Genomic DNA, 144,179 nt, shown 5'->3' with positions numbered 1-144,179 from the left:
ATTTACACTGTGATCAGCCGTGATTGGACACGGCTGATCACATGGTAAAGAGTCTCCGTCGGAGACTCTTTACCGAGATCGTAGTTGCCGGGTGTCAGACTGACACCCCGCAACAACGATCGCTGCGATGCGCGCCCCCGGGGGCGCGCAGCGGCTCATAATCCTGATCACGTCATATGACGTCCGGTCAGGATTATGAAACCACTTTGCAGCCGTCAATTGCCTATAGGGCGGGCGGCAAGTGGTTAAAATACAAATTGTTGACAGTATGAGGTGCACTTACACAGTGTTATGCCGCGTACACACTGTCGGAGAATCCGTCGGAATGCGTCTTATCGGACCGCGTCGTCAGATAATCCGACTGTGTGTGGTATGCATCGGACTGATTTCGTCGGAATCTCCGTCGGACCCAATTTTCCAACATGTTGGAAATATTTCCCGACCAACTGGGCCGGTCGGACGTAATCCGATCATGTGTAGAGAATTTTGATCGGACCAAGTGCCACGCATGCTCAGATCAAATTCCTACATCAAAGCTATTGGCTACTAGCCTGAATCTAGTCCCATCGTAACGAAATTACATCATCACGTTCTGAAAGATTGGATTTTTCGACAACATAGTCGGACCGTGTGTATGCAACAGTTTCGGACAAGATCCGACGGACAAAATCCGACAGATTTGCTTGTCGAAATCTCCGACCCTGTGTACAGGGGCTTAGTGAGGGTAGGTGCTTTCCAGATCCAGCATCACACAAGACCTGTAGCCTTGAAGGACCTGCGGAGGACGCCGGCTGTGTAACATTGAGGTTGATTTACACTGGAGAGTTCAGAATCTGGTGCAGCTCTGCATAGAAAGCAATCAGCTTCCAGTTTTTTTTTTTTGTCAAAGCTTCATTGAACAAGCTGAAGTTAGCAATGTAAGTGCACCTTATACTGTTAACAATTTGTACTGTAATAAGGTGCACTTAGATAGTGCTAGTGAAGGTAGGTGCTTTTCAGATCAGCTGAGGAAGGAGGCTTGGCCCTTCCTTCAAAAAGCATTTTGATTGGCCAGACACAGTGGTAGGCGGCTCCCCACTCTGACAGCTCCAGAACACTCCTACACAAAGGGGTTGATTTACTAAAACGGGAGCGTGCAAAATCTGGTGCAGCTGTGCATGGTAGCCAATCAGCTTCTAACTTCAGCTTGTTCAATTAAGCTTTGATAGAAAAAAAAGACTGGAAGCTCATTGGTTTCTATGCAGAGTTGCACCAGATTCTGCACTCTCCAGTTTTAGTAAATCAACCCCAATGCTACACAGCCGGCATCCTCCCCAGGTCCTTCGAGGCTACAGCTTCCCGCTGACACACGGTGCTTGTGGACTCTTCAACAGGGAGAACAGCGGCTCTTGTGTGATGCTGGATCTGGAAAGCACCTACCCTCACTTTTGCCTAATCTCATATAGAAAATGAGGAGGTTACTAAAGCTACGAAAATTCTTGTACAACACAATAAAAATTCAGAAGTGATGTAATGTATTGTATTGTATTTGTATATGATTAACCACTTCCCACCCGGCCAATGCATATATACGGCCGGGTGGGAGCCGTCTACTCCTGATAGGCCGTTCAGGAACGTCCTTCAGGAGTAGCGGGATCGCGCGCGCGCAGCGGCGCGATCCCGATGTGCTCGTGTCACCCGGACAAGGCACATCTCAGATCGGCAGGAGGGCTCTGTGATTGGCCCTCCTGATCACATGACGGCCGTGTCCAATCACGGCCGTCATGTGATGTAAACAAACAGCCGGTTGCTAGGCAATCGGCTCTCCTCTCCTCACATGGAAGTCATCGCTGAGGAGAGGAGAGCAGAACGCTGCAGTCGGCTGATGATCAGTGAGTATGGGCTGCTTTTTACAGCTTTTTACTCACTGATCATCAGTGTAGTGTAAACACACAACACACCACACAGTACAAACACAGTCCCCACATATGTCCCCAAAACACACATGTCCCCAAAACATACATGTCCCCAAATAATAAAAACACATGTCCCTAATAATAAAAACATGTCCCCCACATATGTCCCACTAAAATCACATGTCCCAATGATTATCTGCACACATATGTACGTGATCACCTGCACACATATGTACATGATCATTTGCGTACATATGTCCGTGATCACACAAACCAATTATTATACACTTAACGGAATTTTTTTTACCAAAAACATGTAGCAGAATACATTTTGGCTTAAATTTATGACAAAATTTGATTTTATTGGATTTCTTTTCAGATAGAAAAAAGAAAATATTGTTTTTTTTCCAAATTTCCGCTATTTTTGCGCTTATATCGCAAAAAAAAAAAACGGAGTCGTGAATAAATAACACCAAAATAAAGCTCTATTTGTGCGAACAAAATGATAACAATTTCATTTGGGTACAGTGTAGCATGACCCCGCAATTGTCACTGAAAGCGCTAGAGCGCTGAAAGCTGAAAATTGGGCTGGGAAGGAAGGGGGTGAAAGTGCCCTGTATTGTAGTGGTTAATAAACGAAAATCGTAAAAAAAAAAAAAAAAAAAAATCCACTTTTGCCCCCTTCAGATAATATCTGATGAACTATTGTGATTGTCTCCGAAAGTTGTGCGCTAACAATCAGATTATCGTATGATTGATTCAAAAGCGTTATTGCTTGTACGATTTTCCTATTGTGTCTATGGGCCATTAGGAACAAATGCAGAAACAGGTGATATAAACTGAACTGAACACAGATATGCAAACTGATAGAACCTGAATCAGTATTTATCATTTTTTTTTTTTCGAAGGCCCCTTTCACAAGATCAGTCCGATCGGTCTGCCTGTCTGTTTTTCAGGTGGACCCGATTGGACCCTCCAGTCTCATCTATAGAGTAGCAGATGTAAATAGATTTGTGTCCGTTTACACCTGTCTATCTCCAATCTGATCCAATCCGCTAAAAAAACAGAAGGGGATCCGTTCTCCTCTGTTTTCAGATCAGATCGGAGGGCAGTCAGGTGTGAACAGACCAGCCGTCCGTTTACACCCAACCGTCCATAGAGCAGAGTGGGCTGTGTCCATGTCCACTCTGCATAAGCGGAGCGGACATGGTCCTGTCATCCACCTGCTCCAATCTGCTCAGCGAGGTGACCAGTGGACAGATCCCATGTGAAGGGGGTCTCAAAGGAGAAGTACAACCAAAGCTTGTTTGGTTGTACTTATCCTGTGGATCACAGGAGTGCAGTTCCTGTGCCCCATTTTTAGTAGACAACGGGCTGAAGCCTGCTGTCAGCTGACATCATAGTGCCGACTCAGGCAAGATCGCAACAATGAAGTCGGGATCCGCCCACAAGCCTGGACCGACACCCAGCTCAGTCTCGCAGCGAGCCACTGGGAGCCTGAGCCAGCCACTCCCTCCCCCTCCACAGCCCAGTGCTCCAGTGAGTGTGGTGGTGGTGGCGCAGTGCAGGGAGCTGGTGACTGACAGTCACCAGCTCTGTTCACGGAGCTCTGAGAACCAAGCGATCGGCGGTGGACAGATGCAGCATTCACCTAGGTACCGTAAGTATACTTCTGAAAAAAACAAAAACCTCATGCTTAAGAAAAAATAAATAAAAAATGTGACTGAACCGATGACACCCATGTGAAAGAAGAGCAATTGTGCTAAAGCTAAAACTTTGGGACTTCATTCACACCAACGCATTGTGGGAACGCAAAATTTCACACTTTCCCACAATGCACAAAAACACTCTGTCCCTTTGCATTGATTCTTAATGGCCGCCCCATGCATCTTTCAAACATATATGCAAAAATTGTGTAGGCACCCTTCTTTTTTGTGTTTCTCATACATAGGGCAGTTCATTCAAATTATTGGGCTGCCCTAAACGCAACATGTGGGAATGCACAAAATAAAAAAGTATGCACTTGGTTGCAGTGTTGCCAACCGTCAGTATTTTTACTGGCAGCCAGTGAAAAATTGATACTTTTCTCCTCCCAGTAAATGCCAGTGAAAGAAAAAGGTTGCTAGTAAAAAAATATGGCTGTGACATTTGGCCAAGATTATCTGAGTGCCTTCTACAGTGTGTTCAGACTGTGCAGGCAGTTTGTCACGTGAAGTCATGGTACAAGGGAACAGAGCAGCCGGAGCCTCATGTGCAAGTCTACGGAATGGGAGGAAGACAAGTCAGGAGCGGACTGAAGGGACCGCCGGGAGTGAAGAGAATCTGTCACTGTGACTCAGGAGGGGATGTGTTATCATTATCTGTGCTGCTGCACACTGCTGTCAGTGTCACTGTGAGAGTCAATTTCATGTGTGTGTGCGCCACCCATTGTCATTTCTTGCCCTCTCGATTCCTGTCCCTGACCTATTTACTTACTATATCATAAATAAGAAATATGTTTTTGCCTTAATATCTACCAGTGGTGACCCGTGCACTATGCGCCAAGCTCCTTTCAGGATGCTGGATGCATGGATTCCTATGGTGGGGGCAGGAGGGGGTGGTACTTTTTAAAGCACCTGATTAGAGCCAGAGGCTCTAATAGGCTTCAAAATAAGGTGGGCTCAGGGCACAGAGAGTGCGCCCTGATCCCACCCAATTCTGTGACGAAAGCGAATACATTTTCGCTATTTTCACACTAGCCTTCCTCCCCGCCAATCAGGAGGTTAGTCCTGCCTCTTGATTGGCCAAAGCACCAGGCCACCCTATTGGATGCCTGGTGCGTAGGAAGAGGAGCGAGAAGACACGCGCTGGAGCGGAGGTTGCCGCCGCTCTAAGCCCTTGTACACACGGTCGGAGATTCCGACGGAATGTGTCCTATTGGACCGTTTTGTCGGATAATTCGACTGTGTGTGGTCTCCATCGGACTGTTTCCATCGTTTTTCAACTTGTTCGTAAAATTTTCCGACAAAATGCTCCGATCGGACATACTCTGATCATGTGTAGCCTACTCCGACGGACAAAGTGCCACACATGCTCAGATCAAATTCCTAGACCAAAGCTATTGGCTACTAGCCTGAACGTGGTCCCGTCGTAACGAAATAACGTCATCACGTTATGTACAATCGGATTTTCCGACAACTTTGTCCGACCGTGTGTATGCAACAGTTTCGAACAAAATCCGTTGGACAAAATCCAACGGATTTTGTTGTCAGAATATCCGACCGTGTGTACAAGGGCTTAGAGGAGCTGCTGCAGTGCTGCGGTAAGTGCCCTCGGCTCTGTCAGAGGCGCGCGGGGGGATGCTGCCAGAGCCACTAACCCCGTGAGTGGAGGGTGTTGTGGGCACAGTGGCTGCATAAGATGGGCACAAGTGGCTGCATATGATTGACACAGTGGCTGCGTTTGATGGGAATAATGGCTGCATATGATGGGCACATGTGGCTGCATATGATGGGCACAAGTGTCTGCATATGATGGGCACAAGTGTCTGTGTTTCATGGGCACAATGGCTGCTTTTCATGGGCAGAATGGCTGCATATGATGGGCACACGTGGCTGCGTTTCATGGGCACGCGTGGCTGTATATGATGGACACAGTGGCTGCATAATATGAGCACATGTGCCTGCATATGATGGGCACACGTGGCTGCATATAACGGCAAACGTGGCTGCATATTATGGGTACAAATGGCTGCGTTTCATGGGCACAGGTGGCTGCATATGATGGGCACAGTGGCTGCGTTTAATTGGCAAAATGGCTTCAATTGATGGGCACACATGGCTGCATATGATGGGCACACGTGGCTGCATATGTGCTTTCAAGTCTCCCACTTTCTAACGGCTAACACTTGGCCCACGAGCTCTCAATTGATGCAGCTGGATGGTCAGTTTAAATTATCTTTCTGGCAGGCGCTTCAACTTCAGCATTTCTTCTGCACGCTGGGCCCCCCGACTATGTTTTAGAGTCAGCAGACTCTTTTTGAATCTTACTGTGAAGACACGGACCCTCTCCCCCGCACCCTGTCTAAGGTGTATGCCTTGCTTATATCCCCTCCAGACGACTTTATCATGCCAAGTTTTGGCAAATGGGAAAGGGATCTTGATAGGATCTTCATGGCTGTCCAGCATCAAAACATCATCCACTTTTGCCTGATCATTCATCTGTATGTGTACTCAGGAATCCAACTATAAAATATTGATGCGTTGGTATCTCACCCCGTCAGTCTTGAGTAAATGTTTTCCGGAGGCTTTGAAGAGTTGCTGGAGATGTGGAGATGAGAGGGGAACTCTACTTCACATCTTCTGGTCCTGTTCAAAGCTTCAACAGTACTGGCTAGAGGTACAGATGATCTCTCAACAATTCACGGACTTCTCTATCCCGAGGGATCCGGCCTTCTTCCTGCTCCACTGCTCGCAGATGTCGATCCAGACATACAAAAAGTCAATCCTTCGCAACTTGACTAATGCTGCCAAAGCCTGTGTCACGCTGTGTTGGAAAGACCCCAATCCTCCCATCGCCATGTGGCTCAATAAGGTCAGCAGTGTCAATACCCTGAAAGATCTGGTACTTACAGCACAAAACAGAAGAGAATGATATACGAAAACATGGGCATACTGGAACGTGTTTGTGTATTCGATGAAGGGAAGTCCCTCCTAGAGAGCTGCTCTGGGGACTGAGGTCCTCCTGTCATTCGTACTGTAGCATCTACATGTTCCATCACCCTGGTCCCCCCCCCCCACCCCCTTCCTTTTTCTTTTCTCCCTTTTGCCTTCCCTCTCCTCTTCACTTCTTGTCTCGGCATCCTCCTGGGTAACCCTATGTTTATACCATCTAGCTTCCTTCTATCCTAAAATGTGACGTGTTCATTCATGTAGCTCAACACAAGCAGAATACATATGGTCGCCACCACTTGATTTCCTTTTTTTTTTTTTTTTAAATGGGAGGCTCGTCTGTGTGGCAGTGATGCTGCTCTGACTTGCTTCCGAGCACCTCCACATTTGACTGTAACTATTGTTGATGTGCCATGGCACCTTTGGTGCCTTTGCTATATTGCTTATTGATGGATACTTTATTTTTCTTTACAAATAAAGAATTTGAAAAAAAAAAGAACATAAACTCTAAACTATGTATACTGTATACATTTACTATATTTATTTCTCAGGAAATAACAGAAATAACATACACTTCCAATGGTATAGTAAGCAGAGGACAAGAGGGAGAAATACATTTATGGTTACGATTTACATATACTGTATTTTCTGGCGTATAAGACTACCTTTTACACTTAAAAAAAATGCCCAAAAATCTGGGGTCGTCTTATACGCCGGGTATACAATGCTGCCCAATGGATGTCAGCCCCCAAATGTCTGCTAATACTGTATGTGGCTTCAGCTACAAACAGTATATGCCGTTGAGCTAATCCCGGTGAGCAATGTATTCTATTAATGAATACAGAGCCAGAGAGGCCCGCAGTGGATGGACTGAAAGGGAAGTAAGGAAGGGCCGGACATGACAGGGTGGATAAGGTCTAAGGGGTTAAGGTGCAGAGAGAGAGGCTATGGGGGAGGAGCAAGTGGAGAATGTAATGGAAGGGGAGGAGCGCTTTAAAAGGAGGAAGGGGCGGAGCAACGGGCAGTGCGAAGGAAGGGACAGCGAGAGGAGGCAGTTTTACACCACTGCTCCTCGGTGATGGCGGACTTTGCAACACTCCTGGCGGGGCTGAGGCGACGGACGGACGGACGGACGGACGGAGGAACGAGGGCCGGACGGGCTGAAGGAGCATCTCGGGTGGCTGGCGGTTGCGGCGGGACCGGACTACAGGAGGGGTGAGAGTCTGCAGCGCACGTGGCGGTCGCGGCCTTCGGCGCTCTTTTGGCCTGGGCCTGCTACTCGGCCACCTCGTTTAGTGCGGAGCCCTGGGGACGACCGATCGCTCCCCCCGGCGAGGGGGACTCGGGTGGACTTTGCGGGCCTCGGGCGGTCATCACGCCGCCGGCCTGTGTCGGGGGGCGGGGCGGGCATGCCACGAGGCGGGGGAGCTTCCTTGTAGAATGAGGGGGGGGGGGACTCTGCAGCGGGGCCCTGTTCTTGCCTGGGCCTGCTACTCGGCCACCTCGTTTAGTGCGGAGGGGGGTGGGGCGGGCATGCCACGAGGCGGGGGAGCTTCTTGGGAGAATGAGGGTGGGGGGAGGGGGGGGGGACTCTGCAGCGGGGCCCAGTTCGGCAGGAGGGATGGCTGCTCGGGCTGGCTCTACCGGGGATCAGGGGGACAGCACTTCAGCCTGGTCAGGAGCGGGGATCACCTGCAGGCTGCTCCAAACAGAAGGCCAGCAGTGGCGCCCGGGTGTCTGCTTCCCCAGGGGCTGGCAGGTCTGGTCCGCATCGCCAGTCTGCCGAGGTGGTCTTGGCCGGAGGGGTGGCGGCACCACTGCGGGTTGTGGCATCGGCCTCCGGGGTCTCTTCCCCCGGGGGGCTTACACCCCCCGCCTACCTGGGGACAGGATGATCGGTCCGAAGGAGAGATTCCGGATGATGAGGTACCAGATCCAGCAGGGGATGTCACCAGTCCGGCTGTGGGGGGCGTTCCTGGACAAGCCAGGTGAGTCACAAGATGCTTTCTTATAGTCTGCGGCATTGCGGGGTACAGGCAGGCGCGGGGAGGACAGTGGTGCATGTGGGGCGGGCCTCAGCGTGGGGGGGTTCAGGCGGCGGGACTGGGCAGCGAGGGTGCTGAACCTGCCGCACGGTTGCCAGGTTTTGCGGGATGGGCTGCGGGCCTTGGTGGGGAGGTTTGACTGGGGGCTGGCGCGGCCGCCGCCGGCGGCCCCGTGGGGGGCTCCCCTGGCTGGGGTGCTTGGGGGGGTTCCTGGGGGCATGGGGGGTACACCGCCATTGGCACCTTCTGTGCCGACTCCAGTGGGGGAGGGGCGGTGGGTGCACCAGTGGTGGACGCGACCATGTTAAAATATAGAATTAAACGAACAAACGGCAGCGGCGGTACGGTCGAACATCGTTCGGGTCGCCGACGCGGCGTGGTGGGTGGTGTACAGGTGGTTCGTGGGGCCGCTGGGGGCCCACTGGCCGCAGGAGGTGCGGGTAAGGCTCGGGAAAGGGGAGTAAGGGGAGACTTTCTCGCCTCTCCCATTTGGTGCAGTTTAGAGTGGATGGGGTCAGGCCCGATGATTCCCCGCAGGAGGATGAGGACGAGCGGTGGTTTTCTACCGCGCAATTTCCTAATTGGTTACGGGCGTTTGCCATTTTGGCGAGCGAAGCCCCGAGCATGGCTTGGCGCTGTTCTGTTCTATGGCTCGATCGGGATGGCCCATAGGGTGTATGGGGGGGGGTGGTGGCCCCGGTATGTCGGGCAATTCCGGCCGCACATAGCAGTGCGGCCGGCGTTGCGCCGGGACCGCTAGGACATCAGCTTCTGGATGAGGCTTATGTCGTAGGCGCGGCCCCGCCTGTTTCCTCGCGGGGGGACCGGGTGTGTGCCTACCTCTGGGCTGCCGGCCGGAAAGGAATGGGGGTCTGGGGGCAGTTCGACGAGCGAGCATGCCAATTCGGGGGAGCGTGCGGATTACGGCGTGAGTGTTCCGGCTGCGGTGGAGCACACACGCTGTCTCGGTGCTTCCGGATAGGGGGTCGAGTCGGGGATGCTGCTCGGAAGCGGGTGGACGCCGGTGATACGGGCGTGGATGCTTCCTTTTCTGCGTAGGTATCCGGAGAGGGCGGCGGCGCGGGTGCCGGCGTTGTTTCGACATGGCTTCAGGATTACCTGTCGCTGCCAGCGGTGCCGCTGGTGGCGAAGGAGTTGAAGTCGGCATTGCAGCGTCCGGGGTTCGTGGCTGACAGGCTACTAGGGGGGTGGCGGACGCGGTGGGCCGTTTGGGGTAGGCCTTGGCCCAACTTGGTGGTTTTCCCATTGGGGGTGGTCCCCAAGACGCAAGTGGGGAAATATTGACTCTTCCATCGCCTGTCGTTTCCGATAAGGGGGCTCAGTACACGGTTATTGACCCAGCGGTGCACGGTGTCCTGCACGTCGTTCAGCGCGGCAGTCCGGTGGGTGCGGCGGTGGGGTCAAGGGGCACTGATGGCCAAGGCCGATGTGGAATCGGCATTCCGGCTGCTCCCTGTTCCTCATGGGAGCTTTTGGCTTTGGGGTTCCACTGGCGCGGAACTATGGTTCAGTTGCGGAGGTTGCAGTCAATCCGGGGTCAGCTGCGCTTCGCTGGTAGGATCATTCCCATGGGAGGGATTTTCCGCGGGCGGCTGTCGGCGGCTACGGGGAGGGTCAGCGTTCTGACGCACTTAGTGCGCCTGGGTAGGGGCCATAGGGAGGATTTGCGGGTTTGGCAGGAGTTCTGGGCTTCCTACAATGGTAGGACAATTGGATGGCGGGCCCGGTTAGCGACTTTTACATGGCCTTGGCCACAGATGGGGCGGGTTCTACCGGGTACGGGGCGTTATTTGAGGGGGCAAGTGGAGCGCGGGGCCTTGGCCAGAGACATGGGAGGCAGCGGCTTTCCTGGGGAATCTGGTTTTGTTGACACTATTTCCGGGGGTGTTAGCGTTGGAGCTGTGGGGGGAGGAGTGTCGGGGTTTGAAGTTGCGCATTTACGACGACATGGGTGTTGAGCAGGTGGTTAGCCGCATGTCAGCTACTTCCCCTCCGGTTACACGGCTGATGCGGTAGTTCGTTTTTCGTTGTTTACAGCTGCATGTTTTCTTTACGCTGTACGCATCTCGGGCGTGGCAATTGAGCTGGCTGACTCCCTGTCTCATTTTTCAGGGGGACAGATTCAGGGAGCTTGCTCCGGGCGCGGAAGCGGGAGAGGTCCCTTGCCCGGGGTGGATTAGGTGGCTGCGGGATGGCTCGGGCAGTTGGTGAGCGCGTCTAGGTGGGCGGCCTTCTTCACGGTTTGGGCAAAATGGTTGGTTCTGGTTCGGGAGCAGGGGTCGGTGATCGGGGACGCGGTAGGCGGCGGTTTGTGCTCTACTTTGTGGCCAGAAATGGGGGGCGAGGGGTGTCGGTTTCCTCGAGTGGCCGGAAACTGGCGTGTTTTGACGTTTTGTTTAGCTCGTGGTGGGTGGATGGTAATAAATAAAAAATAAAAAAAACGCTAAGATTTCTGGGTGCGACGGGCGGTAAAAGGTTATCGCGTGCAGAGCTGGACGGGGGATGCGCGGAGGCCGGTCCCGTTCACGAACCTGCCGGCGATCTGTTATCGGCTGGGGTTTGTTTGCTCTTCAGGTTACGAGGCGCGGCTGTTCACAGCAGCGTTTTCTTTGGCTTTTATGGGGCGTTTCGGATCGGGGAATTGGGGAGCCCGACCGAGAGGGTGACTGGGGGTCTGTTTAACGGCATGGTGCGTTTGGACGGGATCGGGTGGGGCTCTGGCTGCGCAGGTCCAAAACGGACCAGCAGGGGAAGGGGGTGCTGGTGTCCCGGGTTTGCCCCGTGGCAGCGGTTCAGGGTTTTTGGGAAGTGTGCCGGGGGGCCTTTCCTGTGGGATGAGGAAGGGTCCTTTTTTGATCGGGTACCAATTTTCGGTGTTCCGGAAGTGTTTGCGGGAGGTGGGTTTGGATAGCAGGGGCTTTGCGTCACACTCCTACCGCATCGGGCGGTCACTGAGGCTGCCCGGTGTGGGCTGGTTGAGACGGCAGTTCGCTGGAGTGGGAGATGGGAATCTCGGTGGTTTCGTACGTATGTTAGGCCTCAGTTGGTGGTGGTTTGAGTGGGTTTCTATTAAAAAAAAAAAAAAAAAAAAGAAAAAAGAAAAATAAATAAATAAATAAATAAATAAATAAATATATAAATGGATAAGTGGACACGCATGCACAACGCAAGTGGAAGTTATTTACATATGTGCAGGGTGGTGTGGCTGTTTTCCTGTGGAGGTGGGTGCAATGGTGGTAGTTGACGGCTGGTTTTGTGCTGTTGGTTTTCTTTTCAGATGGAGGTATGGCTCGCCTTGTCTGGATCGTGGGGCACTCCTATGTGTGTTTGGGGGATAGGAGAGGAGACCAACGTCCTGGGGGCAGGCAACTCGGTGTTTCTCGGAGTGAGGCTTGCTTGCGGGGGTTGGGGGTCCCGGGGGTGAAGTGGGAACGTTTGTTCGGGGAGGTTGAGCGTCATGTGTTGCGGGTATAGTGGTGGGCTGATCAGACATTTTAGCCGGGACGGTATGGCGCTGGGCTCGTTTGGTCGGGGGCATCATTGGACCCGTCTGAGGGTACACAAGGTGGTGGGGTGGTTTGGGGCCCAGCATAGCGGGTTCGTGGTTCGGCACCGGGTGCTGCCGTGCGATGGGGTATGTGCGTTGGACGGAATGGGGTTGCACTTAGCCGAGGTGGGGATCGATGGGTGGTCCTTGGGATTGCAAGACGGTATTCTAAGGCCTTGTGGGGGTGGGGTGGCCCTTAAGGGTAAGGGAGTCACCCTTTCGGGCTGTGGCGGTGTTTGTCTGGTGGTCTTTGACGGTTGGCGGTAAATCAGAGGTCATCTGATAAGGGGTGGGGGGCCCATTGCTATTATGGGTCCCTCCGGTGTATTCCTGAACGTTGGATGGAATACCTTTATGGTTATCACTGTCGGAAGTTGTCTCCGAGCGGTCACAGCTGGAGGCCTGGTTAAGTGGAAGTGGGTACCGCAGTGAGTTGGTTGTTTGGTAAAATATGGGTCACCGTCAGAGATCACCAGACCGGGCATGTTATTTATATGCTATTCGTTATACCTGATGTTGGTTATGGTTAGACATATATATTTGGCTATTTATATATTGAGATATATATTTTGATTGGAGTGTTTGAGTAATGGTAATAAAGGCTGTTATGGCCATTTTACTCCAAAGCAAGGTGTGGTCTCATCATTCAGGGTTGTGGTAAAAGGGGTGGGGGTTGGAGTGGAATGGGTAACAGGTAAAAGAGGGACCTTTAGACTACCCTGGTCAAGAGAGGCCCGCAGTGGATGGACTGAAAGGGAAGTAAGGAAGGGCCGGACATGACAGGGTGGATAAGGTCTAAGGGGTTAAGGTGCAGAGAGAGAGGCTATGGGGGAGGAGCAAGTGGAGAATGTAATGGAAGGGGAGGAGCGCTTTAAAAGGAGGAAGGGGCGGAGCAACGGGCAGTGCGAAGGAAGGGACAGCGAGAGGAGGCAGTTTTCCCACCCTCCCTCCCTATTGTTAGGTTGCTGGGGTATTTCGGTTGTTGTTTTTGTTCTATTTCAGGTGGCAAGGATCGGATGTCATGACAGCGGTGCGGATGGAACTGGGTTGGCGGTGTTTGTCTGGTGGTCTTTGACGGTTGGCGGTAAATCAGAGGTCATCTGATAAGGGGTGGGGGGCCCATTGCTATTATGGGTCCCTCCGGTGTATTCCTGAACGTTGGATGGAATACCTTTATGGTTATCACTGTCGGAAGTTGTCTCCGAGCGGTCACAGCTGGAGGCCTGGTTAAGTGGAAGTGGGTACCGCAGTGAGTTGGTTGTTTGGTAAAATATGGGTCACCGTCAGAGATCACCAGACCGGGCATGTTATTTATATGCTATTCGTTATACCTGATGTTGGTTATGGTTAGACATATATATTTGGCTATTTATATATTGAGATATATATTTTGATTGGAGTGTTTGAGTAATGGTAATAAAGGCTGTTATGGCCATTTTACTCCAAAGCAAGGTATGGTCTCATCATTCAGGGTTGTGGTAAAAGGGGTGGGGGTTGGAGTGGAATGGGTAACAGGTAAAAGAGGGACCTTTAGACTACCCTGGTCATGCTTGGATTGGAGTAACAACCTCTGTCAATCCGAGCAGGCTACATAGAGTAGCCTGCTCGGATTGGCTTTGAGAGAGAGAGAGAGGAAAGGGCTGATGATGCTACAGCCTCTGCCAATCCAAGCAGGCGTTGTATTCATTATAATAATACACTGCTCACCATACTTCCCTGGGTAAATCCATTTAACTGATCTCCTACTACTATACATCCTGCTGTTTGCCTTTGAGGTCCCAGGCACCCAAGAGGGACAGGTAAATCTGGGACATACGAAAGTGGTATAGGTTTGATTAGTGAAAAATTCTACTTTCCAGAGTTGTGGCATTCAATAGATCTCTGTTTGTGTTATTATTGTTTAATTTACTTTATGACATATCACAGCATGGAGGATGAGTAGTTGGCATTCTTGCTTTGTGTTTTTTAATGGTTCTAATGTTTTTTTTAAATGGTGTTGCCTCAGAAGGGGGGTAGTCTTATACCACGAGTATTGCCCAAAATCTATGTTTTCACTTGAAAAATAGGGGGTCGTCTTATACGCCCAGTCGCCTTATACGCCGGCAAATACGGTACCTTTAGGCTAAATTAACACTGCCATGGTAGGTTAATGTGTGTTGCATTAAGGCAGCCCATGCATTCAAACAGCTGTGTAACACACCAAAACAACACAGTGCACCACATTGCACGGTTACCATATGTGTGAGTGCACTGCAAGTACATTGGTAAGGTGTGTTGGGGTTTCATTAAGAATTAATAGTGCTGCAGCACACCAATGTGCATTTCTGGGTATTGAGATAACGTGCAGATTGCCGCAAAAAAAAAAAACGTGACCCCAGCCCACCTGTCAGGTGATTTAGATCAGAAGGAAGAGAGAAGTCAAGGGATGGAGTATTTTGTACCTTATAGAATGGGTCTTGTTGGAGGGTCTACATCTTTCAAGTCAGCCTAGCTATGGTATGTGAGGAGCTTTTTTAATTATGGACATTCACAAATCCTTTGTGTGTGCTGCAAATAAGGGGGGTAGACTGGTGTTCCGTCATGCCCTCCATGTTTTCTTTGCTTGCTGGGCACCAACCAAGGGTCACATGAGAGCTACCCCCTCGGTCAGGGTCCTTTGGACTATGCCAGACATTGAACAGGGTCACCAACCCTTGTGTGGGGGAATACTTCGCCCTGGGGCATGCTCACCAATGCCTGGGGACCAGACAGGAGCTGTGGCCATGTGAAAAGTCAAACATTAATTCTGTTTCCTAACTAATGATGAGCCATGTGTGTGCAGTACCCAAGATACGGAGGTCCTTCTTGAGCTTCTTCATCCTGTGTCCTACACACTTGTATTAATAATATCCAATGGTTGCCACTGCACACATAAGGAAGATTTTATTTTGACGTTTTGATGAGGCACAAGCTCATCTTCATCAAGTCCTGAGGAAGAGATCCTGTGCCTCGTCGAAATGTCAAAATAAAACCTTCATTGCATGTTCACCTTTCGAGACCCATGAGTTCTGTTACCTCACTCCCATTAATAGAATGGAGTCCTGCCAAGCACATAGTGCGGACCTCATACATCATGCTCTCACTTAACCATTCTCCTTCCATACTAAGTGACCAGGCATAGATCTCCATAATGCTTAACCACTCCCAGTGACCGGCGGAGACAAACGGCTAAGGAGGGAGTCCAAGCACCGGCCTTCTCGCTACTCAAGAACCTGTCACTTATCGGGTACTACGCCAATGACTGGCTGCTGTTTCTCCTTGTAGGCATTCATGTACCTTTTACCGTAGTGATGCTGCATATATCCCTTTAGATGCTGCATATATTCCTATATTCTTTAGACCCTTTTCACACTGGGGCGGTTTTCAGGTGCTTTAGGGCTGGAAATAGCCTCTGCTAAGCGCCTGAAAACTACCTCCTATTCATTCAAGTGTGACTTTTCACACTGGGACGGTGTGCTTGCAGGACGTTCCGAAAAGTCCTGCAAGCAGCATCTTTGGGGTGGTTTGGGAGCGCTGTATTTGGTGCTCCCAAAACGCCCTGCCCATTGGAATGAATGGGCAGCGTTTCCAAAGTGCCTGGAAAGCGGGAGTTTTTAACCCCTGCTTTGGTATTAAAAGCTTCCCGCTAGCGGGCGAAAAGGACTGCTCAAACAGCGCTAAAGCGTCACTAAAACAAGCGGCGCTTTAGCGTTAACACGGCCGTGGCCCCAGTATGAAAGGGGTCTTAGTAGTATGCCTAGTCCTCGCATGCACCATACCTCCCAATTTTTGGAGATAGGAACAAGAGACACCTATAAACAAAAGTATGTAGACATAGGACACACACCCTGCCACGTCCCCTTAAAAGAGAATTATACCCCAAAATTTTTTGTTAAACTCACAAGTGATTTTTGTTTTTACCACTACTATTCCTTTATATTGGCATCTGAAATTTACAAATGCAGCAATTTAGAAAGGTTTAGCACCGGGAAAAAATGTTTTTGATAGATAAGTTGTGAATTTTATATACAGTTATATACAGTAGATCGGACCAAAATGAGGGACAAATAAAGAAGAAAGAGGGACAGAGAGACTTTGTTCCAAATCAGTGACAGTCCCTCAAAATCAGTGACAGTTGGGAGCTATGCGTGCAGCCCTTTGAATTACTTCAGACCACGCTCTGAGCTGTTGAATTAACGTTTACTGTAAACTTGGCAATATGTATACAATGAAACAACATTCTGTTCCTAATGGAAGCTAAATGTGGCTGCCCCAAGTTGCCTGCACAGGTGAAGTCTCTTAAAGGAAAGTTCAAACTTGGAGATACAGCAACTGCAAGCCATTATTCCTTGAATAAAGTAGAACTTTACACCTTGGCACTTTCGAAATAGCAACCTCCTCATGTAGAAAGTCCAGAGAAACCATGATACTGTATTATTTAGCATTTAAACAAGGCATGCTAAGCATATCCCTCTCTCCATCACCTTCCCATGATGCCACCTGTTGTGCACATTAACAGGACTTGGTTCCTCAACTCTCAGGCTGGGCTCAGATCACCCCTTTGCCACAGCAGGCTCCAATATGGAGACCAAGTTGCAAAGTGGGGACACTGGCCACCTCAGGCCTTCACCTCATCAGGGATGTTGATACCTGCCGCAGTTACTCGCTTCACGCACTGATTGCTAACTTCTGCTAACTTCTGTATTGGTCATCCAAACCCTGAAGATTATATGTGTAGTCCACTCTGAATATACTGAACCACAAGAGTTAACCTGGTACATCGATCTTGCATGGGCTCAAGGCTCTCAACCTAGGTGGTTTCATGGCTTGCACTCCTCAGATTCAGATTCTTAGGATACACCATTTTAGACTCTTCTCATTAAAGGACACAAACACCTTCTTCACTTAAGATTATTTTTTACTCGCAAACTTGGAATAACATTTACAGTTTACATTATTCTTCTCATACATGCAGTATTGAAGCCATTCAATTGGCTGAGGTAACATGGCTGAGCTGCCAGCTTAAAACACTGTCCTTTGGGGTATACTTAGCGTAGGTGCAAAGAGAACATGTGCAGCTCATACCTTAGATGGATATTAGTCCACTAGCAATAAAGACTGTGGATCCCTACTGAAGGGGTTACAAAGAAGAAGATGCAATACATCATAGCCCCAGTCCTCACAGGCCTATTTCCCATACTTGACTCTCCCACAAGGTCTGCTCCCCTGCGTTTATGCCCTTCTAAGGGGAAGTGACGTACCTGCACAGGAGATGTGTCACACATGACCCAACCTCTGCACAGATCAGCCAAAATATTTAAAGTACTTCTATACTATAACAATTAACATAGGCAAAACACAACAGAATAGTGACATAGAGTAAGCACATGCCAACACCCTCATCCACATCCTATGTAAGTAGTTCTGGATACAGTGAACTGGGGTGATCTGGTGGAATAAATACTAGCAAAAGGAAATGCCCTGATGCTGCTTTTCTTTTGAAAAGTAGAAAAAGTATACTTACTGATCTGATTTCATCTTAAATAAGCACACAGGTCCAGTTACTGGGAAGCTCTTATGAAAATGGAGAGACCTAATTAGCTCGTCCTTTAAATGGGGCAACACTGACCCTCTTGGTAGACATTTCCAGCCTTCATGTGGAGGTTGGAGCTGCTGCAGTTGCAATATGAAAGGTGATTATAAAAGCCACTAAACTCAGAATGCCAGGTGATGGTTCAGTAGACCTTTTGGGCAGTTGGTGGCAGATAGAACCAGTGGCAATGGCTTTCCAACTAAGGCAAATGCCAACGTGGTAGGCAAGTCTATATTTCTGCATAGCCAACATAGTCTGACATGACAACCAGGCATGGTACATACCCAGTAACACATTCCAGTGTATAATGCAAGATTTCAGATTGCTGCCATTTGTGCCAGTGCAGTCCAGCTGATTCATTATTTCCGTCTCTACACAATTTTTGTTAGTAGAATAGATTTGAGCACTTATAACTGCACTGTTATCAGAGTAAGGTGATAGCTTGATCTTCTAGCTATTAGTTCTAAGTGCAGTGAGGCAGAGTGGGCAAACTGTCTTTTCAGCCTCATAATCCCCAGCCTTAGTATGCCTTGTGTGGCTACGATGTCCAGTGTTAGTGTGAGCTAGTCTACCGGGGTAGGGGCAAAGCATAGCTGGCCTAGGGAGGCCAGGAAATATTAATCCAGGCATGGTGGGGGGTGCAACGGTCCAGTGATCAGAGTGACAACTTACTGTAAGGCAAGGTTTCCTGCAGCAGCTGGGCACTAATGCTCAATCCGAAATCACAATGACATACAATGTTCTCTTTTGAAAGTAAATCTCTTTTCTAGAGAATTTCTTATATCAAGGATATACTCACATTGCGGGCATGGCTTCAACATCCACAGCAAAGCCTGCTAAAGGACAAGTATAGGACTCAACAGATGAGGTCTTGTCTAGTGCCAGTTTCATACTATGGTTCAGCTCAAGGTCACACAGGCTGTAATGCCCCGTACACACAGCCGGACTTTCCGACGGAAAATGTACAATCGGATTGTGTTGTCGGAAATGCCACGCATGCTCAGAATAAGTTAAGAGACGAAAGCTATTAGCTATTAGCCCGTTTATAGTCCCATCGTACGTGATATACGTCACCTCGTTTAGAATGATCTGATTTTCCGCCAACTTTGTGCGACCGCGTGTATGCAAGACAAGTTTGGGCCAAAATCCGTTGGAAAAAATCCAATGGATTTTATCGTCGGAATGTCCGACCGTGTGTACGGGGCATTAGAGATAACAGAGACACTGCTGCAATAGGCATATCTGTAATGCCGCGCACACAAGACAGGACTTTTTGACGGACTAAGTCAGACGGTCTTCCCGACGGACTTTCGGCGGAGGTCCGACGGACTTTCTGAATGAAACGGACTTGGCCACAAACAACCAGACTAAGTATGTTCAAAAGTCAGTTCGTTTTGAACGTGATGATGTAAATGGGACTAAACAAGGAAGTTCAATAGCCAGTAGCCAATAGCTGCCCTTGCGTCGTATTTGGTCCGTTGGACTAGCACACAGATTTTATTTAATTTTTTAGTCCGTCCGAAAGATTTGAAACATGTTTTATTTCTAGGTCCGTCTGACTGTTGGGGAAAATAAGTCTGCTGGAGCCCACACACAATCGAATTGTCAGACGGATTCCGGTCCGCTGGAAAGTCCGATTGTGTGTACCCGGCATAACAGATGAATATTGCTTGGCATTCTCCATTTAGGGATGGTCTGGAGCAATTAAGGAGGAATTTGGTCACCATCAGCTTGATGATGATGTCACAAGTCTTGTGTCCTTCCCACAAGCTCCTGATCCTGCATTAAGATTAACTGACTGTTTCACATCAGTCCTTGTCATATGAGAAGCTCGCAGTCTAATGTAACTTGTACCACATTATATACAATAGAGGACCAGTATTTAAAATGAAAGACAATTAACCTACCTATATACAGTGCCTTGAAAAGGTATTCATACCTCTTGAAATTTTCCACATTTTGTCATGTTACAACCAAAAACATAAATGTATTTTATTGGAATTTTATGCGATAGGCCAACACAAAGTGGTGAATAATTGTGAAGTGGAGGGTGTCAGGTCACCCTGAGGCGAGGTGACAGATGCACACTGTAGGGATCAGGAGTGCACCGCAAGGTTGTGGACCCTACGGCTGACTGCTGCGGACGGGAGACGGGTCCCACCGGGGTTAGAGCGTAAGATTCCCTGGGGTGCAGAGTCTAAGAGCCAGCAGGTGTTCACCGGAGCCTCAAGTGGTGAGGATGGACTTGGCTGCAACTGGCTCCAGGTCATGACCCCCAGGGTCCCCCAGCTCACACCCACAGTAGGTAACAGGAGGATAGGGATGGTGAGGGACAAAGCCAAGGTCGGGGCCACAAGCAGACAGAAATAGACAGGAACACGCCAAAAGGTCAGGATCACAGGCAAACAGGGATAGTCAAAGACATGCCAAAGTCGGTAACGGAACAACAGAAGAGCACACGGCAGGAAACAGGAAGCTGAACACACAAAGGAATACACAATGGTTGATCAGCACTGATGGCCTGCAGTGCACAGGTTAATATAGGGCTCCCTGATAGGGCCTGAGGGGGAGCCATGCTTAGAGGAGAGGTTATAAAAACCACCAGGTGGAAGTGGCTGGCCTCTTAGTCTGAACACATAAGGGGAGGTAAGCAAACACAGGAAGATCACTGCATAACCATGACAGAGGGAAAATGATAAATGGTTTTCAACATTATTTTACAAATAAATATCTGAAAAGTGTGGCATACATTTGTATTCAGCCCCCCTGAGTCAATACTTTGTAGAACCACCTTTCACTGCAATTAGAGCTGAAAGTCTTTTTGGGGATGTCTCTACCAGCTTTGTACATCTAGAGAGTTACATTTTTGCCCATTCTTTTTTGCAAAATAGCTCAAACTCAGATTGGATGAAGAGCATCTGTGAACAGCAATTTTCAAGTCATGCCACAGATTCTCAATTGGATTTAGGTCTGGACTTTTACTGGGCCATGAATATGCTATGATCTAAACCAGGGATATGTAATTAGCAGACCTCCAGCTGTTGCAAAACTCCCATCATGCCTCTGCCTCTGGGTGTCATGCTTGTGACTGTCAGTCTTGCTATGCCTCATGGGACTTGTAGTTCTTCGACAGCTGGAAAAAAACATTCCCACAACATGATGCTGCCACCACCGTTTCACGGTGGGGATGGTGTGTTCAGGGTGATGTGCAGTGTTAGTTTTCTGCCACATATAGTGTTTTCTTTTTAGGACAAAAAAGTTAATTTTCAATCTCATCAGACCAGAGCACCTTCTTTCACATGTTTGCTGGGTCCCCACAAGGCTTACCACATGCCTATTGGCTGCTTCTCTGATGAATGCTCTCCTTGTCTGGCTTGTCAGTTTAGGTGGATGGCCATGTCTTGGTAGGTTTGCAGTTGTGCCATACTCTTTCCATTTTCGGATGGTGGATTGAACAGTGCTCCGTGAGATGTTCAAAGATTGGAATATTTGTTTAGAACCTAACCCTGCTTTAAACTTCTCCACACCTTCATCCCTGACCTGTCTGGTGTGTTCCTTGGCCTTCATGATGCTTTTTGCTCACTAAGGTTCTCTAACAAACCTCCAAGGGCTTCACAGAACCTCTGTATTAATACTGATATTAAATTACACACAGATGGACTCTATCTACTAATTAGGTGACTTCTGAAGACAATTGCTTCCACTAGATTTTAGTTAGGGGAATCGGGGTAAAGGGGGCTGAATACAAATGCATGCCACACTTTTCAGCTATTTATTTGTATAAAAAATTGAAAACCATTTATCATTTTCCTTCCACTTCACAATTATGTGCCACTTTGTGTTGGTCTATCACATAAATTCACAATAAAAAAAATCCTTTCATAACAATTATTCTGCAAGTTCCCTTTGTTCCCCTGCTCCCCCCCCCCCCCCCCCCTTCCTCTGCCATCCTCCTTTTCTTTTTTAACAGTGCATATCCAGTCAGTCTAGGACTAGCGTCGCCGCCATAAATGTGCTCTGGTAGTTTAGTTCCAGCACACTGTAGATTTATCTTCTGCGCACTGCTGCACTCGAGGTGGCCTTGCTACCGTCCATGCCGATCTAGATGCCAAATGTCATCTAATGCCTAGTCCTTACTGTTAATCACTTTGTATGCTAAATTGTTTTGTTACCAGCAGCGAGATTTCTACAGAGAGGAGGGTGGAATTTTTGTTTGGGTAGAATTTTGGCTTGCAGAGGGAACTTGTGCTCGTGGGTAAGGGGGTGAATATACATATTAGTACTGGATTTTTTTTTTGAGGGGGGGGGATTTTTGCTGAGTGTGAAAGTGGGGGAGACTATTGCTTGCAAGGGGGGATTTGTACTCTCCCGGCCCCTGTACTTTGTGCATTGCACAACCTTAACTCCTGTTTTGTCTTTCTTTTGTACCCCTGACACCTACACTCTATGCATTACATGCTCCTGACCCCTTCACATGATGATATACACACTTGACTTTTGCATTTTGTGCATTACATGCTCCTGACTGCTTCACTCTGAGATTTGCGTATTCCTGACCCCTTAACTCTGTGAGTTACATGTTCCGGACCCCTGTATTCTATGAGTTATGTATTCCTGATCCCTGCACTCTGTGCTTTATATACTCCTGACCTCTGCACTCTGTGCATTATGTACTGCCAAACCTGGCACTGACCACAGCAGTCTGTGTAATACAATCTCCTGCACAATATACACTATACTGTGCATGACGTACTTCTGACCAAAGTTTTCATTGTCTCCACAGATGCTAGTTGCTAAGCAGTCCCTAACTATTTTGATAAAGTTCTTTTTTTAAGGTAGACTCAGAGAAAGTGTTGCATAAAAGCATATGTAAAATTGATTGTGCTGAGGTTCCTAAAGAGCTGTCAGACTTTGTCTAAAACACAATTTCAGACAAAAGAATTACTATACTGCAGCAATTTAGAATAAGGTACCGTATCTATTAATGGTAATCTGCAAACCTGCAGTAGCCTCCCTGGCGGTAGGATTATGTCAGATTTTTGCATCTCAAAGCGGTACAATAATTTTGCATAGAAATTTGGCGTTTTATATTGTAGGCCTGTAATTCTTAGCAATAACACACTTAAAGCGGAGGTCCACCCTAAAGTGGAGCTTCCGCTCATTGGAACCCTCCCCCCCTCCGGGGCCACAATTGGCACCTTTCAGGGGGGAGGGGGGTGCAGGTACCTGTACAGTACAGGTATCTGCACCCACTTCCGGCGTAGATTCTGCAGAAGGTACGCCCCTTTCCGCAGAATCTACACCCCTTTCCGAAGGTCCCCCGCTGCCTGCTGGGAAACACACGGATCCCAGAGACAGCAGGGACCATCCTTATTGCGCAGCGCGACTCGCGCATGCGCAGTAGGGAACCGGGAAATGAAGCCGCAAGGCTCCACTTCCTGATTCCCATACCCAAGATGGCGGCGGCAGCACCCGAGAGATGATCGAGAGATCGGCTTCGGGTGCCGACATCGTGGGCGCGCTGGGCGGGTAAGCGTCATTATTTTAAAAGTCAGCAGCTGCAGTATTTGTAGCTGCTGGCTTTAAAAAAAAATAAAAATGGCGGACTCCCGCTTTAAATCTGTCCAAACAAGAGTCTAGTACAGTGATGGCGAACCTTGGCACTCCAGATGTTTTGGAAATACATTTCCCATGATGCTCCTGCACTCTGCAGTGTAGCTGAGCATCATGGGAAATGTCGTTCCAAAACATCTGGGGTGCCAAGGTTCGCCATCACTGGTCTAGTAGATATCCTGGGTATAATGAAGTTTGAAACACAAAATCATAAATTATAATATAATAAATAAATATAAATAATTATAAAAAAAATAATATAATAATAATAAAATTAATTTCCCCACGATTCACTATCGCTCAATTCTGCAAGTGTTCTAATTTATTATCGCTGTTTTCTAGCTGGTCTAAAACCACTTTTTGACGTAAAGGGACACTTTTTGGTTGCTATGGACAATCTCCAGTTTCCAGACAGAAAGAACAGTATTTATAATATAAAACTACATGCAGGGCATTGGACAGAGCACTAGGGACAAAAGGGATGTGAAATCATTTCATACAGTAATGTAATCTGTAAGATTACAGTGTACTGTATGTATTATGATTTTTCACCTTTTTTTAATTTGCAGCTGGGTTCTGCCCACGTGCGTCGTGACGCTCGCAGGGAACGGAGCCCGGCACAGAGAGGCATCGTGCGGAGGACAGAGCCCGCAGACACAGCGGGGCAATATCGCAGGATCCTGGGGACAAGGTAAGTACACCGCACCAGGATCCTGCAATGCAATCCCGAGTGTCGCTCGGGGTTACCTCTAATGGTGCTGAATTATAACACCAAGCCACACTCGGGAAAACCGCCAGGGAGGTTAAGCAATGACACAGATGACAGTAATGGCAATAAAGATTTGTGCTGAAGTCCTTGTAGAGTAGCTACTTGAGGAGACAGTCTTTTGCCCTAGTTTCTCAGCAAAATTTTATAACAAAATATAAAAAATATATATATGGTGATCAAAAGAAAGCTCTATTTGTGGGAAATTCATTTGAGTACAGTGTTGTATGACCGTGCAATTGTCATTCAAAGTGCGACAGCACCGAAAGCTGAAAATTGGTCTGGACAGGAGGGGGGTATAAGTGCCTAGTAAGCAAGTGGTTAAAGTGCAAGCTCTAAGATGCAGATTTTTGGATTCTGTGTTACGAATCTGAAAGCAGCTCACCTTTATGCACCTGTGTGAATGGCTCCATTGAAAACAATGCAAATTCATAATTAACTGTCATATAGGCTGGGTGGGTGTTTCATTGTTCTGAGTGGATGGATGTCATGTCCTTCTGAACGAACGCTCGTGTGCGCGGCGATCCGTGATGCGATGTGCCACTCAGAAACACAGCACTACACTGATCAGGATAAAGAGCCCATGATGTACAGTAGGCCACTGACAGGTGAGGATAGGAGAGCCAATAATCAGCTTTCCTCACAGCAATCAGTGAGATGCCTGTCAGTGCTCACTAGTGATGCCCATAAGTGCTGCTCATTAGTGCCAACTATCAGTGCTGTATATTAGTGCCTCCTCATCATTTCTCATCAGTGCTGCCTCATCAGTGCCCATCAGTTCCACCTTATCAGTGCTGCCTCATCACTGCCCGTCAGTGCCTTAGCGCAGCCTCATTGGTGCTCGTCAGTGCCGCCTTATCAGCGCAACCTCATCAGTGCCGCCTTGTCAGTGCAACCTCATCAGTGCCTATCAGTGCCACCTTATCAGCGCAGCCTCGTCAGTGCAGCCTCATCTGTGCCTGTCAGTACAGCCTTATCAGTGCCGCCTCATCAGTGCCCGCCAGTGCAGCTTCATCAGAGCAGTCTCATCAGTGCCCGTCTGCAGGGCCATCTTTAATATCGATTGGACCCTGGGCAAAGATTTTATTGGGGCCCCCCTCCAGCTAGACTCAAAATTAGTTTACTGCAGCAGATCAGGTAGCAATTGTGATTGGCTGCTAGAAGTTACAGAACATCATTTCTGCTTGCTGATTGGTTGCTAGAGGTTACAAAACATCATTACTGCTTATTAATTGGTTTCTAAAGTTTACTGCAAATCATTATTGCTCACTGATTGGTTGCTAGAGGTTACTGCACATCATAACCTCTGCATCAAATTGCGTTTGTGGCCAAACTGCACTTACATTGAGGGGTGCACTATGTACAGAGTACAGGGTTGAGGGGTGCACTACATAAAGAGTGCACAGTTGAAAGGTGTGCTACAGATCTCTTTCGCTTCTCTGACGAGTTCCGCCAATACGCTCTGGGACCCGTTACCTAGAATCCCCACCGCCTGTCCAGTACTATTGATCTTGACTCCCCAGGGGTGACCCCCCAACCTGTCTGTCTCCCTCCCCCCACCTCTTTTTTTTTTTTTTCTTTTCTCTTTTTTCCCTCTCTCTCTTTCTTTCTTATCTTTCTCTTTCATCTCCATCTCTCCTTTTTTCAATGAAACCACAAAAAGTGATGGGCACAGAAGCTGCTATCCACCCTGTATTAGACTTCAACTAGTGATATGGGCCAGTCTACGTGGCCTCATTCGTTTACCTGCTCTTATTTTGTATAGTTGATTTACTGGAGAAGCTTACCATAGCCTATGTGCAGTGTTTATATGTAATGTGAAGTTGTCTTATTGCTGGTATCTGTGTCACATCTTTAAAATAAAGAATTTAAAAAAAAAAGAAAGGTGTGCTACATACAGGGTTGAAGGGTGCACTAAGTATAGAATGAAGCATTAAGGGGTACGCTATTTACAGAGTGAAGGGTTGGGGGGTGTTAGGTGCAGAGTGCAAGGTTGAGGGGTGCGCTATGTGCAGAATGCTGGAATGAGGGGAACACTATGTGCAGAGTGCAGGGTTCATGGGTGCTCTACATGGGTGTCCGTCAGTGCAGCCTCACCAGTGCAACCTCATCAATGCCCATCAGTGCAGCCTCAGTGCCAGTCAGTGCAGCCTCATCAGTGCCCATCAGTGTTGCCTCATAAGTGCCCCTCAGTGCAGCCTCACCAGCACAGCCCCATCAGTGCAGCCTCATTAGTGCCCCTCAGTGCAGCCTCATCAATGCACTCATCAGCGCACATCAGTAAACAGGAAAAATTACCTATTTACAAAACAAACAGAAACTAAGAAAAATCTTTTTTGTTTTCAACATTTTGGAGGGTTTTTTGTTTGTTTAGCAGAAAAAAACAACCCAGTGGTAATTAAATACCACCAAAAAAAGTTCTATCTGTCTCAAAAAAAATATAAAAATTTTCTTTGGGTGCAGTGTTACATGAACACACAATTGTTATTCAAAATGCGACACTCCCCTCCCCCCAGAATAACATGCTGCTGTTTAAGGGTGGGTCTATTGCTCCTTCATCCAGGGTGGGGGGCACTCTAATACAGGAGGTGTGTTACTGGCCAGATCACCAGGTGAAAATAGAGGAGGAAAAAACCTAAAAAGGAGTAGTGATGCAACCACCACATTTAAGGATTGGTAAGCTGCAATATATAATTTTTTTTGGTTTAATACCAGGTTAACCACTTGTGTACTGGCCACTTAAACCCTCCTCCTGCCCAGACCAATTTTCTGATTTTAGCGCTGACACTAAAGACCCATACCCCGATCAGAAAATCGTATGAAAAATACCGCTTTTGAAAAGATCGTACAATAATCTGGTTGTTAGTACGCAGCTTTTGGGAGCCGATCACAACAGTTCATCCGATATTATCCAATCTGACAAGCACGAGATCGTACGATTTACGTTTAATCAGTACAGTTGTCTTTGGAAAATAAATACAAACACACTTCAACACATTACATCATGTCTGGATTTTTATTCTGTGTAGGAGAATTTTCATAAGTTTAGTAAACCAGTAAAGTACGATCATTCGTCCGATAATCTCATCATGTGCACCGGGCACTGCAAAAATACATTTTGTGTCATTGGCCATCATTAACCCCTTCACGCTGACCGCACATACATGCGGCCTCACTGAAGGGGGCTTTTTTCCATGGGGCCACATATATGCGTACCTACCTCAGCACACCACATAGCACCGGTGTCTCCCGAGAGCCATGGATCTCGTACTAATGACCAGGACCCAGGACTGTGTCACCCGATAGCTGGGATAGCCTCTGATTGGCTATCACAGTCATCAGTCACTGTGAGCCAGCCCCTGGGTTTCCTTCCTCTTCTGAATGAAGCGAATGATACATTGTATCTTCCTCTTCTTGCAGGAGAGGAATTGTAAACAATCCAAGTGTGTAAAAAAAGAAAATTTATAAAAATAAAGGATAAAAAAAAAAAAGAAAGAAAAAAAGAACAAGATCAAGGTTGTCGGGGTTATTATTAGGGTCAAGGCCAGGGTCAAAGGTCGGGGTTGGGGTCAAAGGTCACGGCCAACCTATTTTGTGTAGCATACAAAAAAATTGTTATTGGTATTATCAGTGTATGTTTTTTTTTTTTTTTTTTTTACCAGAGAGGGTTTTTTTTTATTAAACAAACAAGACAGTACAAACCCAAGTATCGTACAGAGGATCTGACAACAGGTAGTTGATTACATGACATAAACATTGCATGTGCAAGGGGTTTTTAACTCCATCAAGATGATTTTCAGGTTATGAAAGTTACACATTGCAGAATTGTGTTATTATAAGGTGAGTGTTACATTAAGGGGTCATAAAAGACTATAAGTAGGTGGAAGCAGATGGGCCGAACTGGTCCAGTGGGGGCCAGCCCCATCCCCCCAGTCAAGAGGGTGAGGGGGGGAGGAGGAGCCTCACCCCTGGTCATAATTGAACAGGATAAAACCCTGAGATCTAGGAGTGAGCATCCATGGCCTCCCTTGCAGACAAAAGTGGCTCCCTGATAAGGATTTCCACATGAGGCAACCCCCCTCAACCGGGGCTCAGCCGCATGCGTCAACCCAGTTTGACCATACTTTATTGTATTTTTGTGGACAATTTCTACTCTTATAAGTGATGCAGTATAGTACTAACACACTATTTATCATTTTTTGCCATGCTTCCTTAGATGTGGCCTCTTTTTGCTTCCATTTAAGGAGTATTGCCCTTCTAGCATAGAATAGTGAGTAGGTTAGGCACAGTTTAAAAGAGCGGTCCCCTTCTATATCTTCCAGATGGCTCAATAGGAGGGTTAGAGGTTCTAATGGTATTGTAACTCTGCATACCGTTCCCAAAGCATCTGCCACCAAGCTCCAGAACGGTCATAGTGTGGGACAAGACCAGACCATATGAAAGAAGGTGCCCGTTTCTAGTTCACATCTAGTACAGTTGGGGCTAAGTCCAGGGTAGATGTTTGTTAGCCTTTGTGTCGTGTTGTAGGCCCTGTGTATAAATTTTAATTGTATAAATCTGTCCTTCGCCACAATCATGGACGAAATAAATGTAGTTAGACACTCCTCCCTTTCCTCCTCTCCTAAAGAGGGGATATCAACCTACCATTTGGCCATGGATCTATTGCTTTTAACATCATGGGCTAATGTTAAGTGGAGGTATAGGGAGGAAAGGGGTTTTTCCAGCACCCCCGTAATCAGGAGGCATTCAATTGAGTCAGGAGGAGGGGAATTGGGCCCTAAGGGCATGCTGCAGCTGCCAGTATTGAAAGATGAAAGTTCTCGGTAGGTTGTTGGCTAGTTGCAACTCATGGAACGAGCCTATGACACCCCGTGACATAACCTGTCTTAATGTAATAATACCCTTCTTGGCCAAACTTGCCGGGTCTGGGATAGTAAAGCGATGAGGGAGCATGGGATTAGCCCAAAGGGAGGTGTGTGTGGAGATGCATGATTGCGTCAGGAGGGCTGCCCTAGAGGATCTCTACACCTGAATTGTGGTTTTCATAGGACCTGTCACTGCAGGACTAGCCCTCGGCCCCTTGTATGGTAAATTAGACAGCGCTGCATATGATCCTAGGAGGGCTGCCTCCAGAGTGACTGATGGGTTCTGCCAGGGTTGCGAGAACCACCACCTCACCGTCACTAAGACTGCCGCCCAATAATATACCAGGAAGCTGGGCAATGCCAATCCACCTCCAGACAGTGGAAGGTAAAGTATATTCTTTGCTACCCTTGGGGGTTTCCCTGCCCATATAAAGGAGATCGCTATACTTTCCAACCGGTGTGTTTCTAAAATAGTACAAGAATTTTGGTAGGTAAATCATTTTTAAGAGGTTGCCTCTTCTTACCGGGGTCAAAGGAAGAGATCTCCAGGTGGAACACTTCTGGTGAAGTTGGGTCAGCAGCGGGTATACATTTTTTTTTTTTTAAATCAACCAGGTTTATTGCGATTTACAGTGCATACATGTTACAGATTACATTTACAAAAATGCTACAGATCGTACAGCTCCTCAAATAACAATTGTATAACCATCTCAAATCTTCAATGTCACATCACGTTTTATGCATGAAATAAATAAAGCAAAAAGGTACCTTGTGTCAGTGGTTTGGGTTACTTCACTACCCAGGGGCCGGAGGATCTACTTGTCATGTACATTACTATGTATTGTGCATAAACCGGCTATGAACAAGTGCTAGACTCCTGTAGCCACCTGTCCCAGATTTTGTAGTATTTCTCAGGACAACCCCTATTGGTGTATATAAATTTTTTGTAAGGGAGGGTGTTGTTTATTTCTGCTTTCCATTCTGCAATGCTCGGGGGATAAGTCCTCATCCATTTTCGAGCTATTGTCTTTCGTGCTGTGAATAACGTCTCGTGTAGAAATGTCTTCATGTACCTGTCGGTCGAGTCTGGCAAGAGTCCTGAAAGGCACATTTTTGGGTCCAGCGTGGCTGGAGAGCTCATGTCATCATGGAGGAATCTTACAATCTGCGTCCATAGTCCCTGTACTTTGGGGCATGACCACAGTAAGTGAATGAATGTTCCTGTCTCCCTTCCACACATTTGGCACAAGGTGGACTGGGAGCCTCTGTACCTGGCAACCCTGAGGGGGGTAAGGTACGCTTGATGGAGTATGTAAATTTGAGTCAGCCTATCCGACAGTTTTGGGGAAACTGTCTTACAGAATTCCAGAGCTTCCTCCCATTCCCCGTCCTCGATAGGTCCCACCGCCCTTTCCCAGCGAGGTTTAAGTCCATAAGCTATTTTAGTTGCTACTGGGGTGGAGAGTAGATTGTAGAAGGCTGAAATTAGTTTTTGAGGATCAGTGTTTTTGATGATTGCCATAGCGACATTTGAAGTGGGCTTAGGGGGGGACAACGGGAATTGAGTGCGGATTGCATGCTTGACTTGGAGATATCTAAAGAACATATGATTGGGAAGATTGTACTCCACTTGGAGTGTGTGGAAGGTTTTTAGAGTCCCATTGGTAAGTAAATGATGGAGATAGAAGATTCCATAGGTGGACCAGCAATCTACATCAGGAATTAGCAAGAGTTCAGGTAGGACCTTGTTGTGCCATAACGGGGTGAAGTCGTTATATTGGGGAATCTCTAGTTTAGTGGAGGCAATGTCCCATATGCGTCTGTATTGACGCAGCAGGGCCAGCTCACCAGTCCTCAAATCAGTATTTCTGGTGTTTATTGTTATCGCATAAATAGGGTCTTTAGTGCATCTGGCCCACTTGGGGCACGTCAGCTGAAGGAACCGCTCCCTGTCTGTCTTGTCAATGTGGTATAGTTGTGATAATTGGGACGAAATATAGTATAGGTTGAAATCTGGTAGTGCCATACCCCCCAGGTCAGGTGGGTTTTTTAGCGTCTGCCATGCCAGTTTGTGTCTGTTAGGACCCCATACGAAAGATTTGAGGAGGGCTTCTAGAGTCTTGAAGTATTTCAAAGGTAAGTATGTTGGGGAGTGCCACATAACATATAATACTTTGGGAAGTAGAACCATTTTAATTAAGTTTATTCTGCCCCATACCCCCAGTGGCAAGCGAGCCCAGGTCCTCAGCTTAGTTTTTACATAGGACGTGAGGGGTTCAATATTGAGATGTACAAAGTCTGTCGACATTCTGGATACATGGATCCCAAGATATTTGATGGTACTAACTCTCTGAAGTGGCAGACTGGCCTGTGACTCGGTTGGTGGGAAACTGTCTATTGGTAATATTTGCGATTTTTGGGTATACATTTTTATCAAGGTAGCCTGTCATTTCATTCCCTATTCTCACTCCCAGGTATGTAAACTCATCCACCCATTTCAAAGGGGTTCCAGTGTCTATCTGGGGCAATGACTGGCAAAGGGGAAAGAGGACCGATTTATTCCAATTTATTCAGGTACCTGAGAATCGGACAAATTTAAGGAGTCCGAGGCATCTGCCAGGTATCGGTGTGTTTTAGACGGGATAAAATAAATGGTAAATGTGCGCCATTGTTCCTGGGCTGTATAGGTACCAACAACAAATAACATACACATGTGTCATATCACTGCGATCCTCAGGAGCAGGAGAATTATTATGGGGTTGTTCTTTGCTGGTAAATTATGAAAACAGACAGAAATATACTAATAAATAAAAATAAAAAAAAAGATTTTTTATTTATTTGATTAATTTTTTTTTTTTACTGTTTTGTCCAGTTTTCCTTTGATAATAAAAAAAAATTAAAAATCAGTAGAAATCATTACCATTTACCACCAAAAGAAAGCCCAAATTGCCCTGAAAAAAATGTACAATCCACCTGGATACACTAAGTAGCTGTGTACAGTTTTACTAACACATGTAAAGTTGCAAAATTGAGTTTAGGTTTTTAGATTTCTTTTACCCTTAGGTGTGAAGGGGTTAATAGCATAAAGAGCATGTGCGCCCTCTGGTGGACACGTTCGGCTGGACTGGCTATATATATGTAGCCACATAATAAAGCTTTTTTTTCCTCAGGCGCGCCCTCTGGTGGATATTGATGAGTTCTTCTGACTTTGAATAGTCACGAAGTAGTCGCGCCCTCAGGAGGACATGTATAGTACAGCGGGCTGTGAATGGTCTCCTTAGCCCTCTGGTGGCCATTCTCAGTACGGCGTTCTCACTGTCTGTATGTGGGAGCGGAGGGCGGGGAGATCAGAGTGACACCGCCCTGGGCGGGACTCTCAGGAGGGCGGAGTCAGGGAGTAGCAGGGTGCTGTGTGATATAGGCGGGGCATTGTGCTGGGATCCGGTGATTGGTTTGGCTGTGTCGGGGTGAGACTGGTGGGAGGACGTTGTATGTAGTGTGATGAGACATCCACTGTTGTTGATCTATAATTGACGTGTTGTTATGTGTGTGCAGGGAGGACGGAGGAGCCATGGCCGTACCAGCAGAGAGAGGTCAGTTGATCGCCCGAGGGGTTTTCAGCAGAACTCAGGCCATGTGACTCTGCGGTCATGTGATCAGTTTAAATGGCCAGAGTCACGTGAGCTGGATCAGCATGGCTGAGCCCAGATGAGAAGGTGGAGGGAAGGATCCGGGGATCGCTTTATATTGTAGTGATAGTATGATGGTGGGAATGTTGGGCTGGCAGGACGTGCACAGTGGAGGATTCCCACCATCACCTTGGATTGTGATAAGAACAATGGAGACATTAAAACTGAATTCACCACATCATAGTATTCATCTCAAGTTTATTCCAATGGCAGATTGTCCGTCCCTAGAGACCGACACACAGATTTAGCAAAAGTCGCTTATATGTTCTAAAAGTGGTGCAATGTGCGCCAAATCCACCTACCTCTCCAGCCACCTCCCTACCAGACCATTTCTGACACTTCTCACATACATGTACACAACCTACTTTTTTTTTTTATTTGCTAGAAAATTATATATATTTTTAGCTGAGGCCCTATAGAATAAAATGGTGGGCGTTGCAATTTTTTTTTTTCCATGTCATTTTATTGTCAGATGTATTTGCGCCACGTTTTTTCAAACACAATTTGTTTGAAAAAAAAAACCCACTTTGATTCATTTTAGTGCACAATAAAATATCAAATTTTGTGGTAAAGTATTAAAGATGATGGTACACTGAGTAAATAGATACCTAACATGTCACACTTTAAAATTGTGCACACCCATTGAATGGCGCCAAAGTACGTTACTTAAAATTCTCCATAGGTAATGCTTTAAATACCTTTCCACGTTACCAGTTTAGCTTTAGAGGAGTTCTGGGGCTAGATGTGTTGCTCTGGCGTTCACAACAATACCTCACAAGTGAGGTGCGATCACCGTTTACATATGTGTGCATGACTTACATATGCGTTCACATTTGTGTGTAGGGACAAGGGTGCTTTCTTTTTTTATTTATTTTTAACTATTATTATTTTATCTTAAGCGTGTGTTTTTTTTTTTTTTTGTTTTTTCTTTGTACTAACTTTATTGCGAGCAACATCCCTTGTGACAGCATGGGTTGTGACAGGTCCTCTTTAAGGAAGAGCTCAGGCATATTCGCAACTCCACGTTCCTGTGCCCGACAGGAAGGTGACACTCCAAAGTACTAATCGCAGGCAATGAGACATTTCCTGATCTGTGCAGCCATGGATCGGGAAATGCCTCGCTGTCTTCCTGGTGGGCACGTGGAGTTGCGAACACGCCTGAGCTCACCCTTCGCCCTCTTCGTGGAGGGGTCTGTTAGACCCCAAATCTCTCCTCTGACCTCCAGTGCAGCCAGTCACGCACAGATCAGTCTGATCGGTTGCTTTTCTGGCCACCAACAGCCAGGTTAACAAAAAGCCAGAAGTCACAAAATTCCTCGTTGCTTCTGTTTTCCGGGGGGTCACAGAGCAGCCTCTCTGTAGTGCAGACATCACCACCAATCCCAGCGCTCTCGAGGGTCCGCAATCGAGAGGAATTTAATGGGCTGCTGAAATTGTACTGCACAAGAACACTCCATGAGGACCTCCCCTTTTTTGTTAACTTTTTTATGGTTTGCACGTTACCCACCCCTCATCCTTCATTGCCGGCTAGGTGAGTGACACATTTTGCTCCTGGGATATGCACATTACATATCCCAGGAGGCATTCATGTGTCTAGGCCAGGGTTTCTCAACCAGGGTTCCATGGCAACCCAGGGTTCCTCCAGAGGTTTCTCGGGATTCCTTGAACAATGAGCAATTTCTGCCTCTCAGATAAGTTCCCACGGACACCGACATTGATCTTGGCTATGCTATGAATAAGCACCTGCTATAACGGTGTGAAACGCGCTAGAGGTTTTATACTTGGTGCAGGGATTTATTATAACAATAAACAAATCATGTTCATTGGAGTGTGGCCATCCGGACCTTTTTGTTAAATTTCTGCATATGGTTGCATATTGAGCTGCACCCACGCCTGGAGAGGGGAGAGATCATTAGGAAGTAGACACCTGGAGTGGGTTCTTTTTGTTTCAGTGCACTGGCAGGACATTAAAGTCCTGCAAGCAGCATCTTGGGGCGCTTTAGGAGCGGTGTATACATGGCTCCTAAAGCGCCCCTGCCTATTGAAATCAATGGGCAGCACCTCGGCAGCGGCACTTTGTGGACACTTTTAAACCTTTATTCAGCCGCTAGTGGGGGTTAAAAGTGTTTGTCTGATCGATAAGGTTTTTATGTTCTTCATACCAATTAAACCAACGTTCTTATTGCACATAAATTACATGTATATTTATGTAAAGTTCCATAGAAAGTACAGGCCGGCAACTTGACAGCTTTCTCCATAGAAAATATTTATTTAACCACTTAAAGCGGTAGTAAAGTGTTTTTTATTTTTTTTTCACTTTTACTTACAGGTAAGCCTATAATGAGGCTTTCCTGTAGGTAAAAAAAAATCTCCTAAACCTGTATGGTTTAGGAGATATTCCCCTGGCAATGAGCCGCTGGCCATTGCAGCGGCGCATGTGCACAGGGGTTTCTCGGCTGGAAGCCCGGCAGACGCCAGACCCTGCCGGAAAGAAATCTCCCGCGCGCATGGAGTGACGATATCGCCGCTCCATTATTTTTATTTTTTTTTCAGCGGGTTTACTACCGCTTTAAGGACTAGCCTCGTTTTGAGATTTTGGTGTTTACAAGTTAAAAACTCTTTTTTTTTTTTTTTTGCTAGAAAATTACTTGGAACCCCCAAACATTACATATTGTTTTCTTTACTAAGACCAAAATAACTCAACACACAGCCATTAATGTCTAAACCGCTGGCAACAAAAGTGAGTACACCCCTAAGTAAAAAAAATTCCAAATTGGGCCCAAAGTGTCAATGTTTTGTGTGGCCACCATTATTTTCCAGCACTGCCTTAACCCTTTTGGGCATGAAGTTCTCCAGAGCTTCACAGGTTGCCACTGGAATCCTCTTCCACTCCTCCATGACGACATCACGGAGCTGGTGGAGGTTAGAGACCTTGTGCTCTTCCACCTTCTGTTTGAGGATGCCCCACTGGTGCTCAATAAGGTTTAGGTTAGGTCTGGAGTAGGGCTGCAACTAATGATTATTTTCATAATCGATTAGTTGGCCGATTATTGTTTTCGATTAATCGGTTTATAACCTTAAAAAAAAAAAGTTGCACTGCCCCTATATTAACCACTTGCAGACCGGACCAATTTGCTGGTCAAAGACCAGACCCCTTTTTGCGATTCGGCACTGCGTCGCTTTAACTGACAATTGCGCGGTCATTGCGACGTGGCTCCCAAACAAAATTGACGTCCTTTTTTTCCCACCAATAGAGCTTTCTTTTGGTGTTATTTGATCACCCCTGCGGTTTTTATTTTTTGCGCTATAACCAAAAATAGAGCGACAATTTTGAAAAAACGCATTATTTTTTACTTTTTGTTATAATAAATATCCCCCAAAAATATATAAAAAAACATTTTTTTCCCTCAGTTTAGGCTGATACGTATTCTTCTACATATTTTTGGTAAAAAAAATCGCAATAAGCGATTATTGATTGGTTTGCGCAAAAGTTATAGCGTTTACAAAATAGGGATAGTTTTATAGCATTTTTATTTATAATTTTTTTTTTATTTATTTTTTTACTAGTAATGGCGGCGATCAGCGATTTTTATTGTGACTGCGACATTGTGGGGGACCCATCGGACATTTTTGACACATTTTTGGGACCATTGTCATTTATACAGTAATCACTGCTATATAAATGCAGTGATTCCTGTGTAAATGACACTGGCAGTGAAAGGGTTAACCAGTGGGTGGCAGTGTAGGGGTTAAGTGTTCCTAGGGGTGTGTTACTAACTGTGGGGGGGTTGGGCTTTCATTTAGTGAACACTGATCTCTGCTCCAATCACATGGAGCAGAGATCAGCGTCACTAGTTGCTAGGCAGAATGGAGAAATGTTGTTTACACAGCATTTCCTCCATTCGGCCGCTCCCTGAGACGATCGCGGGGATGCCCGCGGCGATCGAGTCCGCGGGTCCCGCGACCGGACTCATGGGGGTCCCGACCAGCGCGGGAGCGCGCCGCCGGCGGCGCGCTCCCGATGGCAGGGCGGCATTGAATATTGGACGTACCTGTACGCCAATATGCCTGCCCGTGCCATTCTGTCGACGTACATCGTCGTGCGCTGGTCGGGAAGTGGTTAAATAACCCTCCGAGGGTGATAAGTATAATGCCTAGTTACACAAATCAATAGTGTAATATAAAAATATATATATAAATGTCTACTAAATAATATCAAAAAGTGCAAAGTGCTACATTAAATAAAATAAACACACCACAGAGGTGATAGAATCCAAATAAATGAAAATCAAGTGAAGAAAGGTAACTAAAAACAGTCTCTTAAAATTTTTTTGATAAAGTGCAGAGAAAATGGAGAAAGAAAAAAAAAAGTAAACGCACTACAGAGTCAATTGAAAACCTCCATGGAAACACAACTGCTTCAATTGAGTGCAAAGCCAAAAAACAGTGAATTGATCATAAAGTGCCAAGTGCGTCTTATAAATGTGCAAATAAGTAAACACTCTCCAGAGGTGATATAAGTGAACCACCCTAATAATAAACAAATGATATACAAGAAAATAAGAAAGAGTATACCTAGACCAAAAAGAGGGTACCCTCTCCTGATCACATGGAAATAAACTTTAGAATTAAACAAAAAATATATATAGTAGTAAACGCACTACAGAGCCGGCTGTAACATACGTTATATCAGAATGAATCTGGCCTCTATAGATTAAACATTCATATTGAAATCCATCAAAAATAAAAAAATAAAAAGATATAAATATTCCAATCCATAAATAAACAACAGTCTCCTTTAAGTGCAAGTGCTTTGTGCAAATTCAACTGAGGTGTGGATCTCCCAGTGCTTAATCCCGCTGTGATCACACTTTAGTGGGCAGTGGCCCCTTACCTATAGCAAGGAGGGATTCGCATAGAGGTATATAGATTTCTTTATAGGTCTTCTCTCCTGGTAAATTCGGTCACCTTCTTTTTTAAATGTTATTCTTATTGCTCCATAGGACCCAATAGATTAATAGAGAGGGAATACCATAGTGTAGTATTTCACAAATAGCATTTATTAAAAATCTTCATACACAGGGTGCTCACACATTAATAGATAGAAAAAAGCCTTTTTCTAGTAATCAGCAGAAAGTGCATCCACAGTCAGCGTCCTTCCCGTCCCTACGCGTGACATCACACCACGTGACTTCATCAGGGGACATGTTAGCATTTTTGGATGATGTTATTACTGTAATTAAATATTTTTCTATGGAGAAGCTGTCAAGTTGGCGGCCTGTACTTTCTATGTATCTTTTTTGAGCTTAATTGGCTAGAGCTTGGGTGAGTTATTTTTTTTTTTTTTCCTTTGATGTAAAGTGCTTGTTAGAAGAAGGATCACCCTGCAGATGGGCTTCCTGTGCATTTTGCTGCCTCAGCATCTGATCGTCGTGTTGACAGGTCAAAGGCTGAAAAGCTTTGATGGTTTTTGTAAAATCTGCATTTTTAAAAGCTGGTTTTGCTGCTCCTTGCAGATGTAACCCTTGTGTCTTTTGAACTGTGGAACCCGGGACAGGGACAGAGGTCAGCAGCAGAAATCTGTCCCCCACCAAAGGGAACCTGACAAGAATCAAGGCACTCGTTGTTTTAATGTTCCAGCTCTATTCTTCTATTTTTTTTCTGGAATTGGGTGTGGTGGTGCCTTCCCATGTGTCTCTTGCACTATGTAGCGAAGAAAGGCCAGAAAACCGAATTTAATTCAGCCCTTCATTTACTTAGAGAAGGTCCAGCCGTCCCATGAAAAATTAAGTCAGCAGCTACAAATACTGCAGCTGCTGACTTTTAATATATGGACACTTACCTGTCCAGGGAGCCACAATGTCGGCACCACAGGCGATCTTCAGATCGGCTGCTCCTACTCAGGAGCAGCCGCCGCCATTCCTGGTAAGGGAACCCTGCAGTGAAGCCTTTCCACTTCACAGCCGGTTCCTTACTGCGCATGTGCGAAGCGTGCTGCGCATTCCAATTGGCCTGGCGGCTGAGGAAGGAGGAGGGGGCCAAACTTCCGAGAGGCCGGGCCGCAGCCCCGTCTTCCAGGAGTGGGGTTCGATACCTGTCAAAAACAGCCCCCCCCCAAAAGGGCCCAAATGTGACATAAGAGGGGTGGGGGGATGGAAAAGTGGAATGTTCCACTTTTGAGTGGAACTCCACTTTAATACAGCGTGGTACTCACTTGGCAACAATCATGAGCACCGATTCGAACGTGGTCATGTTTGATTACCTTGGCGTCATCCTGATTTCAGCCAGTCCTGATTGGGTGTTGTTGTTTTTTTGTTTTTTGTTTTTTTATGTTTCTACGACTCGTACATTGCATAGATAATGATACATAGATTGACTGACTGGGTTCACCATGATATTAGTAATTTACTGCAAGGGAAGGATTTTTATGACTTAATCTGTGTGGTAAATGTTGGGGGGGGCGGCGTATGCAAGAACCAGGAAGAAACAGACAGCTCCGCATGATGTAAAAAAGATGTAGATTTGAGAGGACAAAGCTAGATCCATGTAAGGAAATTAAAGCAGTAGTAAACCGCAGTTGGTGGGGGGGGGGGGAACAAACCTGCAAGGCAATGTCATAATGTGCTAGTAGTATGTATAGCATACTAGCACATTATGAGAAACTTACTTTAGAACTGAGCCCTCCAGCACCACACTGTCACTGCTGACGGGGCTGACATCTTCCCCTGTTCTTCCTTCCATGTTCCTGGCCTCCGGCTACATGAGTGGCCAGGGGCACAATGACGTCACTCCCGCTTATGTGCACAGCAGCTGTCGTTTCCAGCCCCAGGTCTAAAGGGCTGGCATGGTATGCCAGACCTTCAGAGCGCATGTGCCAATGGCATCTTCAGCTGCATGCACTCTGAATATCTCCTAAACAGTGCAAGTTTAGGAGATATTCACAGTACCTACAGGCTAGCCTTATAAGCTTACCTGTAGGCATAAGTGGTGTAGAGGCATTTACTACCACTGTAACCAGCTAGCTGCCATATCCCCGGTATCTTCTTCGGCCGGCGGTCCGCTTGCTGATAAGAGTGGCCTCTGCGATGGATTTGCCGCAAGATCATCTTTACCAGCGGTGGGAGAGGGCCCCCTCCTGCCACGCTTCGGTGCCCTTCGCCACGAAGGGAAGATGGCCCCCACCAGTCTCCATAAAATTGCAGGGCGGAAGCGATATCAAAACATCACTTCTGCCCATAGCTCTTAAAGGGCCATTTTTTTTTCTTATTGCATTTTAGTGTAAATATGAGATCTGAGGTCTTTTTAACCCCAGATCTCATATTTAAGCGGTCCTGTCATGCCTTTTTGCTATTAGAAGGGATGTTTACATTACTTGTAATAGGAATAAAAGTGACATATTTTTTATTTTTACACTGTTAAAAAAAAATAAAAGGTAAAAGCGTCTGCATATAAAAGCAATGTTCAAACCACACATGTGAGGTATCGCCGTGATTCCAAGAGCAAGAACAATAATTCTAGCCCTAGATCTCCTCTGTAACTCAAAATATGCAACCTGTAGAATTTTTTTTAATGTTGCCTATTGAGATTTTTAAGGGTAAAAATTTGTCGCCATTCCATGAGCGGGCGCAATTATGAAGCGTGATATGTTAGGTATCAATTTACTCGGTGTCTCGGTGTAACATTATCTTTAATAATAAAAAAAAAATGGGGCTAACGTTACTCTTTTAAGACCGCTGTGCAAATACAGTGTGACAGAGTATTGCAACTATCGCCCTTTTAATCTCTAGGGTGTTAGAAAAAAAAATGTATAGTGTTTGGGGGTTCTAAGTAATTTTCTAGCAAAAACTTTTTTTTTTAACTTGTAAACAACACATCTCAAAAAGAGACTCGGTCCTTAAGTGGTTAATAAAGTTAAAAAAGCCCCAAATGTAAGTAGGACATGACCGTTCCAATCAGGTCCTCCTGTCAGTTTTTCAGGTGGACCAGATCAGATGGTCCATTCACCCCCTATGGACCAGAAGGTGTAAATAAGCTTGTGTCTATTTACACCCGCCTTTCTCTGACCTGGTCTGCTAAAAACAAACGTAAGTTGATTCGTTCTCCTCTGTGTAGGCAGATTGAATCGGTGGTAGTCACTTGTAAATGGAAAGCGGATTCTGTTCATTCCCGGCTGTCCATAGAGCAACGTGGACTCTGTCCATTTCCGCTCTGCATAAACTGAGCAGACACGGCCTGCTGTGGTCGGATCAGATCTCCTGCTGATGAAAAGAGAAGGCGCCGTTTGAAATGGGCCGAAGCATTGAATTGTATTCTGGCCTGCCTATTTTCCTGCGATACATGACTCTACCCCGTTGGCCATGTTCTCATCCTCTTACATGGACAGCAGTAAAAACCTGATAGAAATTATAATCGTTCTCCATTATTTTAATGCTTGATGGGGTACTGTTCCCTATACCTGAGCAAAGGGCGGTGTATACCCACATAGGTGTTCTATGCAGGATCTCCAAGTGTATCCCGAGTGTACATCTTAGCAGGACCAGTGTATGGATCAGATCCCTGAATTGTATTCAGTTGGTGAAGTCTGTGCAGTAATAAAATTGTCCCTTTCACTTTTTCAGGGTATTACCGATTTGTGGTTCTCTTTTTCAACTGCATGCTCACCTTTGGCTCCTATTTCTGCTTTGATATTCCCAGCGTTCTGCAGGACCAATTCCAAGGGGTAAGTGTTAAGATTAATTTCAAAGACGTAATAAAACTATTCTAAAATTAATGTGAGTGTCCATCCAAAACTTGTGGAGACATTTGACCAGCTGAGATTCGACCTCTGTATGGGCAGACTGATTGTACCCAAGTCGATCCATTGGTTGATTTGGCTACAACTGGCCTGTAGGATTTTTTCTTTGATTAGGATTTGAATTCGATTACTGTAGGCCGGGAAGGCTCCCCGTGCTCCCCATTGGCAGAATACAGTAGTGCAGCGGGAGTCAATGTAGATGACGGAATCAAGCAGATTTCTTTCCTTCCACTTGTGTTTAAAGGAAAGAAAATCAAGTCATTTATGGGCTGCTTAAAAACCAACCTCCTGTCTGGTTTTCACTGCTATAGAGGACTTATTTAAGGCTCTGTGTCCCATGATGTACTCCAAGAAAAGGATTTTACAGGTAAGCTGTTATAAAAATCCTATTTTGTAAACAACAAATCTCAGAAAGAGGCCCGGTCCTTAAAGAGGAAGTAAACCCCTTCAAACCACTTTGACCTACAGGTAAGCCTAGATTAAGGCTTACCTGTAGGTCCAAGCAATATCTCCTAAACCTATATGGTTTAGGAGATATTTGCCCGAAAATGGGCACCGCTGTCTACGGCGCATGCGCCGTAGACAGCGGCGCGCAGGCGCACTAAATGCGGCAAATCCAAGAATGGATTTGCCTAATTTGTCGACTCCCGTGCGCATGCGCGGGAGTGACGTCATCGCGGCTTCGCCGAATGGCAGAGGCGGAGCTGCGAGACGCGACTCCCGTGCGCATGCGCGGGAGTGACGTCATCGCGGCTTCGCCGCTGTCATTGGTCGGAGCTGCGAGACGCCACCAGCAAGATGGATGCGGCGGACTACAGGGATCAGCGGCGACTTCGCTGGCTCCTGTGTCAGGTAAGTGACACATAATGAGCTACTATGCGATGCATAGTAGTCCATTATGCTTTACCTTTGCAGGGAAAAAAGAGGAAGTAAACCCATCAGGGTTTACTTCCTCTTTAAGTGGCTTTTCGGAACCCTCACCCCCCCCTCCAGTGTCACATTTGGCACCTTTCATGGGGAGGGGGAGTGCAGATACCTGTATGATACAAGCATTTGAACTCACATCCGGGATTAAACTCCCACACACGTTCTCCTGGGAAACACGCGGGGACCAGTTAGCATGTGCAGTAGGGAACCGGGAAGTGAAGCCGCAATGCTTTACTTGCTGTTTCCCTCACCGAGGATGGCGGCGGCAGCTGCCGAGAGCCGAGCGATTGATTGGCTTCGGCTGTCGACATCGCTGGACCCTAGGACAGGTAAGTGTCCATTTATTAAAAGTCAGCAGCTGCAGTCTTTGTAGCTGTTGGCTTTTAATTTTTTTTTAGGTGGACTCCCTCTTTAAAGTGATTTCCCTTCTCTTCCTGTCTTGCTGATGTTTTCAGACAGGAAGTGAGCGGAACTCTCCTACAACAACACAAATTGAGAAAAGAAGGGAAGGCTAGAACCCCTGTTAGAATTTTGTGTGTGCTTCTCTTGCAGATTTCCCTTCACTTCCTGTCTCGTAAAACATGAGCAGGACAAGTAGTTGGGGTAAATCTGTCTAATGGTGGTCATACACACTTCAGTTTTATTATCAGATTATGTGATTTGATCAAAATGACTGAATCTGCAAGCAATTAAATAGCTAGAACTTTCTCTTCCGAATGCTAGAAACTCAATTTAGATCAGATTAAATTAAACTAAATCAATCATCCAGGGCTGAATATTATCAATCGCTTTGCATTGATCAGCAGCACTGAGATACTTTGTTCATGTATCTTGTTTGATTAGAATATGAGAATGCATGGTGGGAACAGAGATGCGATCTATGACTTACATTTGTAAGTTACGAATGCACCTTACCTACCATTCAAAATCCACTTTGCTGTGTGTGTTCATATTGATGAAATTAGTTAATGACTATAGATCGATTATTCATATTGGGGAAGTAATCCATGATTTATTGAAGTGTGTATGACCAGCATAACGGACCCCCAGATAGCAGTAAAAACAGGACAGGACTTCTAATCTTTCTCGCTGTATCCAAAAGTAGAAAAAAATGTAAAAGCTAACTGCAGCAAGCTCCATACAGAAATGACAACTTTACATTTTTACATTTCCAAAAGAACGCATGTGCATACAGCCAGTTTCGTTGCACTTTGAATGTTACTATTGCACATTAGATGACATATTGGATGGATGTCTTTGTATACATTGCCATTCCTTTAACTCTCAGTAACGTTGTTGTCTCACATCTCTGCATTGTTTCCAGAATCTGACATGTAATGGTAGTCAGCCAAATGGCACGCACCATAATGGCAGCACTGGCTGTGTGGAGGGGCTGGGCATGACTCCAGAGCAGTATAATCTGCTGTACGCTATATACGCCTGGACGTGAGTATACTGAACATTATTACACTGCTTCGAATTTAATAATCAGGCTTGTGGATGAAAAACAGAAAAAAAGAGTTTGGTTCACTTGGCAATCAATTTGCCTTAAAGCCTTATTGAAGTCTTGCCTTTCATTAGTATACAGTCAGACTGCATAAGTAAATAACATGTTTTTTTATTATCATGGGCAAGTGCTTAAACCTGTGTGTAATGTACACATTTTAATACCTTCTCTTGTCCCTCAAGCCCCCTTTCCAATGAAATGTGCAATTACTCATATTCACATAATATTATTATTTTTTTTTTTATATCTCTTTTGAGACTCATCACTGGGTCTGTTTGCTGGTCAATGTTCAGAGTTTGGTGGAAGGGGCCGGTGTTCTGGCATATAGTGTCCGTCCATCGGCTAGTGTCTGCCCCTTACTGCGCAGATGCAGCGCTTGCGCAGTATGGAGCAGAAGGAGATTCCGAAAATAGCCGAAGATGAACGGCACCTGCGCCGTGAGTGGAGGTGCTAGCCCCACCATCCAAGTGGACGTAGGGCTGCAAATATTAGAAGGCCCCTCGTGGGCTTGCTTCGCTCGCCACGGTTCGGGCCCGGCCTCGCTGCGCTTGGCTCTTTTTTCCAACTCTATGTCCACTTGGATGGTGGGGCTAGAACCTGGACTCACGGCGCAGGTGCCGTTCATCTTCGGCTATTTTCGGAATCTGTGTGTCCTATGTACTGCGCATGCGCAGTACACAGCGGACACTATCCGATGGGGGACACAATGTGATAGGACACCGGCTCTTGTAAACACCAAAGTATGCTGGGGATGCTTTCTTCCATATAATGCTCAGGTACAATATGAAGGCAGAGAACGCCAATAGCTGATAAAAGTGGGCAAAGTCAGAATAGATCAGGGCCAGCCTGGGATTGTTAATGATTGATGTAATTTGGGCATTAAGTGTAGAAGGTTCAAGATAGCCGCTGCAGCTTCAAAGGGATATAATGTGGAGATCTGTTCCCATGGAATTTAGAGTAATCTGCTCTCTGCTGGCAGCACAGTGAAGATCTGGACCGTTTCTCTCACACAGAGCAGTCTTGATCTCCAGTGGTCTGACATTTCCCCTGCACTGTACCCTAACAAACAATGCTCATTCTAAGGCCTCTTTCACACTGACGTCCCGTTCAGGCCCGCCTGTCAGTTTTTCAGGCGGACCTGAACGGGTGCTCCATAGAGGTCTATGGAGCGTCGGATGTCAGCGGTGACATGTCCGCTGACATCCGACCCGCTCCGATCCGAAAAAGTGTAACGGAGGAAAAAGCTATTTTTCCATCCGTCTGCGGATCGGATCGGGTGACGACGGGCACTGCGGTCCGTTGTCATCCGATCTCCCATAGGGGAGAGCGGCGCTGTGACAGGTCCGTCCCTGCGCAGTGTGCAGAGACGGAGCTGTCATCTCCCTGCTCAGCGGGGATCGGCGGAGTGATCCCCGCTGAGCAAACGGATATCCACGGGGCGGATCAGAACTGATCCGCCCCGTGTGAAAGGACCCTTAGTGTTGTGGATTAGAGCCTTTATTACAGAGAGGGCTTTATAGGAGCAGTGGTGATCTGTAGCGTGCTACTGTAGGGCAGCTTTTTCCAGTTTAGGGCAGACACATAAAATTTTTAAAATGCCATATTCTTGACTTGTTATGCAGCCTATCTGTATAGAGAAAAAAAAAACAAGACTTCAATTTAACAACTGTAATCAGATTGGTGCAAGAGCACATCTTTCATGCATTTCTTGTATGCATAAAGTCTGGTGTGTTCATATTAAGTATTTCATTTTTTTTTTTTTTTAATCTGACGTGTTATAAAGTGGTTCAGTTTAAAGAGAACTATTCATCATGTTGCATACCTGCACAGTGCCTATTGCTTAATATACTCCAATACAGTCCTGTCTTGCTTTGTACCATCCTATGCCAAGGAGACAGATTGTAATGTACCCCCTATAACATCTGTGTAGATGAAGCAGGCTTCTCTAATAGGTTGATTCATAGTGGTTCAGGTGCCTGGAAGCATTCGGGGCCATTGCCAGTAATGTACCTGCACTGGGAGTAGCTTGAGGCCAACTCTTGCACAATACGTTGTCCTTTGCATACATGTTATTAGCAATAAAAGGCTATACGGGGTAAAGCTGAACCACACTGGACACCGCACAATATCTAGAAAACTTCACCCTACATTTATACTCTGAACCAGCTACACCTTGTTTAAAACAAACATGGTTCTAAATTTTGTTCACAAAGTTTCACATTTCCGGTTTTTCATTTTATTTTATTTTTTATTTTTTTCTTTTATTTCTCAGCAATGCGTTGGTTGTGATCATGGCGGGGTTTCTCATCGACAAGCTAGGGAACAGATGTGAGTTCTAAAGTATTTATTTATGTTTATCAATTCTTCTGTAGATTTAAATATCAGTTATGGTGATAATATAATTATACATACATGCACACGTGCAGCTGAGGGAGGCACTGAGAGCCAATCAGGTGTGCTGTGTGCATATGTGCCAACATGCCAGGAGCTCATTAGTTAGCTGCAGAATTTTAACTGTCCAATCACAGACCTAGTTGTTGGCCCACCGGGCAACCTGGTTGTGCTGTGTGGCACATCTATGTAAATCTAAAAACTGAATGGACAGAATTACAAACCCTCTACAAGTATATCCACTCCTGTATATGTAATTCAAGTGTATTTAGCTGTATGCTTGGAATTTGGCTTTAATTTTATCCTACCAAGAATGAATGCCTGGTAGATATTCTTAAAATCTGCTGTGTCCTCATTCTGCTCCAAGATGGAATAGACATATTAAATATTTATTCCTATACAGGAGGCCATAAGAAAAAAAAATGACAGAATTTAACAATCAGATGTTCTAATAATTGCATTTACTAACTGAAACAATAACTGAATGTGTAGAGTTATGAAAGAAACAAAGCATTTACATTTTTCTTTTTTTAAAAAGGTGTGCTTTTGACTTTTTCTAGTTGGACTTTTCCTCTTTTCCTTCCTGACTGTGCTGGGCTCCTCTATTTTTGCGCTGGGATCACACTTTAAAGGAACCCCCTACTTGCTGCCTCTGATGTTAACTGGACGCTTGTTGTTTGGCTCCGGGAATGGATCACTGACAAGTAAGGTTCTATAAAACTCAACTCTCCCAAGGCCGTACAGATCTAGTATTGTCCTTTTTGCATAAAAAAAAAATAATTAAAAAATATGCTTTGGTGACATTTCCTGTTTATTTCCTGGTACAAGATGGGAGAACATTTACACCTGTGAAAAAGTAAATGCACCCCATGTAAAATGTTGGCTCCTTCATTCAAATGGTGCCTGAAAGGAATTATACACCTTGACGACCACCCTGGTTTATGTAGGTAGACCACTGGGACCCTCGGATCCGTAAGAGACCAAATGAGACACGGGAAACAGGCTTTAGTGTGTCTTTACTGAATACAATGGTAGTGTGTGTATATAGCAGAAAAAATACATGTCTAATGCCTTGTACACACGATAGGATTTTCCGACAACAAATGTCAGATGTGAGCGAAAGTCCGACCGTGTGTATGCTCCATAGAACATTTGTTGTCGGAAATTCCAGCAACAAATGTTTGAGAGCTGGTTCTCAAATTTTCCGACAACAAAACTTTTTTTTTTGTGTGTACAAAAGTCCACACATGCTCGGAATCAAGCAGAAGAGCTGCACTGGCTATTGGACTTCATTTTTCTCGGCTTGTCGTACTTGTTGTATGTTACCGCGTTCTTGACGTTCAGAATTTCCAACAATATTTTTTGGACCGTGAGTATGCAAGACAAGTTTGAGCCAACATCCTTTGGAAAAAAATCCATGGTTTTGTTGTCGGAAAATCCTATCATGTGTACAGGGCATTAGGGTTATTCAAACTTTACACTCAGTACTTTCTGATCAAGAGTTAGGCTGCTTGACTAGATAACAAGAAATAGCTGATCACTTGCTGACACAGCTTCAGCTTAACTACAATATCTCATAGGGTTTGGTTCTATGCAAACTGCTAGTCAAACTGACAGCTCTTTAGTTCCACCCTTTGGGCACCTGATAATTTCATGTTAGAAGTTCAGTGAGTGTTTTGCACTTTTCATTTTGCGCTTTTCAGTTCATTTCTGAACGGCTTTTTGTCAACCAACCATGTTGTGGAATCGGAGTTGATAACGTGTTACTTATTATTGGCCTTGGCGTTATTGCTTTGACCCAAGTCCAGTCCAGGAGCAGGAGGAGGAGGATTTCTTGGCCCAAAAATTGGTTGCTTTATTAATCATGACCAATTATGTCATATGCCATTGCTGCGGGAGCTCCAAGAGAATAATCCAGGTTTTCGGAATTATCTCCGGATGATGGACCCCTGCTTTCATCCATTCTTGGCATTGCTGACCCCCTATATTAAGAAGGACAAATGCATGAGGCTTTTATTTTATATTTTTTCGTTGAATAATAATGATTTGATTTGTTATATTTTTGTATGCATAGAATGCACTTTTTGGTCAAGTTCTATTAGCAGATAGCATGTCTAATTTTATTCGTAATTTTTTTTTTTTAATGCACAATAAAAATATTGTGTAGAATAACTTGGCTATGTGTTTTACTTCAAACAACAGTTTGAGAGTAGGCAGTTACATTTTAAAAAATACAAATTGTAAAATTGACAAGGGGCACCAACATAGTTGTATCTTTGATCTTAAAAACTACGGGATAATTGTGTTGTGGCAACTTGCCCAAAAAAAAAAAAAAAAAGCATAATAATAATATTCTTGATGTCACTAGAAAAAAAAAGCCTTTGAAAAGATGTTTGGCAGAACTCCATCAGTATCACCAGCAAAGCAGCTTCATTATTATCCCATTTAAAGAAGAAGAGAATTGTGCGCTGCATTTGGAGATTTCATAATTTGCTGCGTCACGAAATTTTAATTTTCCATTACGAACACTAGTTTACAAGACCGACCGTTTATGGCTCGTCCTTGCTTCCGAGTGCTTGTACTTTGGACTTTAGTCTGACGGACTTGTGTACACACACTCGAAAAATCCGACAACAGACATTTGTCCACGGAAAAATTTATAAACCTGCCATCCAACATTTGTCCACGGAAAGTTGCCCAAAATTGTCTGATGGAGCGTACAAATGGTCGGATTTTTCACCAACGGTCTGTCATCACACAATTCCCCTCAGAAAATCCGATTGTGTGTAACGAGGCTTTACACACACAAAAAGTTAATTTATACTTTATGTAAAATGGAGGGGAATCTAAGATGGAGTCAGTTGTTTATACATTCTATTACAGTGCTTACAGATAAATGTGATCGGCTTGAACAAATGACACATAATATTGCTTTATATTTCTATTATAAATTAACAAAAATTTAGATTTGTCATATGGAAATGCAAGTCCCTATGTTTAGCACCACTTCAAATCCATAAAATCAGAACCTGATAGGTGCCAATGATTTGTACCTCTTTAGGGAGTATGCAGGTGGAACCTGTTTTATTTAAACTTCAGATATCTAGGCAGCACAGTGGGTAAGTGGTTAGCACTTCCACCTGGCACCACGTGGGTTCAAATCACAACCGCGGCACTACTTGCCTGTAGTTTGCATGTTCTCCCTGTGCCTACGTGGGTTTCCTCCGGATACTCCAGTTTCCTCCCACACTCCAAAGACATGCTGGTAGGTTAATTGGATCCTGTCTAAATTGGCCCTAGTATGTGTATTTATGAATGTGAGTTGGGACCTTTTGATTGTAAGCTCCATTGGGGCTGGGACTGATGTGAATCTATAATATATATATGTAAAGCATAGCATAGTCATAGATGACGATATAGAAATACCTGTAATAAATAAATTTGAGGGTCTGTTTTCTTTGCTATTCATCTGTGTGATGTCATCATGCCAAGATCAGTATAGCTCTGTAAGGCCCTTCATAAAGAATATGGATGCCTGTGAGTCTGGCAAAGGATTTTGCCATGAATGGGATGGATGAAGGAGAAATATTTTGATCATTCCACTGTAGGGAAAATAATCTAAGTGGTGTTGCTTTTAACAAAATTACTCATTTGTCCAGCGCTTGCGAACCTAACAAAGTAAGCCCAAGGGCTGACTGTTTGCTAAAGAAGTCTGCAAGAACCCCAGTATTTCATAGCGGGTATTCAGGTAACTTGCAACAGTTGGGGTCAAAGTACATGCATCTACAATCGCAATGAGCTTGCACCAATTCAGCCTGCATGAGAGCTGTGCTAAGAAAAAGCCTTTCCTGTCCAAAAAAACAGGCAAGATTACAGTTTTCAATTGAACATATAGGCAGAAACCAGGCCTTCTTCAATATGTTGAGGACTGATTAACCTTAATTAATGATTATTAAACATAGATGTTTGGTCCCAGTAATAGTACATGCAAACCACAGACAGTATTTTCTTTCAAAACATTTTTATTAGCAAGTAACAAAATAATTACACAGTACGATATAGACTTTGAGCATGCGAAGAGATTCGGTGTACAATAAGTAAGCAATAACAGTGGGACATAGTCCCTATAAAACAACATCAAAGAGAACAATGGTTTATGCAATTCGGATCATAAAGGAGAGTAATACTCTAATTAAACAGTCAAGTGTCATATAATCCGGGATCACCAGGGGAGGTAAAGAAGGTGACTCCCCGGGCTAAGATCTATACGTTAGCGTAGACCAGACAGTATTTTAAGAGATGAAACTTATAGCCATTGCAAAGCATGGTGGTGGGAATGTTTTATGGTTTGGAGTTGCTTTGGTTCTTCAGGACATGGGCATCTCACTGTCATTGAGTCAGCTATACATTCTGCATCATATTAAATGTGCTTAATGAGCATGTGATGCTATCTGTGCAGAAGTTAAAGTGGAAATGAGTCTTTCAACATTATTATCAGCACGCTAGCAAATTCATGAATGGCTCAAAAAGAGGAAATAGAAGATTACAGACTGCCCTAGACAAAGCTGTGATTTTGATTTCCATTGACATTTTGTAAGAGGATTTTGAAACAGGCTGGTTATGCAACTGTTCATCCGTAGGCGCTGTTTGAATAAAAGACCTAATGCTTGCCTATTCAAATGTGTTTGAAGAAGTCAACAATTTCCATGCAGTGTACCTAATTTTTCACATGACGGTGTATGTATAAATGGACAATAGATGATTTTTGTTGAACCCAATGCCCACCAATGTTAACTTGGTTTTTATTTGATTTCTTCAGTTGTACAGAATCGTATCACAGCCGTTTGGTTCAAAGGCAAAGAGCTGGCACTGGCCTTTGGTTTGACCCTGTCATTCTCCCGCTTGGGTAGTGTTCTCAACTTCTTCCTCACACAGAGGTTTGAAGCTCACTTTGGAATCCAGTGGACACTTTGGGGAGGTGAGTGGCTTTTTTAAAGGTAACCTCTAATTGTTTTGAGTCTGTTTTTTATTAAGATAAAATAACTGAATGCAAATTCCAGCTCAGTACTACAGTGAACGGTCAGCTGCTTTGTCAGGCTGGTATAGGGAGGTGTCCCCTGTCTCAGTCTGATCCATCTGGTGCCCCCCTCTCTGTCTTATCAAGTTGGTGGTCTTTCTTCATTCTTATCCAATTGTGTCCCTCTCAGTCTGATCCAGCTGGTGACCCTTGTCCTGGTCTGATCCAGCTGGTGACCCCTGTCCTGGTCTGATCCAGCTGGTGACCCCTGTCCTGGTCTGATCCAGCTGGTGACCCCTGTCCTGGTCTGATCCAGCTGATGACCCCTGTCCTGGTCTGATCCAGCTGGTGACCCCTGTCCTGGTCTGATCCAGCTGGTGACCCCTGTCCTGGTCTGATCCAGCTGGTGACCCCTGTCCTGGTCTGATCCAGCTGGTGACCCCTGTCCCGATCTGATCCAGCTGGTGTCCCCTGTCCCGATCTGATCCAGCTGGTGTCCCCTGTCCCGATCTGATCCAGCTGGTGTCCCTTTGTCCACACTGCCCCAAACTTATCTTGTCAAAAAGCAGCTGCTTTCACCCTATTGGCATAGGTGCTTTGCTTTTGTGGCATACAAGTCATAGAAGTGCTTATTTAGCTGTGTTTGTTTGCAGGAACCATTCTATGTGTCCTGGGTTTCTGTTCCGCTGTCACTGTCAGTGTATTAGATAAAGTGGGCATGATACAGTTGGGTCTTGATGGAACCATCCAAGAAGCATCCAAAAAAGTTGTAAGTAGTAGTTACTTCAATCCAGGTATTTATGTGGATTTGCCACAAACCTTTGCACCACCTATGTTTAGGGCCAGAGTTCAACTTCTGGTTTCTCCTAGGCCCGCTGTCTTGTTCCAGCCCACATCCAGCTAGCTAACATTTAATATACCGTATATACTCGAGTATAAGCCGAGATTTTCAGCCTCTTTTTTGAGGCTGAAAGTGCCCCCCTCGGCTTATACTCGAGTCATCGCTGTCTGCCCGCTCGATCAGCGTGTCGAGCAGACAGACAGCGGCCATTCTATGATTCAAAAGCCGCGCCTCCGGCTCCGCCTTCGCCTGTGATAGGCGGAACACTGAATTTCCCAGCAGCCTGTGTTCCGCCTATCACGGGCGTCGTCTCATCCTCGTACTACGGACGAGGATGATACGACGTCCGTGATAGGCGGAACACAGCCTGCTGGGAAATTCAGTGTTCCGCCTATCACAGGCGAAGGAGGAGGCGCGGCTTTTGAATTTTACAATGGCCGCCGACGAAGAGGGCACGGGACGGAGGCAAGGCAAGGCACGGGACAGGACGGGACAGGACGGGACGGGACGGGACGGGACGGGACGGGACGAAGGCAAGGCACGACACGGGACGGAGGCTCGGGACAAAGGCTCGGGACACAGGTAGGCTGGACACACACACACACACACACACACACACACACACACACACACACACACACACACACACGGATGGAGACACACACACACGGATGGATGGATGGATGGAGACACACACACACACACACACACACACACACAGGGATGGATGGATACACACACACACAGGGATGGATGGATGGATGGATGGATGGAGACACACACACACAGGGATGGATGGATGGATGGATGGAGACACACACACACAGGGATGGATGGATGGATGGATGGAGACACACACACACACAGGGATGGATGGATGGATGGATGGACACACACACACACAGGGATGGATGGACGGACACACAGGGATGGACGGACACACAGGGATGGACGGACACACACACAGGGATGGACAGGCATGTCTCACCCTCGGCTTATACACGAGTCAATAAGTTTGCCAGTTTTTTTGGGGGTAAATTGGGGGCCTCGGCTTATATTCGGGTCGGCCTATACTCGAGTATATACGGTATATATTTTTTTCTATAACAGTTTTTATTCGATTTTTAATTTACAAGGAGAAGTTACAGGCACTATGCTCATAGTGAATGGGTTGCAATCCTAGCATATCAAGAACATACTGAATTACATTGCCAATAAGTCCATGAAGCGGTGCCTCAACGGAGGCCAGTAGTATAGGCAACATAGAGTACACGTTGACCATATATAATGCACATCATGCAGATATTCAACCTTTAGAGAGAGAGAGAGAAAAAAGGGGGAGGGGGGCTCCATGCTATGACTATAGAACAACTGGAGCATTGTAGTGCAAAGTATCATTAACTAGGGGGGAAGAAAGTAATCAGAAAAGTACCCAAAATGAGCTAGAAGAGGAGAAAGAAAACAGTAAAAAGATAGAGGAGCACTGCGATGTCTCAATCTCTCTAGCAGAAGAAAATTAGGAACTAAGCTTAAGATTTTCAGTATGGCATGTGTTGATTTTACTGAATTATGTGGCAGTAATAACTGAAAGTGACATTTATTTTTCTTCTCACCATACAGCGAGTGCAGGACATTCGGAGATTACCACTACGATACTGGCTGCTAGTCCTTACCATCATGTTCTTCTATAATGGGGTCTTTCCATTTGTGGCAGATGCCAGGTAAAAACCTTGCTTTATATATCTCTAGATTGTAAGCACTTCTCCTTGATGAAGACTAACACTTTTTTTTATTTTTTTTTACTTTTTTTTTACCTTAATTCACCAGCAAATTCATTCAAGACAAATACCCGGGATATGACCAGCAGACAGCGTCCTATATTGCGGGAGCTGTATATGACAGCTCTCTGGTACTATCTGCAGTTGTGGGAATACTGATTGTAAGTGCCGTGTAATACCCTTTATGCAGCTGTCTGATACAGGGCTGTGTTGTCATATTTTCACTGTGGCTGCAACCGAACCTGCATTTAGATCATATTTGGGCCATGTGGTTTTCATCGTCGCAATCACAACATAGTACCCCCAATGCTGTGGTTGGAAGTTGACTCTGAATGACATAATCGGAAATGTTATCATTATCTCTATAGCTTTTGCTCCCCATCATTTTGAAATGTATTAATTTTTAAATGCTATGTAAAGCCAACTTTTTTTTTATATTTTTTTTGTCATTTTTTATTTTTCTGTCTGTGTATTGTCTGGGAAATTTCCTTTCACTTCCTGTCCCAGAAACACGGCAGAAAGTAAAAATTTGTGTCTCCAAAGCGAGGGGGTATTCTCACTTTGCTAGCTGTCATTAAGAGGTGTCTCTATTGGAAGATTTTCCCTCTCTTCTGTGCCAGATCAAAAAATTGGATTCAATCATAATTTTCTGTACCAGAGACCACAATCACCAGGATGAATAGACTTGGGTATCTTCCCAGATGGAACACAGCAATAAAAACCTGACAGGGTTTCAAACCCTTTCCTTCCGAGCTAAACATTTTTGTCTTTACATTCACTTTAATTGATTCTGACATTTTATAGCAGTGCAGAAAATGGCATTAATGGCACAGTGCTGCAACTTGTAGCAACCAATATGGAATTCAGTTTCTAAAGTCACAGTAGCAAAAGATGACTTGTGATTGGACGCATTAAAGATGATCTATCGTTAATATTTATTCCATCAATTTTAAGCAGCGCTTTTACATATACATTTTACATTCACATCAGTTCCTCTCCTCCTAGGAGTTTACAATCTATGGTCCCTAACTCACATTCATACATACACATACAAGGGCCAATTTAGACAGGAGCAAATTAACCTACCAGCATGTCTTTGGAGTGTGGGAGGAAACCCATGCAGGCACAGGGAGAATATGCAAACTCCAGGCAGGTAGTGCCATAGTCAGTATGTGAACCAAAGACCCTAGTGCTAATCACTATCCACTGTTCTTGCCCTATCATTATCATTTTTTTTTTTTTTTTTTTTACAGTTCTGCCACCTATGGGACAAAGTAGTTCTACATGGTACATGTAGAACTTTGTCCCATATTTATAAGTGCTTTCTAACACCAGTTATGTGGTGTAACCTGTCTCCCTCTCCTCCTGCTGCGGCCAATCCGACCATAGGAGGGGGGATGTCAGCCTCTGCATTCCTCTTTAAATAGGGGACAAAACTGTAAAATATGATGGTAGAGATCTTCTTTTAAGTTTCTGTACTTCTTCATATGTAGTTTGCAGGAATAAAAAAAAGGGAATTGGTGTTAGTAAACCTTTTTGCCATTGCATTTATTATACATGCAGGTTCTGTGCCAGTGTTGCTTGGCCTATACCAGAGTGTTGTTCTCTTTCAGGACTATGTGGGCATGAGAGGGATCATGGCTGTCCTTTGTGCGGTCTTCACGCTGCCAGTCTTTGCTCTCCTGGCTTTTACCTTCGTCCCTCCGCTGGTCTCTACCCTATGGCTTGGGGTGACATATTCCTTTGCTGCGGTAAGGCTATAATGGTTCCCTAATTACAGCATGCCATTCACAAGGACAATTTACATAAGCTTGTGGGTATAATTTAGTTACTGTAACGATGACAATTTCAGGGTAAATTCTGTCAAGTGAAAAGGTACCATGGACAGGTAGCTATAGGCAATGCAAAAGTTCCTAAAATCAGCCAGTCATCCATTGTGTAAGTGTATCGGGTGTAAAGCAAATAGATGGAATGGAATGTCATTGCTGACAAGTGGACAAGAAGTTTACCTTTAACTGGAGAAATAAAACAATTAAGGGAGAGAGGGTGGTAGTGGAGGTAGGTCCCTTTGGGGAGAGCTGGATCTCAATCCTAAGTGGATTTGGAAGACAAAGGTGAAATAATGACCAATGCCACGTACACACGACCAGACTTTCTGGCAGAAAAGGTCCGATGGTATTCCCGATGGACTTTTGACTGAGTTACAACAGACTTCCGAACGAACGGACTTGCCCACACACGAACTGACTAAAGTCAGTTCAAAAGTCCGTTCGTTTTGAACGTGATGACGTACGACAGGACTAGAAAACTAAGTTCAATAGCCAATAGCTGCCCTTGCGTCGTATTTGGTCTACAGACTAACGGTTTTCCCGATGAGTATTGAGTCCATCGGACAGATTTGAAACCTGTTCTATTTCTAGGTCCATCAGAATTTGTTTTAGAAAAATGATCGGATTATCCCACACACGATTGGAATCCGTCGGACCTATTCTTCCGGAGAGTCTGGTCGTGTGTACGTGGCATTACAGGTTTCTGGAAAAGTCCGCTAAAGGGTAGTTTTGATCCCAAGTCAGCGTACATGATTGCATTTTTTTGGGATGGTTTAGTGAGGATTGCAGATAATTGTGAAACCTGTGTTTTTTATTTTTATTTTTTTTCTCCATTTATAGATAGATGGATAGATAATGACTTCAATGCTGAACTCTGGAAAGGGGGGCTTGTCTAGCTCTATGCGCTGAAAGCAGGAGTCAGCTGTCAGTCATGCAGGTGGATCCTGAAAATATGGCAAAGATAAATCGATTACAGGATTAGTTTCATACTGTATTGCACTTATTGACTGTATGCATCAAAAATGACTAGGAATTTGGTCATGTGATCGCTGTGGAAGATGTAGGTCAGATTGGCTGAATTAGCCCTTTCACAGAGATTGCATGACCCAATTCTAGACTGTTGCTTATTTGAGGGGACCTGGAGCAGTATTTCTCCAGGAAATATTTTGTTTCCTAGTTATGCTTAATTTGATGGTCCAGAAAGACTGGTAGTACAGCTTTATGTTAAAATTAGTGTTGGTTAATTTTTATGACCACGATATATTAGTACATCCAGCGTTCACCTGCTGATAATGTTTGTTTTCTACCCTCAGGCCAGTATGTGGCCCTCTATCCCTCTCGTGGTCCCACAAGCGACCCTCGGAACAGCCATGGGCCTGGCTACCTCTGTGCAGATGATTGGTATTGGAACTTCAAATCTTATTGTTGGCAGAATCCTTGGAACTAAATCCAGGTGTGTCCAAAAATATCTATATATGGCATTGACATTTTATATAAATCCATCACATCAGTCCCTGTCCATGTGGCGCTTATACTTTAACAATCTCGCTACCATCATTCACAGACACACATAGGCGATAGGTGTTTGTGAATAGGTCAATTACTGTACCTGTATCTTATGGGTGCAGGGAAGAAGTATTTATTTTATTTATTACAGGTACTTATAGTGCTGTTAAATATAGTGCTGTTAAAATTTACGCAGCAATTTACTTTGATGTGAATGTACAATCTCTGCTCTCAAGGAGCTCACAATCTAAAGTTCCTAAATCACATTCATACACTAGGGCCAATTTAGACAAGAGCCAATTAACCTACCAGCATATCTTTGGAGTGTGGGAGGAAACTGAAGTACCCAAAGGAAACCCACACAGGCACAGGGAGAACATGCAAAATCCAGTCAGGTAGTGCCATAGTTGGGATTTGGACCAACGACCTTAGTGCTGCCAGGTGGATGAAGTGCTAACCCCTTAGCCAATGTGCTGCCCGGGAAGTTTGTATACACATCAGGGGATTTGTAAATACAATGTTGATTAAAATCATGGTGGAAATTGTTCAGTTCTAATTATTTGATTTCCTTCTGTCTCTAGTGAAGCGAAGATCCCATTGTGGCGCTGGCAGCAGATGATGATATTCATGTTGGCGAATACCATTGCTTGTATAGTGACCTCTGTGATTTTAAACGTAGTGGATAAGAAACAGGTAATTACAAGTAGAAGATAACCAAGCTCAACCGCACAATTGAAAAATACTTGCTGAGATTCGGTGCTCAGGCTGGGGGGATCCCCACTTTGAACATCCAAAGTAGAAAGTAAGCCGGCAACTCAATAACTCCTTGGTAATATCCTTTATTTGACTAAATCATATACGCAGGATCAATGCTGACCTGTTTCAGCTATTACAGCTTTACTCCTAGCATTGAGTGCTATGAATAAGGCTGTAATAGCCAAAACATGTCAGTATTGATCTTGTGTATAGGATATTACCAAGGAGTTATCGAGTTGCCGGATTAGTTTATGCTTTGAAGAAACAGATAGTAGCTGTTAGAGTTAGAACGCTGATTCATGACTGCATAGAACTCTGAAATACTCTATAGAATGATGTGAGCAACTAGACACTCTATAGGAAAACAAGCGCAACCAGCCACTGTATAGAACACAGGGAATCTACCAATAACTACATAGAAAACTGATTTTGTGTACTAATTAAAGAATGTATTGGTCTAATTGATTTCTGAAAGTTATGACAGTTTGATCTAATTGATCATTACATCAGGGGCGTACCTAGAGCATTTGGTACCCGGGGCGGATCCTATATCTGGCACCCCCCCCACCATAAAATGTAAAAACACCCACTGTGTCCCCTGCATACCTCTGCATCCTTCAATATCTTTTTGTCACTACTGTGTACCCCCCCTCTCCACAACTGCACCTCTGGACCCCTTTAAATTACACAGCAGCCTGCACCTCTGGACCCCTTTGCATTACACAGGACCTTGCACCTAAGGACCTCTTTACATTACACAGCAGCCTGCACCCCTGGACCCCTTTACATTACACAGGACCTTGAACCTAAGGACCTCTTTACATTACACAGCAGCCTGCACCCCTGGACCCCTTTACATTACACAGCAGCCTGCACCTCTGGACCCCTTTACATTACACAGCTCTTTTACCTCTGGACCCCTTTACATAACATAGCACCCTGAACCTCCTGACCCCTTTACATTACACAGCCCTTGTACCTATGGATCCCTTTACATTACACAGCACCCTGAACCTCTGGACCCCTTTACATTACACAGCCCTTGTACCTCTGGACCCTTTTACATTACACAGCACCCTGCACCTCTGTACCCCTTTACATTACACAGCCCCTCACAGCTCTGGACCCTCTGCATGTTACACAGACCCCCTACAGTGCAGACCCCCCTCCCTACCATACAGACCCCCATCTACAGTGCAGACCCCTCCCCCTACAGCGCAGACCCCCCTACAGTACAGAATCCTCACCTACAGTACAGACCCCCCTACAGTGCCGAATCTTCCCCTACAGTACAGACCCCCCCCCCCTCTATAGTGCAGGACCCCTTCTACAGTGCAGGACCCCCCTACAGTGCAGAACCCACCACAGTAAAGAACCCCCCTACAGTGCACAGCCTCCCCTAAGAAACCATAGTGTACCTCGAGCCCAAGGCAGCGGCATTGCAGGGGGGAGGTGCGAGCAGCACCCGATTGGAGTGTCACCTGTCGGCTCAGCGATCCGGGACCCGGCGCAATAATCCCCTTCTCTCTGTGGTCGCGTGACTCACGTCGCGCCGTTCTGATCAGTCTCGGCAGCGGCTGTCACAGCCGAGCAGCGTGAAGCCGCCTCCCCCTCCTTGTCTACACAGTGCTGTGCATGGAGGAGGGGGAGGCGGCTTCACTCTGCTCGGCTGTGAGTGACAGCCGCTGCCCGAGACTGATCAGAACGGCAGCGTGACGCAACCACAGAGAGAAGGGGATTATTGCGCTGGGTCCCGGATCACTGAGCCGGCAGATGTCACTCTCCACTCGAGTGCTGCTCGCACCCCCGCCCCCCCCCCCCCCCCCCCCTGCAATGCCGCCCACTGCCAGTGCCTCGGGTTCTCTCTGTGTGGACTGCGAACCCGAGGCACGGCGCTGTCTCCTCTTTAGTTGCGGCGGGGGGGGGGGGGGGGCGCTGGCCTGAATCCCCCCCCCCCCCCCAGTGTGTGGCACCCAGGGCGGCCCGCCCCCCACTTAGTCCGCCACTGCATTACATCAGATGAATGTATCATTGCATATGGCCAGCATTAGAGTCATGGCACACCTGCAGTTTTTCTCTCTTGAGGTTATTTTCTGTGGCAATCTACTGCTGGCTACAATACGTTATACAGCTACAGATTACTGGTATGATATGATCATGAAAAGTTGCATTTGATAACATGATCAGGTACTGGAGCAGGTGTGCATAAAGCCGATGGCTCAGGGCAGTAATGCGGCATTCGTGGTCCCTTTCATTGAGGGATGTTTGTTTTTTTCTGCAACGGGAACTGTAATGCAAGCTATCTGTACTGCTGTAGAATGACTCATGTGACCTATATAACCATGTATTATTACATCTCTTGCTGATCTCTTCTTTCTGCGTGTCACCAGGGAGGCACACTGAACAAGATGTCAAAGCGAAGACCTCAGATGGAGCCCGAATCTAGAGATGACGCTGACAGAACATCTCTGCTGAATGATGAAGATGATCGCAACTCTATCAACTAAATTCAATTCTCACCAAACCCAACGTAAAGGAAACCCACTATGAGATTTATACGATGGTTGCTATTGCAGATATGTCCTTAAAATGCTAGTTCCCTAGATTCATGCTGACCCTGGTCTTTACTTTTTCAAGTCGCAGACTGGAAACAATTATGGGTTTAAGGATTTCCGATTTCTCATTTGCTGCCTTGCCAGTCCAGGTCATTTAAGCATTGGCGCTAAAAACAGACAGACAATTAGCATTTGCAGAAGAGGACCAGAAATGGCAGTCGGCATCTTTTATCACATGACCGGTGCACTTTAATGCCTCCATAGCTTCTTTCTAATCAACAATACATAAAGCAGGGCAGTGATAGTATTACTCAGCAAATCAGTTATAATTTCCCTATACAGGTTGTAGAAGTGTTAGGTGTATTCATTGAGGAAACAGTAGACACAACTCCCATTCAGGTCCCGGGCTGTATTTACCATAATGACACTTGTGAGCCAGTACCATGTAGAAGTGACTGGAAGGCTGCACACTTCTACTACATAGCTGGGAGTCAGGAGTAAAAATGTAAACAGACTCCAGGCTGCTACAGCAGCCGGGAAATTGTTTACAAGCCACCACTGTCACCGATGTAGTTGGTGGCAGCAAAAACTTTACAGTTCAGGAAATCCGACGCTATCATTCTTTTCTGTTGTATATTGATCCCCACCGCCTGGAAAGCAGTGTGTTGTGTGTGTTTTATTTTTTATTTTTTTTTATTTCATGGCCGTACTGCTGCTTTTTAATTTACCCCCTAGAATCCTTATATTGATTACAAATTTTACAATCGGTATAAATTGCACATTTGCCGAATGAGTGTTGTGGTTGGATAAGACCTTTATTACCAGAGACCTTTATTAGTAGCAGTGTGGAATATACATTCTGTTCTGCTTGATTGAAAGCAGTGGGGCGAGTTAGATGGTTGGTAATTTTCTTCCCTACTCCATTTCACTTCCTGTCTTGGTGACACCCAGGGCATTGTTGTCAACTGGATTGATTGTGTCCATTTTCTGGTGTCCACTGTTCATGCATTCTTTTGGAAACACAGTGATTTTGGTAGCAATGAAAACGTGGCTGTTGATCAAATCCTGTTTGGTTGCAGCTCCACTTTACAGCTCCAGTATCTGAGTGGATTTGATTTAAATCAAGTCAATTTTAAATCCTTCATAAAAATGCTTGATTTAAATAAACTCCATTTAAATCATAATTTTGAAAGGGCAACTGTCATCTCTATCCTGCAGCTGCTCCTCCTCTGACCCGCTGTTGACTCACCGACAGTTCCATTCACTTTAATGCGACGGCTGGTGATGCGGTAGTGACACAACAAGGTGAGGTAAGGGGTGGCAGCAGATGAGTTGATGCCCGCTGACAGGCACTGCCATGATGGATCTGAAATAACAGGTGCTCTTTAAATGTAAGGACGTATTCTTGCTGGTAGTTAGAATCTTTAATATTTGAAAACAAAACAAAGATTTCCTATTTGGAATAATAAGCTGTCAGGTTGGTAAAACAGTGATATCCGAACCGATTCAATCATACAGTTTGTAGTGTACATAGATTTGCAAAACAATGGGATCATGGAATATTCCTGAACTTTTGTTTTAGCTTGTGGTTACTGTGAAATTGTGTGAATGCATCAATGCGGTGCATGTTGGGCGGCACAGTGGTGTAGTGGTTGGCACTCTCGCCTAGCAGTAAAAAGTGTCACTGGTTCGAATCCCAACCACGACACTACCTGCCTGGAGTTTGCATGTTCTCCCTGTGCCTGTGTGTGTGTTTCCTCCAGGTACTGTGGTTTCCTCCCACACTCCAAAATGCAGGTAGGTTAATTGGCTTCTGTCCAAAATTGGCCCTAGTATATTAATGGGGACCTTGGACTGTGAGCTCCCTGAGGGCAGGGACCGATGTGAGTGTGCAATGTACAGGGATATGGACAATTGTAGACTTTCACCCAGGTTGAACTGGATGGACTTGTGTCTTTATTCAACCTTACTAACTATGTAACTATGTTATCTCAGCTTGAAGAGCTTGGATTCATTGAATGAGTTCACCAAAATAGTAAATATTGCAGAATATACAGCCTCATGCTACATAACTAAGCTCAATTTCATGCTGAATAAAGTCAAATTTCTTAAGTCAAAACACCCTGAGAGATGACTGGTCCCCCCTGACAGGAAACCCAATCAACAAAGCCTTAAAACCTCAGCCTCCCCCTGTACTCCTCAGTTCTTGATTGTGTTTCCCCACAGTGAAACCGTTAATTTTTTTTTCTTGAGAGAGACCCGAGGCCTGGGGCTGGTGGTTTCCCCCTGGGAGCCGAACCACAAGCTTGTGAAGCTTTTTGGGTCTGGTAGGATATCTTTCCTTCCTGGGGGGTCTACCTTTCTCTCAGGGACCCTTTTGAGTACTGAAGGACACTGGATACACTGGGTACCCAGAACTTCAGGGACTACATTCCTGTTCCCTCCCCCTTATCTGACTGGGGGCATGTTCAATAGGGGAGCTGGCAGTCAGTTTTTTTTCCCATAGGGAACGGCGGAATCCACATTGGTGGCTCTTGCGGTGTTCCCCGACTCCTGGCGGCTCCTGCTGGGTTGCGTGGATGGCTGGCAGTGAGGAGATGGCGCCTGTCAGCAGTTCTCCTACAGAGGATTGAGAGCCCGGTGCCATCTATCTGGCGTTTGGAAGAGGAATGATGTGGCTTCCCCTCCAGCGCCGGAAGTAACATCGCTGCATTACAGCATCGCTTCCTGGCTTCAAGAAAATGAGGTGTTTTTCGTTCAGGAGCAGAGGTCTGGCTGGCAGAGGAACAGGCGTCCACACCCTGCTCTTGCCAGTCTGGTCAATACCTACCCACTTGAGGACACAAGCGGTGTGGCGGATGGAGCGAGAGAAGAGGCCCGCAGCGGCTACAGCTATGGAGAAGACCACGGGGGGGAGTCTGCCTAGCTGTCAGGGGTTATGGTTCGGGGAGTGGGCCCCGACTCTTACCCCTGCGGGACACAGCTTTGCGCTTATTGTAAGTTACCTTGTGTGTCTTTTTACAGGAGAGGATTTCACTGCCCAGGGCGTTGCCAGCTGTCCTATAAAGATTCCCTCCCACTCTAAAAGATGCGGGTACTGTAGCGATAAGTTACCCCAGGACCAAGCTAAGCCCTTTTGCTACAAATGTATTCACAAATTAGCAGGGAAAGAAACATTTCAGGTCATAAGGGACTTTCTCTCTGTACAGACAGAGATACTCTCAACTCTTAAGGTCTTCCAAGAAGCTTTTCAGAACCCCTGAGATCTCAGGATTCTGAGGAGGAAGATAAGGCTGTGGCTCCTGACCAGAGTTGTTCTGATGAGGGCTTAATAGAAAGTCAGGAGGAGGAAGACTCCAGACTCAGCAGACATATATTTTTAGCTGACGATATGGAGGGGCTCCTAAGGGAAGTGTATGCGTCAGAGGAAATACAGGAACCCACAGCCCAGGTGTCTGCCCAGGACAGAATGTATAGAGGCTTGGTTAAGCCCCAGGCCAAAGTTCTCCCGGTTCACCAGGCCCTCAAGGATATCATCCTGAGGGAGTGGAAGAAACCTGAAAGAAAGCTTTTGAAGTTTAAAACGTAGGTGTCCCTTTCAGGAGGAAGAAGAGAGGTTCTTTAAAACACCTAGACTAGATGCTTCCCTGGCGCAGGTGTCCAAGCAGTCTGACCTCTTTTGAAGATGCAGGCAACATCCGAGACCAGATGGACCGACGAGCCGAGACCCTCTTGCGCAGGGCCTGGGAAGCCAATGCAGCGGCTATGAGTGCTGCATTGGCTTCAGCTTGTGTGACGAGGAACACAGACATGTGGATCGCCAAACGAATGGATCATGTGTTACGGACCTCCAAATCCAAACAGGTATTGAACTCTTTAGAGGTGATAGGAAGAGCAGTAGCCTACCTGGCAGATGCCGCAGTCGAGACGGTGCGTACAACTGCCAAGACTGGTGCCCTGTTCAATTCCACAAGGAGAGCCTTGTAGGTTAAGACCTGGGTTGGGGGACAACTCTTCTAAGACTCGGTTGTGTGGCTTTCCATTTGAGGGTTCCCTGCTTTTCGGCACAGGGTTGGATCCGGCCCTTTCTAGATCTACAGAAAAGGGCAAGAAATTTCCCATTAAACCTAAGGACAGGGGAAAAAAAATTGAGGCCCCCAGGATAAAAATTGGTTTGGAGATAGAAAGGGTACTGTTAACAAGCGTTTGAGTCAGAAAAGGCAAGCAGAAGGGAGGTCGCCTCTTCCCCAGCCAGAAGTCTGCCGACAAGGACACCAAGTGACGCAAGGGTAGGGGGAAGACTTTTCCACCTCCTCTCTGTGGTAAAAGATTACTCAGAGTCCCCACATCCTCCAGATTGTAAGAGGGCTACAGGCTGGAGTTTCTTTACTCTCCTCCCCCAAGTTTCCTTTTAACCCACTTACCCAAGGATCCTCTCAAGGCAGCGGGTATCTTGCACAATGTCAGCGAGCTGGCAGAGCAGGGAGTCAGTGCCAGTTCCTGCAGGACAATGCAGGCAGGGATTCTATTCGCACATCTTCATAGTCCCAAAGCCCTCAGCAAGGTACTGTCTCATAATAAACTTAAAGAGCCTAAATGCGTTCCTGTAGTACAAGAGGTTTTGCATGGAAAGCGTTTATACTCTCAGAAAGATAATGATATTCTTGAAGGATGCCTATCTCTGTCTTTCCAGAACACCAGGCTTTTCTAAGGTTCGCAATCCCCTCGGAGCAAGGAGTGCAGCACTGGCAGTTCTCTACCCTACCCTTCGGACTGGCTGCCAGTTGGAGAGTGTTTACAAAGATTCTAGCAGAAGTGGTTGCTTTCCTTCATCTCCAGGAGGTAACCCTGATCCCCCTATCTTCATGACAAACTGGTTTACAACCAGAATCGAGATCTCCTTCTCTCTGACCTGGCCAAGGTAATGAGTTACCCAGGAGTCTCTGGATTGGATCATCAGCCAGGAGAAGACCTCGCTGGTTCCTGCTCAGACCAAGATCTATCTAGGATTCCTGGTGGATTCAACAGAACAGAAGCTTGTTTTACCCCAGGGCAAGGTAGAGGGCCTCATTTCAACGGCAGCATCCCTTCTAAAATTAGAGGAGGTCTCTTACAGAGGGATCATGAGAGTTCTTGGACTGATGACATCCTGTATCCCAGCGGTTCCATGGGCTCCGCTCCATTCCAGGACTCTCCAGCAATTCCTCCTATCCTCCAGGGATGGGGAGAGAGGAACGCTGGATGACAGGGTTCCTGTTTCAGCAGAAGTAAGGGAGTCTCTACAGTGGTGGATCTACCCTCAGAGGCTGCAGAAGGGCCACCTTTTTGGCGTCAACTCCAACCCCTCAGGATAACAGCGTATGCAAGCCCCTTGGGTTGGGGGGGCCCAATTAGAGGAACTTTCGAGCCCAGGGTGCCTGGAACCAGAGTCAGAGGAACACTTCCTCCAACTTCTGAGAACTCTTGGTGGTCAGAGAGGTCTTAAGGGCCTTCGAAGAGAGAATCAGGGGCCGAGAGGTCTAGATCCTTTCCGACAATGCAACCGCGGTAGCATTCCTGAATCATCAGGAAATCGCCAGGTCTCGTGCTCTTCTGACCTTGGCTCTGGAAATCCTCGGGTGGGCAGAGCAATGAATCCCCTCTATTTCAGCTGTACATATAAAGGGGGCATACAATGTTGTAGCAGACTATCTCAGTCGGCAGCCGATTCACCAGGGGTGTTCTCCCCTGTGTGCCGGTACTTCGGCAACCCAGAGATCGATCACTTCGCCCGCAGAAGGAACAGAAGAGTGAAGAGATTCTTCTCACTCTGGAAAGGGATTCAGAGTGGTTAGACGCACTGGCCCAAGTTTGGGACTTCCGCTTGTCATATGCCTTTCCCCCTTAGTTCTAATCCGAGGATACTGCAGAAATTAAGTCTTTCAGAGGGCAGACTGAGTCTGATCGCCACACGGTGGCCCAAAAGGACCTGGTTCCCTTCCCTGGGAGATTGGTCCATAGCTCCCCCCTCAGCATCTTCCAGTCCGGCAGGACTTCTTCTTTTAAGTAGGAAGCCGGTTACCAGGTATATTTACACAAAAGTCTGGGGAGTCTTCTTGCGCTGGTGCCAGGCAAAGGGACTTCCCAACGAGACATCCCTGCCATCCTGGACTTTCTCCAGGATGGCGCAGATCAGGGGCTGGCGACCAAGACACTTAGGGTTCAGGTTGGAGATTTGGCTCTGGACCCTCTGGTTAAAAGGTTCTTGTCGGTCAGAGAAGACTACCCCCAATGCAGATGAGCAGATATCCGCCCTGGGACCTTACTTTAGTTTTGGAAGAGCCAACCAGGGCACCTTTTGAACTATTGGCTCTTATCCCTCTTAAGTTCCCTACCTTTAAAATAGCTTTCCTGCTGCCAGTTAAAAAAGCCAGGAGGATAATCGACATTCAGGCATCCCCGATTGACCTTTAAAGCACATTCCACTCTGTCTCTTGCGACCTTTTGGGCAGAAAGGGCCGGAGCATCGGTGGAGCAGATATGTACAGCAGCTACATGGACAAGCCAGAGCACCTTCCTGAGACATTACAGGGTGGATTTGCTGTCTCCTCAGGATCTGTCGTTTGGTAGGAAGGTCCTACAAGCTGTTGTCCCTTCCTAAGGTAGGCCTCAGCTACTTGCCCATCTCTCAGTCCTGGAAGATGACTTGAGTAAAAATTAAGTTACACTTACCGGTAATGGTGTTTCTGGGAAGTCTTCCAGGACGGCAGGCCTACTTCCCACTTACTCTTTTTGGTATGTTGGGGTGTATCACTCTCGTGCACTGGTGTGGGTCAATACTTTTTCACAACTGAGGAGCACAGGGATGGGCTGGGGTTTTAACTTCTTTGTGTTTCCTGTCAGGTGGGACCAGTCATCTCTCAGGGTGCCATCCTGGAAGACTTCCCAGAAACACTGTTACCGGTAAGTATAACTGGTCATTTTTTAATGTATCTTAAATAGAAAACTATCTTTAGATAGATTTTCACTCCAAAAACATTTTAATAAAATAAATATGATAAAAAATCTGGTTTAAATAAAAAAAAAACAGAATTTTTTATTTTTTTATCCACCCTGTCCAGTATTCTCTTTAGCTACTGACTTTTAATATGAGGACATTTGTCTTTCCAGGAAGCCCGCAATGTCTTCACCCGAGCTGGGTTTTTTTCGAGCTAACAGCTCGTTTCCTACAGTGCATGCTGCGCTTTGTGAATGGTCCTGCAGTCTTCTGAGACCTGTGATGCCCCACAGAGGGCTGAGGGGAGTTGCACTTGCTCACAGATTGGGTGTCGATCTGACCAGAAGTGGGAGCGGGTACCTGTCAAAACCAGGTACCCCCTCCCTTCCAAAAAGTGCCAAATGTGGCAGTGGGGGGGGGGGAGAAAACAAGCGGAATTTCTCCTTTTAGGCAAAGTTGCGCTGTAGCATGAAAGCACTATAGATTTCCTTAAATTAATACTGTTTGCAGATTTGAGTGTACATGGCTGGAAGGGACCGTGTGTACGGGAACACAAAGAACATTGCATTGTCTGAAACGCCATTGTGCAATGATATAGAACCATATAGCTGCTAATACGGAAAACCCATACTACACCCCAATCAGTGTTTGTTCTATGCTGAGCTAGGACATTTGTGCAGGGAGCTTGTATAGGAAAAGGCTGCAGTTTATAGAAACCAAATTAAAGCAGAAACGTGTGAAAAAAACTTTGCTGTACGAGTGTGACAAACGTTCCTCAGCCCCAATGAAACTTGCTGTATTTTGCGTAATATAATTATCTCCGATGATCTTATGTGGAATTTTTTTTAATACCTCGACTAGGAAAAAACGCACTATGGCCACTAGATGTCACTTAATCCTAGATAATTATATTACAAATTATATGTCATGCTTCATTGAGGCCATGTAAATGTTTGTCAGTCGTACAGCAAAATTTTTATACCTAGACTACCAAATATGAGCTGTTTTTCCTGTATTAGTTGTGATTCCGTTGAGCTATTTTTGATTGCCGCTTCCCTGCTACACTATAAAATGGTGGCACCGTTGTTCCCTACTACAGGTTTCTTTGTCACCTTTCTAATCTTTTGACTACAAAAGAGCATCCTCACATGGTTGAGTTCCCCTTTAACTGTCAAAATTCCTCCAGCTCTTAGCCCCAGTTCCTGAAATGATATATTTCAGTTTTATCTTATCAGTTGGCTACCATTTGTCTGCATTTCTGCTTCTTGGTATACTAGTAATTGTGATGGTTTTCTGTATGCAGGTGGCCAGCTGTTCATGATTGAGCGTGATGGGGAGGGGGACTGAATGTTGCACCTCTGCAGAGAAACTGCTGCTTCCACTAGAAAGCGAGGGTCCTTCTCTGCTGCATGCCAGCAGGGGGATGATCTTTTCTATCCAGGTTGTGGCTGCCTTCTAAAGAAAGTGAACTGTAATAACTAAGATCACTTTTTCTAACATGTTACTGATGCACCAGCCCCAGCTCCCTTGTTCTGAAAGGTGGGGAGGAAATCTTCTTCGCCCCCCACCCCCTGCTAGCTGTCACAACCTGCAAAAAAACACAGGCATGCGGGGCTCCGGCCACATCATCCATTCACAGTTTTCTGTGAATGGGAAAATGGCAAGGTCAGACAGCCATTGCGGGTGCTGTTGAGCGCTGTGGTAGTTCATGAAGTCTTCCTGTCAGTGTAACTGCCTGACCATACCGGAGGTATGGGCGGAAAGATGCACAGGCAGTCTGCAGGACTTGTGGCATTACACCCAAGATTTTCTGATTGTGGGTGCAATGCTTTACATACCCATTACAAAAAAAAGAATAAATGCATATTATTTTTATTTATTTTTTACATGCAAAAAAAAATGCAATTCTTTTTGTAAATGTGAACTTATCCTTTGACAACCTTTTGTTGGTGTTTCACCTCTGCAGAGAGAACACTGCTCCCACACAGAGCAAGGGTCCTACTATAAAACATGCTAGCAGGCTTGATTATGGTCAGGTTGCAGTTGAAATTCATGGGTTTGTCTTGCTTTGGGAGTCCATGCTTGTAACTGTCAGCCTTGCAATGCCTCATGGGACTTGTAGTTTCAGAAAAGCTGGAGAGCCACAGGTTGAACACCCATGCTTAACCACTTACTGACTAGCCGCTGCAGTTGTATTGTGGTAGAATGGCAAGGCTGGGCAAAACGACGTGTTGTAACATCGCTTTGCCCTGTGGCCGCTAGCGGCACACACGCCCCCTGAGCCTATGCGAGTGCTCGGCGGTCACGGTTGCTGCTGACACACAGAGACCCGGATCTGTGTGTGTAAACAGTTTCTTGTTCTCTGAGGGGAGAACAGACAGATCATATGAACAGCGCTCTGTCATCTCCCCTGCACAATCCCCTCTGCCCTCAGTTAGAACACACACTAGGGAACACAACCCCTTGATCGACCCCTAGTGTTAACCCCCTTCCCTGCCAGTGACATTTTTACAGTAATGAATGCATTTTTATAGCATTGATCGCTGTATTAATGCCAATGGTTCCAAAAATTTGTCAAAATTGTCCGATGTATTCGCAGTCCCAATAATCGTAGATCGCTGCCATTACTAGTAAAAAAGAAATTATAATAAAAATGCCATAAAACGATCCCCTATAACTTTTTTGCGCAAACCAATCAATATACGCTTATTGCATGTTTTTTTTTTTTCCCCAAAAAATATGTAGAAGAATATATATCGGCTTAAACTGAGGAAAAAAAAATGTTTTTTATATATATTTTTGGGGATATTTATTATAGTAAAAAAAAAAAACATTATTTTTTGTTTGTTTATAGTGCAAAAAATTAAAAGCGCAGAGGTGATCAAATACCACTAAAAAGTTCTAAATTTTTGTGGGGGGGAAAAAGGACATCAATTTTGTTTGGGTGCAAAGTCACATGATCGCGCAATTGTCAGTAAAAGTGACGCAGTGCCGAATCGCAAAAAGTGCTCTGGTCAGGAAGGGGGTAAAATCTTCTGGGGCTGAAGCAGTTAATGTAATTCTGTCTCTGTCTTCTACTGCAAAGCCATATTGTTTATTCTGCATTGTGGTTAATCCAGCAGTTGGCCAATATTTGGAGTTCTGGTTGGTTATATTGCAGCTGGCATGTAAGAGCAACCACTCAGTAATGACATTTGTTTTGGATGGAATTGTCCTCTAAAAAAAGGTTGCAGTAGCAGCTATCTAATGTAGCCATTATAAGGCATTTCAGCTATTGAACCCTACGGACTAAGGCTGGATTCACACCTATGTAGTTTTAGTGCTTTTTGCAGATTTGCACTACAGTCCATGTACCATGGTTTCCTATAAAACATGTTCTGTAGTGCAAATCTGCAAAAAGTAAAGTAAAAATACCTAGGTGTGAATCCAGCCTAAGACTGGGATGCCATTAAAGTTCATGTGTCTGTGTAAAGGCAGGTGTCCCAATACTTTTGGTGATATAGTGTGTTTTAATTAAAGTGTAACCACTCCATAATTACATTTTGTTTTGGATGGAACTGTACAAAAAAAAAAAAAAAAAAAGTTGAAGAATAAGGCATTTCAGCCACAAAGTACATTGACCAGAGTGTTGTGCCAAACTTAGAGGAGCATGATTGCTTTTGGCCATAATATGTTGTAATTCACTCATCGCTTTGTGTACCAAGATTAACCTTGTTGAACAAGCTGTACAAAGGATGAGTCCTATCTTCAATCTTATACCAACTAATTTAGTTGATATTTTTCTAACAAAGAGGTGAAAGGCTTCTCATTGGTGGCTGCTACAGACCATTGTTTACAAAGTAACCCCCCCGGGGTGAAAGTCTTTTTTTTGCCAACAGTACAGGTCCAGTTTATAGCCAGTACTTGCAGCCACTTATACTTCTCTGCTTACCTCCTACCAGAAGGGAGAAGAATTTTCAACATTAAAAAATGTCCCCCCAATTCCTGTGACACATTTTGGATTTGTCAATTTTCAGCACTGGAGACCATGGTCATCAGGACCAGTAGGGTGGGATCCCTTCAGCAGGGACACTGATCGTATTAAAAAAACCTTGTGTAATCAATCCATTGAGAGCGGCAAACCAATGTCTTTAAAGTTCAATAATTAGACCAGTTACATTTAAAAAAAAATTAAACCAATGCATCTTGGGGGCCAGAAAACATCCCGCTACACGTGGGCTTGGAACAATTAACTGGAGTGTTTGGTGGACTGGAAAATCCTCCTGGGCAGGTGTTTCGTCAGAATCGGCGACCCATCGGAAATTGTAACGGAAGTGACATTCAGCTGCCGCCATCTTGCTACACCCTGCACTCGGCCACAGTAAACATTCAGGGTGAAAATGAGCATATTCAGCTTTGAGCGATTATGTTATCAGGTCTGGGAGTATCTCGGGCTCTCCCGTGTCTTTCCCTTTTTACATGTATCTGGTCCTGCTGGATCGGTGCACCACAACCTCTGATTTTTCCATTGGCATAATCGTGGACTGCTAGTTCTGCTCTTGCTACAGATTGGTCTGCCTTGGAATATTTTTGAGGCCACCAAACATTCCTGTACGCTATTTTGAAGGGGGGGGGTTGTCCCCCCAAAATGCATTTGATACCTTTTTTGTTCTTTTACTGTAGCTGGTTTAATTACTAAAAACACTGGACTCCCATGACAGTTTGGCGCTCTCCTTTGTTTGATTTATCTGGGGCCACCTCCTCGTTTCGGTGGGGAGTTGCCAAATGCGAATGATCAGATTCAAGCAAGAATCCCTTTTATCATCTGAAAGTTTGTGCCCAGCACCTCACTTTTACTACTTTCTGAGAAATAAAGACATTGCATGGGTTCTAATCCCCCTACTCTATCCAAAACAAAATGTTTTGTAAATAGATATATTTTAAAGTAAACCTGTGTAAGCTCTGCATAGATATCATAGGTTTACTTTGACATGTGCATATGTACTACCAGTATCCTGTGTTCATTTTCCATATAATCCATTATGTTTTTATCTTACTGTAATTGATATGTTTTGTATGATTTACTATTTTACAAAACTTACCGTTGTGTTGAATTAACTACAGTACACAGAATTACTCCTCTGGGGTCCGAATACCACTGGCTGGGAACTCTGCTGTAGGCAGTGCCTTCACCTCTTTAGATTCAGTGTTCTATATCCCTCTAAGGGGAAATGTTTGGTTTTTATAGTGATTTTTTTTTTTTTTTTTACTAAATAAAAACTGCTTCAATGTGTTTTTGTTTGTGAGTCTTAAGAAAATTCACACGCTCATTAAATTTAAAAAAATATATTTTTTTTTATTAAGAGGTGCATTATGGTAACAGTATAAGTGGCATCAGGCTGATGAATGCAAAAAATATCACAACAGCAGCATTTGTACATTTAGTATACAGCAAAATAACAGACTATAATACATGCCCAGCAAGACTAATGCCCTGTACACACGACCGGTTTTCCTGTCGGAATAAACTATGAAGATTTTTCTAGCCAATAGCTTCCGCCTTGTACTTGCTTCAGAGCATGCCTCGTTTTTGGTCCGTCGAAGCAGCATACAGACAAGCAGTTTTCCTGATGGGATTTGGTTCCGTTGGAAATATTTAGAACATGTTCTATTTCTAGGTCCGTCAGAATTTTGTCGTAAAAAGTCCGATGGGGCATACACACGATCGGAATATATGATGAAAAGCTCCCGTCTGACTTTTTCTGTCTGACATTCCGCTCATGTGTACACGGCATAAGGCCTCTGATAAACAGGTATGTCCAATGGCACCAGTGGGTGGCACCTTATGATCAGATAACTGAGAATGCAGATGCAGATTTCCGGCTGCTGTGATGGATTTGCAGGACACCAAATACTGCAGGTGAATTACATCCATTTATTTATTTTTTTTATTTTAATTTTTTTTCAAATATAATTTTATTCACTTCCAGAGGGGTCGACGCTCCCCAGTACATATAGTAAAACGTACATACAGGGCTTACAAGAGAAGCAGTACAATAAACAGGTCATGAGGCAAGAAATAAACATACAGTCTGTCTGTGTACATGCATAAAAAAGAAAGAGGAAAGTAGTACCGGAGCAGGAGTCGACCCCTACGCCCCCCCTTCAAGTGAGAGTGGGGGGGGATGCCCCGAGCCACTGAAAAAGATGGCGAGGGGGAAACAGCGGCCAACAAGAAGGGTGAGGTAGAGGGGTCAGGAAAGAGAAGGGGGGAGTGAGGAGGGTAGAGAAAGAGCATAAGAAAGGCTAAAAGGGCAGATATGGACATGATGGTGGCCCTGGCCACCCTCCCAGTCTAGATGATGGAGGAGGATCAGGACGCCAATAGGCGTTGACCCTCCGCCGAGAATATGCACCAGATGTCCCAGGTCTTTTTAAAGACTTCTTGTTTATGTTGCGCCGTGTGAGTCAAGTCCTCCAGTTTCCGTACGTCTTCCACCCTCCTCAACCAATGTGTCACAGTCGGGGGGGAGTGATGTTTCCAGTGTAGAGGGATGCACGCTTTAGCTGCATTGAGGAGGTGGCAGATTGATGAAGCAGGAAGAAGGCCGCCTCATTCTGAACCTCATATTCCGTTAATTTCTGAGTAATGCGGCGGACCTCGTCCCAAAACCCCCTTAGTCTAGAGCATGACCAGAAAACATGGAGCAGAGTACCCTCCTCCTCATTGCAGCGCCAGCACCGGTCCGAGGATGAAGGGAAGCACTTACTCAATCGAGAGGGGCTCAAATACCTACGGTTAAGGACCTTAAAGTTAGTTTCCTGGATTTTGGTGCAGAGGGAGGACTTAAGAGCTAAAGTGACAATGCGCTGTGCCTGTGTGGCAGAGAAAGTACATTGAAGGTCTCTTTCCCATTTGGTTAGGCAGGGTAAACGTGACGAGTCCCGTGGTGTGGATAACAAAGCGTAAGTCTGAGAGAGGATGTGGGTCAACGGTTCCGTACCTGAGCATGAGGTCTCAAACGGGAATAATTGTTGCCCAAAGTCCCGCGGTCGTGGTAAAGAATGAAGGAAATTATGCAATTGTAGGGCCTATCAGAGTTCGGAGATTGAAGGCCAACGTCCATCGGCCAGAAATTTGGCCGCATGATCGTGACCAGAACCTCTAAGAGGTGCGTAGTCAGCATGGTGTAGACCCGGTTCGAACCTCGGGTGACCAAGGATTGGAAGTAAGAGGGATACGGTTGACCAGAGGGACTTTTGAGTGGCGGCACGGTGACTCTGCGTCAGTGTCGTCCCTATTAGGGGATGCGTCTTCAAGGCTGTCTGAAGGTCCTTATAGCACCATAATGCTCCGGACAGGGGTATGCGGGTTTGGAATTGTTCTACAAGGATCCAAAGTTTGGAGGCCCTATTTTGTCTCCAGTCGAGAATCCGTCCGAGATGTGATGCTAGGTAATAGCAGCGAATGTCAGGAAGTGCAAGGCCTCCCCACTGCTTGGGAAGTGTCATTTGAGAGTAACGTAGTCTAGGTTTCTTATTAGCCCAGATAAATTTGGTAAAGAAAGCCTGTACCTGTTTAAAAAAGGAAGAAGGGATATGTATGGGCAATGCTTGGATGAGGTAGATAAATTTGGGTAAGATGGTCATTTTGAGAAGGTTGCACCTCCCAAACCAGGAGTGGAGACCTCCGTTCCATGTCTCAAGAAGCAATCGGGTAGTTGTCAGTAGGGGCGGGAAGTTAAGTTCGAACATCCGGGAAATGTCTGCCGGAATTTTCGTGCCTAGATATGTGAGGGATGTGTCGGTCCATTTAAGACTAAAACTGGCCTGCAGGTCCGATAAGGTTCGGGTAGGGACTGCCAATCCCATGGCCTCCGATTTAGTAAAATTTATTTTTAGGTGGGAAATCATCCCATATTTCCCAAACTCCCGCAGTAGGTTTGGCGGGGACACGGGGAGGTTCATCAGGGAGAATAGGAGGTCGTCTGCGTATGCGGAGATTTTACAGTGTGAATTACCGATTTAGAGCCCAGAGATATCTGGATTAAGTCTAATGGTACATAGAAACGGATCTAGGGACAAAGCGAAGAGTATCGGGGACAGGGGGCAGCCCTGTCTCGTCCCATTCCTGATAGGAAAGGGGGTCGACAGAACTCCGTTTGCCTTGACTTGAGCAGAGGGGGCCGAGTAGATGTTGGTGATCCATCTCATCATCTTCTCCCCTAGACCTATGTGTCTGAGAACAGAAAACATGTAGTGCCAGTTGACCCTGTCAAATGCCTTCTCGGCATCAGTATTGACCAAGAGGCATGGGACTTTGCGGGTATTTGCTACATGGAGCAAATTCAAGACCTTTATAGTGTTTTCTCTTGCTTCTCTGTTGGATATGAACCCCACCTGCTCTAGATGTACGAGTGATTGTAGATAGTACGCTAATCTAGAGGCAAGTATTCTAGAAAACAGTTTCAAATCCAGGTTTAGCAGGGAGATCGGTCTGTAGCTGCCGCATTGGTTGGGGTCTTTCCCCTCTTTAGGGATTAGCGATATATGGGCTCTCAATGTGTCCCTGGGAAAGTCAGTTCCTGCACCTAGGGCATTAAAGAAAGACACCAGGTACGGCCCCAAAATTGGGAGTAGTGCCTTTATAATATTGGGCGGTGAAGCCTTCCAGACCCGGGGCTTTATCCGCCTTCATGGCATTCACAGCTACCTGAAGTTCCTCTAGAGCAATCGGAGCTTCCAGTACTGCCTGGGCCTCCAGAGGGAGTGAAGGGAGTCGGGAGTCCGCGATATAACTATCTATCTGCGATTGCGTACAAGTGGAACTTAGTAGATTGTAGAGACTTGAGTAAAATTCACCGAAGGCCGTGGCAATTTGCTGCGGGGTGGAGGCCCATTGGCCCTGTGTATCTATCACCTGGGGGATATAGGACGCTGATTTAATGGCTTTGATCGACTTGGCTAACGTCTTCCCGCATTTGTTTCCCGTTTCGTATGACAGCCGACGTGTGAACTGTACCGCCGCTTTCGCCTTGTATTGGAGAGCTTCCGTGATTTGTGTGCAAAGTGTTGACAATTCAACTTCTAAGCCCCTGTACGTACACACGGTCGGAGATTTCGACAACCAAATCCATCGGATTTTGCCCATCAGATCTTGTCCGAAACTGTTGCATACACACGGTCGGAACTAAGTTGTCGAAAAATCCGATCTTTCAGAACGTGATGACGTAATTTCATTACGATGGGACTACATTCAGGCTAGTACCCAATAGCTTTGATGTAGGAATTTGATCTGAGCATGCGTGGCACTTGGTCCGATCAACATTCTCTACACATGATCGGAGTATGTCCGATCGAACCAGTTGGTCGGGAAATATTTCCAACAAGTTGGAAATTTGGGTCCGGCGGATATTCCGACGCATACCACACACAGTCGGATTATCCGACAACACAGTCTGATAGGACACATTCCGACGGATTCTCAGATCGTGTGTACAAGGCTTAAGGGTTGCGTGGGGGGTATGTTTATGTTTAGATTCCACAGAGGCCAGCCGGGTGAGTAAGTGAGCTATGTGCGCATTTCTTTTCTTTTTAATGGTGGCTCCATGTTTGATAAGAACACCCCGAATAACTGTTTTATGGGCTTTTCCTGAAAATACAGGTTAAGTTCTTTGGAAACATCCGCAAGAACCTCAGGGACCTGCAGGAGGCTTTCATTAACTGCCAAAATGGGGACCTGGGCGAGGGGTGGTCGCTAAGAGTGTAAGTTAAAGAGATGGGAGCATGGTCGGACCATGTGATCTGACCCAAAGCGGTAGAACTGACTGAGTGCAGCTGATCGTGTGGAATCAGGAAGAGGTCTATCCTGGAATAGACTTTATGTGGTGGGGAGTAAAAGGTATAGTCCCTTTCTCCGGGGTGTTGGAGTCTCCAGACGTCTATTAGTTGGGTGTCATGTAAGGTCTGTGTTACACCTTTCCTGCAGGTTGGTGGCGTAGAGGAAAGTCCGGAGGACGTGTCCGAAGCAGGGAACAAAGGAACATTAAAATCGCCCCCTAGAATTAACTGGCCTGTCTTGACCTCCATAAGTTTGGAAAGAGTATGTCTGAGGACAGTGTCTTGCTGGTCGTTGGGGGCATAGAGCGTGGCTAGTGTGAATTGTGCTTCCCCCATTTGTCCCACCAGGAAAAGGAATTGCCCCGCTGGGTCGATTGTAACCCCTTGGCACTGCCAGGGTAGTTTGCTAGAGACCAAGATAGACACCCCCTTGGATTTAGAAAGGGGGTTAGTGGAGTGATATACCCTGGAATAGTATCTGTTCTGAAGTAGGGGGAGTTTGTCATTTCTAAAGTGAGTCTCTTGAATAAAGGCTATGTCCGCTTGAGAATTCTTAAGGTCATGGAGGAGCATACGTCTCTTTTCCGGGGTGTTTAAACCTTTAGCATTTAAGGAAACCACCTTGACGGAGGCCCCTGCCATGTCTCAAGAGTGGGGTGAGAGAAAGTAGAAGGGGTACCCCAAGTGGGTAATGCAGAAGACAGTCGCAGGGGAGAAGAAAGGGTAAGGAAGGGGAGAAGAGAGAAGAAAAGAAAAAAGGAAGGGGGGCAGAGTCTGGGGGGCGGAAGGGTAAAAGACTCCCACCACTCCGGTACTTCCGGGGGCGGTTAGAAGTTAGCTAATGGGAAGACCTAGTCTCCAGTAGTGTACAACTCCGGATAACCGGGAGTACACAATGGCCTATGTGGGGTGAGGGCAGACAGGGGACCGGTGGCGAGCCCCCGGGCCTCCCACCCAACTCGGCGCACTCAAAAAAAAAAAAAATACTAGATGCTGAGCATAAACCAAAAAGAAAAAGGAGAAGAGGAAACCTAATGAGGAACAAGCAGATATGAGAACACATCCAACATAAAACAATAATGATCCGCATTTTTGATCCGGGGCCCAAAGTAGGGTGCGGATACCAAACTGCGATATAATTTTGTAACTTATGGCAAAACAGAGACCTGGCACTTGCCGCAGAACACAGGCGGCTCAATATCCCCGCAACAAAAAAAAGGAAGGGGGGGGAGGAGAGGGGATGAGGGGGGAAGGGTAGCGGGGGGGGGAGGTGAGGGGGGAAGGGTAGCGGGGGGGGGGAGAAGGGGGAAAGGGGAGAGGGGGGTGAAGGGGGAAGGGGGGGAGATAACCGGATCGGCCTTTGCCGGTAGGTCTGGTGGAAACCGCCAGACATCCAACCCTGCACTTGGGGGGAGACTCCACAAATGGGCCCCAAGGACCCCACAGCCCGGAGAACCCCGCCCACCCCCAGAACCCGGAAGATAATCCGGCGGGGACACAGAGCTCCACCAGTACCGGGGGGGGACACCCCAACCAGCCCGGAGCCAGCCCCCCGCCCAAACCCCCCCCCCCCCCCCTCCAGGAGCAGACCACCATTTTTATTTTTTTTATTACAGGCACTGGTCTGAATTGCTATAGCACATCATGCAGTGCCACCCAGGCACTTTCACGGTTAATAGCATTTGCAAAATACAATTTAATTGGCTACCTTGAGTTAATGAACATTTGCCTTGCTGTAGTATGCCTGATAAAAAGTGTGACTCAGTCTACCCATAGCCTCTCCTAATGATTGAGAATCATTTGAATGAAGACATATGGGCAGGGTATAGTGTCATGATCCGATCCAGCAAACCTATCTTGCACTTGGCTTATATTGAAAGGAAAAAAAAGCTACCAACTAGGGATGATCTTAACCTGGATTCACACTAGTATGTGCAGAACACTGCATGTGATTCGCACAGGAAACACACCGCATTTCTATGCACATCACATGGGATGTCTGTGCGGTGCAATTTGAGCCATACATTTTGTATAGCTCAAATCACATCCACACCAAAATGGTGCAGAAACCTGAATCGCATTCATTGCGATTGTGCGATGTGATTCTGGCAATCACTGCATTTTGCGATCTGTTTCAGGGTGTTGGTAATCTAACATCAACACCTGCTGCAGATTGCATGGAGGCCGTGTGATTGCTGTGCGGTGAAACACAGCAAATCTTGTGTGTTTCCTGCATCGCATCAGTGTGAAGCAGGGCTTAGGTGTGCGCAGATCCTAGTCCGAACCCACCAGGAAGCAGTCACCTGTACTGGGCCAATCATCTGCAGCCAGGGCATTCCTCCCCTCGTAGCTGTGTGTATACAAGGGGTGTGTATGTGTGCAGTTGTGAGATCAGGAATGCCTTAACTACTTATGATTGGTCCAGTATATTGACAGCTTCTTGTCTGGCTCACTCAGGTGGGTTTGGACTAGGATTTGAGCATGCCTGAGCTCATCCCAACTACCAGCATTCACAGATATGTAAATGAAAGATACATAGCAGAGGAAAGCAAAAAAAATCCCAAGAAATTCTTTAAGTATGTAAACAGTAAAAAAGGAAGGACAGACCATATTGGCCCCATAAAGAATGAGGAAGGACATCTGGTTACAAAGGATGGTATGATTGTGACAGACCTAGCCGGGAAAGAGGTTATTGAATTTATTCTTCTCCTCAGTCTTTACGAGGGAATTGGGGGGGCTTCAGTAATCAAAACTGCAGGGTTTATCCTCATGACACATCACAGGAAGCACCACCATGGTTAACAGAGGATAGATATAAAATTAGACTTGGGAAACTTAACATTAATAAATCACTGGGACCAGATGGCTTGCACCCGAGGTTACTTAGGGAACTCAGTCAAGTAATTGCCAGACCATTTTTCCTAATTTTTACTGACAGTCTACTGACTGGAATAGTACCAAAAGCCAATGTAGCCCCAATATTTAAAAAGGGCCCAAAATGAATCCCTGAGAATTACAGACCTGTTCGCCTAACACCAATAATATGCAAGCTCTGGGGGGGGGGGGGGGGGATGATAAGGGACTATATACAAGATTTTAGTAATGAAAACTGTATAATTAGCAGTAATCAGCATGGATTCATGAAGAATCGTTCTTGCCAAACTAATCTATTATCCTTCTAAGAGCAGGGCAGTTGCCATCTAGATCAAGGAAGGCCCGTAAACGTGGGGTATCTGGATTTTACAAAAGCATTTGACACCGTTCCCCATGAACGTTTACTGTACAAAATAAGGTCCGTTGGCATGGACCATAGGGTGAGTACATGGATTGAAAATTGGCTACAAGGGGGAGTTCAGAGGGTGGTGATAAATGGTGAATACTCAGAATGGTCAAACGTGGGTAGGGGGGTCCCCGCAGGGTTCGGTGCTGGGACCAATCCTATTTAATTTGTTCATAAATGACCTGGAGAATGGGGTAAACAGTTCAATGTCTGTATTTGCAGACGATACTAAGCTAAGCAGGGCAATAACTTCTCCACAGGATGTGGAAACCTTGCAAAAAGAGCTGAACAAATTTATGGGGTGGGCATCTACATGGCAAATGAGGTTCAATGTAGAAAAATTTAAAATAATGCATTTGGGTGGCAAAAATATGAATGCAATCTGTACACTGGGGGGAGAACCTCTGGGGGAATCTAGGATGGAAAAGGACCTGAAGATCCTAGTGGAGCGAGTACAAAGAAGGGCAACAAAGCTAATAAAGGGTCTGGAGGATATTAGTTATGAGGAAAGGTTGCGAGCACTGAACTTATTCTCCCTGGAGAAGAGATGCTTGAGAGGGGATATGATTTAAATTTATAAATACCGTACTGATGACCCCACAATAGGGATAACACTTTTTCATGGAAGGGGGATTAACAAGACTCGTGGCCACTCATTAAAATTAGAAGAAAAGAGGTTTAACCTTAAACGACGTAGAGGGTTCTTTACTGTAAGAGCAACAAGGATGTGGAATTCCCTTCCACAGGGGGTGGTCTCAGCGAGGAGCATCGATAGTTTCAAGAAACTATTAGATAAGCACCTGAATGACCGCAACATACAGGGATATAAAATGTAATACTGACATATAATCACTCACATAGGTTGGATTTGTGTCTTTTTTTCAACCTCACCTACTACCGGTATGTAACTATGTAAATGTTTTAAGAGATTGTCGGCTAATAAAATAAGAGACAGGCTCTGATTGCAAATGGAGCCATTTTTTAAAACCAAGCTTCTGCAAATGTTAAGCGTCAATAAGATCACTGACCCATAACTTATCTTGAAGTCTGAGAACCATGGCTTCCATTTGAGTTTTAGGTACAGTTCCTGAGAGTCCCTTCTAAAGTAATCTTGTTTCATAAATAATCGTTATCAGCAGCAGGAAAGGCAAGTTGATTTCTTAAGCCAGGGGTAGGCAACCTTTTGAGCACAGTGTGCAGAAAAATATTTACAAAGAAATTGAGAGTGACGATTTTCTAACAAAAAAAAGTCAACTTCACACTCAATTACGAAAAGGATTTTTTTTATAAATGAAATACTGTAAACTACTTGAGTAGTAGTGAGAGATGAACATCCTGCACTCACGCCTCAGATGAGCCCATCTCCTGCAACTCCACACCTCAGATCACTGTCCCCCCTGTAAATTTGTTTCACCAATGTTCCCCCTTTCTCATCTGCCCCACCAATGTTCCCCCTTTCTCATCTGCCCCACCAATGTTCCCCCTTTCTCCTCTACCCTATCACTGTACCTCCTGCACATCTGTCCCACCTCTGTCCCCCCTGCACATCTGCCCCACCAATGTTCCCCCTTTCTCATCTGCCCCTTCACTGTACATCCTGCACACCTGCCCTGTCTCTGTACCCCCTGCTCTTCTGCCCAACCACTGTAACCTCCTGCTCATCTGTCCCACCAATGTACCTCCTTTCACATCTTCCCCACCGATCTACCCCCCTGCTCTTCTGTCCCACCGCTGAACCCCCTTCTCATCTGAACCACCACTGTAACCCCCTGCTCATCTGCCCCATCACTGTATCCCCCTGCTCATCTGCCCCATCACTGTAACCCCCTGCTTTTCTGTCCCACCACTGAACCCCCTTCTCATCCCTCCCACTTCTGTACCTCCTTGATCTTCTGTCCCACCACTGTAACCCCGCTGCTCATCTGCCCCATCAATGTACCTCTTTTCTCATCTGCCCCATCAATGTACCTCTTTTCTCATCTGCCCCACCACTGTACCTCACTGCACCCAATCTCTTCCCCATCACAGAAGCTGACAATTGCAGCTACAGCAAAGTTATAGAAGCAAACAATGTTTCCCATCTTTTACAATGTGTGGGGGCACAGTGCCTCCCCCTCAATGCAGGTGAGGTGTGGGGAATTCCGAAATTGGAATGCATTAGTGTCTCACTGACACTTCCCTGCGCTGCTCTGCTGATGGGGAGGGAGTCGAGTGCCGGCAAAAGAGGCTTTGAGTGCTACTTGCAGCACTAGTGTTGGGGGTTGCTTACCCCTGGTCTATCAAATAAAATTAATTTACGTTTTTGGTTGTATCATGACAAAAATGTGCAAAATTTCAGGGGTATGATTACTTTTTCAAGGCACTGTATATTGGGATTGTAGGAGGAAATTGATATGTACAAACTCCATTCAGATAGCATCCTTGGTGGATATTTATCTCAGGATCCTAGAGCCACAGGGTAAATGTGCTAACAACTCAGCCACCATACTGCACTATAAGATGCTTCACATTGTGCTTTAAAGTGAAGCTATACAAACATTAGAGTGTATTGTGAGGCACTTTCTGGGAACATTGTGTAGGGGTGCCACCTACATTTCTAACGTACATATGGTGAAGGGCTACAGTGTTTGTGTCTGATATGGAGAAGTGGGAGACCATACCAGTAGAGATTCGAGCCTGAGACTGGGAGTGAGGACGCCTGGGGCAGCGCAGCACCACGCACATTGCAACACCTGCACCGTTGCCGCAGGGAGACTGGAACATCCACTTACCCTCTGCTTCACACCACTGATCACTGGAGGACTTCCGTACTCTATACTGCTCTGATTCCAAACCTGGACTGCACCTATACCAAGCAGTGGCGGTGCGTCCATAAGGGCGCATGAGTGCTGCCCCTCTCCAGCCACCTCTCTATCACCAATAGATAGATTCATGCATTGCATGAATCTAGCTATGGCCACTTATTCAGGCCCCTTTTTATTACAGCGGCAGAGTATTTTTTTTTTAAGCACCTGATTAGAGCCATGGGCTTTAATAGGCATCAAAAAAGCTAAACAGCAAGCGCCATGCTTGGCGCTCACAGTTCACCCAGCTGTGTTAGAAAAGCGAATGAATATTCACTTTCCTAACACTGAACTGGCTCTCCTATCAGGTGCTTGGGTCTGTTACCCATCACCTGATTGACTTGAATGACAGGCGCGGATGGGAGAAGACATCGAGTACATGGAGGAAACTGCTCACCGCCGTCACCTGCTGCCCCACCGAGACAGGGTAAGTGCCAGGCGGGTTGGGGGGGCACAGTGGGAGCGTTTGAGGGGAACAGTTGCTGCGTTTGATGGGCACAGTGGCAGCATTTGATGGCACAGTGGCGGCATTTGATGGTACAGTGAGGCTGCAATTGATGGGGTTTTTTTTTCAGTTTGCGCCCCCCCCCCCCCAAATTTTTGAGCACCAGCCTTCATAAAAACATGGATGAGCGAGTTTGGGGTGGAGGAACTTGACTGGCCTGCATAGAGTCCTGACCTCAACACGATAGAAAACATTTGGGATGAATTAGAGCAGAGACTGCGAGCCAGGCCTTCTTGTCTAACATCAGTGCCTGACCTCACAAATACGCTTCTGGAAGAATGTTCAAACATTCCCAAAGACACACTCCTAAACCTTGTGGACAGCCTTCCCAGAAGAGTTGAAGCTGTTATATCTACAAAGAGTGGGACAACTCAATATTGAACCCTACGGACTAAGACTGGGATGCCATTATAGTTCATGTGCGTGTAAAGGCAAGCGTCCCAATACTTTTGTTAATATAGTGTATATTAAGGGATCTTGTACATAGGCTGGCTGAGCCTGTTTAGCGTAATTCTTATCGTATTTCCTCCAAGTGTAGCAGACAGCCTGCCATTTACATGAATGGCTGTGCACGGCTGTACTCCTGAATACTATGGTAAACACAAGCATGGAGTACAGGCATATAGGATATTGAAAATGACGCTGAGGGGCTCCTGACCCAAATCAAGTATGTAAATATCGGTGTTGGTATAGCTAATATGAACATACTTGTCTGAACCCATTTCTTCCAGGTCACTGACCCACAAGAAACATGTAGACAATGAACATTGAAGAAAAACAAACTAAAATGTTCGACTTTTTCTGGGTCAGCGACTGAGAGTAACAAAGCCATTGGATTGATGTGACATTTAGGTAGGAGTCTCAAAGACGTTACCAAACATCCTACGTATTAAAGTCGTATAAAACCCAAAATCAAACATTTATTTTATTGCAGCTTACCAATTCTTAAATGTGATGACTGCATTTGTTTTCTTATTATGCTTTATTTCTTTTGTTTTTACCGGGTACATTGGCTAGTAAGAGTCCATTCACACAGGGGCAACTTTGGATCCGCTTTCAAGTCGCGCTTCATAAAAAAAATCAATGTAAGTGAATGGATCAGTGAATGGATTGCCGAGAACCAGCGTGATGGGATCGAGCTGGAAACACATTCTCGCAGGCAGGTACTGTAATTTATTTTCCTGTAAAGTCGCTTCAATATAGATGGAGATCCGACTTGGAGGCGACTTCCATTGAATAAGTCTGTTGAATAAGCTGTCCTGCAGATGCAGCAATTAGATGGTTGAGACAAACCATTTACCACTGATGGGGTGCTTACAATGATCAGTTTTTATTTGTTTATGTAAAACCTTTATCCCAAAGGGAACAAAAATATTGCTGCTGTAACTGCTTGTATACCTGCAATGTGAGCTGGAGTCTGGCTTCTATTTGTTAGTGTACCTTATGCCGCGTACACACGATCAAACAATCGGGTGGAAAAGTCCGGCAAACTCAAGTCCGCCGGACAATCCCCCCCGTGTGTAGCCTCCGGCTGACTTTTTTTACCCAAAAGTACGGCGGACTTAGAAAGTATTTTTGCACTCCAATCTTCCTGCCGGACTCGCATTTCGGCAGACAATCGAGCCGTTGGTATGCCAGTCCGCCGTACTTTTGAAATGAGCGAACTTTTCCCACACGGAGAAAAGTCCGCTCATTTTGAGCGCATCTCCAGGTAGACGGGGCCAGCGAAGGAGGCGTCGCTGGCCCCGTCACCTGGTATGGACTTAAAGGGGAACCCCAACGCCGAAAAAATCGGCGTGGGGGTCCCCCCAGGTCCACATCAGACCCTTGTCTGAGCACGCTACCCGGCCAGCCAGGAAAGGGGGGGACGAGCGAGCGCCCCCCCCCCCTCCTGAGCCGTACCAGGCAACGTGCCGTCAACATGGGGGGGGCACCTTGTCCCCATGTAGATGAGGACAAGGACCTCTTCCCGACAACCCTGGCCGTTGGTTGTCGGGGTCTGGGGGCGGGGGGCTTATCGGAATCCGGGAGCCCCCTTTAATAAGGGGGCCCCCGGATACCGGCCCCCCACCCTATGTGAATGAGTATGGGGTATAATGTACCCCTACCCATTCACCTGTAAAATAAAGTAAAAAAAACACAACACACAAGGGTTAAAATAGTTTATTGCACAGCTCTGGGCGTCTTCTGTCTTCGGGGGTCTTCTCGCCGGACTCCTCCGCTATCTTCTTCTAGCTCTTTTGCTAGCGGAGGAGCCTGGCTTTCTTCCTCGCCGCCACCCTCTTCTTCCGACTTCGGGGGTCTTGTCCCCCTCTTCGGTTCTTCTTGCCACCTCGCCTTCTTCTAGCTCTTTTACAGGCGGTGGCCCGGTCTTCTGTCGCCGCCTTCTGTTCTTCTCTTCAGATGTTGCCTCGTCGCTCTCTCTGCTCACAATGACGGGGACAAGGCGCGTGGCGACTTATATAGGGACATCACTGGATGATGTCCCCGCCTATTATGATGTCACAGTCCCAGCATCCTATGGGACTGTGACACCATAATGGGCGGGGACATCATCCAGTGATGTCCCTATATAAGTCGCCGCACGTCGCGTCCGTGCCATTGTGAGCGGAGGATGCGACGAGGCAACATCTGAAGAAAAGAACAGAAGGCGGCGACATCGGCGACAGAAGACCGGGCCACCGCCTGTAAAAGAGCTAGAAGAAGGCGCGGTGGCCGGCAAGAAGAACCGAAGAGGATGTCGTGTCCTTCTGAGCGAACGATCATGTCCGTGATGCGATGTGTCATTTAGAAACACTGCATCACTGATCACGATAAAGAGCCCATGATGTACAGTAGGCAACTGACGGGTGAGGAGAGGAGAGCCAATAAGCGGCTTTCCTCACAGCAATCAGTGATGTCTGTCAGTGCTCACTAGTGATGCCCATAAGGGCTGCTTATCAGTGCCAACTATCAGTGCTGCATATTAGTGCCTCCTCATCAGTGCCCATCAGTTCCACCTCATCAGTGCAGGCTCATTGGTGCTTGTCAGTGCTGCCTTATCAGCGCAGCCTTATCAGCGCAGCCTCATCAGCGCAGGCACATCAGTGCCCGTCAATGCAGCCTCATTAGCGCAGCCTCATCAGTGCCCATCAGTACCACCTCATCAGGGCCCGTCAGTGCAGCCTCATCAGTACTGCCTTATTAGTGCCCATCAGTGCTGCCCTAATCAGTGCCTGTCAGTTCCACCTTATCAGTGCTGCCTCAATAGTGCCTGTTAGTGCCTCAACGCAACCTCATCTGTGCCCCTCAGTGCTGCCTTGTTAGCGCAGCCTCATCAGTGCCCATCAGTGCCACCTCATTAGCGCAGCCTCATCACCACAGCTTCATCAGTGCTACCTAATCAGTGCCCCTCAATATGCATCCTCACCAGTGCAGCCTCATAAGTGCTACCTCATCAGTGCCCCTCAGTGCAGCCTCATCAGCGCACATCAGTGAAGGAGAAAAATTACCTATATACAAAAATTTTAATGGAAGCTAAGAAAACCCTTTTTTTTTTTCAACATTTATTTATTTATTTTTTGTTTATTTAGAAAAAAAAGTTCTGTCTGTCTCAAAAAATTATAAAACATTTCTTTGGGTGTGGGTTGCAGTGTTGCACGAACGCGCAATTGTTATTCAAAGTGTGACACTCCCCTCCCCCAGAATAACATTGCTGCTGTTTAAGGGTGGGTCTGTTACTCCTTCATCCAGAGTGGGGGGCACTCTAATACAGGTGGTGTGTTCAGGGCCGGTGCACCCACTTGGCGGTTTAGGCAGCCGCCTAGGGCGCACTGCCGCCTAGGGGCACAGCCAACCCTTGCCTCCCCCTTTCTTCCTCTTCTCCCACCCCCAAGCTCCCGGCATAGCCGCTTATAGAGGACCCGGAGAACAAGGAGTTCAGTGTGGCGGACGGGTGGTAGCCTTGCGCTGTGGCGTGCAGCTTCTCCCCTCTAACTCCCAGGCTTTCACAATGCTGGAGGGAGAGGGACATCTGTGTAACAAGGCAGGCAGCCAATAGCGCTCCTCTTCTGAGTGGGAGGGCGTGACTACTAAGTTGCTCCGCCTCCCACTAACTCCTTAGCCAATCATATTGTCCAGCCCGCCACATTTGACCAGAAGATGTTGGCTAGAGCAGGGCAGGATGGAGAGGACCCGACATACCTGAGCATGGTGAAGGTATGAGATAAAAGCTGTCACAATGCTGGCTGTAGACAGGTATCAGTGTTCTCCTTCTCTGGTGCTGTGTATAGGATATGCAGAGATCACACTGATCTGGATGACTTCCCCTCCTCTTCTCACACTGCTTCTTATCTGTGTTTTTATTTACACTGAACACAGGACAGGAGAATGCTGATTAGACTTCTGCAAGACCTGCAATGACTGCTGTTTCTATAGCTATATGTGTCTGAGCCCATCCATGATTTGTTTGACCTTTTATTTATCTTTGAAGGAATTACATTGGTCATACTGGGAGCGTCTCACACCTGTTAACCATTTACTGTCCTTTGCTTGAGAAATTACTGTTAGTTTTTTAGTTTTTTTGGCACATTGTTATATCTTGTAAACTCCTGTTTACGCATAGTGCAGTGATCAATGATTTTCCACACTGGTCACTGCTAGCCTAGGAAACACTTGTACCCTGTCTGCAGTCTCTGACCCTCTCCTGTACCCTGTCTGCAGTCTCTGACCCTCTCCTGTACCCTGTCTGCAGTCTCTGACCATCTCCTGTACCCTGTCTGCAGTCTCTGACCCTCTCCTGTACTATGTCTGCAGTCTCTGACCCTCTCCTGTACCCTGTCTGCAGTCGCTGACCCTCTCCTGTACCATGTCTGCAGTCGCTGACCCTCTCCTGTACCATGTCTGCAGTCTTTGACCCTCTCCTGTACCCTGTCTGCAGTCTCTGACCCTCTCTGACCCTCTCCTGTACCCTGTCTGCAGTCTCTGACCATCTCCTGTACCCTGTCTGCAGTCTCTGACCATCTCCTGTACCCTGTCTGCAGTCTCTGACCCTCTCCTGTACCATGTCTGCAGTCTCTGACCCTCTCCTGTACCATGTCTGCAGTCTCTGACCCTCTCCTGTACCATGGCTGCAGTCTCTGACCATCTCCTGTACCCTGTCTGCAGTCTCTGACCCTCTCCTGTACCCTGTCTGCAGTCTCTGACCCTCTCCTGTACCCTGTCTGCAGTCTCTGACCCTCTCCTCTACCCTGTCTGCAGTCTCTGACCCTCTCCTGTCTGCAGTCTCTGATCCTCTCCTGTACCCTGTCTGCAGTCTCTGATCCTCTCCTGTACCATGTCTGCAGTCTCTGACCATCTCCTGTACCATGTTTGCAGTCTCTGACCCTCTCCTGTACCATGTCTGCAGTCTCTGACCCTCTCCTGTACCCTGTCTGCAGTCTCTGACCCTCTCCTGTACCCTGTCTGCAGTCTCTGACCCTCTCCTGTACCCTGTCTGCAGTCTCTGACCATCTCCTGTACCCTGTCTGCAGTCTCTGACCATCTCCTGTACTATGTCTGCAGTCTCTGACCATCTCCTGTACTATGTCTGCAGTCTCTGGCCATCTCCTGTACCCTGTCTGCAGTCTCTGGCCATCTCCTGTACCCTGTCTGCAGTCTCTGGCCATCTCCTGTACCCTGTCTGCAGTCTCTGGCCATCTCCTGTACCCTGTCGGCAGTCTCTGACCCTCTCCTGTACCCTGTCGGCAGTCTCTGACCCTCTCCTGTACCCTGTCGGCAGTCTCTGACCCTCTCCTGTACCCTGTCGGCAGTCTCTGACCCTCTCCTGTACCCTGTCGACAGTCTCTGACCCTCTCCTGTAGTACGTTTTGCAGTCTGTGACCCTCTCCTGTAGTATTTCTGCAAAAAAGGGGGGCTACAGGTATGTTGGGTGGTGAGGGAAAATGGCTGTGGGTGCAGTGGGTGGTAAAGCAAGGGAGGCTGCAGGCACAGTAGATGATGAGGAAAGGGGTCCCAGATGCAGTGGGTGGTGATGAAAGACATGCCTAGGCACAAGTGATGGTTAAGGCGGGCCTGTAAAGAAAATTTTAATGTATAATACAGGGCAAGGGGCTTCATAATCCAGAGCCCACCAAAATCTTCAGCACCAGGCCCATGATGCTCTTAATCCAGGCTGAACGGTCGCACTTGCAATTGGCCCTGGTGTTCACAGTGAAATAATTAAAAAGTGCACCGACAGATTGTCAAACAATACACACTGGGATCTGTGATCAAAGAGCGTGTTGTACTATTATTTAATGACACTTCACAAAGCCATGCAGTGTATGTTTTTTTTTGTTTCTTTTTGGGGGGGGGGGGGGGGGCAAGTAACTGGTCTTGCCTAGGGTGCAAAATAGTCTAGCACCGGCCCTGGGTGTGTTACTGGCCAGATCACCAAGTGGAAATAGAGTAGGAAAAGGCCTAAAAAGAGTAGTGATGCAACCACCACATTTAAGAATTGGTAAGCTGCAATATATTAAATTTTTTGGTTCAATACCACTTTAAGACCCATACCCCCGATCAGAAAATCGTATGAAAAATACCGCTTTTGAAGCGATCGTACAATAATCTGATCGTTAGTATGCAGCTTTTGGGAGCCGATCACGACAGTTCATCCGATATTATCCAATCTGACAAGCACGAAATCGTATGATTTTCGTTTATTCACTACAGTTGGCTTTGGAAAATAAATACAAACACACTTCAACACATTACATCATGTCTGAATTTTTATTCTGTGTAGGAGAATTTTCATAAGTTTAGTAAACCAGTAAAGTACGATCATTCGCCCGATAATCTCATCATGTGCACCGGGCACAGCAAAAATACATTTCCTGGTGCCCCCATGGCAGCATACCTGTGATAGCTCCGCCCCGGAGTCCTCCCCTCAGGATAGTTAATAGCCTATAAAAATGACCAACCTACCCCCCCTAGCATTCTCCTTTTTTTTCCTCATACCTAACGGATAGTGTTTGGACGTATCTTACCTCTGCCGCGAGCAGTTTCTGTCTGGGTTCAATCCTCTCCCAGATGCAGTCCCCATTTCTTGGGTTGCTAACCAGCGCTTATAAGAGGGGAGCCCCTTCTGAGGGTCTTTTGGGGCAGCAGCCACTTCCTACATGGGATATTGGTTCTGCTTGAAGGCAAATCTGTCAGTCGGTGGGGCAGGTAGGGGCTCACTTCTGAGCTTTCCCTTTTTCATTGTGCTGTTTATTATCTTTCTGCCTTTTCACGAGCAGTGTTATTTGCAGCAAGCGCTGGGCGCGCAGCGCTGTACTCTGACTATAGTTATGCTGGTAGGGACGGCGCGGCCGTTCTGCGCATGCGCGGGCATCTGACGCTGCCGGCGCCATCTTGGAGAAGGGAAAACAGGCAATGTTGCCCTTCAGTAGGGGGGCAGAGCAGAGGAAGGGGATGGGAGATTCCTTCCTCTACTTAGGGGCTGCAGGGTCAGTAGGAGGCAGGTGTAGCCAGCTGTATTTGCTGCCTCCTGAGTGCTCTGTGTGGACTGGAACCTGATTCCTTAGTAAGTAAAAAGAAAGAAGTAAACAAATGTGGCTGTAGTGCGGTTTGACTATAGGTTTTTGCTTGTGCATGATTCTTTTCTCTGTACTTGTTTTTGTTCTCTATTAGATGTTTATTTAAAGGTTTACATATGTAGAGGAGATAATTTATGGGGTTGTAAGGATGACAGAGATGGATTTGTGTTGGAACTATTTTTCTTTCTTCTCAAGCATTTTTCATGAAGGAAAGTTGTGGATGAAATTACAGGATGAATTTGTAATTGTTTAGGCAGGGCTGTATAGTTGGGGATATCTGATTGTATGTGTGTATATATAAATGTGTGTGTGTGTGTATATGTATGTATGTATGTATGTATATGTATGTATATATATATATATATATATATATATATATATATATATATATATATATATATATATATATATATATATATATATATACATACATACATACACAATGTATAGGTGGGAAGGGGGGTGTATATTCACGGGGTCTCATAGGAGTCTATTGTGTTTTCTTTAGTATTCTGTGCAGTCACTTTCGCCCTTGCCTGCCCTGCAATTATGAGCCAGCCGCCGCTAGACCAAGACCCTCGCTTTCTTAGGTAAGGGTACGTGCCAAAAGATTTTTTATTTTTATTTTTTTGTCGAACTAAAAGAGAGCCTTGCGCTGTTACTTTTCGTTTCAGCCCTTTACACCAGAGTGCGTCTAACCAGACATCTGGTCATCGCAACGGACGCACACGTCCAAGCTCAGCGTACAGCCGCTCATCTACCTCTCATCATTCTTTGCCAAGAACTAGTTCCAAAAGGCATCGTTCAGCTAGCCCTCACAGACGGGGAAAGAGAGAATGTAGAGCGTGTGGCGCACCCCCAATGTCTGATAAACTGATCTGTAAAGACTGTTTTCAAGCCTACGCGGAACGCGAAAAGGCGGAGGTGGAACAAGTTACAGAATTGATTAAAAGAGTAGTAAAAGACTCATTAGCGAAGCTAATTCATACGACTCCCACCCTGCAAGACACGTTTAAGGGTCAAACATCAGAAATATCTAATCAGGGTCAATCATCCACAGACCAGGCAGGCACTTCTGCAACCCCGCCTCCCTTATCAGCTGGGGACAAACCTGATTTGGAGGATTCCTCAAATGATGCAGACCCTTCGGGCTTTAATTTCTCGTTAGTGCAGCCCTTTGTCTTAGCAGTAAAACAAGCCATCGGTTGGGAAGAAGTGGAAGAACCTCCCAAAAAGGCAAAAACCTTCTTTCCATTTCTGAAAAAGAGATTGAATTTTTTTTTTTTTCCCTTTCTAGAGGAATTAAAAGATTTAATAGAGGGGGAATGGAAGAGGACAGATAAACGTGTCTCTCTAAATAGACTCCAGAAATTGTACCTGCTGGCCAAAACGGCCTTCCTGGATACGCCGCCAGTAGTAGACGCAGTAGTGGTGCGTTTGGTCAAGAACATCACCCTGCCTATGGAGGATTCAGCCTCCTTTAACCACTTGGGATCCGCGCTATTGCAAAATGACGGCAATAGCGCGGACCCACATTTCCGGGACTACGTCTATTGACGTAGTCCCGGTTACGAGCGGCCTGCGTGCCCCCTGAGGGGCGCGCGCGGCGCGCTCTGTGATCGGCGAGTCCGTGAGACTCGCCTGATCACCGATCAGTGTAAGGGGTCGATCCCGACCCCTTATCACGTGATCAGCTGTCAGCCAATGACAGCTGATCATGTGATAAAACGGAGCCGGTAATCGGCTAGTATTCCTCCTCGCGCTGACAGCGCGAGGAGAAAAAAAAAAAGCCGATCGCCGGCGGCCGTGTTCGGGACATCAGTCCCGATCACGGCCAGCAATTTAAACGGACACCTGCCCCCTGCCAGTGCCCACCTGCCACCCGCAGTGCCATCCTGAAATAAAGTAAGTGCCCCCCTGTCAGTGCCACCCAGCAGTGCCCATAGTGCCCACAGTGCCACCCAGCAGTGCCCACAGTGCCACCCAGCAGTGCCCACAGTGCCACCCAGCAGTGCCACCCACAGTGCCACCCAAAATCTGCCTCAAAGGTGCTGCACCCCAGTGCCGCCCATCAGTGCCCAGCAGTGCCGCCCATCAGTGCCCAGCAGTGCCGCCCATCAGTGCCCAGCAGTGCCACCTATCAGAGCCACCTATCAGTGCCACCTATCAGTGCCCATCAGTCCCATCTATCTGTGGTACCTATCAGTGCCCATCCGTGCCACCCATCCGTGCCACTTATCCGTGCCACCCATCCGTGCCATCTTATCTGTGCCCATCTTTGCCCATCAGTGCCGCCTTATCTGTGCCCATCGGTGCCGCCTTATCTGTGCCTATTAGTGCCGCCTTAACTATGTCTATCAGTGCCCACCAGTGCAGCCCATCAGTGCCCACCAATGCAGCCCATCAGTGCCCACCAATGCAGCCCATCAGTGCCCACCAATGCAGCCCATCAGTGCCCACCAATGCAGCCTATCAGTGCCGCCTAATCAGCGCACTTCAATGAAGGAGAAAAATGACCCGTTTGCAAAATTTTATAACAAACTATTAAAACATGATTTTTTTTTTTTTTGCATCTTTTTTTGTTTGTTTAGCAAAAAATAAAACTCCGAGCTGTAACTAAATACCACCAAAAGAAAGCTCTATTTGTGGGAAAAAAATGATAAAAATTTCATTTGGGTACAGTGTTGTATGACCGCGTAATTGTCACTCAAAGTGCATCAGCGCTGAAAGCTGAAAATTGGTCTGGGACTGAGGGGGGTTTAAGTGCCCAGTAAGCAAGTGGTTAAGGATCCTCTGGACAGGCATATAGGCTTTTTTCAAATCTATCAGCTGGCAGGAGGAGCCTGTAGACCGGTGGTAGCTTTAGCCTCGGTGTCTAATGCCATTAAAGTTTGGACAGAAAATATTGAAGTTGTCATCTGAGAAGAGGTCCCCAAGGACGATATTATAAAGGCGTTAGAGCTCAAGCTGTCAGCAGATTTTATTGGAGTAGCCGCAATTGACTCCGTGAGATATGCGGCTAGGGCAATGTTACACACAATCATGGCTAAGCGCGCGCTATGGCCGAAGCCATGGGCTGCCGACGCAGCTTCAAAACAGAACCGTGCAAAATCCTGTTTGATGGGAAGGCGCTCTTTGGAGAAAGATTGGAGAAGGCAATATCTAGAGTGACAGGAGGGAAGTCTGGGCTACTTCCCCAGGATAGAAGAGTGAGGCGGTCACGTGTGGTGTCAACAAAATTCCAAGCTTCTAGGAATAGAAGTTTCTCTAACTTTAGACAAAATAAAGACCCCAAAAAGAATTGGAGGAGTATTCAGGCCACGTTTTTAAAAGCGAATAAACAGAGAGGTCTCTCCAACACTCAGGAGGGGACGAAGTCCTTTTGACAAGAGGCCACTCCAGCAAGTAGGGGCCAGGTTGAAGAGGCTTGCGGAAGTATGGTCCAGTCGATGCGAGGATCCGTGGGTAGTTTCTACAATCCGTTATGGCCATTTTTGGACCTTTCAAAAAGGGGCCCCGCAAGATTTGTTCCTTCTAACGAGAAGTCCAACGTCACCGCAGAAAGTGGAAGCTTTACAAAGATATCTACATCTTCTTGTAGCTCAACAGGCAGTTTTACCGGTCCCTCCCTCCGAAAGGTTCACGGGATTCTATTCTCCTCTCTTCCTCGTCCCCAAGAAGAGTGGAGGATGGAGACCAGTGGTGGATCTAAAGAGGTTAAATCGTTTCATACAGCTCGACTCGTTCAAGATGGAATCCTTGCAGACGATCACGCAAATGATACAACCAGGTGATTGGATGGTATCGGTAGACTTGCAAGATGCTTATTTCTATGTTCCCGTGTTGCCAGCATTCCAAAGATTTTTGAGAGTGGCAATAGGATCAGCACATCTCCAGTTTCAATGGCTGCCATTTGGCCTATGTACATCACAAAGAATATTCTCAAAAGTTCTAGTTTCAATCCTGGCTTCTCTCAGGGAAAAAGGCCTTCGAGTCTTTCACTTTCTGGACGACATTTTACTGCTAGCGTCCAATCAAGCCCAGTTATGGGTCCACAAGGGGATTCTGCTGAGGACTCTGAAAGAGTTTGGATGGTTAGTAAATGCAGAGAAGAGCCACCTGACCCCAACACAGGTGATGATTTACTTAGGTGATCTATTCGACACCAAGGCTGGTACAGTGCGCCTCCCTCCTCAGAAGGGTGAAGACGATTGCCCAGAAGATGATCCACGTCAGGTCGCTCTCCCACCTGTCAGCCTCAAATTGCCTGAGTTTAATCGGGACTATGGCAGCTTGCATTCCGATGTTACCTTGGGCTCATTGGCATCTGAGGATTTTTCAATGGGGCTTTTTGACGCAGTGGAGGAAGAAGTCCCTATGTCAGAGAATAGCAATTTCTGCTTCCATGAGGAGGGGTCTCCTCTGGTGGTCGAAGGAAGACCTAATTTCAAAACCTCGGCTCCTGCAATGCCCTTCCTGGACCATTGTTACCACCGACGCGAGTTTGAAAGGGTGGGGAGCTCACTGCGATCACCTGGCAGTACAAGGGAGATGGGACGTCCCCGTGACAAGGGGTAGTCTCCAACGTCTTAGAGCTAAGAGCAGTGTATTTAGCTTTAAGTCTAAAAGAACATCTACGACAGAGACAAGTGCTGGTACGGATGGACAACAGAGCAGCGGTATCATATATACAGAGGCAGGGGGGACGCACAACATCACTTTACTAAGGGAAGTGGAGCCCATCATGTTATGGGCGGAAAGAAATTTAGTGGATTTTAAAGGCAGTTTACCTTCCGGGACGTATGAATCAGCAGGCGGATCGCCTATCGCGTTGTTTTCCAGACAGCAACGAATGGGCAATGCACCCATCAGTGTTCAGTTAGATCATGAATCTCCAGAAGCCACCAGAAATAGATCTCTTTGCCTCACCAGTGAATGCGAAGCTACCGAGATTTCTATCCCGCCTGCCTCATCCCCGAGCAGAAGCAGTGGATGCCCTCTCGAGTCCATGGCTTTGCGAGACTGCATATGCATTTCCCCCCCAGACCCTTGATCGCAAAATTCTTAATCAGATTAGCAATGGAGCCAATCAGAGTGATAGCTATTCTGCCTTACTGGCCGAAAAGGCCATGGTTCCCTTGGGCTGTGAGCCTCAGCATATGCCCACCGTTTAAGATCCCTGTATTCCCACAGCTTCTCTCACAGGGGAAATTGTTGCATCCAGCTCCTCACAAATTGAACCTACATGTCCTGGATATTGAGTGGCAGAAGTTGCAATCATTGGGATTCTCAGCGGGAGTGATCTCGACTCTCCTGAAAGCTAGGAAACCTTCCACAAACTTTTTTATCTATTCTAAGATATGGAATAAATTCAAAGCGTTTGCAATAAGCAAACAAGGGGATCCCTCCAGTCCTTCTACCTCAATAGTTTTGCAGTTTCTGCAGAATGGTTTAGACCTGGGACTCAGTTTAAGTTCATTAAAAGTTCAAGTAGCAGCAATTTCAGCAAGTACCCACTTAAAATGGGCAGAAGATACTCTCATCATGCAATTTCTCAAAGCAGTCAAGAAGATCCGCCCTCCAGTAAAACGAGCTTTCCCGGCCTGGGACCTACCTTTTGTGCTAGACTGTCTAATAGCGCAGCCTTTTAGTCCATTGGAGGCCGCTTCACTATGGAACCTAATGCTCAAAACTGTTTTTCTAGTTGCTATAACGTCGGGGAAGAGCGCTTCAAAATTGCAGGCATTAGGAGCAGAGAAAGAACACATAGTCGGATAGGGTGGAATTGCGGACAGTTCAAGGATTTGTCCCAAAAGTGTCATCCCTATCCACTCTCTCTCTGAGGCTTGGGCACTCCCTTCATTCACGGATCCTTTATCTGGTTCGTTGCAAGAGTTGGATGTTTCTAAAGTTCTAGCACGTTATTTGCAGGCCACAAGTCCTTTCAGAGCATCGGATAGATTATTTGTACTACCATGGGAAAAAAATAAAGGGAAAGGAGCCACATCGAGGACGATAGCTTCATGGATTTGTAGGTTAATCCAAAGTATGTATAGGGCTAGAGGGTTGGAGCCTCCGGCGGTGAAAGCCCATTCAACGAGAGCAGTTTCTTCTTCGTGGGCGGCAAGAGCAAGTGTATCGTTGGAAACGATCTGTAAAGCGGCCACATGGGCGTCGCCAAATACGTTCATGCGCCATTACAGAATTGTCCCAGGAGCACTCACTTCAGTAGAATTCGGGAAAAGGGCAATTGAAGCAGATATCGCTTTTCCTTAAATAAAATTTTCTTTGAAGCAGTACCCACCCTGGTCTTAGCTATTTATTGTATCACAGGTATGCTGCCATGGGGGCACCAGGAAAACGGAAAATTGTTTCATACTTACTGTAATTTTCCTTTCCTGGTGCCTACCCATGGCAGCATACGCTCCCTCCCTTGGTATTCAATATAATTGGAGAATGCTAGGGGGGGGGGGTAGGTTGGTCATTTTTATAGGCTATTAACTATCCTGAGGGGAGGACTCGGGGGCAGAGCTATCACAGGTATGCTGCCATGGGTAGGCACCAGGAAAGGAAAATTACAGTAAGTATGAAACAATTTTCCGTTTATGTCATTGGCCATAATTAACCTCTTCACGCTGACCGCACACATACATGCGGCCTCACTGAAGGGGGGCTTTTTTCCATGGGGCCACATATATGCGTATATATGCATATATACCTTTGTGCTGAGAGCACACCGCACAGCGACAGGGTCTCTCTGAGAGCCATGGGCTAATGATCAGGACCCAGGACTGTGTCATCTGATCGCAGGGATAGCCTCTGATTGGCCATCACAGTCATCAGTCACTGTGAGCCAGCCCCTGGGTTTCCTTCCTCTTCTGAATGAAGAGAATGATACATTGTATCTTCCTCTTCTTGCAGGATAGGAATTGTAAACAATCCAAGTGTGTAAAAAATATATATATATATATATATATATATATATATATATATATATATATATATATAATAAAAATAAATGAAAAAAATAAAGAAGAAAAGAACAAGATTAAGGTTGTCAGGATTATTGTTAGGGTCACAGTCAGGGTCAAAGGTCAAGGTTGGGTCAAAGTTCATGGTCAGTTTATTTTGTGTAGCATACATTTTTTTTTAAAATATTATCTGTGTGTTTTAGACAGGATAAAATGCTAAATGCGCACCATTGTTCCTGGGCTGTATAGGTACAAATAACATACACATATATCATATCACTGCGATCCTCAGGAGCAGGAGAATTATTTTGGGGTTGTTCCTTGCTGGTAAATTATGATAACAGACAGAAATATACAAATAAATAAAAAAAAATATTTTCTTACTATTTTTTTTTTTTTTTTTTACTATTACTTTGATAATAAAATAAATAAAATAAAAAAATCTGGAAAAATCCATTACCATTTACCACCAAAAGGAAAGCCCAAATTGCCCGGAAAATAATGGTACAATCCACCTGGATACACTAAGTAGCTGTTTACAGTTTTACTAACACATGTGAAGTTGCAAAATTGAGTTTAGGTTTTTAGATTTCTTTTACCCTTAGGTGTGAAGGGGTTAATAGCATAAAGAGAATGTGCGCCCTCTGGTGGACACGTTCGGCTGGACTGGCTATACCAGTAGCCACATAATAAAGCGTTTTTTTCCTCAGGCGCGCCCTCAGGTGGACATTGATGAGTTCCTCTGACTTTGAATAGTCACGAAGTAGTCGCGCCCTCAGGAGGACTCTGTGCCTGTCTATCATCCCCAGGAGGGCGGAGTCAGGGAGTAGCTATGTGATATAAGCTGGGCACTGATGGGAGAACATTGTATATAGTGTGATGAGAAGCCATGGCTGTAGCAGCAGAGAGAGGTCAGTGGTCGCCAGAGGGGTCCCAGTGGGGTTTTAGCAGAACTCAAGCCATGTGACTGTGCGGTCATGTGATCGGTTTAAATGGCCAGAGTCACGTGAGCTGGGTCAGCTTGGCTGATGAGAGGGTGGAGGGAGGGATCTGGGCATATTTATATTGTAGTGATAGGATGATGGTGGGAATGTTGGGCTGGCAGGATCTGCACAGTGGAGGATTCCCACCATCACCTTGGATTGTGATGGGATCAATGGAAACATTAAAACTGAATTCACCACATCATAGTATTCATCTCAAGTTTATTCCAATGGTAGATTGTTTCTTATATGTTCTAAAAGTGGTGTGTGTGTGTGTATGTATATATGTATATATATATATATATATATATATATATATATATATATATATATATATATATATATATATATATATGTATATATGTATGTGTACATATTATTTTTTTTTGCTAGAAAATTACTTATATAATACACACACACACACACACACACACACACACACACACACACACACACACTTCTTTTTTTTTAGCTGAGGCCCTATAGAATAAAATGGGGGGTGTCGCAATTTTTTATTTATTTTTTGTCATGTAATTTTATTGTCCAGATGTATTTGCACAGAGGTTTTTCAAACACAATTTGTTTGGAGAAAAAAAAAACACTTTGATTCATTTTAGTACACGGAAACACTATACAATATCCAATTTTATAGTAAACTATTAAAGATGATGGTACACTGAGTAAATAGATACCTAACATGTCACAATTTAAAATTGTGCACACCCATGGAATGGTGCCAAAGTACGGTACTTAAAATTCTCCATATTTAACGATTTAAATACCTTTCCAGGTTACCAGTTTAGAGTTAGAGGAGGTCAGGCGTGACGTGTTGCGTGACATTGACAACAATACCTCACAAGTGTGGTGCGATCACCATTTACATATGTGTGCAGGACTTACATATGTGTTCACATTTGTGTGTAGGGACAGGGGTGCTTTAATTTAAATTTTTTTTAATTATTATTATATACGTCATCTAAAACGTTTTTTTTTTTTTTTACACTTTCATTTATTTTTTTCATACTAACTTTATTGCTATCACAATGGATGAGCAACATCAATTGTGACAGCATGGTCTGTGACAGGTCCTCTTTAAGTAAGAGCTCAGGCGTGTTCGCAACTCCACGCACCCGCCAGGAAGCTGACACTCCGAAGCACTAATCACAGGCAAAGAGACATTTCCCGATCTGTGTAGCTGCAGATCGAGACATGTCTCACTGCCTGTGATTAGCTCTGTGGAGTGTCAGCTTCCTGGCGGAGGTGGGCACGTGGAATTGCAAACGCGCCTCAGTTCATCCTTCACCCTCTTCATGGAGAGATCGGGTGTCTGTTAGACCCCCAATCTCTCCTCTGACCTCCAATGCAGCCAGTCAGGTATAGTTCGGTGTGATTGGCTGCTTTCCTGTCCTGAAGTGCCAAAAATCCTCATTGCTTCTGTTTTCGGGGGTCACAGAGCGGCCTCTCTGTAGTGCAGACATCACCACCCATCCCAGCGCTCTCGGGGTTCCGCAATTCAAAGGAATTTAATGGGCTGCTGAAATTGTACTGCACAGGAACACTCCATGAAGACCTCCCCTTTTTGTTTAACTTTTTTATGGTTTGCATGTTACCCACCCCTCATCCTTCATTGCCGCCTAGGTGAGTGACACGTTTTGCTCCAGGCATTCCTGTGTCTAGTCCACGGTTTTTAAACCAGGGTTCCATGGTGCCCCAGGTTTAATCCAGAGGTTGCTCGGGGTTCCTTGAACAATGAGCAATTTCTGCCTCTCAGATAAGTTCCCACGGACACCATTGAGCTTTTTATCTATCTGCAATTGGGTAATTCTTCCCAATGACCACACATGTAAGGAACATTTTTCCCACTGACCATCACACTGAGACCAGAAAGTTATTTCAAGGGTTCCCCTGTGTTGAAAAGGTTGGGTAAGGCTGCTCTAGGCTGTAGTGCCATGTGCAACTCTGACTTCCACTCCCCTATACAGTGCAGTTGGTGCTGACTACATTATAGGGCTGCAACTAGCAATTATGTTCATAATCGATTAGTTGGCCGATTATTGTTTCGATTAATCAGATAAAATCATTAAAAAAAGTGCAATATGCAATTTTTTTTGTTTTACTTAAAGTAATAATGAACATTATGGGGCATTATGGGGCACTATTCCTCACAGGAACACCAATAATAGGGCAGCACTATTCCTCCCGGGAACACCGATTTATGGGTCAGTTTTCCTCCCAGGAACACCAATGATGGGGCACTATTCCACCCGGGAACACCAATGGTGGGGGCACTATTCCACCCGGGAACACCAATGGTGGGGGGCACTATTCTTCCCGGTAACACCAATGGTGGGGGCACTATTCTACCCGGTAACACCAATGATGGGGGCACTATTCTACCTGGGAACACCAATGATGGGGGCACTATTCTACCCGGGAACACCAATGATGGGGGCACTGTTCCACCCGGCAACACCAATGATGGGGGCACTGTTCCACCCGGCAACACCAATGATGGGGACACTATTCCACCCGGGAACACCAATGATGGGCACACTATTCCACCCGGGAACACCAATGATGGGCACACTATTTCACCCGGGAACACCAATGATGGGGCACTATTCCACCCAGGAACACCAATGGTGGGGGCACTATTCCACCCGCGAACACCAATGATGGGGCATTATTCGTCCAGGGAACACCAATGATGGGGCATTATTTGTCCAGAGAACACCAATGATAGGGCACTATTCCCCCCCTCTCTCTCCCAGGAACACCAATGGGGCACTATTCCCCCCCCCCCCCAGGAAAACCAATGATGGGGCACTATTCCACCCAACCCAGAAATACTTGATCATGGAGCACTTATCGTCACAGAAATTATTAATGTTCTGTAATATTCTGTATAGCCATTAGTCACTACCTTATCACTTTACAGTGTGCAGCTAGGCTCATTATATATATATTATATATTATAGATAATAACAATTAATTGTTTCAGCCCTACTACATTGTACAAGTTGAATTAAAGTTAGTTAGTTTCGGCAGGAGTACGCAGATGACAGCAGGTTAATGTCAAAGTAGCTCCTCCATTCTGTAAACCCAGTGTTTTTTTTTATGGTAGATAATTAGTGTAGTGCTTACTAGTAAGTGCAAATATGTAAAAAAAAGTGTAACTAGAAACACGAGTGCCAAACACAAAAATGTCTATATGAATGGACAATATGTGACAGCAAAAATGTGCATAAATGTGCTGGACACAAAAAAAAGAAAAAACTCAATGCGTGTAATGTCCAAACTGAAGGGATAAACTTCAATTTATCCTATGGCCAAATAGTCCACATGAACACAAAATGTGCAGATGTAATTCTTCCTGTAGAAAAACACCAAAGCAGAGAGGAACTGTACTAAGCGAAGGAAGGTGACAAGTTGTCTGTAGTCACTTCAGCGTAACCTTTCATTGATAAGAAGATGGGTACTCTTACCGAAAAAGTTGAACACACATGTCATACGGCAGTGAGTCAGTAAGGCTTGAAATCCTAGGTAGTCCAGATCAGATGTTGTGCATGGGTGGTGGTCGGATAAATCTAGTACCAGGTCCCCGATTCACAATCTGCGAACTCCAAGAAAATGTGCGCTCAAGAATGAGTGTACTCAGGAACAGCTTCTCGAACACTCACGATGGAAATATGGAAACAAAGGGGGGCTCCGAATGGTGCAGGTCAAAACCAATAGGTTTATTGAAATGTGTCATAAAAAATATATAAATAACACAAGTAAAAGTGATCACAAAAATAAAAGTAAATATAAAAGCAATGTGGGGTGCAGTAAATGCTGGACTGACGCGTTTCGACACTAAGGGTCTTCAACATGGGCACTTTTATGAATGCAAGGCACACTGTAATTGGAGGAGGGGATGTTGTGACGTTCATCAGCACCTCCTCCAATCAGACTGCACCTTGCATTTGTTGAAAATGAGACATTTATTGAATGGGGGATCTGTAATGTACCTAAGCTGCGATGAATGCAAGGTGCAATGTGATTGAATATCATGCTCTCCCTCCTCCAATCAGAGTGCTTTACATTCTGAGGTGTGAGCAGTCTGATGTGATCCGAGGACATCAACTGGAACAGAAACTCTTAGCACCCAACATTAGGCACCGAATGCACTGTACCAGGGATGAGTGTAAAGATGCCCATTTATTACAAGACTTTTAAACAAATGTTCGTACGGATATTCGTATGATAGTTGTTAGTACAATTGATGACTTGACTAATGTCGCTCAAAAGTACTTCAAAATGTTGTTTGCTTTTAACATTCAATTTTGCCATTAATGGGCCTTTCTAAACGAAAAGGACAGTTAGGCTTGGCCATACATGGTCGGATTTCGAAAAAGAATTTTTGAAAATCAGAAAATTTGTGCGTTTTGTGATCCGATGGCGCCACCATTGATTTAGAAATTCCACCAGCCAAGCCTTCAATTTCACCTCATGTTTCTGCAGAAAATAATTTTTGTGGCTGGGAATTTCTTTTTCTTTCTGGGATTTTTCTTTTCTTGCACATGCGCATTTCTATTTTGCATTTCTCGCATGGTTCTCCCATCCTTGATTAGAAAATTTGTTTTCCAAAAAATTTCCAACATATCCGATTACTCAAATTCGATTGCCGCACAAAAATCGGCTGTTGGTGCAGCCCACTAATGGTGCGAAATACCAACGAAAATTCTTAGATAAGATTTTCAAAAGAAAATTCTTTCGAAATTCGACCCATGTATGGCCTGCCTAAGAAACTTGTTCGTTTGGGAAAAATTTTCCATTCAAGTTTTTTGAATTTCTTGTCACTGCGGTCAAAAATGAACATCAAAAAATCAAAAGGATACTCTTAAAATTAAAAAATTGAAGGAAATTCTATTAGTGTATGGCCAACCTAGAGCAAGTTATACGTAAACTCCACCTAGACACATGAGACATCCTTCAGTAGTGTGGATTTATTCTTACACTGCAAGTGTTATATATTTTATGGCTGAAGTTCAGCTTTAAAAAAAAAAAAAGTGCAATAATCTGAAGGGCAGATTAAAATGTTAGTGCAATGTGAATATTTTAGCTGATTAAGGGTCCTTTCACATGGGGCGGATCAGTGCTGATCCGCCCCGTGGATATCCGCTTGCTCAGCGGAGATCGCCGAAGCGATCTCCACTGAGCAGGAAGATTACAGATCCGTCTCTGCACACTGCGCAGGGACGGACCTGTCACAGCGCCGCTCTCCCCTATGGGAGATCGGATGACGACGGACCGCAGTGTCCGTTGTCACCCGATCCGATGACGGATGGAAAAATAGCTTTTTCCTCTGTCACACTTTTTTTGATCGGAGCGGGTCGGATGTCAGCGGACTTGTCACCGCTGACATCCGACGCTCCGTAGACCTCTATGGAGCATCTTTTCAGGTCCCACTGAAAAACTGACAGGCGGACCTGAACGGATCATCCGTGTGAAAGGAGCCTAACAGAATGACAGTAGGTCTATACATCAGAGCTAAAATGGAGACATCAGAGGATGGGGAGAGAGGTCTTTGATTCCTAAAGAGGGGCTGTCATGGGAGCTGTGCTGTAGTCTTGGCTGCAAATTCCTAGAAGACCCCTTTTCAGTACTTTCACACTGGAGAGGTGCACTGGCAGGACGTTTAAGTCCTGCTAGCAGCATCTTTGGGGCATCGCCTTGGCAGCTGTGCTTTGCGGGTATTAGCGGGGGTTAAAAGTGCTCTGCTAGCGCCTCTAAAACGAAGGTAAAGCACCGCTAGTTTTACCGTCAACGCCCCCGCACTGTCAGTGTGAACGTGCCCTTACTAATTTTGTATTGCCCATGTAATAGATATTCTAATATTCCCATTCATCTACATTCTGCACTAAAATGATTTCAACTGTCAGTGTTTGATGAGGTTTTTATGTTCTTCATACCAATTAAACCAACGTTCTTATTGCACATAAAGTACATACATGTATATTGATGTAAAGTGCTTTATAGAAGCAGGATCACCCTACAGATGGGTTTCCTGTGCATTTTGCTGCCTCGGAATCTGGTAGTCGTGTTGACAGGTCAAAGGCTGAAAAGCTTGGCTGGTATTTGTAAAATCTGCATTTTTAAAAGCAGGTTTTGCTTTTAGATGTAACCCTTGTGTCTTTTGAACTGTTCAATCTGGGACAGAGGTCAGCAGCAAAGATCTACCCCCCACTAATGGGAACCTGACAAGAATCAAGGCACTTGCTTTAATGTTCCAGCTCTATTCTTGTATTTTTGTTCTGGAAGATCTCTCCTTGGTAGATCTGCACAGGGAAGATCCTGATTGGTCCTGATCCTGATTGGGAAAGGGAAGTGTGGTGGTGCCTTCCCATGTGTCTTTTGCACTATGCAGCGAAGAAAGGCCAGAAAAACAGAATTTAATTCAGTCCTTCATTTACTTAAAGAGAAGGTCCAGCCCTCCCATGAAAAATTAAAAGTCAGCAGCTACAAATACTGTAGTGGCTGACTTTTAATTTATTCACACTTACCTGTCCAGGGAGCCACGATGTCGGCACCGCAGCCAATCTTCGGATCAGCTGTTGGGTGCAGTCGCCACCATTCCTGGTAAGGGAACCCTGCAGTGAAGCCTTTTTGCTTAACAGCCGGTTCCCTACTGCGCATGTGTGAAGCGTGCTGCTCATTCTAATTGGCCTGGTGGCTGAGGGAGGAGGGGGCTGAACTTCCAAGAGGCCGGCCGCAGCCCCGTCTTCCAGAAGTGGAGATCGATACTAGGGACGCAGCAAAATTTTGGCCGCCGAAACATATCGGCTGAAAATTGTGTTTTCGGCACATTGTCGAAAGAAAAATGCTGCTGAAAATGGGGGCGGGGCCTGGGCGGGCCCCCTGGTGCCGCCCATTGCAGGGGCGTCTTCCTGGCTCGCCCCAGTCTTCTCTCCTCCTTCCCCACGGAGCAGCATCTCCGTGTGTCACAGAGCTGAATTGCCCGGGCAGCTGCATAACAATGTCCCACCTCCTATGGCAGACGTCACGCTGATCCAAAGGCGGGACATTGAATCAGTGTGACGTGATTACAGGAAGCGGGACATTGTTACTGCAGCCGCCTGGGCAATTCAAGACACACGGAGATACCGCTCTGATCCTGGCATGGGCGAGGCTGCATCCAGACACAGGCAAGCTGCATATGATGAGCACTGGCAGGATGCATAAGGGGAACGGGCAGGCTGCATCTGACGGGCACTGGTAAGGCTGCATTGAGCTCTTGTATCATGTCTGCAGTCTCTGACCATCTCCTGTATCAGGTGGTTAGAGACTGGGGATACAAGAGATGGTTGGACACTGCAGACTGAATTTTCTTGAGCTTTTCTTGCACCAAAGGTGCCAATAATGGGCAAAAATAAATTCATATTCATTTAATTTGATATTAATTAAAAAGTCAAATATAATACAATTGTATATAAAAATATAAATATTTTTTAAAAACATTATTTTCTGTTTTCGGCCTAGTGTATCTTTCATTTCTATGGCTCGTACATTGCATAGATAATGATATATATATTGACTGGGTTCACCATGATATTAGTAATTTACTGCAAGGGATTTTTATGACTTAATCTGTGTGGTTAATGTCGGGTTTTTATGACTCTGCTGCCCACAATTTTTAATGTCCATGTCACCTTGAGAAGGAGGCCCACTCTGCACGTCTCTGAAACATTGTTTATATGCTTATCATACAGACTTTCACTCACCAATTATATTCTAATCCTCCTTCCTCCAAAAAAATGACCTTTTCATTTGTTATTTTTACCTAGGTGAAAATTGGCATCACCAATCACATTACTTTTCACCATTCAAAAAACATGGTAACAGATACAGTGCCGGATCTCACAATTGTGCAGGCAAATCTGCTGCCATGTCTGTTTGCTTGTTCTAGGTGTAGCACTAACCCCCGAAGAAGCTGCTGGTTAGATTGGGCTTACCGTTACCTTCTTCTCCCCCACTTCACGTCTAGGGGTGTCCCGTGGTAGATGACCCAGTAACTTGAGAGACTGACGACAGATCCACACAAATGGATTTTATTTGCAAAAAACTTAGACAATGAACAGTCTCTTAAAATGGGATCAGAGGGTAGGAAAGGAAGTTCAGGTATTCTTAGTGTCAAATCAATGTTGAAGAACTTGCTTACTTTTACTGCATCCAGAGAATAGCCATTCACAACTGGATGTTCACTCAAGTTGGACAGTCCCTCTCTCACAAGGCCTAGCAGCCAACAAGGTGCTTACTCAGGAACAAGTCTCTGCCACAGACGTTGTTGTAGAACATACAAGGGTAAGTCTCTGCCACAGACGTTGTTGTAGAACACGTAGGAAAACGAAACTTGTATAACACTCGTGTGATACCTGAATCTTTCAGCCAGCTTGGTGATATCCACAAGACCGGATTCTCTTGGGTACTTCAGCTCCTCCAGGCTCTTGCTAAGAAACCAACGCGTACGTGGCCTTCTTCTGAAGAGTCCTCCCCTAGATAGCATGAAGTCACTGGGTCTCTCCCAAACCGGAGACGGCACCCAAACACCTCAGAATCCTCCTTTAGTTTCCTTGCCTCGGGCTAGCCAGCCCTGAGACAACAAGATCAGGTGGATCCGTACCCCAGACCATAGCCTTCCTAGGGGCTGGTCAGGAGGACCAGGACCATGAAGTCAGTACATCCTTCTGGACCGGAACCCTGAACCACATGACATCCGCATCTTAAATACCCTCTCCCAGAAAGCACAGCATGAGCGCCCCTCCCACTGGGCGGGCTATGAGAGAGAGTAACTTAAGCACCCAACCAGACCATGGTTCCATGCCTGCCAGAAGAGACAGTGCCCAGGTCAGGCTGAACATCTCATAGTCCATAGTCAAATTTAGACAATTGTACCCAAACCAAACTGTAGTTCAGGTGTATCCTTAAATTTGATAAACATATAGCACGTGCTCTTCAGGAGCCGGCACTACATATGAATGGTGGAGAGTCATTATTCCTGGGACATTGATATGCCAGAAGTATTCATAGAACAACATGTAAATAAACACAGCTCCAGATCTCTATCTGTGCATGTATGAGGTCTGGTGCTGTGTTATTGGGGGGCCGGCTGCAAGAACCAGGAAGAGACAGACAGCTCCCCATGATGTAAAAAAGATGTCAGTTTGAGAGGAAAAAGCTAGATCCATGTAAGGAAATGAAAGCAGTAGTAAACCGCAGTTGGTGGGGGGGGGAGAATGGAATAATGTGCTAGTATGCATCATGAGAAACTTACCTTAGAACTAAGCCCTCCAGCGCCACACTGTCACTGCTGAGTGGGCTGACATCTTACCCTGGTCTTCAATCCAGGTTCATGGCCTGCGGCTACATGAGTGGCCAGGGGCGCGATGATGTCACTCCTGCCCATGTGCACAGGAGCTGTCATTTCCAGCCCCAGCTCTAAAGGGCTGGCACGGTATGCCGGACCTTCAGAGCGCATGTGCCGATGGCTTTGGCTGCATACACTCTGAATATCTCCTAAACAGTGCAAGTTTAGGAGATGTTCACAGTATCTACAGGTAAAGCCCCATACACACTATCAGATTTTCTGCTGATTTGTGTCTTTAGATTTACCAAAACCATATATTATGAGGTCAAACCTTAGGAGTTTCAATTTGTATGCAATCAGGCAGGCCCTTCTACTACATGGTTTTGGTAAATCTGAAGGAAAAACTCTGATAGTGTGTATGGGGCTTAAGCCTTATTATAAGCTTACCTGTAGGCATACACGGTGTAACAGGGTTTACTGCCACTTTAATGAAGTTAAAAAGATCCCCAAATGTAAGTAGGACATGACCGTTCCAATCAGGTCCACCTGTCAGTTTTTCAGGTGGACCAGATCAGATGGTCCATCCCCCCTATGGACCAGTGGGTGTAAATAAGCTTGTGTCCGTCTACACCCGCCTTCCTTCTATCTGGTTGGCTAAAAACAAACATAAGTTGATTCGTTCTCCTCTGTGTAGGCAGATTGGATCGGTGGTAGTCACGTGTAAATGGACAGCGGATTCTGTTTACTCCCAGCTGTCCATAGAGCAATGTGGACTCTGTCCATGTCCGCTCTGCATAAACTGAGCAGACACGGATCTGTCATCCGCCTGCTGTGGTCCGATCAGATCCCCTGCTGATGAAAACAGAAGGTGTCGTTTGAAAGAGGCCGAAACATTGAATTTTATTCTGGTCTGCCTTCTTTCCTGCGATACATGACTGTTGGCCATGTTCTCCTCCTCTTACATGGACAGCAGTAAAAACCTGATAGAAATTATAATAGTTCTTCATGAATTATTTTAATGCTTGATTCACATAGGCGTACTGTTCCCTATACAGGTGTTCTGTGCAGGCAACCTTCTGAAACCAATGACAGGCAGACAGATGCACGGATCTCCAAGTGCATCCCGAATGTACATCTGAGCAGGACCAGTGCATGGATCAGATCACTGAATTGTATTCAGTTGGTGCAGTAATAAAATTGTCCCTTTCACTTTTTCAGGGTATTACCGATTTGTGGTTCTCTTTTTCAACTGCATGCTCACCTTTGGCTCCTATTTCTGCTTTGATATTCCCAGCGTTCTGCAGGACCAATTCCAAGGGGTAAGTGTTGAGTTTCATTTCAAAGACGTAATAAAACTATTCTAACATTAATGTGAGTGTCCATCCAAAACTTGTGGCGACATTGGACCTGCTGAGATCCGATCTCTGTATGGGCAGGGCGATTGTACCCAAGTTGATCCATTGATTGATTTGGGTACAACTGGTCTGTAGGATTTTTTCTTTTCATTTGATTACTGCAGGCCGGGAAGGCTCCCCGTGCTCCCCATTGGCAGAATACAGTAGTGCAGCGGGAGTCAGTGTTGATAGCAGAATCAAGCAATTTTCTTTTCTTCCACTTGTGTTTGAAGGAAAGAAAATCAAGTAATTTATGGGCTGCTTAAAAACCAGACTCCTGCCGGCTGTTTGAAGGAGGATATTGTGGTTGTTATAGCAGCCCTAGCTGCCATAACCCCAGTATCCTCTTCTTCAGCGGGCGGTCTGCTACAAGATAAGTGGTCTCAGCGGTGGATTTGCTGCTAGATCACTTTTATTGGTGGCGAGAGAGGGGCTCGATTATTCATATTGGAAGAGATTGATTAGGGAAGTAATGAATGATTTATTGAAGTGTGTATGGCCAACATAACAGACCCCCAGATAGCAGTAAAAACAGGATAGGACTTCTAATGCCGCGTACACACGGGCGGACTGTATGGCGTACTTAGTCCGTCGAAACACATTTCAGCGGACAGTCCGCTCGTGTGTGGGCTTCAGCGGACTTTTTCAGCGTGCAGTCTGGCGTACTAAGTATTTCGGATTTTTCGAAATTCTGTCCGTCGTACTTTGGTTTCAGCGGACAATCCGCTCGTCGGTAGGCTAGTTCGATGGACTAAGAATGGCGCATGCTCAGAAAGGATTTACACGGCGGAAGGGTGCTTTGCTGTGTATTGGACTTCCTATTTCTAGTCCCGTCGTACGTGCTGTACACGTCATCGCGCAAGCTTTCGACAGACTGTTTGTGCATCCGTGTGTGGTCAAGTCCGTTCAGTGGAAAGTATGACGGACTGTCCGTCGGATTGTATGACGGACTAAGTACGCCATACAGTCCGCCCGTGTGTACGCGGCATATGCTTTCTTGCTGTATCAAAAAGTAGAATTTTTTTTTAAAAGGCAACTGCAGTAAGCTGCATACAGAAAATACAACTTTACATTTTGACATTACTGAAAGAACGCATGTGCATACAGCCAGAGTTTCGTTGCACTTTGAATGTTACCATTGCAGATTAGATGACATATTGGATGGATGTTTTTGTATACATTGCCGTTCCTGTAACTCTCAGTAACTTTGTTGTCTCACATATCTGCATTGTTTCCAGAAACTGACATGTAATGGTGGTCAGACAAAGGGGATGCACCATAATGGCAGCACTGGCTGTGTGGAGGGGCTGGGCATGACTCCAGAGCAGTATAATCTGCTGTACGCTATATACGCCTGGACGTGAGTATACGGAAAGCAAATAGTTTGGTTCACTTGGCAATCAATTTGCCTTAAAGCCTTATTGAAGTCTTGTCTTTCATTATTGTTATACAGTTAATGTCTTTCAGGACAGCACCTGAGAGAGTGCCTCCTCCCATTGCCAACAGGAAACACCTCTTCCACCAAACTTTAAAAGGAGGCTCCTTCCCACATGCCAGTTTTTGTGTTTCCTCTGGAGGGAACACTCAGTGGGGAGTTGGGAGCTCTTAGGTGCTGTCCTGAGAGACCAGGCTTCCTGCTCCACCAATGTTTTTTTTCTTTATCTCAGAGCTGTTCCTCCCATTCCACAGGGTGCTGCATGATGGGCTCCTTCTCCCTCTCCAAAGTACCCAGGGAGAGTTGAGACTGCTGCGGGCATCACTTCTGGGTGGCAGCAGGTGCAGGCAGACATCATTTTTTTCTTTTTACTTTGTCTGTCTCCACTAATGCCGCTGCCATCTTGGGGATGGCATGCAGTGACTCCACCTGCCAGAAGTGAGTTATCTGGAGGGGGTTGCGCTCACTGAGCAGGCAAACGGCATCATTTCCGCCGGAAGTCGCAGGGGGAGAAGGGAGGAACAGGGCTGGTACTTATTTGCCGGTTGCAGTCTGGCGCAGTGGCACTATTGGAGTCCGGAACCAGCATCCAGCCACACAGCGCTCTTCGATGGAATCAATGGCAGCAGCAAGTGGGACAGGCGCGGGCACCGGCAAGGCCCAGGTAAGGGGCAGATGTGATACTGCCCTCCTTGACTATGGGGTCTCTCTCTCACTCTGTGTCTCTCTCGCCCCCCTGGTGGCAGGGGCCTGTGTTTGCACATGAGGCAGCTGTGGTTTCTCACCGTGCACCTGTGGTGAGCCTTTTTTAAAAGGGCAGGTTGTCTCACTGGGATGTTTTTTTTTCATGGCAGGCCAAGAGCTCTGATTCAGTGGCAAAAAGGAAATGTCCTTCATGTAAAGCAAAACTTCATGAAGGCTGGAAGACGACCTTGTGTGAAATTTGTATTGATTCGCTAATTAAAGAGAAGCTTCTTCCACTTGCAGTGATTTGATTGCATCAGTTAAAAAAGAAGCTGGATGTCACCATTCAATCGTTTCGCTCTTCACTAAAAAATTGATCCCTGAGTGAGCCAACTACCAGCCAACTACCTCACAGTCCTCTCGGGCTCACTATTGGTCCTGGTGGTAGAGACTGAGACGGGTTCTCTTATCCAAGAGGGACATTCCCCCTCCCATTCTTATGCCCCGTACACACGAGCGGACTTTTCGACATCCAAACTCCGACGGACTGAGTCCGGCGGACTATCCGATCGTGTGTGGGCTGCAACGGACTTTAGCGAAGCTAAAGTCTGACGGACTTTAGAAATGAAGCATGCTTTAAATTTTCCCGACGGAACTCCGCCGGACCCGGTCCCCTTTGAAAAATCCGCTCGTGTGTGTGCTACTCCGACGGACTAAAACCGATGCTAGGGCAGCTATTGGCTACTGTCTAGGAACTTCCTACGTCGAATCCAGTCGTACGTCATCACGTTCGACTCCGTCGGAGTTTGGTGTGATGGTGTGTGGTCAAGTCCGTTCGGTCGAAAAGTCCGCCAGAACTCCGTCGGAACTCCGGCGGAACTCCGGCGGAACTCCTTTGGAGGTCTGTCAGACTTAATCCCTCTCGTGTGTACGGGGCATAATGCCCCGTACACACGAGCGGACTTTTCGACATCCAAACTCCGACGGACTGAGTCCGGCGGACTATCCGATCGTGTGTGGGCTGCAACGGACTTTAGCGAAGCTAAAGTCTGACGGACTTTAGAAATGAAGCATGCTTTAAATTTTCCCGACGGAACTCCGCCGGACCCGGTCCCCTTTGAAAAATCCGCTCGTGTGTGTGCTACTCCGACGGACTAAAACCGACGCTAGGGCAGCTATTGGCTACTGTCTAGGAACTTCCTACGTCGAATCCAGTCGTACGTCATCACGTTCGACTCCGTCGGAGTTTGGTGTGATGGTGTGTGGTCAAGTCCGTTCGGTCGAAAAGTCCGCCAGAACTCCGTCGGAACTCCGGCGGAACTCCGGCGGAACTCCTTTGGAGGTCTGTCAGACTTAATCCCTCTCGTGTGTACGGGGCATAAGGAAGAATCAGGTGAGGAAGAAGGGGAGAATGCACCTTCTAAATACAAATTGTCTTTAGAACAGGTAGATGGCCTGTTAAAATCAATTTATACTACAGTGGGTCTGGAGGAGGAAAGAAAAGAAAATAATTATCTTTGCATGACAGTATGTACGCAGATCTCTGAGCCTAAAAATCGTATTTTTTCCTGTATACTCAATCATTTCTGAGGCTATTAGGAAGGAATGGGCAGAACCAGAAAGCAAGCCTTTCTTTCCTAAAGCCCTTAAAAGGCACTTTGCTTTTGATGAAGACTCAGTGGCACTTTGGAATAAAAAACCCAAACTAGATGCAGCTTTTTCCCAAGTCTTGAGATCAACTGATTTAGCATTTGGATGGATCAACAGCTTAAGAGGGCTAGGCAATCCATCAAGGGCAATCTCAAACCAGCTATGGCGACTACTGTTGTCTCCAGTCAACTCAAGGCCCATATTATGGCAGACTCACCAAAGCAAGAAATTCTGGATTCTTTCTTGACCTTGTCAGCTGCTGTAGCTTTTATCTCAGATGCTTCAGCAGAATCAATTAAAATGTCAGCAAGATCTGCAACCCTAACTAACTCGGCCAGGAGCGCTCTGTGGCAAAAGACCTGGCCAGGAGATGCGGCATCCAAAAATAAGCTTTGTGGGATACTGTTCTTGGGTATTTACTATTTGGACCTGACTTGGATTCAGTCCTAGATAGGACAGCACATAAAAAGTAATTTCCTGCTAAAAAGAACAGCCAGTTAAGCAATTTTTTTTCTTTGATCTCAAAGGGCTCAAGAACAAAATACCAAAACCCAAGAGAAGAGAAGAAATTGGCCGTTGCAGAAGGCAAAAGGCAAAGGAAATGCCCTTTTCCATCCTCCTGCGTAAACCAATAAAACAATGACTTGTCACTAACTTGTCACTGCCAGTGGGACGAAGGCTGCAGAATTTCCTCCCCCTTTGGGCCAGAATAAGAAAAAATCAATATATTTTGAGCATGCTGTCCCACGGTTACAGAATAGTTTTTGGATCTTCCTCCAGAAAGATACTTTGTATCACCTACCAAGGGACCCAGCCCTGGCTATGAGGAACCTGTTAAAGGCTCTGATGCACCAAAGGGTTGGGACACCCGTATCCTCAGAGGAATATTATTATCGGGTTTTATTCTCACATTTTCCTGATAAAAAAAAATAAAAAATCCGGAAACTTCCGTTTGATTCTCAGTTTGAAACTGTTGAACAAGTCAGTCCTATACAAGAAGTTTTGTATGGACATCAATTGACCTGAGATGCTTATCTACATATTCACCTCAGTCCCAGAAATTCATGAGGTTGGCAGTCAATATGAGGAGGGAGGTGCTACATCTACAATTCAGGGCCCTTCCCTTCGGCCTTTCATCGGCTCCGTGAGTCTTTACAAAAATGATGGCAGAAGCCCTCGCCCCTCTTCGCCTTCTGGGGATTGCGGTAATCCCATATCTCAATGACCTCCCCTTCTTTACCCTGTCCAGGGAAAAATTGCAAGAAGATCTGGGCAAGACCCACAGTCATTTGGAGTCCCTGGGTTGGATAGTGAACATTCAGAAATTGGACTTTAATCCAGCTCAGCAAGTGCAATTTCTGGGGTACCAAATAAATTCAGTGGAACAAAATTTTTTTCCCAGAAGAGAAAATAATCAAGGTCCAGAAGGTAGTAACTATGCTACAAAGCAGATGTTGGTCAGAAAGGTTACGTCAGCCTTGGAAACTTTAACATCGACTATGCCAGCCATCCAATGGGCAAGGCTGCATTTCAGGCCACTCCAGAGGTTCCTTCTAAAAGTATAGATCCACAGGACAGATACCCTAGATACAAGGGTAAAAATCCCCACCAGAGTCAAACATTTTGGTGGGAAAATCAGTCAGTGTTACAAAAAGGTCTACTTTAGTCTTTCCCGACCGAAAAGGTGGTAACAACAGACGCCAGTATGTGGGGATGGGGGGCCCACTAAGGTCAAGAGGTCACAGGGAACTTGGTCACAGACCGAAGCAAAAGAATCCTCAAATTGGAGAGAGTTTAAGACAGTTGCCTTAGCATTGGCTGCCTTCTCTCCAAACCTCCTAGGCTTCCATGTCCAGATTCTATCGGACAATGCCATTACCATAGCCTTTCTGAACAAACATGGAGGCACAAGAAGCAAAACTCTTCAGTTACTTTCAGAGAAAACCATTTACTGTCCTTATCCGCAGTCCATTTCAAAGGTACACTAAACAAAGTGGCAGGTTTTATGGGTTCAGGAAGCGGAGTGGAGCCTGAATTCAGAAGTGTTTGCATTGATCACCAGGACCTGGGGCCATCCACAAGTGGACCTGTTTGCATCAAGGCTAAACACACAACTCCCGCAATTTTTTTTCCCTTCACTGAGATGCTGGTTCTCAGGAAATAGATGCCTTGGCACAACCTTGGAATTTTCACCTGGGATATGCCTTTCCCCCATTCCAGTTGATTCCACTGGTATTGTGGAAAATACAGAGAGTGTTGATAATTATGATTACTCCACTCTGGCCAAAGAGCTTGGTTTTCCACGGTTCTGTGAATGGCAATCAAACCATTTTGTCAGCTTCCTCTCAGATAGGATTTACTTCCACAGGGTACATCACCTGTATGTAGCCAGGTTAAGTCTCGCTGCCTGGTATCTGAACAGAAAATGTTAAGAAATTAGGGTTTTTCAGAGCCTTTAATAACAACATTACTTTATAGTAGGAAAAAGGTAACTAGAGCTATTTATGCCAAAGTGTGGAAGGTCTACGTTTCTTGTGGTCATTCAGAAAATAGAGATGTAGATATATTAGAATTTTTACAAAAGGGTGCAGACAAGGGTCTTGCAGTCAGCACTTTCAAAGTACAAGTAGCCGCATTAGGGGTTTATCTGGAGAGAGCAATTTCTTCAGAAACTTTGGTCATAAGATTTTTCAGGGCAATTACCAGAGCCAGACCATCTCTGGCTAAGCATTTTCCCAAATGGGATCTCTCAGTGGTTCTGCAAGCCCTCGCAAAGGAACCTTTTGAACCACTACAGACAGTCTCTCTAAAGAATTTGACTTTCAAAACACTATTTCTAAATTACAATTACATCTGCAAGAAGAATTAGTGAACTGCACGCGCTATCGGTTAAAGAAGCATATTTATCCAGATAGGATTGTACTTAAGGTAGATCCAGGTTTTTTTTCCAAAAGTGGCAACATTTCAGAACAGGTCACAGGAGACCATCATGCCAACCTTTTGCTCAAATCCTTCAGGAGGAAAGGAGGAGGAGTTTCACAACCTAGATGTGAGACGTACCCTATTGCATTACTTGGAAGTAACGAAAGATTTCAGATCCTCAACTCTTTATTTTTTATTTTTTTTAAAAGGCCACCAAGCATCGAAAAATTCAATTGCTAGATGGCTTAAATCAGCTATGTCTGTAGTCTATTCTGAGATGGGTCTATCTCCCCTGCTGGGAATTAGAGCACACTCAAAAAGAGCTCAAGCCGCTACATGGGCAGAAAAAGCTGGTGCTACCCCAGATCAAATTTGTAAGGCGGATACATGGTGAATTTAATTAACGTATGTCCGTCATTACAGGCTGGATCTTCTGTCAGCAGGGGATCAGGCTTATGGCAGAAAAGTTTTGCAGGCTGTAGACCCTCCCTAGGGGGTAACTCTCTTTTATCCTCTCAGGTGCTGTCCTGAAAGACGTTAAGGGAAAATTCAAGTTTGACTTACCGGTAACTTGTTTTCCAGGAGTCTTGCGGGACAGCAGCAACCATCCTTATTGTTTTTTTTTGTATGCTGTGACTAACCATATCTTGCTTATGTGTTCCAGCTTGGGGCCTGAGGCTCTCTACTACCACTAACATGTGGAAAGTAGCCTCGTTTTTAACCACTTCAATACAGGGCACTTAAACACCTTCCTGCCCAGAACAATTTTGAGCTTTCAGCGTAGTGGTATTTGATCACCTCTACGGTTTTTATTTTTTGCGCTACAAATAAAAAAATACCGAAAATTTTGAAAAAAAAAGTTTTTTTTTGTTTCAGTTTCAAAACTTTGTAAATAAGTACGTTTTCTCCTTCACTGATGGGCACTGATGGGGCTACACTGATGGGCACTGATAAGGTGGCACTGATGGGCACCAATGTGGCACCAATGAAGTGGCACTGATAGGCGGCACTGATGGGCGACACGGATGGGCGACACGGATGGGCAACACGGACAGACACTGATAGGTGGCACAAATTGGCACTGATAGCTGGCACGGATGGGCAGCACGGATGGGCGGCACGGATGGGCATGGATAGGCGGCACAGGTGGGCACTCATAGGCGGCACAGGTGGGCACTCATAGGCGGCACAGGTGGGCACTCAGGCGGCACAGGTGGGCACTCATAGGCGGCACAGGTGGGCACTCATAGGCGGCATCGGTGTTATAGTAATGGATGCCAATCAGTGCCAAACAATAATGCATGCCAATCAGTGATGCCCATTGTGGGCACTGATTGGCATCCATTATGGGCACTGAATGGCACCCATTGTGCTGACTGGCATCCCTGGTGGTCTAGGGAGGATTATGGATTTTATTACCTTTTCCCTGGTGGTCTAGTGGTGTCCCTGGTGGTCCAGTGTGGGCATCCTCGGGGGGCTGTGCTGATAATCGATCAGCACAGACCCCCCCTGTCAGAGGATCAGCCGATCGGCTCTCCTCTACTCGCGTCTGACAGACGCGAGTGAGGGAAAGCCGATCACCGGCTCTTCCCATTTACACTGTGATCAGCCGTGATTGGACACGGCTGATCACATGGTAAAGAGTCTCCGTCGGAGACTCTTTACCGAGATCGTAGTTGCCGGGTGTCAGACTGACACCCTGCAACAATGATCGCCGCGTTGCGCGCCCCCGGGGGCGCGCAGCGGCTCATAATCCTAATCACGTCATATGACGTCCGGTTAGGATTATGAAACCACTTTGCCGCCGTCAATTCCCTATAGGGCAGGCGGCAAGTGGTTAAAGTTTGGTGGAAGAGGTATTTCCTGTTGGCAAGGGGAGGAGCCACTCTCTCAGATGCTATCCTGAAAGACTTTTGGAAAACAAGTTACCGGTAAGTCTAACTTGAATTTTTTTTCTAATCATCGGCAAGTGCTTAAACCTGTAATGTACGCATTTAATATCTTCCCACAAGCCCCCTTTCCAATGAAATGTGCAATTACTCAAAATATAGATATAAAAAATAAAATAAAAATATTATATCTCTTTTGAGAACCCCCGTGATGCCATCACTGGGTCTGTTTGCTGGTTAATGTTCAGAGTTTGATGGAAGGGGCTGACCGGCTCCTGTAAATGCCACAGCATGCTGCCTCGGATCTTCTTTCAAGAGTGTTATATGAAAGAACACCTCTCTAGTATCCCTTTAGATGTGCATGCTCCTTTCTGCTGGCCGCTCAGTGTTGAAGACTGTGTAATCTGATGTTCAGTTGCTTGAGAAGGCATCAAAGTATGCTGGGGATGCTTTCCTTCATATAATGCTCAGGAACAATATTAAGGCAGAGAACGCCAATAGCTAATAGAAGTGGGCAAAGTCAGAATAGATCAGGACCAGCCTGGGATTATTATAGATGTCATTTTGGGCATTAAGTGAAGGTTCAAGATAGCCGCTGCAGCTTCAAAGGCATATAATGTGGAGATCTGTTTGTTGGATTGGAGCCTTTATTACACAGTGGGCTGTGTAGGAGCAGTGGTGATCTCTAGTGTGCTACTGTAGGGCAGCTTTTTCCAGTTTAGGGCAGACACATAATTTTTTAAAGATGTCATATTCTTTACTTGTTATGCAGCCTATCTGTAAAAAAAACAAGACTTCAGTTGTGCTTTAGCAACTGCAATCAGATTGGTGCAAGAGTGCATCTTTCATTCATTTCTTGTATGCATAAAGTCTAGGGTGACCTGGTGTGTTCATAATAAGTATTTCATTTACCGTATTTATTTTTTTAATCTGACGTGTTATTATACAGTGTCTCAGTTTAAAGAGAACTATTCATCATGTTGCATACCTGCACAGTGCCTACTGGTTAATATAATCCAATACAGTCCTGTCTTGCTTGGTACCATCCTATGCCCAGGAGACAGATTGTAATGTACCCCCCACAACATCTGTGTCAATGAAGCAGGCTTCTCCAATAGGTTGATTCACAGTGGTTCAGGTGCTTCGACGCATTCGGGGCCATTGCCAGTAATGTACCTGCACTGGGAGTAGCTTGAGGCCAACTCTTGCACAATACGTTGTCCTTTGCATACATGTTATTGGCAATAAAAGGCTATACAGGGTAAGGCTGAACCACACTGGACACCGCATAATATCTAGAAAACATCACCCTATATTTATACTCTGAACCAGCTACACCTTGTTCGAAACAAACACAGTTCTAAAAAAGTACCACATTTCAACTTTTTTCCTGTTTGTTTTTTTTTTTTGTCCTTTTTATTTCTCAGCAATGCGTTGGTTGTGATCATGGCGGGGTTTCTCATCGACAAGCTAGGGAACAGATGTGAGTTCTAAAGTATTTATTTATGTTTATATTCTTCTTTATATTTAAATATCAGTTATGGTGATAATATAATTATACATACACACGTGCAGCTAAGGGAGGCACTGAGAGCCAATCAGGTGTGCTGCATGCATATGTGCCAACATGCCAGGAGCTCATTAGTCAGCTGCAGCATTTTAGTTGTCCAATCACAGACCTAGTTGTTAGCCCACCGGGCAACCTGGTTGCGCTGTGTGGCACATCTTTGTAAATCTACAAACTGAATAGACAGAATTACAAACCCTCTACAAGTAAATCAACTTCTGTATATGTAATTCAAGTGTATTTAGCTGTATGCCTGGAGTTTGGCTTTAATTGTATTCTACCAAGAATAAATGCCTGGTAGATATTCCTAAAATCTTGTGTGCTCTCATTCTGCTCCAGGATGCAAATTGAATAATTATTCAAATGCAGCAGGCCATAAGAAAAAAAAGACAGAATTTAACAATCAGATATTCTACTTACTACATTTACTAACTGAAACAATAGCTTAATGTAAATGCTTTGTTTCTTTCTTAACCATACACATTTTTTTATTTATTTTTTAAATGTGTGCTTTTGACTTTTTTCTAGTTGGGCTTTTCCTCTTTTCCTTCCTGACTGTGCTGGGCTCCTCTATTTTTGCACTGGGATCACATTTTAAAGGAACCCCCTACTTGCTGCCTCTGATGTTAACTGGACGCTTGTTGTTTGGTGCCGGGAATGGATCACTGATAAGTAAGGTTCTATAAAACTCTCCCAAGGCCATACAGATCTAGTATTGTCCTTTTTAAATGCAAAATTAAAAATATGCTTTGGTGACATTTCCTGTTTCCTGGGGTAATTTACACTCATGAAAATTTAAATACACCCCATAGAAAATGTTGGCTCCTTCATTCAAATGGTGCCTACAGATAAATGTGATATACTTGAACAAATGACACATAATATTGCTTTATATTCATTTCCATGATATAAATTACCAAAAATGTAGATTTGTCATATGGAAATGCAATTACACCCCTACATTTAGCACCACTTCAAATCCATAAAATTTGAATCTGATAGGTGCCAATCCTTTGTACCTCTTTAGGGAGTATGCAGGTGGAACCTGTCTTATTTAAACCTCAGATATCTAGGCAGCACAATGGATAAGTGGTTAGCACTTCCCCCTGGACCACTTGGGTTCAAATCACAACCACGGCACTACCTGCCTGGAGTTTACATGTTCTCCTTGGGCCTGCATGGGTTTCCTCCGGATACTCAGGTTTCCTCCCACACTCAAAAGACATGCTGGTAGGTTAATTGGATCCTATCTATTCTAACTTGGCCGTAGTATCTGTATGTATGAATGTGAGTTGTGAACTTCTTTTATTTATTTATTTATTTTTTTGTGTTTCAAAACTTTTTATTGATAAGTTCAGGCAAGTTGACATGCATCTTTGTACAAAAGTGTTAACTTGGAACCTGGTACAGAGTTATTTTAAACTGGACAAACAAATTAACTATAATAAACAAAACACATATATATTTGAGTAGCTTCCAAGTTCAGATTATCCTTTATCACTTTTGTTGTAAAGGGGACCCCAAGTTAAGTCTGATGTTTCATGGATCATACCTTTGATAATATCCTTCCCACCTGGGGTCCTCAATCTTAAAAGACTCTCTAATATTCTGTACAGTGAGAACTCTCCTGTTCCAGTTTGGTAAGAGTAACCTTTATCTGTGGTGGACTTGGAGGGACCTTTTGATTTTTAAGCTCCATTAGGGCAGGGACTGATGTGAATCTATAATATATATGTAAAGCGCAACATAAATTGATGGCGCTATAAAAGTACCTGTAATAGAGTGTCTGTTGTTTTCTTTGCTATTCATCTGTGTGGTGTCATCATGTCAAGATCAGTATAGCTCTCTAAGACCCTTCATAAAGAATATGGATGACTGTGAGTCTGGCAAAGTATTTTAAAAGATTGCCAAATATTCTGATCATTCCACTATAGGGAAAATCTAAGTGGTGATTTTTTTTTGTTTAATTTATGTTTATTTAAAAGAAGAGAACAAAGAAATAATAACAGAAAGCTTGACACATACAGTATACAATACAAAGTGAGACCAGAGTTGCAGATGACATAGGTCAAGGCATGGGACACTGAGTCGCTAGCAACACGACAGTAAACTTCTGTTTATAGTCTAAGCCCACCCAGTCTATCAGAAAGAATTAGTCCCCAACCAAAAATTGGGGTTGTAACTGCATGACCGCATAGTATCTTGGTGCACCAATCCAATAGCATTGAACCAAGTCTCTAGAAAGGAAGAGGGAGAAGAAAGACGATGGAAAAAGAAGAAAAAGAGAGGAAAGTCAAAGAGAGAAAAAGGAAGGGGGAAGGGGAAGAGATAGTAGGGGGTCTGCCTCGGTCCCATCCTCGCCTGAGAAATAAAACACATAGAAGCACAATATCTTATCCATTTTGTGCCATAACATCCGCATATACAGATGTATACTTGAAGGCTACCCAGCAGGACCAAATCCGTTTCCCCAGATCCGACTTATTCTGGAGGGGGTAAGTAAGATCCTCCAAATGATATGTGCGATCTACCTCCATAAACCATTGCCCTAAAGAGGGTACCGTGGGTTGCTTCCACCTACGTGGAATAAGTGCTTTTGCAGCATTAAGCAAATGTGGGGTCACAGATTTTTTATAGGATCCTGCTGGGGAGTCTGTACAGTGAAACAATATGACCCATGGATCATTTGGTATCTCATAACCCAGAATGATTTTCATCCAGTGTAGGATAGTTAGCCAATAAGGCCGGATAAATGGGCAGTACCACCAGATATGGGCGTGTGAGGCATAGTCCCCACAGCCTCTCCAACAGAGAGGTGATGTTTGTGGGAACAACTTATTTAGGGCAACTGGGGTATAGTGCCATCTCGTCAACAACTTATAGTTCACTTCTGCCGTTTTAGAGGCCGTAGATGATAAGTGAGCCATAGATAACATAGTAGATTTTTGTGCCTCCGAAATCTCACTGTGAAGGTCTTTCTCCCAATTAGACAAAAAGGTGGGGTAGCCCTTAATCAACAAAAGCTGTAGAGTGTGGTAAAAAAAGGACAAAGGTCTCTCCACCAGTTGGTCTTCCATGAAAGCCGATTCGATCGGTGTTAAGTCAGCTGATGAGCGAAGTGGTTTCGGGAGGGAGTGTACGAAGTCCGCTAGTTGACGGTAAGTCCAGTGATCCATGGATGTTGCCTGAGAGGGGGGCATTAGTTGAGATAGGGGTACAATGCCAGCTTGGTTGGCTACGTGATGTAAAAGGGGTGTAGTGCCCAGATTCCAAGAATTAATTCTAGGATCAATGTTTCCTGGTGGGAAATAATTATGTCCAGTCAAAGGCATAATGGGAGAATGATATAACCACTTGTGTTTTTTTACAAATCGAGTCCCAGATCTGTAGAGTAGAATAGGTGAGGGGGGAGGTGGTGGGTGCAAGCGACCTATATTTCCGAGGGATCCATATTTGGGTGTATAAATCTGTGCCACTGAGCGCCAGTTCGAGGGCAACCCACAGTTTTGAGTGTTTGTGGTATTTCCAGTCCGATATCCTGTTTAAAACAGCGGCTAAAAAATAAAGTTTAATGTTCGGTAAAGCCAAGCCCCCCAGCCGTTTAGGTCTGGATAGAAGGGCTCGGGACAGTCTCGGATGTTTTCTGTTCCATATGTATTTGCCTATCAGTGAATCTATGAGCGTGAAAAAACTAGCCGGAATACCCGCTGGAATCATCTGGAGCAAGAACATTATCCTGGGTAGGATATTCATCTTAATCACACTAATCTTCCCTAACCACGAATGTGCGACTTGGGACCATCTTTGTAAATCCAATCTAATTGCATTAAGAAGGGGTATATAATTAGCGCGAAAAAGAGTCTGGGGTTTGGATGTGAGATAGATGCCTAAATATTTCATTTTGTGTTTTTGCCAGCTAAACGGGAAGGAAGCTTTAAGGAGATTGACAGTTTCCACGGGAATAGAGACATTCAGAATCTCAGATTTGGACATGTTAATTTTAAAATTAGATATGATACCGAATTGTGAGAAGGCAGACATCAAATTGGGGAGGGAGATCAGGGGCTGTTGTATGTAAAACAGAATATCATCTGCATACGCAGCGTATTTATGTTCTCGGTCACCAACCGTGACCCCATGGATGTTTGGATTGTGTCTAATTGTAGATAGGAAGGGTTCCAGGGATAGAGCAAGGAGAATCGGAGAAAGGGGGCAGCCCTGACGCGTGCCATTATAGAGTGTAAAGGATTCACTTAGGGAAACATTAATACGAATTTGAGCTGTGGGGGAGTGATATAGTGCTGAGAAGTGAGATAGAAAAGTTTGGCTGATTCCCAAGTGAGATAGGGTAGCCATAAGGTACTCCCAGTCCACCCTGTCAAACGCTTTTTCCGCGTCAGTAGAGAGTAACAGGGTGGGCTGGGAGGTCTCTCTAACGAAAGCCATCAGGGATAGGGTGCGGAGGGCATTGTCGCGTGCTTCCCTACCCGAAATGAACCCAGTCTGATCACTGGAAACCCAGCTTGGGAGGAGGGGTAGCAACCTGTTTGCGATAACCTTGGCGTACAGTTTGGCGTCTAAATTCAAGAGAGATATAGGAAGATAACTCCCGCATAGACTAGGGTCCTTCTCCGGTTTAGGAACCACTGAGATATGTGCATGCAGGGTTTCCGGACAGAATGCCCCCCCCCCCGCGAGATCGTGTTAGCATAAGAGGCGAGATGCGGCAACAAGGTCCCCGCGAAGGTCTTATAGTATAAGGCCGTAAAGCCATCTGGTCCAGGGGCCTTGCCACTCGCCATAGCCTTCAGTGCCATGCTGAACTCCTGGACAGAGAACTCCCCATCTAACGTAGCGAGGACCTCTGAGTCCAATTTGGGTAAATTGGCCTGCTGTAAATAATCTCGGATTAGAGCTCTCTTGGTCTCCAAGTCCGGCACAGAGTGAGGGACACGATATAAGCGTTGGTAGAATGCATGGAACTCCTTAGCTATATTTGTAGTCTCATACGTGAGAGTGTCAGAAGATGTCTTAATTTTATCGATGAAAGTCCTAGTTTTTGCCTGTTGTAGGGAATGTGCCAGAAGCCTCCCCGGTTTGTTACCCCATTCGTGAAATTTTTGGGACACCCTACGGGCTTCCCGCTTCCATTGCTCATGAAACAGAGTTTGCAACTCCTCCCGCTTTACTGTTAGGGTATGTAGTGATGCTTGTGCGAGACTGGCTTTGTGTTGACTCAAGGGCAGCGATTTCTGACAATAGCTTAGATTGTATCTGTGCGACTTCCTTTTTCCTTCTGGACCCCAACTCCATGAATTTACCTCTCATGTGGGCCTTATGGGCTTCCCAGAGTACGCCTGGGGAAATATCTGGATGGGCATTGTCTACGAAATATTGTGTTAGTTCCTCTCGCATGTGTATTTTGTCTGCCTCCTCACTAATAAGGTTCTCGTCCAATTTCCAATTGGTTGATTTTTGGGGCAACGACGATATATTAAGGGTAAGCAGAATGGGGGCATGGTCTGAGATGGGTGATGAGGCAATACCTGAATTTGTCAAAAGGGAAAGGTGATGATGGTCGAGAAAGAAAAAATCAATCCTAGAATAAGATTGGTGGACGCTCGAATAATATGAGTAGTCTCTTGCCCGCGGATGCATCGTCCTCCACACGTCCATCAACTGGACGTCACACAAGCGCTTACGTATGAATGCAAGACGCTTATGGGGAACCGAGGACTTCCCCAGGGATGCATCAAGCACAGGTTCCAATGGGATATTAAAATCTCCAGCTAGGACAACGCATCCACCAGCAAAATCCCTCAATCTCTTAAGCGTAGTTGCAATAAAGGTAGCCTGATCTCGATTAGGAGCATAGAGGGTCGCCAACGTAAATTGCATCCCACCCAGACTGCCCCTGAGGAACAGAAAACATCCGTGAGGGTCACTCATCATTTCCACCATATTAAAGGGGGTACCTCTGCGGAACCCAATGGCCACACCCTTTGCCTTATGCACATCAGATAGGCTATAATACCAGGTTGGGTATTGCGGGGAGAATAATTTCACCGAGGTGGTGTGGGTAAGGTGGGTCTCCTGCAAAAAGACAATGTCCCCCCGCAGGCGACCCAGTTCCCGATACAGGTTATGGCGTTTACCAGGGGCGTGGAGACCCCGCACGTTTAACGATATTAATTCTACCGTGGCCATGGGGGTCCGTCAGGGTACTTCACATAAAAACTGATACCAAGGAATAGGACCAGAGGCAGAGGGGTAGAGAGACAGGGGGGTGAGAGAGAGAGGGTGAAAAGGAGAAGGCAGAAAAGGAAAGTAATGAGAAAGTAAACATTACAGGGCATCACAAGCAACCCCCGCGGCACACACAGCAAAGCCCCAGTTGGGCCGAGAGCAGCATACGCATGCAGCCGACCGCAGTGCAGGACAGGGGCAATCGACCGGGACCCCGCGCCAACAAACCGGCGGGAGCCCGGGGCCGAGATCCGCCCAACGCCCCCCAGCGGGGAGCAAGAGGGGTCGGTTAGCAGCAACCCGCAACCGTCCAGTACAGAAATCGCAGGCCGCAGCCCCGGCCCCAACCCCAAATTACCAAACATATAATAGCACGTATACAAAAGAAGTATCGCAAAGTTCATGTAAATCTCAAAGAAAAAGAAAAACAGGAACTGAGAACAACAACCACCCATGATTATAATAGGGAAACCATGTGTCATGAGTCAAAAACATACAGGGTCATGTCCCACTTATCCCCAAAGCGGATCTAACCGTAGGTACCCGGGGACTCCGTTTCCTTAAGTTCGGCACCCCGTAGGCATCTTTGAAAGTATGGGTGTAAAAACCAGGACAAGAATAGACATGAAAAATTATATAAACAACGTGTTGTACTTGCGGGACCAGGAACGCCAGGTCAGCGGAGCGGAATATCTGGCAGGAGAGTGCCATCAGACGTGCCTTCTATGTATGCCTATCAGGCGGACTGAAAGAGGGGACATGTTGCTTGCGAGACACCTTCTGCCAGGGCTCCTCAGGAGTATTCGGTAGGGGTGGAATGCCTTCCTGCCAGCCCGGTAAATCCGGTGGGGAGATATTGACATCGAAGCAGAATTTCTCCAGATCCTCTGGGAATCACAGAACCGCCGTCTTCCCATCTCTGTGTGCGATCAGGGCGGCAGGGAAACTCCAACGGTAATTGATGGAGGCTGAGCGCAACTTTTCAGTTAAGGGACGCAGTGCCCTGCGTCGCTCCAGAGTCTCCCTGGCTAAATCGGGAAAGAAGGAAAGCGATGCCCCATCAAAGTCCAAAACTGGCGTCTCCTTGATTTTTTTCATAATGCGGTCCTTCTCTTCAAAATAGTGCACCCTGCAGATCACGTCACGCGGAGTCTCCATTGCCAGGTTGCGCGGACGAAGGGCCCTATGAACTCGATCAATTTTTAAAGGATGGTCCGCCGCTTTCCCCAAGAGGCCATTAAAGATGCCTCTTACCGTTGGGAGGAGGTCCTCATCACCAGTCGCCTCCGGGAGCCCTCGGATACGGATGTTATTTAGTCGATTACGGTTTTCTTGGTCCTCGATCTTATAGAGGGCCGACCGGTGGGCGATGGCAAGTGAGCGGGTGGTCGTTTGTAGGGACCTAATGGTGGTCGCATGTCTGTCCAGCCGTAGCTCAGTCTCCTCTACCCGGTCCAAAACTTGCGCGAGATCCGAACGGACCGCGGACACCTCCCTCTTAATAGATTTCTTGAGCCCCAAGAGCATCGGAGCCAGTTCAGACTTAGTGGGGAGTCCGCTCACCAGTGCTGCCACTTCCAAGTGCCTTGGCCCACTCTCTTCCCCGTCAGAGCCCGCCGACGAGGCCGGGGATTGTGATCTGCGTTCAGGTCTGAGGCGGGGGCGCGGCCTGCAATCGCGCTTGTGTTCAGCGGAGAGCGGCCTAAGCCATATCTCCCACCTCATCAGGTTCCGCCAGGAACCGTTTAATCGGACCTTCGGGTGTGCCCTTTTTCGGCAAGGACTTGCCGGTTCTCCTGCCCATCGTTCCTGGGTGTGTGGCGGTGTTCATGCGGCGAGAAAGTGCTTTAAAAACGGGGTCAGCGTCGGAGCTCAGAGACAGTGCGTCCTCACTGCTGCATGTCGAAAACACGCCCCCCATCTAAGTGGTGATTTTAACAAAATTGCTAATTTGTACTTGGAGTCTATATGCAAGAACGAGTGAGAACATGATAAAGGAACAAGAGCAAGTGACCTGGGGTGTGCCATATGTCACGTGGTCAGTACGCCTAAAAGGGGGCATACTCAAATATGAAATGAAAAAGGAAACCGGAAAACATAAGAATAAAGGGGACCATGTGGGTAGGATATGAGAAGGATACGAGAAGGAAGTCCGACAGGAGAAAGGAGGAGGAGGGCAGGTTTAAGTACAGCCCGACTCCTGCGGCCAGCCTTCTCATTTCTACTTGGAGTCTATATGCAAGAACGAACAAGTAAGAACATGATAAAGGAACAAGAGCAAGTGACCTGGGGTGTGCCAAAAGTCATGTGGTCAGTACGCCTAAAAGGGGGCAAAAATAAAGGCAGTAGGATAAATAAGCCAACAGGTTTATTTTAAGCTAACATTACATCATTCAGCCAAATGCCTGAAAGCCTGAGACCTTTCCATACGCGGGTCCTAGGCATATCTATCTTTTTGATAATGTCTGCCAGGATCCCCTGATAAGAGCCTGCGGAAGCCGCCCCTATCCTAAAGGAGTGCCCTGAAAACATTTCCCAGGTTTAACTCCAGGTTGGTCAATAATGTGTGGCGATGTTTGATGAATTGTGCCGCCATGAGGGAACAGTAGCAAAGGGCTATCCCTTGGTTTATCTATGAGCAACGCCATCAGCTGGTCTAAAACTGCCACGGGGCACCAAGTATTGCCCGTTATTGAAAAACTTGATGACAGTACCGGCCCCAAACTGCTGTGTTTTACATGCAATCAAATGTAGCGGTAAATGGTCTGGCTGTCTGATCAACTGGCTAATTGTGAGCACATGGAAACTTGGACCGGTACGTGTGAAATCACCCGGCCTAAGGAACCCTGGGAATGCCAAGTATATGGCTGCATTGAGGCCCATGCTGAGCAGCCTCCCAAAAGGTGACCTGGTAAGCAACTCCAACAAGCCCCGAAACATGTGTCCTGAGATGGGGAGTCTGCTGACAGGAGGAGGACTACTCCTACGAATGGCTTTGATGGCATGGGCTGAAAAGATGAATGGTTTGTTTGGGTCCTGTAAGGCCAAAAAAATGCTTAACCCCTGCCAGATAAGTTTTGATTGTGCCATGCGACAGCTTCAATTGAGAATGACTGAATGCTACGAAAGCCAACAGGTACCAAACATTATGACCATTGAACCAAGGGAACCGCGACTGGAAGACCTTGTCCAGGCTGTGACATAAGCCTTCTTGGTGTTGACTGATAGATTTATCAATCAATGCTGCTGCATTGGCCCAATGGGAAACAAAGCTCTCAGTAGAGAGGACTGCTGGGATGGCATGGAACAGGTGTCTGCTTCTCGAATCTGTTGCAAAAACAAGGGGTGGTTAAAGCATGACAGCGCATCTGCTACCACATTCTCTGCCCCACTAATGAATCTGCAATGGATATGGAAATTAAACTGCAGAGATAACAAAATCAGCCTGCGAATGAGGGACATGATGACTAATGACCTAGATCTGCCCTTGTTGTTCTCCATGGCAGCTTGATTGTCCATTGAGAAAACAACCGTATGCCCGGACCACAACCTACTCCATACCTGGGCTGCTGACACTATAGGATAGATTTCAAACAGTACTGAAGTCTCTGTGACACCGGGGATGGCCAAGTTCTCCTCAACAAAAACCTAAAGAAAAATTCACAGAAATATGACGAGCGTGTGGTATGACAGTTGACATGGAACAGCTAAGTGAAACAACTACATGAAAAACAAAAATGACAAACCAGTTATAAGGTGTACATGAAATACGTGAATAACTGGATGGACAAGGAGATGCAGTCCGTGTGACCAAGTATAACCCCCCCTTATACACCTATAGTTGAACGAGGGCAATGTATCCTGATACACGACATGAAAGGAGCTGTAACTACAGGGCAAGTGCCATGTCATGGGGGTGCTGGTACTGGAGCCCCCGTTCGAACCCTCCCGGCCTGTATGGCAGACACCAGACCCCCCCGTCATCAGCCTGTGACTCAACCAAACCCCCCCCCCCCCCGCAGCCCGAGAAAGTAAATGAAAAAAGGAACATCCAAGCCTAGCGCAAATATGACTGACCCTGGTGCAGCAACTGCACAGACTCAAATGCCAATCCGATTTACTGCTGAACATACCGCAGAAAAGATGATTGCCACGTTGTCAGTATGACAAGTAATATGGACTGCGGGGATAGTGATACAGTAGTGTCAGAGGTGCTTATCTGATTTTGTTGATTTGTCAGGGGTCAGAGTAGAAAAACCTGTACCTCTCTGCCTCAAGGAGCTTGTAGATGATCTTTCATGACACCTGGAGGTTGTAAACCCTCTTGCTAATGAGGACAAGTAAAATATCATATGCTTTAAAGAGGTGTGCCTTCCTAAATGCATGTATTTGAACAAACTGCCCATCCCAACCTACATGGCAGTCTGTAAAAGGTTGAGACCCCCCTAAACTGCTTCAGAAATGCAGACCCATTATGGGAATTAGGAAGACAGCTCTTGATCATGCAATAATAGAAATAAGTTAGCAGCTGCATTCAAATATACACTGATCATTTCCCCAATAATCTATCCGGAACCACAGCAGGCAATTTAAGAAAATGCTGTAAAATAAATAAGTCCCCCAACCCTTACAGCCGCCACACGACCACCTCGCCACGCCCAAAAAACGGAAATGACATTCAGCTGTCGCCCGGAAATGACGCGAAACGTCAGCAGCGTCTTACGAGAAGGAAGTCTGAAAGGAGGAGGGTGGGTTTAAGTACAGCCCGACTCCTCCTACAAATTAAGGCTATCCTCCGGCCGGCCTTCTCATTTGTCCAGGGCTGGCGAACCTAACAAAGTAAGCCCAAGAGCTGACCATTTGCTAAAGAAGTCAGTGAGAACCCCAGTATTTCATAGTGGGTATTTAGGTAACTTGCAACAGTTGCGGTCAAAGTACATGCATCTACAATCACAATGAGATTGCATCAATTCAACTTGCATGAGAGCTGTGCTAAGAAAAAGCCTTTCCTGTCCAAAAAAAAAGGCAAGATTACAGTTTACAATTGAACATATAGGCAGAAACCAGGCCTGATCAATTAACGATAGATGTTTGGTCTCCGTAACAGTAGAGATGCTTGCTGCAAACTATAGACAGTATTTTAAGATCCTTATAACCATTGCAAAGCATGGTGGTGGGAATGTTTTATGGTTTGGAGTTGCTTTGGTTCTTCAGGACATGGGCATCTCGCTGTCATTGAGTCAGCTATACATTCTGCATCATATTAAATGTGCTTAATGAGCATGTGATGCTATCAGTGCAGAAGTTGAAGTGGAAATGAGTCTCTCCACATTATTATCAGCACGCTAGCAAATTCATGAATGGCTCAAAAAGAGGAAATAGAAGATTGACATTTTGTAAGAGGATTTTGAAACAGGCTGGTCATGCAACTGTTCATCCGTAGGCACTGTTTGAATAAAAGACCTAATGCTTGCCTATTCAAGTGTGTTTGAAGAAGTCAACAATTTCCACGTAGTGTACCTAATTTTTCACATGACGGTGTATGTATAAATGGACAATAGATGATTTTTGTTGCACCCAATGCCCACCAATGTTAACTTGGTTTTCTTTGATTTCTTCAGTTGTACAGAGTCGCATCACAGCCGTTTGGTTCAAAGGCAAAGAGCTGGCACTGGCCTTTGGTTTGACCCGGTCATTCTCCCGCTTGGGTAGTGTTCTCAACTTCTTCCTCACACAGAGGTTTAAAGATCACTTTGGAATCCAGTGGACACTTTGGGCAGGTGAGTGGCTTTTTTAAAGGTAACCTATAATTGTTTTGAGTCTGTTTGCATTTATTAAGATAACATAACTGAATGCAAATTCTAACTCAGTACTACAGTGAATGGTCATGCTGCTGGGGTAGGGAGGTGTCCCCTGTCTCTGTCTGATCCATCTGGTGCCTCCTCTCTGTCTTATCAAGTTGGTGCTCTTTCTTCAGTCTAATCCAATTGTGCCCCTCTCAGTTCTATACAGCTGGTGTCCCCTGTCCCTGTCTGATCCAGCTGGTGTCCCCTGTCCCTGTCTGATCCAGCTGGTGTCCCCTGTCCCGGTCTGATCCAGCTGGTGTCCTTTTGTCCACACTGCTCCAAACGTATCTTGCCATCCCTCTGCCAAAAAGCGGCTGCTTTCACTCCATTGGCATAGGTGCTTTGCTTTGTGGCATACAAGTCATATATTTAGCTGTGTTTGTTTGCAGGAACCATTCTATGTGTCCTGGGTTTCTGTTCCGCTGTCACTGTCAGTGTATTAGATAGAGTGGGCATGAAACAGTTGGGTCTTGATGGAACCATCAAAGAAGCGTCCAAAAAAGTTGTAAGTAGTAGTTCTCTCAATCCAGGTATTTATGTGGATTTCCCACAAGCCTTTGAACCACCTATGTTTAGGGCCAGATTTCTACTTCTTTCTACTAGGCCCGTTGTATTGTTCCAGCCCACATCCAGCTAGTTAACATTAGTATTTTTTTTCTAAAACAATTTGTTATCGATTTTTCATTTACAGGGAGAAGTTACAAGCACTATGCCCATAGTGAACAGGTTGCAATCCTAGCATATCAAGGACATAATGAAGAACTTTGACAATAAGGCCTAGTTCATGAAGCTGTGCCTCAAGGGAGGCCAGTAGTATAAGCAACAGAGTACACATTGACAATATATAATGCACATCATGCACATATTCAAGCATCAAGAGAGCTAAAAAAAAGGGGGGAGGGGCTCCATGCTATGACTATAGAGCGATTGGAGAGTTATAGTGCAAAGTATCATTAATTGGAAAAAAATTGTAATAAAAAGAAAAGTACCCAAAATGGGCTAGAAGAGGGGAAAGAGAAAACTGTAAAAAGATAGAGGAGCACTGCCATGTCTCAGCCTCTCTAACAGAAGAAAACTCTAAAGTAGGAACTAAGCTTAAGATTTTCAGTATGGCATGTGTTGATTTTACTGTATTACGTGGCAGTAATAACTGAAAGTGACATTTATTTTTCTTCTCACTGTACAGCGAGTGCAGGACATTCGGAGATTACCACTACGATACTGGCTGCTAGTCCTTACCATCATGTTCTTCTATAATGGGGTCTTTCCATTTGTGGCAGATGCCAGGTAAAGACCTTGCTGTATATATCTCTAGATTGTGAGCGCTTCTCCTTGTTGAAGACTAACACTGTTTTGTTTTCCTTAATTCACCAGCAAATTCATTCAAGACAAATACCCGGGATATGACCAGCAGACAGCATCCTATATTGCGGGAGCTGTATATGACAGCTCTCTGGTACTATCTGCAATTGCGGGAATACTGATTGTAAGTGCCGTTTAATACCCCTTTATGCAGCTGCCTGATACAGGGCTGTGTTGTCATATTTGCACTGTGGCTGCAAGCCAACCTGCATGTAGATCATATTTGGTCCATGTGGTTTTCGTTGTCGCAATCACAACATAGTGCCATTATCATCTCTATAGCTTTTACTTCCCATCATTTTGAAATGTATTAATTACTTTTTAAATGCTATGTAAAACCAACTTTTTTTTTTCCTTTGTCAGGTTCATATTTTTCTGTCTGTCTATTGTCTGGGAGAATTCCTTTCACTTCCTGTCCCAGAGACACGCAGAAAGTAAAAGGTTGTATCTCCAAAGTGAGGGGGTATTTTCACTTTACTAGCTGTCACTAGGGGAGATTTTCCCTCTCTCCTGTGCCAGATGAAAAAATTGGATTTAATCATAATTTTCTGTACCATAGACAATGATCAACAGGATAATTAGACTGGGATATCTTCCCAGATGAAACACAGACAGCAATAGAAACATGACAGGGTTTCAAACCCTTTCCTTCCAGAGTTAAAGATTTTGTCTTTACATTAACTTTAACTTTAATTGATTCTGAAACTTTATATTAGTGCAGAAATTGGCAATGATGGCACAGTGCTGCAACTTATAGCAACCAATATGGAATTCAGTTTCTAAAGTCATAGCAGCAAAAGATGACTTGTGATTGGACGCATTAAAGAAGATCCATCATTTATTTTATTTATTACATGTACTTATGTAGCGCCGTCAATTTTAAGCTTTTACCTATACATTTTACATTCACATCAGTCCCTCTTCTCAAGGAGCTTGCAAATCTATGGTCCCTCACTCACATTCATACATACACATACTAGGGCCAATTTAGACAGGAGCAAATTAACCCACCAGCATGTCTTTGGAGCGTGGGATGAAACTTATACAGGCACAGGGAAAACATGCAAACTCCAGGCAGGTAGTGCCATGGTCATTATGTGAACCAAAGACCATAGTGTTGCTAGATAGAAGTGCTAATCGCTTAGCCACTGTTCTGCCCTATCATTATTATTTTTTTTACAGTTCTGCCACCTATGGGCCAATCCGACAACAGCTACAAGGGAGATGACTAATTCAAAGTTGCAGCATGTCTTGGATCTGAGCATTTACCAGGAGGGAGGATGTCAGCCTCTGCATTCCTCTTTAAATAGGGGACAAAATTGTAAAATAAAAATGATGATAGATCTTCTTTAATTTTCTGTACTTCTTCATATGTAGTTTGCAGGAACAAAAACAAGGGAATTGGTATTAGTAAACCTTTTTGCCATTGCATTGATTATACATGCAGGTTCTGTGCCAGTGTTGCTTGGCCTATACCAGAGTGTTGTTCTCTTTCAGGACTATGTGGGCATGAGAGGGATCATGGCTGTCCTTTGTGCGGTCTTCACGTTGCCAGTTTTTGCTCTCCTGGCTTTTACATTCATCCCTCCACTGGTCTCTACCCTATGGCTTGGGGTGACATATTCCTTTGCTGCGGTAAGGCTATAATGGTTCCCCTAATTACAGCATGCCATTCACAAGGACAATTTATGTAAGCTTGTAGGTGTAATTTAGTTACTGTAACAGATGACAATTTCAGGGTAAATTCTGTCAAGTCAAAAGGTACCATGGACAGGTAGCTCTAGGCAATGCGAAAGTTCCTAAAATCAGCCAGTCATCCAGTGTGGAGAGAAATCAAGGGGGAAGAATACAAACAATTAGGGGGGATATAAGATAAGGGAGAGAGGGGATATGGTTGGGTGGTAGTAGGGATAGGACTCTTTGAGGAGAGCTGGATCTCAACCCTTAATGGATTTGGAAGACAAAGGTGAAATTATGACTTACAGTTTTCTGGCAAAGTCCACTAAAGGGTAGTCTTTGATCCCAAGTCAGCGTACATGAATTAATTTTTTTTGGAGGGTGTTGGTGAGAAATGAAGATAATTGTGAAACCTTTTTATTTATTTTTTATATGACTTTAATGCTGAACTCTGGAAAGGGGGACATGTCTAGCTCTGGCTCTCTGATGCGCTGAAAGGCGGAGTCAGCTGTCAGTCAGGCAGGTGGATCCTGGAAATATTGCAAAGATAAATCGGTTACAGGATTAGTTTCATACTGTATTGCACTTATTGACTGCATCTAAAATTACTAGGAATTTGGTGATGTGATTGCTGTGGAACGTAAAGGTCAGATTGACTGAATTAACCCTTTCACAGAGATTGCATGACCCAATTCTAGACTGTTGGTTATTTGAGTTATACAAGAGGGGACCTGGAGCAGTATTTCTCCAAGAAATATTTTGTTTCCTAGTTATGCTTAATTTGATGGTCCAGGAAGACTGGTAGTACAGCTCTATGTTAAAAAGAGTCTTGGTTAATTTTTATGACCGCAATATATTAGTACATCCAGCTTTCACCTGTTTTCCAGCTGATAATGTTTGTTTTCTACCCTCAGGCCAGTATGTGGCCCTCTATGCCTCTCATAGTCCCACAAGCGACCCTCGGAACAGCCTTGGGCCTGGCTACTTCTGTGCAGATGATTGGTATTGGAACTTCTAATCTTATTGTTGGCAGAATCCTCGAAACTAAATCCAGGTGTGTCCAAAAATATCTATATATGGCATTGACATTTTATATAGAACCTTCACATCAGTCCCTGTCCATGTGGCGCTTATACTTTAACAATCTCGCTACCATCATTCACAGACACACGTAGTCGATAGGTGTTTGTGAATAGGTCAATTACTGTACCTGTATCTTATGGGTGCAGGGAAGAAGTATTTATTTTATTTATTACAGATACTTGTATAGTGCTGTTCAATTTACGCATCGCTTTACTTTCTACATTCACATCAATCTCTGCCCTCAAGGAGCTTACAATCTAAGGTTACTAACTGGCATTCATACATACATATACTAGGACCAATTTAGACAGGAGCCAATTAACCTACCAGCATATCTTTGGAGTGTGGGAGGAAACTGGAGTACCCAAAGGAAACCCACACAGGCACAGGGAGAACATGCAAAATCCAGGCAGGTAGTGCCATAGTTGGGATTCAGACCAACGACCCTTGTGCTGCCACGTGGAAGTGCTAACCCCTTAGCCAATGTTCTGCCCAGGAAGTTTGTATAAACATCAGGGGAAAGGGGTTTTGTAAATACAATGTTGCTAAAGTGGAAATTGTTCAGTTCTAATTATTTGATTTCCTTCTGTCTCTAGTGAAGCAAAGATCCCATTGTGGCGCTGGCAGTATATGATGATATTCATGTTGGCGAATACCATTGCTTGTATAGTGACCTCTGTGATTTTAAACGTAGTTGATAAGAAACAGGTAATTACAAGCAGAAGATACCCAAGCTCAACTGCATAATTGAAAAATATTTGCCTAAATTCGGTGCCCAGGCTGGGGAGGGATCCTTACTCCCATGTTCGAACATCCAAAGTAGAACGTAATCCGGCAACTCAATAACTCCTTGGTAATATCCTTTATTTTACTACATCATATACACAGGATCAATGCTGACCTGTTTTGGCTATTACAGCTTTACTCCTAGCATTGAGTGCTATTAGTAAGGCTGTGATCGCCAAAACATGTCAGTATTGATCTTGAGTATATGAGGTAGTCAAATGATATTACCAAGAAGTTATCGCGTTTCCTGCTTACTTTCTGCTTTGAAGAAACAGATAGTAGCTGTTAGACTTAGAATGCCGATTCATGACTGCATAGAACTCTGAAACACTCTATAGAATGATGTGAGCAATTAGACACTATATAGGAAAATGAGCACAACCAGCCACTGTATAGAACACAGGGAATCTACCAATAACTACACAGAAAACTGATTGTGTACTAATCAAAGAATGTATTGGTCTAATTGATTTCTGAAAGTTATCACAGTTTGATCTAATTGATCATTACATCAGATGTATGTATCATTGCACAGGGCCGGCATTAGAGTCATGGCACACCTGCAGTTTTGTCTCTCTCTGGGTTATTTTATGTGGCAATCTACTGCTGGCTACAATACTTTTTATATAGCTACAGATAACTGGTATGATAGGATCATGAAAAGTTGCATTTGATAAAATGATCAGGTACTGGAGCAGGTGTGCAAAAAGCCGATGGCTCAGGGGCAGTAATGTGGTAATTGTGGTGACACACACCTTTCATTAAGGGAGGTTTGTTTTCTTGGCAATGGGAACTGTAATGCCCCATACACAAAGTGCCACCCATGCTCAGAATAAATTACGAGACGAAAGTTACTGGCTACTGGCCTCATTATAGTCCAATCGTACATGTTTTACGTCCCCTTGTTCTGAACGATCGGATTTTCCGACAACTTTGTGCGACCATGTGTATGCAAGACAAGTTTGGGCCAAATTCCATCGGAAAAAATCAGACGGATCTTGTCATCGGAATGTCCAACCTGTGTGTACAGGGCATTAGGCAAGCAATCTGTACTGCTGTAGAGTGACTCATGTGACCTGTATAACCATGTATTATTACATCTTTTGCTGCTCTCCTCTTTCTGTATGTCACCAGGGAGGCACACTGAACAAGATGTCAAAGCGAAGACCTCAGCACAAATCTAGAGATGACGCTGACAGAACACTTCTCCTGGATGATGAAGATGATCGCAACTCTATCAACTAAATTAGTGTCACCAAACCCAACATAAAGGAAACCCAATATGAGATATATACAATGGTTGCTATTGCAGATATCTCCTGAAAATGCTAGTTCCCTAGTTTCATTATGACCCTGGTCTTCACTCTTTCAAGTCTTAGACTGGAAACAAGTATGGGTTTAAGGGTTTCTGATTATCATTTGCTGCTTTGCTGGCCCAGGTCATTGAAGCATTGGCGCTAAAAACAGACAGACAATTAGCATTTGCAGAAGAGGACCAGCAATGGCAGCCGGCATCTTTTATTACATGACCGGTGCACTTTAATGCCTCCATACCTTCTTTTTAATCAACAATACATAAAGCAGGGCAGTGATAGTATTACTCAGCAAATTAGTTATAATTTCCCTATACAGGTTGTAGAAGTGTTAGGTGTATTCATTGAGGAAACAGTAGACACAACTCCCATTCAGGTCCCGGGCTGTATTTACCATAATGACACTTGTAAGCCAGTGCCATGTAGAAGTGACTGCACACTGGTACTACATAGCTGGGCGCCAGGAGTAAAAATGTAAACAGACTCCGGGCTTCTATAGCAGCCGCAAAATTGTTTACAAGCCACCACTGTCACCGATGTAGTTAGGTTGGTGGCAGCAAAAACTTTACAGTTCAGGAAACCCGACGCTATCATTCCTTTCTGTTGTATATTGACCCCCACCGCCTGGAAAGCTGTGTGTTGTGTGTGTTGTTTTTTTATTTTTTTATTTTATGGCCGTACTGCTGCTTTTTAAATTACCCCCTAGAATCCTTATATTGATTACAAATTTTACAGTCAGTACAAATGGTACATTTGCTGAATTAGTGTTGTGGTTGGATGGGCTAGCTAGAGACCTTTATTAGTAGCAGGGTGGGATATACATTCTGTTCTGCTTGATTGAAAGGAGTGGGGTGAGTTAGCTGGCCTGTAATTTTCTTCCCTATTCTATTTCACTTCCTGTCTCAGTGACACCCAGGGCGTTGCTGTCAGCTGGCTTGATTGTGTCCATTTTCTGGTGTCCACTGTTAATACATTCTTCTGGAAATCCTGTTTGGCTGCAGCTCCACTTTACAGCTCCAGTATCGGGGTGGATTTGATTTAAATCAAGTCTATATAAATCACTAGTAAAAAGGCTTGATTTTAAATCCACTCCATTTAAATCATAATTTTGAAAGCGCAACTGTCATCTGTCCTGCAGTGACTCTTCTGACCCGCTGTTAACTTGCTGAGTCACATTCACTTTAATGGGACGGCAATGACACAAGGTGAGGGACGTGGCGTGAGTGGATGCCCGTTAACAGGCGCTGCCATCATGGATCTGAAATGACAGATGCTCTTTAAATGTAAGGACTTATTCTTGCTGGTAGTTAGAATTTTTAATAATTGTAAAGAAAACAAGTTTCCTATTTGGAATAATAAGCTGTCAGGTTAGTAAAACAGGGATATCAGAACCGATTCAATCATACAGTCTGTAGTGTACATAGATTCCCAAAACAATGGGCTGAAGGAATATTCCTGAACTTTTGTTTTAGCTCATGGTTACTGTGAAACGGTTTGAATGCATCAATGCAGTGCTTGCAGAGCTTGGATTCATTGAATGAGTTTTCCAAAAATGTAAATATTGCAGAATATACAACATCATGCTACATAACTAAGCTCCATTTCATACTGAATAAACTCAAATTTCTCAAGTCGTCTTCCAGGACAGCACCCTGAGAGATGACTGGTCCCAACTGACAGGAAACACAATCAACAAAGAGTTTAAAACCCCTGCCTCTGCCTGTGCTCCTCAGTTCTTGAGTGTGTTTCCCCACAGCAGGGGTGGTCTCCCCCTGGGAGCCGTACCACAAGCTTGTGAAGCTTTTTGTGTCCAATGGGATATCTTTCCTTCTGGGGGGTCTCCCTTTCTCTTGGGGGGGGCAGCAGATTTGGACGAGCCCCCCTGAGTACTTAAGGACCCTGGGTACAGTGGGGCACCCAGAACTTCAAGGACCACTTTCCTTCTCATTCCCCCTTACCTGACCAGGCGTCCGTTAAATAGGGGAGCTTGCAGTCAGTTTTTTTTCCCATGAGGAACGCTGGAATCTACAGCAGTGGCTCTCATGGCATTCCCTGACTCCTGGAGGCTCCTGCTGGGTTGCGCAGGCGGCTGGCAGTGAGGAGATGCCACCGGTCGGCAGCTCTCCTACAGAGGAGTAAGAGCCCAGCGCCATCTATCCGGCGTTTGGAAGAATGACGTGGCTTCCTCTCCAGCGCTGGAAATGACTTAGCCACGTCACTTCTGGCTTCAAGAAAATGGTGGCAGCTGCGTTTTTTATCCAGGAGTGGAGGTCTGGCAGAGGAACAGGCGTCCACACCCTGCTCTTGCCAGTCTGGTCAATACCTATCCACTTAAGGATGCAAGCAGTGTGTCAGAGAGAAGAGGCCCACAGCGGCTACAGCTACGGAGGAGGCCACAGAGGGTGAGTCGGCCTAGCTGGCAGGGGTTATGATGGGGGAGGGGACCCTGACTCTTACCCCTGCGGGACACAGCTTTTCGCTTATTGTAAACTACCTTGTGTGTCTTTTAACAGGAGAGGATGTCACTGCCCAGGGGGTTGCCAGCCGTCCTATAAAGACTCCTTCCCGCTCTAAAAGATACGGGTACTGTAACGGTAAGTAGCCCCAGGACCATTCTAAGCCCTTTTGCTACAAATGTTTTCACAAGTTAGTGGGAAAAGAAACATCTCAGGTCATGAGGGTCTCTCTCTGTACAAACGGAGATGCTCTCAACTTTTAAGGCCTTCCAAGAAAGTGTCCGGAATCCCTGAGATCTCTTCCTTCTCAGGATTCTGAGGAGGAAGATGAGGCTGAGGCTCCTAACTACAGTTGTCTGATGAGGGCTTAGTAGACAGTCAGGAGGAGAAGGAAGACTCCAGACCCGGCAGACCTATCTTTTCAGCCAACAACATGAAAGGGCTCCTTAGGGCAGTATATGTGTCAGAGGAAATACAGGAACCCACAGCCCAGGTGTCTGCCCAGGACAGAATGTATAGAGGATTGGTTAAGCCCCAGGCCAAAGTTCTCCCGGTTCACCAGGCCCTCAAGGATATCATCCTGAGGAAGTGGAAGGAACCTAAAAGAAAGCTTTGGAAGTTTAAAACATGTGGAAACGTAGGTGTCCCTTTAAGGAGGAAGAAGAGAGGTTCTTTAAAACATCTAGACTAGATAATGTTTCCCTGGCACAGTTGTCGAGCAGTCTGACCTATTTTTAGGATGCAGGCAACATCAGAGACCAGATGGACCAACAAGCCGAGACCCTCTTCCGTAGGGCCTGGAAAGCCAATGCAGCAGCTATGAGTCCTGCATTGGCTTGTGTGATGAGGAATGTAGACGTGGGCAAATGTAGACGTGGGCAGCCAAACACATGGATCATGTGTTACGAACCACCAAATCCAAATGGTATTGGACTCGTTAGAGGTGATAGGTAGAGCAGTAGCCTACCTGGCAGAAGCTGCAGTCGAGAGGGTGCATACAACAACCAAGACTGGTGCCCTGTTAAATTCTGCTACGAAAGCCTTGTGGTTTAAGACCTGGGATGGGGACAACTCTTCTAAGACTCGGTTGAGTGGCTTTCCATTTGAGGGTTCTATGCTTTTCGGCGCAGGGTTGGATCAGGCCCTTTCTAGGTCTACAGAAAAGGGCAAGAAATTTCCCATTAAACCTAAGGATAGGGGACATTTTTTTTTCCGAGGCCCCATGCTAAAAAAACAGTTTGGAGATAGAAGGGGTACCATTAAAAAGCGTTGGGGGGGGGGGGGGGTCAGAAAAGGCAAGTAAAATGGAGGTCTCCTCTTTCCCAGCCAGAAGTCTGCCATCAAGAACACAAAGTGACGCAAGAGTAGGGGGAAGACTTTCCCAATTCTTCTCTCAGCAGGAAAGGATTACTCAGAGTCCCCACATCCTCCAGATTGTAAGAGAGGGCTACTCTCCTCCCCCAAGTTTCCTTTTTAACTCACTTGCCCAAAGAGCCTCTCAAGGCAGTGGGTATCTTGCACAATGTCAGAGAGCTAGCAGAGCAGGGAGTCAGTGCCAATCCCAGCAGAACAATGCGGGCAGGGATTCTACTTGCACATCTTTATAGTTCCAAAGCCCTCAGGAAGGTACCGTCTCATAATATATTTAAAGAGGCTAAGTACCCTGGAGTCTCTGGGTTGGATCATCAACCAGGAGAAGCTGTTTTCTGCTCAGACCAAGGTCTATCTAGGATTCCTGGTGGATTCAACAGCACAGAAGCTTGTTTTACTCTGGGCAGGGTAGAGGGCCCCATTTCAGCAGTAGCGTCCCTTATAGAATTAGAATAGGTCTCTTACAGAGGGGTCATAAGAGTTCTTGGACTGATGACATTCTGTATCCCAGTGGTTCCTTGGGCTCAGCTCCATTCCAGGACTCTGCAGCAACTCCTCCTATCCTCCTGGGATGGGGATAGAGGAACGCTGGACGACAGGGTTCCCATTCCAGCAGAGGTAAGGGAGTCTCTACAGTGGTTGCTCTACCCTCAGAGGCTGCAGAAGGGCCACCTTTGGGGTCAACTCCAACCTCTCAGGATAACAACGGATGCAAGCACCTAGGGTTGGGGGGGCCCACTTAGAGAAATTTCAAAACCCGGGTGCCTGGAACCAGGGTCAGATGAATGCTTCCTCCAACTTCCGAGAACTCTTGGCGGTCAGAGAGGCCTTAAGGGCCTTCGAAGAAAAGAATCGGGGGCCAAGAGGTCCAGATCCTTTCCGACAATGCAAACGCAGTAGCATTCCTGGATCATCAGGAAGGTACCAGGTCTCATGCTCTTCTGATCCTGGCTCTGGAAATCCTTGGGTGGGCAGAGCAACGAATCCCCTCTATTTCAGCTGTACATATAAAGGGGGCATACAATGTTGAAGCAGATTCAGTCGACAGCCGATTCACCAGGGGGAGTGGGAATTGAATCCTGAAGTGTTCTCCCTTGTGTGCCGGTACTTCGGCAACCCAGAGATCAACCACTTTGCCCGCAGAAGGAACAGAAGAGTGAAGAGATTCTTCAAACTCTCTCGGGAAAGGGATTCATAGGGGGGTAGACCCAGTTTTGGACTTCAACTTAACATATGCCTTTCCCCCTTAGTTCTAATCCTAAGGATACTGCAGAAACTAAGTCTTCCAGAGGGCAGACTGATTCCGATCGCCCCATGGTGGCCCAAGAGGACCTAGTTCCCTTCCCTGGGAAATTGGTCCATATTGGTCCATAGCTCCCCCTCAGCATCTACCATCTTCCTTCTCCTTTAGGGCCCAGTCTGCCATCCAGATCCCAGCTTCTTCAAGCTGATGGCTTGGCTCTTGGAAGGGAGAACCTACAAAAAAGGGGGTGTTCTGAGAGCAATCAACACACTACTTTTAAGTAGGAAGCCGGTTACCAGGCATATTTACGCAAAAGTCTGGGGAGTGCCCTCACGCTGGTGCTAAGTGAAGGGGACTTCCCAATGAGAGATCCC

General features: G+C 45.7%; 2 protein-coding genes across 2 annotated transcripts; both read left to right on the top strand.

Moving 5' to 3' along the window:
• The first annotated feature begins 32,407 nt into the window (after positions 1–32,407).
• Positions 32,408–60,652, top strand: LOC143924748 (lysosomal dipeptide transporter MFSD1-like). The gene is made up of 14 exons (XM_077449182.1): positions 32,408–32,479; positions 32,568–32,605; positions 41,320–41,420; positions 43,747–43,868; positions 46,202–46,257; positions 46,881–47,024; positions 51,140–51,298; positions 51,991–52,106; positions 53,799–53,899; positions 54,006–54,117; positions 55,570–55,707; positions 57,099–57,238; positions 57,873–57,984; positions 60,438–60,652. The coding sequence occupies exons 2-14, from the start codon at positions 32,584–32,586 to the stop codon at positions 60,552–60,554; spliced, it is 1,440 nt and encodes a 479-aa protein (XP_077305308.1). The 5' UTR covers positions 32,408–32,479; positions 32,568–32,583; the 3' UTR covers positions 60,555–60,652.
• Positions 60,653–63,540: 2,888 nt separating this feature from the next.
• Positions 63,541–138,667, top strand: LOC143925732 (lysosomal dipeptide transporter MFSD1-like). The gene is made up of 17 exons (XM_077450184.1): positions 63,541–63,598; positions 63,836–64,187; positions 64,259–64,466; positions 77,222–77,322; positions 95,559–95,812; positions 110,100–110,200; positions 111,514–111,635; positions 120,283–120,338; positions 120,951–121,094; positions 132,290–132,448; positions 132,904–133,019; positions 133,701–133,801; positions 133,889–134,000; positions 135,374–135,511; positions 136,468–136,607; positions 137,233–137,344; positions 138,557–138,667. Exons 1-17 carry the CDS (start codon positions 63,541–63,543, stop codon positions 138,665–138,667), a joined length of 2,385 nt encoding a protein of 794 aa, XP_077306310.1.
• The last annotated feature ends 5,512 nt before the right edge of the window (positions 138,668–144,179 follow it).

Source organism: Lithobates pipiens, unplaced genomic scaffold (assembly GCF_037356315.1).
Source record: "Lithobates pipiens isolate NorthernLeopardFrog02 unplaced genomic scaffold, aLitPip1_a1.2 Scaffold_22, whole genome shotgun sequence".
Taxonomy (NCBI): Eukaryota; Metazoa; Chordata; class Amphibia; order Anura; family Ranidae; genus Lithobates; species Lithobates pipiens.
This window is presented reverse-complemented; position numbering and strand designations above follow the sequence as displayed.

Coding starts and splice junctions, on each gene's coding strand:
- LOC143924748 (XM_077449182.1), top strand. CDS start 32,584: ATGGCCGTACCAGCAGAGAGAG. Junction 54,118..55,569: donor CAGTTGTGGGAATACTGATT/GTAAGTGCCGTG, acceptor GTTCTCTTTCAG/GACTATGTGGGCATGAGAGG. Junction 57,985..60,437: donor ACGTAGTGGATAAGAAACAG/GTAATTACAAGT, acceptor GCGTGTCACCAG/GGAGGCACACTGAACAAGAT.
- LOC143925732 (XM_077450184.1), top strand. CDS start 63,541: ATGGTTCGGGGAGTGGGCCCCGACTCTTACCCCTGCGGGACACAGCTT. Junction 110,201..111,513: donor TGCAGGACCAATTCCAAGGG/GTAAGTGTTGAG, acceptor CATTGTTTCCAG/AAACTGACATGTAATGGTGG. Junction 132,449..132,903: donor CCAGTGGACACTTTGGGCAG/GTGAGTGGCTTT, acceptor GTTTGTTTGCAG/GAACCATTCTATGTGTCCTG.